The sequence below is a fragment of the Sceloporus occidentalis genome, unplaced genomic scaffold, assembly GCF_023333645.1.
Source record: "Sceloporus occidentalis isolate IW3139 unplaced genomic scaffold, rSceOcc1.0.p SCAF_419, whole genome shotgun sequence".
Taxonomy (NCBI): Eukaryota; Metazoa; Chordata; class Lepidosauria; order Squamata; family Phrynosomatidae; genus Sceloporus; species Sceloporus occidentalis.
In genome coordinates, this window is record NW_028317399.1 from 58768 (window position 1) to 202946 (window position 144179).

Consider the following 144179-nt stretch of genomic DNA (forward strand, 5'->3'; position numbering starts at 1 on the left):
TTATATCTCTCCTGTTTCTTTTTCTCTATCACTTTCTCTCTCTTTATCTCTCTATCTTTTACTCCATCTCTCCCTCTCTCTCACTCTCCCTTCTTTCTCTCTCTCTCTCTTTCACACTGTATTTTTTCTCCCTCCATCTCCCTACCTTTATCTCTTTCTTTCTTTCTTTCTTTCTTTCTATCTATCTATCTATCTATCTATCTATCTATCTATCTATCTATCTATCTATCTTTCTATCTTTCTATCTTTCTTCCTTCCTTTCTATCTATCTATCTATCTATCTATCTATCTATCTCCTTGCCCTTCTCTCTTTCTCTCTCTCTCTCTCTCTCTCTCTCTCTCTCTCTCTCTCTCTCCCTCCCTCCCTCTCTCTCTCTCTCTCTCTCTCTCTCTATCTCTCCCCCTCCCTCTATCTCTTTCTCTCTCTCTCTCTCTCTCTCTCTCTCTCCCTCCGTCTATCTCTTTCTCTCTCTCTCTCTCTCTCTCTCTCTCTCTCTCACTCACTCCCATAGTTTCAATGTGGATATTTTTTATATTCTAGCAAAGTGAGGAAATGTTATATACTTTCCAATTCAACAGTTATGTTCATGATGGAGGAAAAGAGGGCCTGCGATGAGATTTTACTTTACATTATTTATTTTATTTTACACAATTGTACAATATTTTATTTTGCATTGGAATTTTGTAAACCATTTTCATATATTACTCACCACACAGTAAGACGAGGAAGGCCCACAGTTGCAGGAACGTTACCCTTCCCATGGCTAGAAAAAATGGGAGGAAAATTACACAGGTGGTTACAATGAAGAATCGTCGGTTCTTAAATCATTTGTTTTCCTGGACAATGACCATTTTTGCATGGTTTAACCCAAAAGGATAAAAACGATGAGTCCGTTAACAACTACACGAGATTCGAACCCCAAAGTTAACATTAAAACTGGTGCATTAAGTCTACTATATGGATTCTTTAACGATCCCTGGTACAAAATGTTACGTTTAACATAGTGCTCCATAGGCGTTGAGACGTTTATGGTAAATAAATCAGGATAATAAAACTGTAAAATCTGTAAATTATTGGTGTAATGGTAACAGAAAGGTCTACAAAAGATGAATCACTGACACTAGTAAAAGACAAATATATGTAAAGCCATTTGGATTTTTAATGGAGATGATGAGGTCATTAATAAACATAGGTCACGACTCAACTATTTTCTCCGGTTTGTTAATGTGCTGTTTCTCCGATATTGATTTTGGCCAAGACCAATGAAAAAAATAACTATTATTATCACTTTTACCGGCAGATTATATTTTACTTATAGTGCTCCAGAAGATTCTGTAGCACTATGTGGGGCGAAATCAAAACTGACAATAACAATAAAAGTAACATTAGAGAAAATTATCAAAAACATTAACGTCAGACAGTTTGACTCCGCTATTGTGATGAGTATCCCAATAATTTCCAAATTTGCCTTTAGGATAATATATTTAATGAGGTACACGAAAATACTAATAAAGGCATAACAAAAAGCAACAAGCATAATGCAGCATAGAATGGCTTTGACTTTGACAGTAATTCATTAGCCCTAAAAACCATAACACTATTAAAATAATAAAAAACTATATGACTGTAGAATGTACATAGCAGAGCCCATTCAATTAAATTTAATAGTGGCAGCAATAACACTGTTAAAATGGTTAACACATTTAATAAAATAAAAATAATAATAATGATAAAAATAATATAACAAACTATAACAAAAATAAATAAATAAATAAATAAATAATAAAAATAATAATAACGATAAAAATAATATAACAAAATATACCAAAAATAAATAAATAATAAAAATAATAAAATTATTGTTAATAATAATAATAATGATGATAATACACATTTTTATGGTAAGGTGCTGCCTATATTGTTTTAATATCATCATTATTTATAGGGCTGACTGTAAGGATAGAGCTCACAGCCCTGTATAGGTACATTTTGTGCTATACATTTTTTTTTGGTGGCAGCAAACTGTTAAATTGTGATTTTAATCTTGTGTCTACAGCGTTTTCTTTTGTCTGACAGACGCTGACTACATGTTTACAGCTAACCTTATTTAGATTAGAGATAGTTTTCCATTGTGTGGATAACAGGCTCAAAAAAGTTTTTTTTTTTTAAATTATAATTTTCAAATAAAAAAAACCACCCTGATATAAACCCACCCAAAAATTGGATTTTAGATAGGGGTCTTTCTAAGCTTTAAAAGGCTCTTACAAATTCTACAGTTTTTTACTACTAAAAATTTATTTACATTTTAGAAATTTGCATTTAAAAGTATTTAAAATTTCTACATTTGACAAAAGTTAAAATTGCCTACCAAGGTAGCTTTAAATGGCTCTGGAAAAAGAACAGTTTAGATTTGAATTTGAGTAAGAAAGTGTTATTGTGATGTCATAATCATACAAATGACACGTACCTGCAGGCTTGCCAGGATATGAGTAGCCTGTACCAGTCCTGGGCTTATATATTTTCTGCTCTGGGTACGGCAGCCAATAGGCTACGGAATGTCTAGTCGAAGAACAGGTATGGCAAGGTGGATAAGGAGGACGCTGAGATCGGTACACAGCGAGGGGTGGGGTGACCTTGGCATTATTGATCGATGAGAAAAGAAATTGAAATAATTAAAATGATAAACCAATCAAACAGAAAATTGGAAAATTTGGGTTCCAAAAAAAGGGTATAAAAAACAGAATATGTGTGCAAATTCTGGAAGCATATAAATATGTTTTTCGGAAATTCACCTGTACTGATAATTTAAAATGCTAGTAAAACTCGTTTGCGAGCATTGACACTTGACTATACATTTTTTTATAAGAGCGGTCAAGATTCAAAGGCTGTTTTGAATGTTTACGGCAAATTTTCGTAGACCTATGCAGTTTATCAGGTTCGATTTTCACATTTTTAAAAAGCATTCCAGGTCTGGGTTAATGTTGTTTTCAAGTATTTGGAAAAATCTGGTAACAGAAATCTACAGGTTTTTTTTTTTGGGTTTTTTTCAGCTATTGCTGAAAATAACTACAATGCCTACTATCCATAGCTAATGTAGACATGGATATATAAAAAAAAGCCATAAAGAAAAATATAATCAACAAATTATATATATATATATATATATATATATATATATTTAATATATTTATTTTATATAATTAATTTCTATTAAATAATATATATATATAATTTAATAGATATTAATTATTTTAAATAAATACAGGGGGAGAATAAAGTGTGCAAATAATTAGAAAATAAATTGTTAGAATAATTACTTCATTAATTTAATTAATGTAATAATATTTAAATTGGCATTGGAAAGGATTCAAGTTAAAGATGCAGTCCCACTTCTTCATTTTTTTTTACATTTTTGATAGAAATTTGCTCAACTAATAGAGTTTCTACTTTCTCATGAAATCCATCATTCACAAGAACCTAATGAAAACAGGCCGCCCATCTAGTTTATTTACTAATGATATTCATTGCTTTCAGAAACCTACAATTACAATAGAAGGGTGTGCAGAATCCTTATAGTATTTAATAAATCACATCACAGATTATCAAGCGGTTTAAACACAATTAGCACATTTTGTACTTCCCTTGCACCTCTGGTGTGGCCAGGATAAGTACATCCCTTTCAAAGGGTATTTTATCCCCAAAATAAACAAGCCCGCAGCAAATCACTTTCCAAAACTTTCCCTTAAAAGCTCCACAGATTTTAGGATTTTGTTACGGTTTATTTATGTGATCTGAAAAACCTCAAACAAAAGAGTTTAATCACTAAAGGGAGGGTTATGGTTCCAACTAGCTGAATCCGCTAATCATTATGAGGGGTCAACACTGGCAAGTTGCTGCCCACAAGAAGGACTAAATCGACCCCGTATAATGCATCGTTTAATGGTTAAGGAGACTTGGAAGGAATCTCACTATAAGTTATACAGGGTCAGCCAAGCTCTTCCAAGCAGAAGAAGCTTGCAGGGGTTGGACCTTCAGAACGTAAAGTTGAAACCAAAACTCTCATCCAAACTCTCTCTTTAGTGCCCCCCTCCCAAAATGTTTAGCAACAAGTGGGCACTTCAGACAGTATGGAGGGTACACATAAATGAGTAATTAAGCTTTAGAGAAAAAGACCAAACGTTAGACCGGATAGGCTTATGTTGGCTGGAATCAAACTTGAAGTGGATCGGTTTCAGAGGCCTTAAGAGGCAACCTAGCCAAAGGCGGTAACAGAGCCAGGCGCGAGGACAACCTCCTACACAGGTTGGAAGTTCTCCCAGCATCCCTCTAGCCAAGCACAGGACCTACGTCTGTCAAGAGTTGGCTTGTCTTGCTTGACCACCTTTTACTCTGACACAAAGTGACAACATGGAGCTCATTGAATACTTCGAACATAATTGTTGATAAACACAAGGACAGGTTCTTTCATGGACCTGCGAGATTGGTATCTACCAGTCCTACCTTCATTCTGTTACTCAGAATATGCATTGACTCATCAGTTTGATGTCTCGCTACAGTGTTAGTGAAAAAAAACTAACCCCACATCACCCCTACCTTCACTTATTAGGGTAATACCGTTGTTGTGTCATATTGTTTTTATGTGCAGAATGCAGAAATTCGAGTTTAAGGCACTTGGTTGTGTTGCTGTAGGCTAGTCGGCCAATTGCCTTTGAAGCAGGCCATTCTCTGCCCTGCTACTTGCCCCACAAGACAGATGTGTTCCTCATCAGCAAATATATCTCCTCTAAGACTCTGATATTCCTTTGTGGTCCTGCAGTTCTATCATCCTGAATGATGACAAAACTATGTCAACGATGATGTCAAACTTACCAACTAGTTTAATACTACTAAAAGCACTGAATATGCAACATAGCATAATATAAACAGCACTAAAGAATACTTGCTTTGAATAACCAGTTGGCTGAAGGAAATAAAATCGAAATGGGAGAAAGTCAATACTCGGCAAGTTAACAAAAACTTGGACTGTAAAATAGTGAAATCAAGAAATCTGGAAACCAAATTGCGCAAGGGTTGACTTTGGCTCTGGCTACTTTAAAAAAAAAAAGATCTATGAAAGGGTCAAAATCCGATGATCACGAGGATGTCCTATAATTAAACATGACAGATGTGCTAGAAAATAAATTAGTGAGTGTTGAATTGGACACTAGACCCATTCACGTGTTAATTCACGTACAAGGGCACTCTGCTGTAGAAGACATGACAGGATTGGTGTCAGGATTGGTGTCAGGATCGGAGTCAGGATCGGACTAAGGATTGGAGTCAGCATCGGTGTCTGCATCGGAGTCAGGATTGGAGTCAGGATCGGTGTCTGGATCGGGGTCTGGATCGGGGTCAGGATCGGAGTCAGGATCAGAGTCAGGATTGGTGTCAGGATCGGTGTCTGGATCGGAGTCAGGATCGGTGTCAGGATCGGAGTCAGGATCGTGTCAGGATCGGAGCCAGGATCGGAGTCAGGATCGTGGTCAGGATCGGAGTCAGGATCGGAGTCAGGATCGTGGTCAGGATCGGAGTCAGGATCGGAGTCAGGATCAGTGTAACTTATATTAGATACTAAATGGCTTTAAGTCTCTTGTTTCAAATAAAAATATGTTAAGGTTCTGAATAAGAACACAGATACACTGTGGCAAAATCAGGCACAACTAGAATCTGATTTAGTTACTTTCCCCAAAGATATATTAATCCTGAATAACAGGTGTCAGAAACATTAATTACCACCCGAGGTTTCCATAGAAAGTTTATCAAAAGAACTTCCTTAGAACGTTGATTTCCTGGTATACCCTACAAATAATAAATGTTATAATGTCTACAACATCTTCTTGGGCGTCTTATCTTACATCAACTATCGATACTCCATCTATCATCTGTCATTAACCCAACATTTACAAAGTCAGACAAATAGGGATATACCGGATTGGATTAAGTATAATTGGAAGGAGAAATCTACAAGGTAGGTCCTAATGACGTTCAAACCTTCAGCTCTTTGCCACGTCTACACTTTTCAAAAATATGGTTGTGCGAAATGTGCTTCCAAGCCAAGAAAGACCAATACTAACCTTATAAATCCATTAGGTGTAAAGAAATGTGGAATTTATGTTGAAGAATCATAGCACCTTCAGTGAAATGCCATGTAGGTTGGATTAGTAAGGAGGAATTTAGTTAATACTTGACCATACCTTGGCATGGGTGGTGGTGGATCATCTGTTTTTTAATTGCTTCCTTTTGGATGATTTAGACAATAATGTTCTTTTAGTATGGAAAGAGCAGCTTTCTATATATTTAATCAATGCTGTGCAGCTGGAAATATACTGGATATGTTTTATTATTATTATAATTATTATGATCCATTCATTTTCAGACAACGAATTCTGTTTCCTGACTATTTGTTTCCGACAAAACTTGTGGGTGGAGTTTCACATTCGGAAATGCTCTTTCACAATCTCTTGTACTCTAATTTACACTCGTTCATTATCTCTCATCCTCTATTGGAATGTCTACCATTAGATTGTAAGATCACAAGCAGGGCCATCATAAGTTCACCATTTTTGCCAGGAACTTTGTATGAAAGTATCATAAGCATACCTGGGAACTTTTGGCCTCCGGAGCCTTCCCTTGCGGGACGCGGCTGCTGACATTTATGGGGGGTCCCGCTGACGTCAGTGGGTGGTCCCGCTGACGTTGGTGGGCGGTCCTGCTGACATCTGCTAGAAACACCCCTAATTCAAGAGAAAATGGGTGGGGAGTGGGGTGTGTCAAGACCCGCTCCCACGACCCGGAGAATTTGGATCTTGACCCGGAAAACCGGAGAAGCGGTGCTTCACCCGACAATCTCCGGGTCAAACCTGGAAAGTTCCCAGGTATGATCATAAGGCTACATAGCAAGCTCATAGGCAATGCCTTCAACTTTTATTGTGTCTGTAAATATATATTTGTTATGTATGTGTGTGTTGTATGTTGACACGTAATAAATAAAGGATAATAATAATAATCTCATTTGCACTCTCTCACACTCTCATTCACTCCCTCATCTTGTATTGGCCTATGGTCATTTATAAATACTAAAAGGTTTTTATTGTAGGAGAAATGTAGATGGAATGAACATAATCATTTACCAACCAATCATTTTGGGTAAGTCTTGAAGGCACTTTAAACGATAAGGCACATGGTGGAGACACATTAATGTTATGACATTAATCTTATACAATTTATATGCTCGAAGCTGGTATATTTCCAATAGGTTTTTATCTGCTGTCAGAATCCCTTGCATGCCTTCTTCTTCAAAGCTCTAGCGTTTTCCCCCAGGGCAAAGATCAGTGGATACAGAGATAAATCTATAGGCTCAATGCTGGATAAACACGTTCCTCCTGATGAACAACATAATCTACTATCCACATATAATCTCACTATTTATTTTTAAAAAACAACAAAAAAATGAGGTTTCTAGGAATATGCAGTTTTGGTCTTTTGGACTATTTTATTAATAATAGCCATATTGGATCAGAGAATGATGAATGGTTCGGGTAATAGTCTACAATGGAAAGCACGAGAAGGTCTAGATTTTAATGGGAGGTCGGTTAGATTTTTTTAAAGTGTTCTAGTAGTTGACTGGAAGATTATAATTTATATTCAATTATTTATTTCCTGGTAGCATATCATTAATTGCTAGGGCTGATCTGGCCATCTGGCACACTGAGCAAATGCCCGGTAGGCGTCTAGCCGACCGAGCCACCCATCCACCCACCCACCCAATCTGCCGCTACAGTAACCTTCTGGGTGAAAGATCTTTTCTGTTGTTCCTTATATACTCTCATAAACATGGTTCTGCGGAATCTCAAGATCTATTAGCCTTCAATTATCTTAGTTACTACTTATTCGATATCACAACATGGTCTTCCATAAAATACCTAAGATTGAACTTCATGGTTGAATTACATGATGGTGACTTCCACATTGGTTCCATACAAGTTCTCACTCATGGTACACTATATACCTGTTTAAGTGAGTTAGTTTAGGATTTGGAATTGGCTCCTTGAACATAAAATAGTCCATATTTTCATGTAGAAATTATGGCCATTTGTAAAAAAAAACAAATATTGCCAATTTTGATCTGTAAAAATAGATACTTCTATTTCCAAATAATGTTTCCCTAACATCTAACATGTTTTCTAGAGCGTAATTTAACCTTCCCTACTGAAGCTGCTCTAACATTCCAACGCACAATGGCACAAAATCTATGAATGATTGATTGAATAAAAAAATGGTTTATTTTTATTGGAATCTTGGTAGATGACTTTTCTAGGGGATGATTATAAAATAAAAAAATGCAGAATTTAAGTCTTGAACGACAGCATTTTTGTGCTATATAGAAGGTGCTCATGTCACGCAGGTGTATTACGGTGTATTTTTTTCTTAATCCATCTCATACAACTATGTGTAAAGCACGCCTATGGATATATGGAGATACACAAAACAAATACCTCCCTCTCAACTAAATTCCACTCTCACAGAATAAATGGTTGGGTGTAACTAAATAATATGAGGTATATGTTTGTACGTTGTTTACATAGTAGATAAGTTATAAGTATGTATGCTCCCAGCTCCTACCTGTCTTACAATGGCTCTTGGTTTCTAGGAGCCCTGGGCAAAATGATTTGACGACACATCTGAAACATATCAGATTTTATTATTAACGTGTTACTGTAAGCCTCTCATTGCCACCCTATGATATAGACTCCAGTCTTCATCTAGTTGCATAATGGCACAATGTGGCTCCAGTAGTTGTTTTGGCCAATAGTCAAAAGGCTTGGCCATGCTCATCAAGGGTTCCAGACAGGCTTGGACTGGCCATCTGGCACACCGGAGAAATGCATGGTGGGCCCTTGATCAACATCACCACATACATGAGCAGGAAAAAAGTAGCATGCACACACATGCCTATCAAGCTGTTGGTTGCACTGATGTCACCAGGTAGACGCTACCTTACATTGCCAGGTCCGTCTGGCCATTGTCAGTCAAGCTCTTATTCTAGATGATAGTGAGTAGAGTGGACTTTCGTAATATTCAAAATTATTTAGTAACATAGAATATTGAACTGGTTTATCTGGTTTATCGTATTTGTTGCCATGAACATAGAACTGGATGGCAGGTAAGAACCATTCTGCCCATCTAGTCTGCCAATTTTATCTGCTCTTAGCGGTATAGAATTGTAGCTGTGGAAGAAAAGGAACACATTTGTAGACCATGGATATTCCTTTTTGCTTAAGAAGTTTTGTGTGTGGATGTTTGTGGCTTCCTTCCACCAGTTCAGCACCCTGGACAGCTACCAAGCCCACCTATATCATGGTGGGCTACCTTGTCTAATATGTGTATCAAGTCCTGTTCACATGAAGCCCCTGTGCTGCTAAAAACTGAGCTGCCAAAACTAATATTTGTAATTGTTTCAGAGAACTGATTAACAAACTGAATCACATCGGGTTTGCTCATCTCAACCTTACTTAGGTCCATTTGGGTCCTATTTTGATTAAAGATCATGCAAGTGTCTCCCGTTGCATGTGCTTTGTATAGAATGGAGAACCCGCCCCAAAAAAGACTTTGGACCAAACACCCTAAAGCAGTATCCCGCCTTGTATCAATGACCACCTTTGGGTCAATTGCTTTTTTATAAAATATGTATATATACAATCCTTCCAACTATTCCCCAACTTCACTCTAGGAAGTCAATGAAACGTTCTATATGGTAAAAAAACATGGCGCACAACGTTGGTTTGAACGCGAAAGAAAGGGTATCGCCAAGGGACCCAATGCACTGCATCAAAGAACCCTTAGCTTCTTGAAGACTTAAAAGTTGTCATTTCTGAAATGGATAAAACAGGGAACGTTGTAGTTGTAAAGCAGGTGGAACCCTCGATTGTCCTTTTCTCCGTCCACCTATAAAACAAACAAGAATCTAAGTTAGTTGACAGTTTCCTACATAATTGTAAAAGTGACCCCTTTTGTTTAAGCTCGTATTTTGGAAACTCCCTTTGACTCCCTTTGAACAGCCATAAACCATTTCACCCAGTGTGCTTCCCCTTTAATTACTTTGCAAATGACTCCGCGTGCCAGTGTACACAAACGAGTCCTGTGTTTCTCAGAATCGAGCTTTGTTTGCCGAGGGATCTCTCTGCCGTTTTTATTCCAGGCAGGGTACACTGACAGCAAGGCTTTACACGACACGAGAGCTTTACGTCGCACACCTGTTTGCATTTTTATCTTAGTTGTCATCTTAAAGTGAAATGTAAACAGATCATTTTTCAGATATCATATGTTTTATACTTCAGTTATATTACCATGCGAGTTTAGCCATATATAGTCAAGCCTTCTAGGTACATATAGATTAGTTATTTTTTATAAAGAATATAATATAGGCGTATTTTTTATTTAAAGTGATACTTTTTAACTTACTTCAGCCTCTTGCCTTTTTAATGGATCTTCTCTGCTGGTCTCTGAATCTATATCAAGTTAATGTTTATTATAGATGAGCCTTAGCCTCTACTATGAAAGTGGGAGATCAACAACCCTTTACTCAATAATGGTCAATAATAATCTTCATACCAAGGAAACATAAAAAAATGGAGATATCCATGTGGGAGCCAACTCTCTCACATAATCCCAAACTTTGATTCCATGTATAACCCTTTTTGTAAGATCAATTGAAATGATTAGTTCAATTGATCATTCTTTGATCCACACAGGGAGTATAGAAAAAAATGTTGGCATTGTAAATGCTTCATTTTTATGGTAACCTAGTTAAATGATGTCTGTGTCATTTAGACACACGTGGAAGTTACACGTGTTTATAATGGTTTAATCGGTGCCATAGTAATCGCAGGTGATGTTGATGTCTCTTACTTGGTCAAGTTCTGACATCTGTCTGCCCATTTCCCTTCTGCTCCACCAATTCTATCCAAATGCCCTTGTTACTGAGCCCTTCCAATGTGTTTTTAATTTTTGGGTACCTAGGGCACAACTTACATGAAACATTAACATAACAGTGGGTATTTTAATTTCAACCAATCAGCAAAAACACACATTTGCAACATCTACAAATTAAAAACAATATAATGTATCAGTTCTCGGTGTTATCCCAAATTATCTATCCTCGGAAAGCCCTGGCAACACCTCCCCCCATTTTTTCGAATTAGATAGATCCCGTCATGGGGATAGAACCCAAGAAGTTTTATCTGGGTCAAAAGTTTTATGAAAACGGAGTTATGTACTTATGAGCAATAAAAATATATCATGATCATTTTACCTCTATGAACATATTTCAGTTCGAAAGGAAATTGTGAGTCATAATTGTCATTTTGTTTGTTGTCTAGGTGGTGGCTGTGAACGTATTATAATTCAATGGCAGCCCTAAACCAGTGGATTTCATGCCAAATTCACTCTAACGCCTTTGTGTCACATTTTCCGATCACCGTGACCATAAAGACCATAAATATTTGGGACAGCCCCACCATGACAAAGCCCGTACATGTACGGGCTCACAATGCATTGTTTTTAATGGGTTTAAGGACAACCCATTGTCCTTAAGGGGTTAAAATTGTTTGCAAAAGAAACAAACAGCCCAGAAAGAATACTTTTTTTTTTTTCAAACACAAAATTCTTAGAAATCGTGAATTGCTCATCTAAAAGGTTAGGAGGTGCCTTCGGCTGAACTTAGATCAAAAATGGGTTTAGTTTAAAATGTTTGTGCCTCTGGCATTGTGCACACCCCCTTGTAAGGGGCCGACAGCAATGGTTTTCGATGTGGAGAGGGGACTCGGGGTTCCCATTTAGGTCTAAACTCAGGTGGGCTGTAGCACATCTTTCAGGGTATACTATTTCAATGGTGGCACGCTCAGTTACCCTTTTAGACTAGATTTCCCAATATTAGTGAGAACCAACTGTGAAATTATAGGTATTTTGCCGTAAGTAGCAAGATACTAGAAGGTTTATAACCAATTATTGCATACAGAGAAAAAAAAAAACATTCTACTAAAATTCCTTAGGGTATAATCCATCATTACAAGCCATAGGCCGAAATATTAACGTAACTGTCAGAATTAGTGACAATATAACATGAAACAAGTAATCCATTGATAGAACCCTTGAGCCCTACACAAAACAGTTTCTACAACTGGAGGTCTGCCGATCTACAGATACCTATAAAGAAATGGTAGACTCTGGAAATGAGACATAACATTCAGTTATACTTTTCCAGGAAAATGACATTTGCAAATGATTTGGAGATTTTGATAATCCTGTGTAATTGTTGGAGGGGTCATGCAAAGGACCTAAGTTGAACGCAAGGCAACATGACAACACTTTTGGGGATGTCAATTGGAGGATTGAGGCGAGAACATCACCAAGATGCAGACGGAGATAGAAGACTGAAGAAAGCAGATTAAAGAGAGAAGAGAAAAGATAAAAGAAAGAATATGGAGAAGAAGAAGATGCGGAAATGGTCGGCAGAAGCAAAAGTGGTCGGCAGAGAAGGTATGAAAACATTTATACAGCGTGAGAAAGACTGGACGAAAATGAGAGTGTGAGAGAATGAGTATGAGAAAGTGAGTGAGAGTGAATGTGAATTTCATTCCTAATTTAAAATCCTTCCCCCCACCAATTTTGGCTGAACCAAATCTACAGGGCATGTAATTCGTTGCTCAAAAACCAATGGGCAAAAAAAAACAACAGAAAAACGTTTCCAAACCATTCTTGGTCTATTTGCAGATGTCATAAATATGAAATAAAATCCACCATATTACTCAGCGTTCCAATGGTTGACTTCTAGAAAGCAGAAAACCTTTCGTGCATGAGATTTGGGAGATTAACGACTATCATTGTTAACTAACGTTCTCTAGAAGATGTTAAGGTGGCTTATGGTTACTTTTTTTCCTCTTCTCTATCTTCTCTGAACTGGGTTTTAGTTTATTCTAGAATCGATACCCAAATACTGGTTCCAAGGGTAATAACGTTATTGTATATCTACATAATTCAGTTTTTGGGATCAATTTTTTTTCCATCTTCATGCCCATATGACTTAACAAAAAACATCTCCATACTTCAAAACAAAAAAATGTCTACCTCGTTTCACCCATTTCAACAGGATAGAGATCAACAAGCCATTAATACAAAGCAGGTGTCACTGAAGCCGGAGGATATGGTGTCTGGATCTTCCTGTTATTCAGGCTTAGTCAGCGAATGTAAGAAGATTGAAGGATATCATTATTCTCAGTGCCTTAAAAATCTGAACCTTATAGAATTATTTTTCCGTTCCTTGATCCCTTTTCATTTTATCGGATAGAGACTGATGATGGGCATCATGGCCCCATGATCTCAAAACCCTTCTTCCACAAACCTCGTAGGACCCATTTTATGAACAAGAGAAATAACATGATTTTCAATTAAAAAGATAAAGAAACACATAAAGGCGCGTTTTATTAATATATACATTTAAGCTGCGAGATATCCTATAGAGGCTCGCACACACCCAGAAAGTACACAGAGAGAACATATTCCGCTAAACAAATATTCATACAGTTATAATCCCTGGCGCACATCCCAAATACATTACTAAGTGCCAGCTCATGTTCTTAAACATACATTCAGTAGCAAAGCAGACACGTTCATACAAAGAGATCTGTGAATAAGTAACTAAGGCATTCATTCCTCGTCTCAGACCCTCCTTGAGTTCATTGCAAGAGCCAGGGCTGAAAGTTTTACATTTTTCAGTAAAAAAAAACACTCTATTTTCTAGTTCTATTGTTACAATCAACTAAATAACAAAAGTCTGTTTTTATAAAAAGAAAGAAAAAACCTGGTGGATATCTTCCGACGATCTCTTTAAATGACGAAAATGTAACCTGTAACGTAGGAAGATAGTCCAAGAAAAAAGCCAAGAAAAAAGCCATAAAGAGCTTTATAAAAACCTATTGTCTGCACCTTGCCCCTCCGAAAGAAATTCGAAAAATCCTAAAAATTCTGGAATTTCCAGAAGAAAACAAATTGTTTTTAAAATTCTGATTGACCTTTAGAACGATGTTTACCAAGTTGCCCCTGGGGTATTTTTTTTTTTTTACCTAGAAGCACCTGCTTTGAGTATAGCTGAGAATTATTGTTAGAATCAATATATTTTCCTTGAGTTGTGGATTTTAGTTTTCAGGAAGCTTTTCCATTAAAATTCCAGAAGGTGGCAGTGTATTAAAAGTATTTAAAAGAAAATTTGGGAAAATAAGGAAAACAAGAAAAAGAACATCAGAAGAAAAAAATGAATGTCCGAGGGATACATAAATGTCGATGTCAAGGATTGAGGGTTAAAAAGTGATGCGATTAGAGCAATAGATGGAATATTTGTATGATCTAGTAACTAGACATTGAGCTGTCGGGATGTAACATATGTAACAGTGTGATGTCACCATGATGCGATGGCTGGATCCCCGCAACTTTCAGAATAACATTTACGTTCCTAAATAAACTCAGAGAAATTGAGAAGTTCCACATAAAAACATTTATAGATTTTTTTTAATACTCTGCAATAAGAGTCACCTGTCTGGGTAACATCTACTCTAAAAACGATGACATCATGCTCAATTGATTACACATCTCTTAGGTAGATTTATGGGTATAATTAATAAAAGGTCACCTTAGTCTGACATGGATGCCTATTGTTGAGTTTTTGAAACGGATTTCCACTGGCGCCATAATCCAGACAGAGATCGGTATCTTGTCCTTTAAAGCTGAGCTGTCCTAGTTTAATGTTTGCAAGACCTTTTTTTTACCTTTTGTTATTCGTGTATTTGGAGCAGGGACGGGGGATTCTGACTCTGGAAGTCCAGATACAAATGCATTGCCCAAGAACTCATTAAATGCTATTAATTAGTTCATCTTTTGAACTTGGAATATGAGCCCCCTTCTCACGTTAAAACAAGGAACGTGCTTCTAGAAATCTAGAATCTGCCGGCAGATCAGCTCTATTCGGGCCATCTAGTCGCTTTTCCATTTATGTATCATCCTCTCAGTAAACGTAAAACTTGCTTACATTGTATCTAAGTCTTTGATCCTCTAGTTTTAGAAACTATCCACCAAAATCAATCCCTGTAGTGTCCATGTTCTGGTATTTATCTTTTACTTATCCACCGTGGGTTCTAACCTTAACGTGACGTCCTTTATATGTTTCTATGTGTTATTCTAGCTAATAATTACTAATCTTGAGTTTATTCAATATAACGCTGAGCCATCATCGTCAATTATCTTTAACACAGATCTCTAGAGAACATGTAGGGTATCATTTTCTCCTGGCATGATCACAGGTGGGTCCTTCATTTGTACGGGTGAGTGCCAGTTTAACTGGTACATAGGCTGGCCCATCTCCCCTTATAGAAGGGTAACCTTGAACATATGACTATTTAGGGATACCAAGAGCCAATGTATAGCTTGCAAATCTAGATGATCTAAGAGACAACCTAATTTACAGTTCCAAACTATGAAGGACAATTGACCAGAGATGTTCCTCAAAAAAGTTGGCACCTTTGGAGATCTTGACGGGTAAAACTCTTATAAGACTCTCTTTCCTCTTCTTGCAATACCCTCAATCTTTCATGGGGTTATGAGATGACAGGCAATAACTGAGCCTACTTATTACATTGATAATGTTAGCTCACATATGACACATTATGACACCACGAAGAGGCAGTACCATTGAAGAGGCAGGGCAGTTAAAAACCAAGCAAAGTTAGGTGGAAGTTAAGTTTGTAGTAGCCTTCAGAGAGTTGGGTCTTGCAGAGAAACCTTCTTCCTAAACTAAGCTACATGCACCTCAATGATTAATAAATCAATATGTCACCTCCTGCTTCTCAGGCTTTATAATATCCATGTCTGGCTACAGAATTATTATTTATTAGTGTATTTTTTCTAGGATTAATATTAAAAATCAACACTGTTATCAAGTTGTCCATTTCTTTATTCTTCTGCTCCTCATTTATGGAAGTACAACATTTTTTCTTTTGTCATTCAGTTTATTTCTTCCTTTCTTTCCTTCGTTCCTTTCTTTCTATGGATAGATCTCCTCCTTTGTTTCCAAGAGTTATTGGCTGTAAAGCCTCGCTAGTATCTATAAAAGGCACGGAGCTCCTAAATTAGTCATATCCAGGGCAGCTTACAGGTAGGTCACATCTTCATTACTCAATGCCCTTCATTAATCAGATGTGCGTCTGATTAGAATACTTTCATCCGCATGTTCCCTGACGGCTCAGTTAACTCAGACACAATAGGATATTGTATTGTATGTCGTTCCAGCATCTTTGTTCTTCTGCATCTTCTTTTAAATCAATGTTTTCTTAAAGATAAATGGATATATCGAAGACCCTTATTTTTTATATATACATATATATAATTATATTTTTATATTATTAAATATTATTTATATTATATTGAAGACTCTTAATTCCCATTTAAAGATTTTCTCAATATTATTCTGAAAGGTTGGACGCTTTTCTAGACAAAAGTGGGAATAGTTGACAAATTAAATTATATCGTTTTGAGTTGTTTCACGGAAAAACTAAAATAACACAGGGACTAAGATTGGATTCTAAATGTGTTTACAAATGGAATTGTATTATTTGTGTTAAACCTGACCTCCAACAGATAGACAGAAGACATGATAATGTCCTGTATCTTAATTTTATTAAAGGAATATGTAATGTTCAGCATGTAACTACATGAGTAAATATAATTAATGTGGAATAATAATAATCATCAAGTGGAATATGTTGTGTTTTTAGACTTGGGTGTCTCGCCAGCTTAATAAGATCCATGATAGGTAGGTGGATATTTATTAAATTGCAAAATATATTTTTTTTAAAATCAGCAGGAATTCTTGCAAGAGCATAGATTCCATTGGTCAGAGAATTTCTGATGGACATAAAAAATTCATGGAAGCCACTTAAAAAGATATTTAAGCAGCTGAGTCTAAAGATGAATGTACCTTGGAAGACTTGTTATAATGTAGCAAATTGTATCCACCTTCTAAATTGTCTTCCAGGTAGCTATGTGTGTTGCAACACTTCTTCATCTTTTGGTTCCTTTGGTTCTTCTGCCTGGTAGGTGTCATATTTAATATTTGTACATTTTTTCTTAAAAAAACCTAAACCTAAATTTTTTTTTTACTCAATCAAACTGCATCAGCTAGAGTGTAAGGCTTGGTTATTAAGACTGAGACATTCTATTGGTTATCACAGGTTATATAATAAGGAGTCAGGGTGTTTGTCTAGTAGATTTAGTCAAGAGAGCCCATGTTACCTCTCATATCTTCTATCATTCCTCTTCACCTGTCTACCTCCTCCAACCTGACCACATGTTTATTTGGGTTTTTAGCTCTGTCCAACTTCCAATACCTTCTGGAAATAATTACATGTATTGCTTTTTAAATTCATTTTCTTGTCCTGACTTAATTCTTCTTGTGTTTTTTTTAAGGAATTTGTGGAGTTAAGCTAGACGACATTTTCGGTAAGCAATTTGTTGTCATTTTGATTTAACAAAAGATGGAGTCTACCAAAAAAAAGGGAAAGGGTGTTTTTAATGCCAAAAGCTGCTTAAAGAGGCTAATAGTCAATGTGGCAATATATAAGAATGTGAAAACCCAGGGAACTTTTCTTAGCTATTGTTTCTTAGCCCTTTGTAATAGTAGCATTTAGTTTAAAGTTAGTAGAACTTTGTTATTTTCATCATGGTGCGATGTTCGTCTGTTTCTTTCCCCTTTCAGGGAGTAAATCTAAGCGTTGCAAGAATGCACATTGTAAGGCAGACGAAATATGCCAAGAAATTTCTGGAAAACCCAAATGTGTACAAAACAAGGATGAGCCTTTGTGTTGGGCAGTTGGTGACCCTCACTATCGCACCTTCGATGGCCACCATTATGACTTCCAGGGCACCTGCACTTACACTCTCTCTAAAACATGTGGGAATGTCAAGGGACTCCCAGCTTTCAATATCGAGGCTAAAAACGAGAATCGAGGGAATTCTAAAGTCTCGTTTGTCAGCTATGTGACCATACAAGTGTATAGTTTCACTATTTCTATTATGAGACAAGAGCATGGATTTGTCAGAGTAAGTAATCGAGCATGTATGTACATTGTAGGGTGAATAATTGATCTTAATACATGGTTATATATTTACTACTGTCTCAGTTTCCTTCAAGGGACAAAAACAATACACTTACCATTTTTGAGATAATTGCTTTCATCTGAACCACTAAAGAGACCACCTAAACCTGCTGAGACCGTTGAAAATATTTAACAAAGGTTATTGCCCATCATAAACATTCTGTGTAGTTCCTTTCCAACATTGGTATCCATTCTCCTAGGCCAATAGCGGCCTATATCACAGAATGCTATTGCTGGACAGATCAGCAGTCTCATCGTGACTGCTCGTAACTGGAGATATTGCCCCTGCTGTGTCAAAAATGCATGCATAGATATACAAAATACTTGAGAGGAGCAAAGTAGGGTTGAATACTCAAAAGCTAATGGCCAATGTCCTATAGAAACCTTCTTGGACACCAATGGAATGACTCTTCTTCTTCTCCATCATTGGACCTTTGACTGGTAGAGTTTTAGAGGCAGCAGATTACAATATGGCACTATCTCATAATTCTTCTCTCTTAGTCACAGGGTATGACCTAAGGATATTTTAATCACTTGTCAAAATACCTGAGCCCCATGGAGTAAATTTCTTTTTGCATAAGTTACAGACGGAATGCCACACTTCGGATATTGTTTGGTATCATAAATGACAAGTTACGGATAATATTTACAAATCATGCCGACCTATATCTTTGTTGTAATCTCTTTTGTTGCAATCTCTTTCATTTTTCTCTAAATAGGTGGATTACCAACGCCGCCGCCTTCCTATTCATCTGAAAAGTGGCCAGGTTCAAATATATCAGTCTGGCCGATTTGTTGTCATTGACACTGATTTCAGTCTTAAGGTGCATTATGATTGGTTCTCTATCCTGAAAATATACCTCGCCAGCAGCTACTCTGGAAGTGTTTGCGGATTGTGCGGCAACTATAATGGAAACTCTGCCGATGACCAAGCCACACCAACGGGGGCAAAAGTGAGTAGCGTGGTTGACTTTGGAAAAAGCTGGAGCGTGGACAAGGGTGGCAAATTCTGCTGGCACGACTGCAACGGGCACTGTAAGCCCTGTCACTCCAAACATATAAAAAAATACTCAGAAAATGATCACTGCGGACTGATTTCTAAAGAAAACGGCCCTTTTTATAAGTGTCATCAAGCGGTCGACCCAATAATCTACGTCAAAAACTGTGAGCACGACCTGTGCATGAATGAAAAGAGCAAACTGCTCTTGTGCCAAAACCTTAAGAATTATGCCGATGCTTGTCAAAGAAAGGCGATTGCAATAGCAGAATGGCGAAAATTGGCTAAGTGTCGTAAGTGGAGATTTTTGTTGGTTATTCTTTTTTATTTTAGGTATAATCCATTGAGCTGCCATTTCTCAAGTCTTCTCAAATCTTTGTATATTTGTAAAATTAGCTACTTTTTTTATAAAATGTGATTGTTACAGGAAGTAGCTGAAAATATGGTAGGCATATACAGGAAGTAGCTGAAAGATAAAGTAAATGCATAAAGCAAGTAACTGAAAATATAGCTGGTTTATTCTGGAAGTAACTGAAAAATAAGTTCACTAAGTAACTAAACATACAGTAGATGAATACAGGAAGTAGCAAAAAATACATAGGTCTTTACAGGAAGTAACTGAAAATAGATGTACACAGGAAGTAACCGAAAATACAGTAGATATATACAGGAAGTAACTGACAAATACATAGGTATTTACAGGAACTATGTGAAATACAGTAGATATATACAGGAAGTGACTGAAAATTCATAGGTATTTACAGGAAGTAACTGAAAAGACAGTAGATATATACAGGAAGTAACTAAAAATTCATAGGTATTTACAGGAAGTAACTGAAAAGACAGTAAATATATACAGGAAGTAACTAAAAATTCTTAGGTATTTACAGGAAGTAACTGAAAAATACATAGGTCTTTACAGGAAGTAACTGAAAAATACAGTAGATATATACAGGAAGTAACTGAAATAGAGTAGATATATACAGGAAGTAACAAAAAATTCATAGGTCTTTACAGGAAGTAACTGAAAAATAGACTAAGTATATACACATTATTTCAGCAACTGAAATAGGATAAACAATGTTCTTAATGTATTCCAATTTCCTACAGTCAAACAAAAAAGTATAAAATCTTAACATTGTTTGTTGTTTTATAGCCCTACAGTGCCCAGAGAACAGTAAGTACACTCTTTGCGAAAACCCATGCCCCAAAACCTGCAACGATGCCGCAGTACCCAACAACTGCACGCAATATTGCGTTGAATCATGTGAGTGTAAAGATGGCTATGTGTTGGATGGAGGTAAATGTATTCCCAAGTCCAGCTGTGGCTGCGTTTACGAGGGCAGAGCGTATGCCCAAAATGAAACATTTTGGGGTGACGACAACTGCTCAAAAAAATGCATTTGTAATGCAACCACCAAGAAGGTAGAATGCAAGTCAGCGGGTTGTAAGGGAAATGAGAAGTGCACAGTGGTCAACCAGATCCAAGACTGTTACTCTCTATCCTCTGGTACCTGCGCAACTTTTGGAAACCACCACTATAAAACCTTTGACGGGGCAAGATACAATTTCCAAGGCACGTGTCTGTATCAGTTTGCGTCACTCTGCACAAAGAAACATGACTTGGAGGACTTCCAAATTAATATTCAAAATCGGAATAGCGGCCACAAAGCCGTGTCATATGCCATTTTAATGCAGATTAAAGTTTTTAATTTCACTATTGAGATCAACAGTCAGAACAAAGACCACATTAAGGTAAGATGTCCCACTTGTTCTTAATGAAATCTGAACTCTGGAAACTATGGAATTTTAAGAATTGACAAAAATCAATATAAGCACTTATTCTGATATAGCTCTGAAATTCCCTTGGAGTGATGTGGAACATGTTATGAACTCACATAATGTCATTTTGCATCTAGGTGAATGGAGAATTGACCAACCTACCCTTTGTCGTTGGCTTAGGCATGTTGTCTATCTACCAGCATGGATTTTATGTTGTCCTCCAGACGAGCTTCAATTTACGAGTTACTTTTAATTGGGAAAATCATGTCATTGTGACTGTTCCAAACTCATATTCAAGATCCGTCTGTGGTCTATGTGGGAACTTTGATGGAGACAAGTCCAATGATTTTACGACGAAGGGCACTGATGTTGTTGCCAGCCCCATCAGCTTTGGAAAAAGTTGGGTTGTGGAACGGTACCCTGAATGCTCTGATGAGGCTAAGGGAAACTGTTCTGAGTCAAAGCTGTTTGAACTAAAAAAACATCACCATTCCGGCAATAAGGAATGTAGTGTCATCTTGGACAAGAAAGGTCCATTCCGTGATTGTCACAAATGCGTAGACCCGGAGGATTATTTCTCTGACTGCATATTTGATGCCTGTTACAGTCACAAAGAGAAAACCGGATGCAGTGTTATCACCGCATATGCTATTGCTTGTCAAGATGCGGCATGCAATATATACCCATGGAGATCTGAGAAATTCTGCAGTAAGTTTTTTGGTTCTACAGTGAATACATTTAGCATTAGTAAATCATGTTTACATTATTATTCCATTATTCCATAATGTTTTTTCTGTTACATTTGTTTCTTTATGTTATTGATAGATCCAGGCTGTGAGAAACATAGTCACTTCAAAGCATGTGGACATGAATGTCCTCCAACTTGCCCCGTGTCTTCTCCTCCATTGGGATGCGTCCCAGGATGTTTAAGAGGTTGTGTGTGTGATGACGGTTATCTCCTTAGCGGTAGAAAATGTGTCCCTCTTGAGGAATGCGGATGTAACCGCAATGGCCGATACTACAAGCTCGGAGAAATATTTTTCTTGGGTGGAAAATGTGGTCAAGAGTGCAAGTGTATGGAAAATGGGGTCATAGAGTGCACTGATGCTCTTTGTGTGTCAAGCGCTAGTTGCTCCGCAGCTGGGGATCCCCATTACAAAACTTTTGATGGTCTCACCTATGATTTCCAAGGATTCTGTAGATACACACTTGCCAAGACCGTCACCGAAAATTCCAAATTAACACCCTTTGCTGTCAGTGTGAGAAATGAAAAATGGGGTAACGGCTGTGTATCTGTAACAAAATCTGTATCCTTGGAGGTTTATGGCAACACCTTAAGTCTTCAGTACAAACATAAAGGTGTCATCACGGTAAGAAAATGATCAGAAATATAGCAAGACTGAAATGAAAAATCTGAATGAAAATTAAGTTATTATAAGATGCATAAGATTTGATATATTGATATATCGTACTATGATTAAGAAAGAAAATATATCACTAAAAATATCTGGGATATGTTATGTTTTTTTCATTGTTTAAATTTATAAAAAATAATAAATAAGAAAAAAACTAAATATGAGAAATAATGATTTTCTATTAATGGTTCGTATTAAGGGTTTTCTGAAATAACATAATAACACAACCAGGTTACAGGAACATAACAAAAAAATAATTTATCTCAAAATGCTTTATAATGAGGTAAGATAATATATTTTCTGAAGCATTTTAAAAGCAGAGGCTGTCCTTAAAGTCGTATTAATTTTAAAAGAAGGCGTAGTGACATTAAATTTTAATAAAATATATTGTTAAGGTGATAAAACTTATTGGTGTAAGCTACATCTTCATTTATATGTCTCTTAAAAGTAATAAGAGGATATTTAGCAGGTACATTTTGGAGGCCATTTTGGAGACAAGGGGAGATTTTTTTTACTCTTGTGATTGTTAACATTATTTTTAGCCTTTTCTTTTTGCCAATCTATGTAGGCTCATAGTTATTAAACGTCTTGTGGTGAAGTTTATCGTTAGATAAATCATTACGCTAGATATTTACCATATTCCTTAAACTCATTATAGATCAATGGAATATTTAGTAACCTTCCATTAGTCTTGGATAATGGAAAAATCCAAGCCTACCAACACGGGCTAAGCTCCTTTATCCAAACCGACTTTGGCTTAAAAGTCAGCTATGATCTGGTTTATCATGTGGTTGTCACTGTCCCGGGAACCTACAGCGGCCACCTGGGAGGACTGTGCGGTAACTTCAACCAAAATAAAAATGACGAATTCCAACGTCCAGACAAGACGTTGGTTCCAGACGCCTCCGTGTTTGGAGAGTCATGGAAGGTGTCGACTCCTGGCTTTCTCGCTGTTCATTCCGACTGTGGAGGTCCCAAACAGACATGTAAATGTGACGAAAGCAAAAGGAGACTCTTTAAGACCGAACAGTACTGCGGCTTCCTGAAGAAGAAGGGGGGTCCTTTAAGTGCTTGTTATGACATAGTAAATCCCGAGAGCTATTTCAATAACTGTGTCTATGACCTGTGTGCAGACTCTTCTACTAAGGCAAACCTTCTTTGCTATAATATCCGTACTTACGTCAAAGATTGCCAAGAAGCTGGGATCCAAATCCAACACTGGAGGTCTTCCAAATTCTGCTGTAAGTACAATCCTTGGTGCTAAAGTCTAAGTTTTATTTGCATGTATTATTAATTGCAGGTATATTAACTTGTTTGACATGGAATTTCGTAACGCTGTAAATTAACATCCACAGATGTCTTGCAAAATGTACGTATTTACAGCAATATTCATTGAGAACATATGGATGTTTAAGACAATGACAGTGTTTTTATGTGATTTTTTTTTCTTTAATTTATGACGAATGTAACAATGTATTTCCTTTGGGAGCTTCCCTAGGCCTGACCTAGGATTAAAAGAGGATGCACGCCTTTAAGACATAAAGCTCCAGGATATGACATCATATTACATAGCTCCATGTAATATTAAAGGCGCTCACCGCTTTTTAATGCAGTCTACAAAGGTTGTGCTGCACCCATTGAGCAGCTGCACACCAGGGGACCTGATCACCCAACAGGGAGACCGCCGCAGGGGAATATCTAGGTGCTACATAAATAAGCAATAATTATAATAATATAAATTCCGCTTCTTTATTTCTTTCTTCAATTAGTTCTAAGTTGCCCGGCCAACAGCCATTACAAGCTATGTGCCAAAGTCTGTACAGCCACTTGCCCTGGAATTGCAATGTCTATAAAATGCCCCAATTACTGTTCTGAGGGCTGCGAGTGTGAGTCGGGATACTACAACGATGGAAACCGGTGCGTGTCAAAGAAAAAATGTGGCTGTTTCATCAATGGAAAATACTACCAGGTATGGGTAATTTTTATTTTATGGGTAAAGCAAGATGCAAATCTCCCTGTTTCAGGGAGTTAAAATGTATCAAAAATATTTATTCTTTTTGACTCTAAACTCATACAGAAAAAGACTGACATTTGGCACCTACTATGACTGGTACAAACTCAAGGCTCGGCCTTATCATCATAACACACTTACATACTTATTCCTTATCAAATATAATTGCAACATGATGTCTAAAATTTAAATAACGAGGTAGTTTGATTTCCCCCCACAGCATTCACAGAAGGTCATCTCCAATGACTGCAAAAGCATCTGCACCTGTGACGAAGTTCATGGATACCGTTGTGATCCATTTACATGCGGGCGTAATAAACAATGTCACATAGAAAACGGTACTGTCTCGTGTTCTCCAATAGGTACGTCCCAAAAAAAAAAAAAAGGTTTGAAAGAAGGTGTAAAGCACCCAGCTATGGGTAACCTATGGAGTTTAGGTAATACGCCAAAGCCACATCCATTTGCCACAATTTTACTCCCAATAAGTTTGTAACACCTAGCCGTGCATATGGATAACAGTTTTCTCCTAAAGCATAAAGATAATTAATCAGCACGTGTCAAACTCATTTTTTGTAGCTAAGTTGGACTGTAGGCTGGATAATGTATGCTTGAACAAGATTGATGGATTGGCTTAATGTTAAGAGTCCAAATTTGAACTAGCAATAAACCCGATCTCCCCTTTGACATCTGCTTGCCAAGATGGACTTAGGAGAGCTTCCTCACTAGCCTCATAAGATGATCTGGCTTAGCTTCAGCTCATCCTTCATTTTGCTCTCTCTCAAATGCTATGGATAAATGACCCAATGACTTGATTCCAATGCAGATGAAGCACTAGGATGGAGTTACTTTAATGAGTAGGTAGTGAAGTCCACACAGAAGAATTCACGTCTATCATTTTAACCCAATCCATGACCTTATCAGGCATGTTACAAAGGATTTCAGTCCATAAACCATGGCCAGAGAGCATTGTTACTGGGTCAGTTCCATTACATTAACAATTTTGAAACACGGCCACTGTTTGATGAAATGAAGACTAGAGGCCTACTGTAATAGCACGTGTTGAGTTTAATATTGGTAAATGTTAAAAAAGACTAATACTGATAGACCATTACCATGCATTTATAATCATAGGTATCTATGCTTTATTTTAGATCAGCCTTGTCCCATGAATAGCCGTTTCATTGCCTGTGCATCTGCTTGTCCGGCTACGTGCGAGAATCCCACGGCTCCAAAACATTGCAATAAGCAATGTGCAAAGGGTTGCCAATGCAACGTTGGGTTTGTTCTCCATGAAAAAGAATGCATTCGTGCTTCAGACTGCGGTTGTAAATACAACGGTGTCTACCACAAAAACGACCAGGAGTTTTGGGGCGATGATCAGTGCCGTATGCATTGCAAATGTGATCCAAATTCAAAGATGGTGGTGTGCAAAGAGACACACTGCAAGTTAGATGAAAAATGTATGGTAATCAACAACATCCGTGGCTGTTACCTAGCTGGCTACTCAACGTGCACGGCCTTTGGAGACCCTCACTACACAACATTTGATGGCAGGAGATTCGATTTCATGGGCACCTGTATTTACCAGTTAGTTGGCGTGAATTCCAGCCACTCATCCCTAAAGCCGTTCACCGTCAATGTTCAGAACAATAAACGTGGAAACAAAGCGGTGTCTTACACCAAAACTGTCACTTTAAATGTCTACGACCAAGTTCTAGAGCTCAACATGGATTATCCACAACGTCTTTTGGTGTGTATCACACACAGCGTTTGGTAATAATGGATATAAAGGAAAATGTTAGAGAGAGTTATTGAGGGGAGGTAGGGGATTGTAAAGTAGGGTTTGATCATAGTTTTTCTACAATGTTAGCAGATCTCTGAAGATTTACCATAAAGTTAAATAACATAAAGTTATTTTTTGAGTGATACTTTAAAGTTTTACTTTTTAGCACTTGGGATGCCTTAAATGGGAATCCAAACCTCAATTGCCTTAATTATTTTATTACCCTAAAATTACAAAACTTTTTACATATCTATAAACATAGCACATAAATAATAGCAATTTATTATTTTTATTCCTCTCTTCAGATCAATGGAGTTGTTAGCTCGCTGCCTTTCAATGACCAAACTAACAAAGTTGTGGCATTCATCAGCGGCGGTCGCGGCATCATAAAAACAGACTTTAATGTGACTGTGACCTATGATTGGAACAGCCATGCTACAGTAACTGTACCGGGCACTTATGCTAATGCTGTTGCTGGCTTGTGCGGTAATAATAACAAGAATCCCAAGGATGACCTAATAATGAATAACGGAAAAGTAGCTACACATGCTGTAGGTTTTGCAGACAGCTGGAAAGTTGGCAGTGTCCCAGGATGCACTCGAGAATGCACGGGACAATGTCCTAAGTGCTCAGATGCTCAGAAACAACCATATCACAGTGAGAAGTTCTGTGGCATCATCACAAAGTTCCGAGGGCCATTTAGCCAATGTTTCTCCATCATAGACCCAAAACCTTACTTCGACGATTGTGTTTTTGACACATGTCAATACAAAGGTCATCCATCGGCTTTCTGTACGGCTATCCAACTTTATGTCCTCGCCTGCCAGTTGGCTGGAGTCCAAGTCCAAAAATGGAGGTCGTCACATTTTTGCCGTAGGTTTCCAAGTTTCATTCTTTAATTTTCTATAATCTTAGTAATCCTTTCTGCCTTTTCAGCAATGGGAGGGTTTATTTCACCACCAACAGATCTTAAAAGGATGATGTTAGGCATATAAGATCAAGTGATACAGGTTAATTTAATGATAATTTGATGGATATGATACGTTACTATTGTTGTTAACTTATTACATTTAATACTAAGACACAATACCATAATGTCTATGTCCTTTTCTTAACTTTCAGCTTCTCAGTGCCCAATAAATACTCATTATGAGTTGTGTGGAAATAGCTGTCCTTCAACTTGCAGGGGTACTTTACCAATCGATAAGTGTGACTTCCGCTGCAAGGAAATGTGTGCCTGTGACGATGGCTTCATTCAAAGTGGCCATAAATGTGTCCCTGATGATCAGTGCGGCTGTGTCTACAAGGAAAAGTATTACCAAAAGAATGAAGTTTTCTTCCCTGAAGAACGTTGTAATGAAAAATGTCAGTGCCTGGAGAATGGAAATGTCGAATGCCACGATGCACAGTGTGGACCTGGTGAAGAATGCAAAGTGGTCAATGGAATCCGCGGCTGTCATCCAAAGACATACGGGACATCACTGGCAATAGGAGGCCGACACTATACTTCCTTTGATGGCCTTCGCTTTGACTTCCAAGGCACATCAAACTACACTTTAGTAAAAGTGGTGAAAGATGACCCCTCGGTGGCAAACTTTTCTGTGGTCCTGGAGAACGAGAGCTATGACAATGGAAAAATGTCAGTAACGAAGACGGTGGTCGTTTATGTTTATGGGTACACCATAGCCTTTGAAAAAGGGAGAAAGTGGAAAGTAAAGGTTAGTTTACACAACAGTTTTCACTTTTAATGCTTATTTTATGAACCTACAAATTAATTTGTAAAACATAAGTTTGTACACAACAGCAGCCTAGCTCCCATTATCAGACTCGATTCTAGAGGTATGTTCATGTAATTTGTTTTACAGATCCCTAACCCTTGGAATACCACTTCAGATAAAAATATAGCAAAAAACAGAAAAGATCTCCAACTAAGTATATCGTTTTAATTTCTTCTCAAATGATATGTACTTGTTCCCCACGCAGGTTAATGGAGAGTATCTCTACATGCCCTTGACTCTTCTGGATGGAGGCATCTCAATAAATCAACAAGGAAATAACATTATTTTACAGGTTGACTTTGGCCTAAAGGTTCTTTATGACACGGCCTTCTATCTGAGCCTCAAAGTTCCAAGTACCTACCAGGGTAAAATCGGAGGTCTTGGTGGCGATTTCGATGGGGTTGTTGCAAATGAGTTCCAGCTTCCCAACATGAATGTCACGGAAAACGTTATTGATTTTGCTGCTGGCTGGAGAGCTAACCCAGTTGGTTCAAAATGCATTGAAGGCTGTGAAGACCAGTTTCCTACATGTAGTGAAACAGCAAATAATCTTTACAATGCCCCAACATCTTGTGGCATGATCACTGATCCACAAGGACCCTTTAAAGCATGTCACGCCACCATCAACCCAGAGCAATACTTTAAATACTGTGTTTTCGACTCCTGCATTGCCGAAGGGAGGACTGATATTCTGTGTAGGAGTCTTCAGACCTACGTAGCGGCCTGCCAAACAGCTGGCGTGATGATTTCCAAGTGGAGAACACAATTATTTTGCTGTAAGCTCAAATTTTTAATTTGTCGAAATGTGAATTATGGACTGCCACACAACAGAGCAGGTTAAATGCAAAAAAAGATGAGACACATAGGTCCCATTTTTAGGGGAGCTGAAAAGGTCAAGTGGCCAAATGCTCTATAACTTCCAACTCTTCAATATCAGAAAGCTACTTTTAATGTTGGAACAACCAACACTGTAATTCAAAGTTCCCCCAACCCGAAGGACAAAGTAGGGACTACTTTCTTCTTCTGGTACTTTAAAAAATAGAATCAAAAGTAATACTTTAGGACCAGATATGGTCCCGAAAGTGCAAAGAGTATTGCATGCTGTCACATGCAGGTTAGAAATATTCCTCCAAAAAGGTTTCATGGTTCAAGCACTTCATCCAAAAGCAGTTTGACATTGCATTTAACCTTACAATTTCTTTCTTTCTTTTAGCTTATATCTGTCCAGAAGGAAGCCACTATAAACTTTGCGCGAGTTCATGTGATAGAACCTGCTCCGTGATGACGGCACCAGTTCGATGCCAGGAACAATGCTTCGAGGGGTGCGAGTGCAACTCCGGATATCTCTTTGACGGCGATAGATGTGTCCCTGTAAATAAATGCGGTTGTGTTTTTAGAGGAAGATATCTAAGAGTAAGTTTCTTTTTCATACTCTAAGAAACATTTTAGGTCCCATATATATATATATAACATATATATATATTGCATTATGTATCTACAAACAGGCGCTAAGTATGCAATGCATATAGTATTAGTATTAGTTATACGCACCGTAATTGTCATGTTACACAGTCAGAGTATATCAGCGTCTCACCATGTTATATTTTACAGGTTGGGCAGTCTTTTGTTAATTCCGATTGCAGTAGGCGATGCACGTGCCAAGCTGGAGGCATGGTCTGCGGAACAGCGTCTTGCCATAGGGTTGAACGATGTGAGATAAAAAATGGACTACAAGAATGTTACAAAAACCCAGGAGACTGCCTGGTTATGCCAAATAAGTTTGCCTCTTTCGATGGCCTATTACTGCGGCCTTTCCAATCTGGTCTTTACGAGGTGACCTCTCTGTGCGATAGTACGTCAGATTCATGGTTCCGAGCCCTGGCAGATATTAAGAAATGCCAAAAAGGAGGGTCTTTGGTTGCCAGGGTCCATATTTTTAGTCGCGTTTCCCTTGTAACCATCTCAAGATTCAAGAAAGCCTGGGTAAGTTTTTTTGAAACCCTCCAAAATAGGTATATGCCCATTTCCGGTGGCCGAAAATCTAAACATATGTAATATGAGGGAGAAGTCAGTAGAAACATCATTATAAAGCATCAGGCCACCACGTTCACACGTATAGCAGGAAAGTAAATATACATAAAGAGAATTTAGAAATACTGGAGGGAAGGTAGGCCAAAAAGTGTGATGAAAAAAAGACCAGAATATTGCGGAGCGAAAAGAGAAAATGTGATGTTGGGAAAGAAGGAATATACTATTATACTATTATGTATTGTAACCACCTTTGTGGGGCAAAAGAAGAAAAGCCTTTGGGGAAAAATGGTTGGGAGACAGGAAGTGGAAGACATTTTGAACAAATGATCCAAGTAAAGAAGAGGGTAGAAAAAAAAAACATTGGAAGAGGAGTAATCTTTCTACTCTTTATCTAGGTGAATGGACGGTTAACGTCTCTTCCGGTAGAGGTGCCTGGCCTGTTATCTGCAAGCGGTAATGACACCTGGGTTGAGGCTCGGATAGGCCAAGATTTGAAAATAGAATTAGGTGCGAATGGCGATCTGATACTAAGTGCAAAAGAAGGGATGGCCGGTGCTTTGTGTGGAGCGTGCGGGAACTTTGACGGAAATCACACAAATGACCTCCAGACTCCTAATAAGAAGACAGCTTCTAGTATTGCACAGTTCAAGACATCTTGGAGAGCACCAGACTTCTCTAACTGGTGAGTGACCCGATATCCCTAGAACATAGTGAAATATGCATGTCTTCCTTTATACTTAGACCTTTACAGTTGACATCCCAAGAGATTTTACATCATCCTACCATGAGTGTTGTTGGTTTTTTTATGATTTATTCTACATTTAAGGTTGTTCTGTAGGTTAACTCGTGTCTTTATCTCCGGCAGTGAAACATGAACAGTGATGAAGCAAATGAACAAGATGTGTCTTCCCCTATAAAGTCCGACACCCAGACTGACACATAAAGGACCGCTATACTATTTTCTGTTTTTTGGGAGAGGGAATTGTAAAAAAAAATGCAAAATCAAAATGATTTTATGTAACACAATGTACAATGATCTTAAAACGAGATAACTCATGAAAGTCATGAAGCATCACTCTTGCTTACTGGTTGTATCATGTATTCTGCATCCACAGCAAGCTTAGAAGTATATGTCACAGCTGCTGCTTCTGAAGGCTAGAAGAACTTGAAAAGCTTTGTACTTCAATACCAAACCATTTGATTATATTTGTAGTTCTCAATCCCCTCAATGGAATTCATACCTGTAAATAGTCAAACTGTAGAAGATGTAGTGGCAACAAGATCTTACTTCATTACCTAGAAAACGCATACCTTATTGCAATAAAATACATAACTATATCTGTGTTTATTATTACTTTTCGTATTTTGTAACCATAAATGAGCAAAATCTAGTTAAACATCCTGGTGCCCCTTTGAGATGTGCTGGTGGAGTACGTTGATCTGTGCCTTTGTTGGTAGTAATGTATCTCCACTACCTTCCTACTTGTTAATCACTTGCCCACCAGTGGTTTCAGAGTCACCTTGAGGCACAACCACAGATATACGTCCTTTTGTTATACCACATAATATATAGGAATGGGTCAAGATTGGGTCAAAGTGTCCCAACTCAAAAACGAGGTGGATAAAACTCTCATTTTGCTTGACTTTCCACAAACAGTAGAGCAATAGACTGACACTGGTACGAATGGCCTCAAGGTTCTAGATCCTGCAGAAGAACCACCATCAAAGGAAGCAAACAACATAGATGCCTTAAGAATCAATCACATCCCACCATTGAACAAGAGGAGAAGACTCTCTTAAATGCTAAACCTTTATGTGTTTGAGTTCACCAGCAATATCGGTAAGCACTGGTCAGTGGCTATTACTAAGCTAACAAAGACATTTAGTCACAACTGTAGACAACGAGACTTTCAATAAAAAAAATGTTCCACCAAGCGTCCCGAATACCCATAATACATAACACATAGATGTGTCAACTTTTATAATAATTCTTTTTTCATTTTATGAAATAAAAAAAAAAGGTATATTTGCATTTAGGAAACAAAATGTCAACTAGAACCTTTTGGAAAGAACGGCAGTTGCTTGTATCATCTGATAACCATAAACTCAAAACACATAATTACAAGGATTATGGCTGGATCCTCAAGGTTTTTCGATGAGGTGTTATCGATGATGTCATCTAAATTGTTGTGTACCCTAGTGTTGTTGAAATCAAACGTTATGCTGACCACCAGACTTCTTTGAATGCATAAAAGTTTATTCTGGATACAAGCAGCTGCAGGGAGATCTGCACAAAAGCAGGCAAATCTGCCAGCTTTACATTTTCACACACTATATATACATTGATAACAAAAGAAATAAGTAAACTCCTACTAAAGGCTGGCACACTTGTAATATCTTTGGGTTTACCATAAAAGGCAAAAGCCTAACCTACATATCATTAATATGTATGATATGGGTGGGGTTTCAGTTATTTAAAGCAGACATCCTGAAGTTGACCCTGAGTCTACACTTATGGTCCAGTTCTATGCCCTCTACCATATATCATGTTCCTCAACAGAACAATACTACCTCCCAGTGTATCAGACTCTTATCACCAAATTGCAGAAAACAGTTACCTCTTCCTACCCACACTCTCCACATCCTAAGATTCCACACTAGTACCCTTTGACAACAACAGCTACGGAGTTAAAGGTTGACCATCCTTTCTTCTTCATATCCATAATACTTGTTCGTATCCATAATACAATACATGGTATAGGAGGTCGTCGACATCACCATCATCTACAGCTCGGTTCTAGAAGACATGGATCACATTTTCATTTTTTACATCAACTTACTTTGCCTGTTAATCGAATAATTATTTTATTTTCCATTTTTGAACTCCGGACAAAATATTTCTTAAAAAACCCAGACTACAAGAGGCTTAAATCCATTGTTATGTAAAGCAAATGCTAAAAACTATTCTGAAAACAAAAAGACTTAAAAATTGTAGTTTGTTTTTGTTGAAATCTACAAATTAAAAAAAGCAATGTAAAAACAGAAGGGGGTGGATCTAATGGACCTTACGCATTGCAATCATTTAAAAAAATATAAAATGGCTTTTTTAGTTTAAATACCCTATAAGTAAATATCCCCACACGCTACATCAGTATATATGGTCAGCCATATCTAGCCATTACCTGCATTTACGTTATCAGCAGGCCCTTGGCCTTAAAGTGCCAGCGCGGCCCCCATTATCGCCAGTCCGGCTTTGTGTTAGTATACATTTTTCATTATGTAGACATTTACAACCATACATACATGGAGAATAATTTTTAAAAAACCTTGGATATACTTTTTTGTGTTCTAATTATTTTTAGCAATTATTATTATTATTATTATTATTATTTATTGTTTTATATAGCGCCATCGAATTCTGTAGCGCTGTACAATGGGTAGACAGGACATAACAAGTAGTATGTAACATAACAAATTGACTAACAGAGACAACAGATGAGGAGGGCCCGGCTCAAAGGAGCTTACAGTCTAGAGGATGTATTGGAACATAAGAACCAATAAAATGCACTAACTGATCGCTTCAAGCTTATGACCCCCCCCACCCGTAGAAAAAATATGACCCAATGTACCCATCGACTGTCGACTTGGTAGGTTCCTTGGGTCAATGTTTTAAAAATGTTTATCCAGTGAGTTCCTCGAGTGTCTGACTATTCTTCATTGCATAATTATATCAATGTATTATTTTTCATTGTATTATTAGGTGACCTTACCCTGATTCTTGTAACAATTGCCTCACCGATCTTTCAGAACCCGGATACTTTAGTAGCTTAAAAGCAGTTCTCTTCATATCATCAGTCAACCATCAAAAGAAAACAAAAACTTTATGTACAAAATGATGGATGAAATAAAACGTGTATAGTTATCTGTGAACCCAGTTAATTTTTTCTTTTAATGTTTTAATAAAACAAACAAACAAAAAAAAACATTTTTACTTTACATCACTATACCAACTTTGGGGAAAACCCCCCAAAAATAAAAATAGAATAGAGATGAATTGTTTAACATGTAAACATTTTTTAAAATATATTTTAACTTACAACATTGTATAATGCATTTAATATTACTATTTATGCCTATGTTGTTGTGATAACTATTATTATTATTATTCATATTATTAGCATTATTATTATTATTATTATTAATATTATTAGCATTATTATTATTAGCATTATTAGAAGTAGTATTATTATCATTAATATAAATGTTAAATATATTTATATATATTATTATTATAATAAACTAGTTATTGATTACATATATGTATATGTTATACATATTGTATCCTATGTTTAATTATAGCCCACGTTTTATCTAAGATTCTTTAATTTTACCATGCCTTTCCTCCGCACCCATCCCTTTTTTTTTTGCTTTATTTTTTCATTTTGGAAACATGTCCCCTGTAGGCGTTTCAGTCTCTAATAGCTGCTGTGACTCCGGTATATAATAAATTAGATCCCTGCTCTTGACATTTGCAGGAGAAGTGATTCAAGCGCAAAGAACAGGTACAGATAGATCATCATTTAATTTCCTTTGGTTTTCTCCATTCCAGCTTGTATTAGAATTGTATTTATTAGTGAAATCTGCTGTTCACTTGTGCTTTTTTTGCTCATAATCAGTGGAAATGTTTTGTAGACTTGGTTTAACTGTAAGGGGGTATTTTACTCATAGGTGGCAGAACTGGACCATGAATTTTTATGACTCATCCCCTCTGCCTCGTCTCATTCTTTCAATGAGCTACTACTAAAGAGATAACTTGTTACCTAATACTTAATCATGCTAGACATTTAGGGTATGGTTTTAGCATATTTTAATTTGCAAACAACATCATATAGGTTTATTTTGTTTACTGAACTTCAAAAAGTTCTCGTCATATTCGTTTTTCTTTTAATTTCTTCTATTAACTCAAAGGGTCTTGAAGAAGGCAGATGTAGATCAAGATTGGGGAAGGTGAGATATAATAGTTTGAGGGACCAGAGGAGGAAGAGGAGGTAGAGCCATAATCTGGAAGGTTGAGAAGGTGGCTCAAGGGGCTCCTTAGGAGGCATTGTTTGATCTGTCAGAGATCCTGATCTTCTAAAGAGCTCCTTCTCACCCTCTTTATCATAGCCTAAATATATGTTAGACCTGCAATACATAACTGTTTACTGTACCAGTATGGAATGGATTGATCCATAAAGACACCAAGACAGATGCCTGGTGAAGTGATTGATATACATGGCCTTTAAGTGCCGGGGTCAATTTTCAGCCCCAGTCCAGTACCGGTGGCACAAATTCAATATATAGACACATATAATTTGCAGGAAAATAAGACACATTCAAAGATTTGGACACGATCACACCTGGTGATAACTGCCTTTCACTAAACAGTACATTGGATGATCTTCTTCAAGAAAACTTCTAAGAGGAGGGACATTTTTTCCTTTTAATCATCCCATAAAGTAGTTGCAGAAACAACCTTTTTTGGTTGTTGTCATTATATCATTTTAGAAAGAGCTAAAATAAAGCAAATGTATAAAAATGTGTTTGTGCCATAATAATAATAATAATAATAATAATAATAATGAATATGTTTCCTGTTACTTTTTTAATTCTCTGTAGCCATGGGATGGATAAAGCTTCTTCAGTTTTTGGTCTCCGTGGCTTTCCTGTGTGGTGAGTCCTATAGCTTTCTCTTTAAATATTTCAGTGGGTGTATAAGAAGTCAGAGTGTATGGATCTGTTTGAGAATTATTGGGGTTTGACTTGTCAAATTCTCACATATGAGGGTTAAAGGGTAGATCCAGTAACAGACTTTTGCGGTAAATTTGGTCCTAGAACTTTAAGGCCAAGGGTCAGTAAATCATACAGCTGCGGCTGTAATACTTTTACAGTATGTACGTCTTGCTATAGGTAGGTGGGAGGCACTGTTTGGCACTGGGCATACTAAGGCTCTTAATGATCTATGGCCCTGGCAATCTGGCACACTAGGCAAATGCCCAGTTGGCCTTCATCAGTCTTAAAGTGCCAGGGCCAGCCTCATCACCACCATTCTGGTCCTGCCCTAGGGGATCTATCAGGACCTCTAAGGGATGGAGAGATGAGCCCTGTGAAAGTCTAAAACATGATATTACATAATTACATTGTTATTAAAATTCAAAGCGACCACGCAGCAGTTTTGGGTTTTTTTGGGTTTTTTTAAAATGATACATGGATTTGTTTTTTTTGGCTATCGTTTTAGGGTTTTGCACAGGAAATCCACTGGGCAAAGAATTTATCACAGTTTTTATGGAAAATAATCTTCCAGGTAACAGTGAAACAAGTTTCCAGGTCTTTATTACCGGCTATAGCATGTCCACGAACGTAAATGTGTATCTGAGCAAGACGGCCTATCAGAAATCCTTTGCTGTGAATGACCGTCTAACGCTTGCAATTGATATACCTTCAAGCGCTGAATTGCTAGGAAGCAAGAGGTCCACTAATGTTGTTGTCGTCCAGTCTGATAAGGATGTCACAGCAGTGTCTTTGAATTACAAGAAAAACAGAGCGGATACTAGTATTTTATACCCGGTTAAAGATCTTGGCACAGAATATTATGTGGTGACCCCTTCAACGGTGGGGCTCAAGCAGTTCACGGTAGTAAGCGGAAAGGAAAAGACAAGTCTTGACATTTACTTTACCAGTCCCGTGGTAACCGAAGATGGTGCTTTTAAAGCTGGCGTGAAGTCCTCATGGGTACTTGAGCCCTACACTGCCTACCAGTTTCTCAGCGATGATGATCTCTCTGGAAGTAGAGTTCTATCTCAGAAGCCAGTGGCTGTCTTGAGCGGCTTCACATGTGGTTCGAAAACGGCGGGCTGTAACCATGTCTTTGAACAACTTCAGCCAGTTTCCAGCTGGGGAACCATTTTTTTCATACCACCTATTTTCTCGCAAGCCATAGATGACAATGTGTATGTGGTGGCTTCACAGACTACAAAAATCCACTATCAAATTGGTTTATTAGCAAATTCCCAAACTTTAGCTAAAGGCGAAGTGATTCAATTGAATGTTTCTGTTCTGAATTCCCTTTCGATCACTGCTACTGCAGGGATCCAAGTCTTGTACTTATGTACCGGTGGCACTTACGGATCAAGCATTCGGTACAATCCTTTTCTGACAACAATTTATCCAACTACTGGTTACTGTACATCATACTACGTTTTTGGCCAAGGACAATTCGATAATTTTGGTGTGGTTGTTGCAAAAACATCAACGGTTTCTAAAGTGACGTTCAACAATAAGGCCGTTACTGTACCTTGGAAAGTCATCCCTGGCACTGAGTATTCCTGGTCCTATCAAAGCTTAGGAAAAGGTTTAAGTTTTCAGGTTGTAGTGAATCCATCTTCTCCTTTTCTGCTGCTATCATATGGAATCGCCAGCCAGGGCAGTTATGGTTCTCCAGCCATCTGCATAAGTGGTAAGTGTAAGAATGTACAAATGTATATAGCAAGAGACAGGAATGTTGACCGTGAAAAGCAACAGAATGAGGACCTTCCTTATGATGTTAGAGCAAGAGTAATCAAAAAAAAGATGGGTGAGGTTAAAAAGTCAAAAGGTGTTACTTAAATGGATGAGTAATTGAGAACAAGGCAAGGAGGTAAAAAAGTATACAATATATGATGGTCGCCCTAGTGATTAATTTTAATCACAAAAACCTAACATTTAGAAAGAATGATATTAAATTTGAATATTTCACATTTTCATTAGGAATGGTCTCCAATAATTGGATTCTTAGTTAAAAGTATGAGTGGAATTGTTTCGACCAATAAAAACTAGACAAAAAGGATTCGGTCAATTTTTTTGGGTTCGTTTTTGGCCCATTTGTTTTCAGGTAATTAATTCAGTTTTCTGCCCATTCCTTCTAAAATAAAATTGGTGGTGGGGGCATTTAAATTCAGAAACAAAAATAGTTGTCTTCAGAAACAAAAATAGTTGTCCGACATCCACATTCACTCTCTCACACTCCCATTCTCTCACATTCTCATTCACTCTCACACTATCTGAATGTCTACCTTCTCTGCCGACTGCTTCCGTGTCTCACACCTCCACTTGTTCTCTAGCATCCTCCTCATCTTCTTGTTCTTCTCACTTCTGTCTTCTTTCTTCATCTCTATCTTCCCTAAAAATTCTGGGTGTTTTGCTTTGTCTCATGGAGGTCTTTCCTTGCTTTTGGAGATTCGTACTAATTTCCTTAAATTTGTAATTTGTACGCATCTAAATGCACAAGTCTAATGTGAACCATATTGTATGATAAACATTTTTATCTCTTCTCCTCTGGCTACTTAGGTCCGTCATGTAGCACTGTGAAATGTAGAGTCAAGGAGAAGTGTCAGATATTAAACAGGAAAGCGGTTTGTGTTCCCGAGACAAAATCCTATTGCCACGCAGTTGGAGACCCTCATTATCGCACATTCGATGGCCGTTCATATGATTTCCAAGGCACATGTACCTATACCATCGCCAAGACATGTGGTACTGACACCAGCCTCACAGCTTTCAACATTGAGGCCAAAAATGAGAACCGAGGGAACACCCGTGTTTCATATGTTAGTATGGTTACTATCAAGTTGTATGGTTTTTCCATATCCGTGGTCAGAAATGAATATGGGTTTGTCAGGGTAAGTTCCTGTACATGTGTGTCCATGAATATATTCTTCATTGATATGCTGGTAGTAAATAAATTACAATATTATAAACTCTTCCCATGTCAAGATGCAATAAAATCAGGTAAGGTATTACTTAATGGATTATTTACCAGATTTTTTAAGAATCTGGGCAATAAGAATACGTTTTTTAAACCAGACGATATGGAAATATATTACTTTATTATGAAAGTGGGATAAAAATTCAGGCAGATTTATGCGATACTCCTACACACTATGTCGTCCGTTCATATACTCAGATTCTAAGGATGTAAGTAATGCTTAAACTCTTTTGTAACTTTTCTTTCCACTCTTACAATAAATTCAGGTTAATAATCAAAGTCAACATCTTCCCATTGTGCTAAACAATGGCCGAGTCCGACTTTACCAATCTGGTTCTTCGCTTGTTATGGCGACTGATTTCACTCTCACCGTGCGTTATGACTGGAACGCTGCCCTGGTTATCTATATCTCCAGTAGCTACTTTGGAAATGTTTGTGGTATGTGCGGTAACTATAACGGAATTCCAGGAGATGACTTGGCGACGCCAACCGGAGCTCAAGCTAAGAATTTGCCTGATTTTGGTAAAAGCTGGAATGTAGAGGATGGAGATAAGAGTTGCTGGCACAATTGTAACGGAGAATGCAAGATCTGTCCAGCAGGGAGCCAGCAAAAGTACAGACGTGTCCAGGCATGCGGACTTATCTCAAAAACAGGAGATGGGCCTTTTGTTCCGTGTTACTCCTCAATCAACCCCAGAATATATCTGGAGTACTGCGTGTACGATGTGTGTTTATATGATGGGTCAAAGCAGATTATGTGCCAAAGCATAAAGAATTATGCTGAGGCCTGCCAGAGAAATAATATTCAGATTAAAGAATGGAGACAGCTGGCTGGATGCCGTAAGTACGGATTGGATGTTGTCCTTCTAATTTTTAGTTATTGGTGGAAGCCCAGGTGTTCAGACAAGCATAGATACATTTTAAAAAAACATACTTTAATCTTAGAATAATTTACATATTTTTTTTAAAAATTATGCTATAGCAGATAAAACACTAGAACTCACCCATAATGTAACAACTTGTCAATATTCCGTAGTAGAAAAAAGACTGAATATTTCTTAATATATCTTTAAGTTTTCATTACAAAAGAAAATCCAAACTGTGTATCGAAGTCTTTATATAGGGACCCCATCTATGTTTAATGAGAACTGTTATTATTAGACTTGTGCATTCGTTTTCGGACGTACGTGAAAACGAACACGAATAGTGGGTTTTTCGCCGTTCAAACCGCAAAAAAGAAGAAACGACGGTGGCAGGGGCAAAACGTAGACACACAACACGAAGAATCCTCCTGTTCTTCTTCGTCTACTAATCTCCCTGGTCCCTTCCCCATCTAGCCTACCTTATCTGCGCAGCATCGCAGGGGTTGACGGAAGCGGAAATCCGTTAGGGGTTAAGGGGCCGTGCGAACGACTGTATTGGTCGCCAGCAGGGGGCTCGTCTGCCTTCAACCAATGAAGTACAGGTGTACTTCATTGGTTGATGGCAGAGGAGGCCCCTACAGGTGACCAATAGAGTTGCTCGTACGGACATTTAAAATCCTGGCGCCAAAGCTGCTGCGTAGTCTGTACCGCGTTAACCCCATATTAACCCCTTCTACAAAAAACGAAGAAAAAAACGAACATGAAGAATGTACACGAATATTCGCCCGAACCGAACACAGGAACTAGTTATTATTGTTGTTGTTGTTATTATTGTATTATTATTATTTTTGCATTATTTTGGCAGCACTACCATGCCCAGAAAATAGTCAGTACAAGCTGTGCGGCAGCGCTTGCCCCAAAACCTGTAACGATGAAGCTACACCCTCTAACTGTTCGGAATCTTGTGTGGAGACGTGTGACTGTAAGGAAGGGTTCGTGTTGGATGAAGGTAAATGTATCCCCAAGGCCAATTGTGGCTGTATTTACAAGGGGAAATTGTATGGTGTCAACGAAAAGTTCTGGGAAGACACTAAGTGTGAGATTCAATGTGTTTGTAATCCAAGCACCAGGAAAGTAGTATGTAAGGCCACGCGGTGTAAGCCTTCCGAAAAGTGTACTGTGGTCAATGGCATTCAAGACTGCTACCCTTTAAGCTATGGTACTTGCACAGCATCTGGAGGATCCCACTATATGACCTTCGATGGGGTGAGATATGATTTCCAGGGAACGTGCATCTATCAGTTTGCAGGAGTTTGCAAGAAGTCAACTGACCTGGTGGACTTTCTGATCAGTGTCCAGAATGAGAACAGAGGTAGCAAAGTGGTGTCATATACCTCAGTTGTCCAGTTGACTCTCTTAAACATATCCATTGGCTTAAAAAGACAATACAAAGGAAAGATTCTGGTGAGTCCTAAGAAGATTTCCCTAAATACTTATACCTTGGTTTCCATATTACCCTCCCATCACTTGTTGTCAACTTGTAAGATTTGATTTTTTTATTGTAAAATACATTTTCTAATAGATAGGTGACAGGGCTGGGGGAGAAACACGGAACCGCATAGGCAACTTTCCCTCTGTAGGGTCTTGGCTGGGATGCGCTGGAGACCAATAGCAGGGTGGTTAGGCAAAAAGGGCTCAGGCAAAAAAAGTCAAGGGCAATCCAGAAGGTCGGGTCAGGCAGCAGAGGAGCAATACCAGAAACCAAGCCGAGGTCAGGTCAGGAGAGAGTAGGAGAATCCGGAAGTCAAGACGAGATCAAAAACCAGGAGAGCATGCAATACTAAAAAATGGACACTAGAGGAGGATATACACTAAGGAAAGGAAAGACCTTAGCATACTGAAGTAGGTGCACGGGTTTATGGGGTTGAAGATCCCAGTCCCGCCCCTCGGCATCAGCTAGCTCTTCTGCATTCCTATAGTCTGCTATGGCACTAGCTAGGCTAGTACCATCCTTCATCTCCACCTCCCCAGCCCTCTCCAATGAAGACACCACAGCAGATGCCCGGACACGCCCCCTGCCGGCTGCCCCCCACCGGCTGCACCCTAGGACGCGACAGCGCGACGCCCGTCGGGTCACTGAGGAAGCGGGGACGGCTCTAGGAGATAAGGACCCTCTGCGTGGAGCGGTAGTGGGGCCAGGAGCCTGACACCCTCACTTAATCATTACTTAAATTTCCATGTTACAGTTTTCTGTTTTATAAAAACACATTTGGACATTGGTAGCTTTTGTGACTTAATTTCTCTAACCCTATTCCTCAGCATTGTATATAAAAAGTCCAGAGTATTTCGCAGATAATAAACCTATATCAATTTCTGAACAGTCTACGTTGTATTTTACCTCCTCTAGCTGGATGGGACTATGACCAACCTCCCCTTTATCCATGACAAAGGCAAGCTGTCAATCTATATACAGGGCTATAAAGCTATAATCCAGACAAGTTTTGGTCTACGAGTCATCTACGATTGGGACAGCTACTTGGCCGTGACCATTCCCAGCACTTATGCTGGGGCAGTATGTGGTCTTTCTGGAAACTTTAATGGTGACAAAGCCAATGGATTTGTCACGAAGAATAATCAAGTCACTTCTAACACAACCTTATTCGCCAAGAGTTGGAATATCCAAAATACACCTGGTTGTTTTGAAGGAAATAAGTGGGTTTGCCCCAAACTAGCAAAATTCGAAGCACGTTACCGTTCTAGCAAGAAAGAATGCGGCCTTCTCATTGACAAGGCTGGACCTTTCCGAGAATGTCATGTCAAGATAGACCCGGAAGGAGTATTCAAGGATTGTGTGTTTGATGCATGCATTTATAGTGCACGTCTCGATGTCCAGTGCAAGGTCATAGGCAGCTATGCAACTTCTTGTCAAGAGGCTGGTGTCACTGTCTACCCTTGGAGATCTGTTACATTCTGTAGTAAGTTTTATTTGTATTTCCCACATGACACGTGTGTATGGATTTCAATGACCACATTGAGTGTGCGTGAATAAAGTTTAAACAAGACAAGGCTGGAGGCACCATTTGCCTATCCTTTATTTTCTTGACATCCATGGGGCAAATGTGATTTACAGGAAACCCAATATATTAGTAGGTTAGAATAACATATTTATTTACAAAATAATAATGTGTAAATATTTTGATAACGCCACCGTTTTCTTATTCATTATAGGTCCTGATTGTGGCAAAAACAGTCACTATGAAATTTGCGCATCAGGGTGTTTGCCTACCTGCCTCACACTTGCTGCCCCATTGGGATGTAACCCAGTATGTTCAGAAGGCTGCGTCTGCGATGATGGTTTCATTCTCAGTGGCAGTGAATGTGTTTCTCTCTCCTTGTGTGGTTGTTATTACCTGGATAAATATTATACATTTGAGGAAGTTTTCTTTCCCAATGGAACATGCAGTCAGCAGTGTGTCTGTACATCAGGTGGAGTGGTCGAGTGCAAACCCTTCACCTGTGATGTCAACGAAGCATGTATTGTGGTGGATGAAGTCCAGAAATGCCAACCTGTTGGTTCTGCCCAGTGTTTAGCAGCCGGTGAGGCTCACTATGTGTCTTTTGATGGCCTTGATTTTGATTTTCAAGGCACATGCACCTACATACTCTCCAAAACTGTTACATCGAATGCCAAATTGGTACCCTTTGTAATCAATGTGAAAAATGAAAAGTCGGGTAATGGACCAGTGTTTGTTGCCAAGTTGTTGTCTATTGATGTCTATGGATACACCCTAACACTTCAGTTTAATCAACATGGTCAAATCCTGGTAAGCAGATCTTAAATTATATATTCAAATGATAAATTCTATTAGCATAGGTCTACTGACCACATCAGAATAGCTAGTATGAAGGTTCACACAATTATTATAGAATATTGCTTGTCCAAGAACCCTTGCCTTCTGCAGAACATTGGTTAATGTGCCCTATTTTGCTTGTTTATTGTGTATTTTTCACATAGGTGAATGGAATTATTAGGAATCTCCCAATTACCTTAGAAGACAGCAAGATAAAAGCTTACCAGAATGGCCTACAAGTCAACATTGATACAGATTTTGGCCTCAAAGTCAGTTATGATCTGGTTTATTCCATAACAGTCAAGGTGCCAGGTAACTACAAGGGCCAGCTTGGTGGCCTGTGCGGTGATTACAATGGTAATCGAAAGGACGAGTTCCAACTGCCTGACAAAAAGTTAGCTCCCGATGCCACCACTTTTGGAGCTGCCTGGAAAGTCCAGATCTCTGGTGTGAGTTGTGATGACGGTTGTGGAGGTCCTGGCAATCCATGTCCAATCTGTGATGACAAAAAAAAAGAAGTTTTCAAAACAACAAACTATTGTGGCTTCCTGAAGAAGAGCGATGGTCCATTGAATGCTTGTTATGGTACAGTTAGCCCCGATACCTATTTCAACAGCTGCATCTTTGACCTGTGTTCTAACCATGGTATCATCCTTTGTCAAAGTATTCAGAGTTATGTTGCCGCCTGCCAAGCAGCTGGTGTTACTGTTCAGCCATGGAGAACCAAGGCTTTCTGTCGTGAGTATAAAAAATTGGCCATCTTTGAATTCCTCGTTGCTTTTTATGAATACACTCAGTGTGAATATTGTTCAAAACATAGGACTTGATGGCAATTGGGGACAAGTTGGTCGAGGTAGCCTGTCAAGTTTTCTAAGGTCCATGGTCTTGTCTTATGTTCTGCAGTGCCCAGCACACCTTCAGACAGTTATGTTTTCTTTGGCCCTTGCTTAAAAAAAATAATGGTTGATTGATTTTGATGTTTACTGATAATATTTATTTTTTTATTTAATTCATTAGCACTAAATTGCCCCCCAAATAGCCGGTATAAGCTATGTGCAGATGTCTGCTCCAGAACATGCACTAGCATCATGGACCCTGGCCAATGCCCCACAACCTGCTCTGAAGGTTGTGAGTGCAACGATGGATTCTTCTTTGACGGTCAGCTGTGCGTATCAGTGGACAAGTGCGGCTGCTTTAATAATGGGACATACTATAAGGTGTGTACACGTGTGAAGCTGTAGGATGATCTGCTGGTGGCCATTTTTAAAACCTTAGGATCAGCACTAGAGCTCTTCCATTGCAATCCTTCCAAACTTGATTACCTGGTATCTGGCAGACATTTTGTTACTTCAATACTGGTGCCTTAGCCAATTAAACATCTACTTTGACGGTATGGCAACTAGGACCTTCACTAAGATTTGTACTCTTTCATCTTGCCGATAAATTTAATTCTCACTGCTTCTTTTTAAATATAATATTTATGATTTTTTTTTCTTTTCTTTTCTGTTTTATTTGTGTAGGCTTCGGAGGTTGTCTTATCAAGTGATTGCAAAGAGGTCTGCAAGTGTAACTCTTCTGGACTTATTGTCTGCCAGGCCAATGACTGTGCTACTGATGAAAAATGTCAAATTAAAGATGGAATTGCCAAATGTATCAATATAGGTGAGAACAACTCTCAAATAAGTAGGAAAAGTAAATATTTCACATTCTCGGAAGCAATACAATACGATCTGGCTTTATGATAAAGCTGCTCTTGATAATTCTACCATTGATGGATTAAAGCTTCACGTGAAGAAAATGATACTTTTATTTTCTTTCAGATCCATGCAAATCTGTGAAATGTAGAACTAAGGAGACATGTAAGGTGGAAGATGGAGACCCCGTTTGTGTCCCTAACTATAAACGCATTTGCTGGGCCTTGGGTGAACCCCATTATCAAACCTTTGACGGTTTCAACTATGACTTCCAGGGCACTTGTACTTACATTCTATCCAAATACATCGGGGATGATGCCAGCTTGGTTCCATTTACAGTGGAGACAAAGAATGATGACAGAGGAATCCAGACTGGGGCGTTCGTTAGAACAGTTATCATCTACGCTTACAGATACAAGATTTCAATCCTGAAGGGTGAATTTGGAAAAGTCAGGGTAAATTTACTAATTGTATTGAAGGGATACCATGTGTCGTACAGCCATAACCTGGTAATTTGGTTGGTGGGTTATTGATGAATTAATTAGTTAATTTGCTCAGCCAATATCCTAGCTTGTTTACTTTTTTTTTTAACTATAGAGTTAATATTACAATTTGAGAATCCCTAACAGTAATCAATATCTATTTATTCACTAATTATTAATGCTAAGTTTGTTAAATATTATTAAAGAAATTTGGTATGGTGGAAAAAAATAAAATAGAATAGAACAGAATAGAAATGTCTTCTAGTAACACTTCTCAATAAAACAAAAGTGTCTTTCGTTCAATTAAAATATTGGTAGATACCTCACAAAATCAATTGTATCTGTTTTATATATTTTATATAAATCATGTCATTTGTTGTTATGAATGATGTTACTTTAAAAATTCAAATGTTTCCAACAAAAAATGTTTTTAAACCCCACTCCTAGATAACTGATGTCATAGCCAACCTACCGGTGACATTACTAAATGGGAAGATCTCCATAAGCATTAGTGGCCCCTACACCGTGTTACGCGCGGATTTCGGTCTTTACGTAACATTTGACTATAATGGCCATGTTACGGTCAGCTTGCCCAGCAGCTATCATGATAGTGTTTGTGGTCTCTGTGGAAACTTCAATGAAATTGTCGAAGACGAGTTGACTGGAGTAGATAAAAAACCAGCCCAATCCATCATAGACTGGGCCAAGAGCTGGAAAGTCAATGACAGCGAACCCTTCTGTTCTGACGACTGCCGTGGAAACTGTTCAACTTGCGATGAGAGCAAAAAAAGCACATATGGAAGTAACCAATTCTGTGGCCTCATTAGCCAAGCCACGGATGGACCCTTCAGGGAATGTCATGCTAAAGTCAATCCGAGTATCTTCTTTGATAATTGTGTTTATGATGTCTGCATCTACAATGGAGCTAAACATTTCCTATGTCAGGCTCTGGTCGCTTACGACAACATCTGCAGGAAACAAGATGCTAAAATTTATGATTGGAGAACACTTTCTGGTTGTGGTAAGTAAATAACGTTTGGTAACATTTGCTATTCACAATTTTGTAATGAAAAGTCTGCGTTCTTGACATTGAAACATAACATTTCATAGCAAGGTGACTAGGTGATCTTGGACCCTTAGTATAGGTGCACATCTTAGATTTTAAGAGACTTAGTGAATTGTACTCTTTGCTATTCTTTTTTAATGCTGTATTTCTTTTGGAAGGTATAAATAATTCATTTTGAATACTTTAATTAATATAATTCACACTTTATTTCAGTTCTGTCTTGTCCAGAAAACAGTCATTATGAGTCCTGCGGAAACGCCTGCCCAGTTACTTGCGTTGATCGAGATGCCCCAGCTCAATGCAATGAGACTTGTGTGGAGTCCTGCCAGTGTAACGATGGTTTTGTACTCGGTTCTGATAAGTGCGTTCCAGCTTCAAGCTGTGGTTGTAGTTACAATGGCGCCTATTACCAACCCAACCAGCAATTCTGGTCAGATGACAACTGTCAGGTGCTTTGCAAATGTGATCCAATAACAGGTGTGGTGGGTTGTATATTGAGTAACTGCAAAGAAAGTGAAAAGTGTGAAATAGTCAACGGACAGCGTAAGTGTCTGGCCATTACCTTCTCCAACTGCACCGCCTCGGGTAACCTCCACTACAAAACATTTGATGGCAAGACATATACGTTTGTGGGAACTTGTATATACCAACTCATAGGAGTGACCTCTGGAGATCCATCTCTTACCCCTTTCACTGTTGATGTCGAGAATAATAACCGTGGGAACAATGGCGTGTCCTCCACCAAAGAAGTCACCTTGAAAGTCTATGGTTTGAATGTAACCCTCAGTATGGATTACCCACGTCGTATTTTGGTATGTATCATCTTCCTGCACCGGCCCATGAACTCCTTAAAACATTATGAGGCTGAATACAAAAATGAATAAAATTGAATAAAATAATGGCACATCAGAAAATGGCAGAATTTTGGTTGAACTTGCCAAGACAATTGACCATATGGTTTGGCCAATTAATCTGCCGATCAGTTAATTATATGTGTTACTAATATATTGTTATTTTTGCATGAAAGTAACGCATGTAGTTATTTATTCACAGATCAATGGGGTCGTTGGTGAACTACCTTATTATTTCCAAACTAACAAGATTGTGGCGTACATCAGTGGCGGTCAGGGCATTATTAAAACAGACTTTGACGTGACTGTGACTTATGATTGGAACAGCCATGTAGCAGTGACTATACCAGGCTCCTATGATAACGGTGTAGCTGGGTTATGTGGTAATAGTAACAAGAACCTCGAAGATGATTTAACAATGAAGGACGGAAATGTTGCAACTAGTCCAGTACAATTTGGTGATAGCTGGAAAGTGGGAGATGTTCCTGGATGTACCCCAGAATGCATCAGAAATTGTCCACAGTACACAGAGGGCGTGAAACAACTGTACACCGATGACAATTATTGTGGGATCATCATCAAGTCTACTGGACCATTTAGAAAATGTTTTGCTGTTATTGATCCCGAACCTTACTTCAATGATTGTGTTATCAATGCAACCATTAACCAAGGCCACCCATCGTCATTCTGTACCTCTATCGCGCTGTACGTGTTGGACTGTCAGTCTGTCGGAGTCACTGTTCAAGAATGGAGGACAGCTGCTTTCTGCAGTAAGTTCATCTTAGTTGTGTATTGTATACCTAAGATGTTCTCAGGACTTCCCCTTGTAATATTTCATGTTATTACATTTTCCAAATATATTTTTTTCTAAAGTTAAGGATCAATGTGAAGGATCAATATAAATTTTTTGGTAATTTTGATGAAACAAAGAAAGTCTAGAAAAGAGATATGTTACCGTATGACCCTATAAAGGCAACATGTGGACCTCCTTGGTCTTCTTTTTTTTTGTTTTCTTATAGGCCCATCTTGCCCTATAAACAGTCACTATGAGTTTTGTGGAAATGGTTGTCCTGCGGTGTGCTATGGTCTGGCCTCCCCTGCTGATTGTCTGCCAAGATGCAAAGAAGGATGCTATTGCAACAGTGGATTCATTCTAAGTGGCCCCATTTGTGTTCCCATTGCTCAATGTGGCTGTGTCTACAAGGACAGATACTATCAGAAGAATTACGTTTTCTACCCTGATGACCAGTGCAAAGAAAAATGTCGGTGTGAAGATAACGGGGTTGTCCAATGTCAGGACACATCCTGTGGACCAGATGAGGAATGCAAAGTGGTCAATGGAATTCAAGGTTGTCAACCAAAGGACTTTGGCACATGTGTTGTTTCTGGAAATCCCCACTACACAACCTTTGATGGCTTAATATATGACTTCCAGGGAACATGTACCTACATCTTATCAAAGCTAATGGCCAACGATTCCGAACTAGTACAGTTTTCTGTGAAAGTAGCCATGACAAGAATGGTGGAGGTGTCTGTGTTTGGTTTCACAGTAACCATTGAGCAAGGAATGAAGTGGAAGGTGAAGGTAGGTTTTAAATTTCGAGGGTACTCACCAAAATTGAATGAATGAGAGGGCTGTGTTTACATGCAAAACCTATAGGCAATAACAGACAACAAGTATTCTCTTAATCCTAAGAGAACCCCCAAAAAGGAAGCTGTAATTTGATGCTTGTTGAGGTGAGGACCTGAAGGTCTATGGTCATAATGCTTTGATGGTAGATTTCCAGAAATACATTGTAGACAACATAAGAATAAAACATCTGTGTTATTTTTGTTCATGAAAAAAGCTTTTTTTGGTACAAGACAACTTTCAATTTTAAGTGTTCATGTTTTATAACAGAAGCTCATTGAAACTGTTGAATGATTAGTGGTAGTTAAGGTATCAAATGGTTTGGATTTTGATTTTATCTGCAGGTAAACGGGGAGATCAATAACTTGCCGCTAATTCTACATTACGGAAATATAATAATCAACCAAGAGGGTAATAACATTATATTACAAACTAGTTTTGGCCTTAAGGTTCTATATGACACCGTTTACTATGTGATAGTTAGAGTTCCCAGCAACTACAGAGGAAAATTGAGAGGCCTTTGTGGGAACTTCAATAAAGACCAGAAAGATGAGTTCCAGCTTCCCAATGGTCAGTTAACCAAAATTGTCGATGAATTTGGTGCAGCCTGGAAAGTCAACATCGCTGATGAAAAGTGTAGTAATGGATGTGGAACCCAATGTCCTGTGTGCGATAACACGAAAATCAAACCATACACGGGCACAATGTCATGCGGCATGATCACCTACACAACCGGGCCATTTAAAGAATGTCACACCAAAATCGCACCTCAGAAATACTACAACGATTGCACACATGACGCCTGTATATTTCAAGGGAAGGATGATATTTTGTGCAAGAGTCTGCAAGCCTACACGGCAGCTTGTCAACATATTGATGTCACTGTTACCCAATGGCGGACCACCACCTTTTGTCGTAAGTACAAAAATATACCTAGGCCTAGGGCAGTGCCCTTAGCTGCCCACTATGCGTTCTCCATTCTCCAATGGAGAATTCTCCAATGGAGAATTCTCCAATGGATATGACCCACAGCGCCTTTAACGGAATCAGAACCTTTCAACGGAATCAACTTAGCACAGACTACCATAGTGTAAGTAGGCTGGCTGGGGGAGAAGCTGGTAATCACATTTTATTATGTTTACAGGGTTAACTTGTCCACCTAATAGTCACTATGAGCCTTGCACTAAATCATGCGAAAGAACTTGTGCCAGGCTCACATCGCCACCGACGTGCACAGACCAATGTTTCGAGGGATGTGAATGTGATGCTGGATATCTGTTTGATGGAGACCGATGTGTAACGGTGGACAAGTGTGGATGTGTCTTCAATGGGACATACTTAAGTGTAAGTAATGTTTTAAATGGAAAGTAGTATTTTCTAGTGAGGTAGAACTTTCTCTGGAGAGCGTGCAGCGTTATTTATATTTAATTTAGTGATTCCAAAGTGAAATGATTGTAACACTTTAAAACCAATGGATTTTATTCTGTTCACCAAGTATGATTACATATGTTCACATGTACATTTTGGGGGTAACAGTAAATTCACAATATACAGCTCTATCTATACATAAAAATATACAGAAAGCCAACAAAAGTATCACATAAAAAGGATATAAAAGGAAATTAGGTTCAATGACCCAATTAAGTGACCAAAATGCCAAACAAAATCATCCCCAACTTCTGAGGTGCAACTTTTTGTTTATGGCTTCACAATAACCCGAATAATGTGGGTTTTTTTCAGGAAGGACAGTCTTTTATGACGGAAGACTGCGGCTTGATTTGTAAATGCCAGTTTGCTAGTGTTACCTGCACAGTGACAGCGTGCCGCCCCACAGAACACTGTGGAATCAAAAATGGTGTCCGAATGTGCGTCCAGGAACAAGCACAGTGTTTTATTAAATCTCAGAAGCTTGTTACTTTTGATGGGCTTTCAGGAGAACCGATAGCACCAGGTGGATATGAATTGCTCTCTCTGTGTAACGGTGATTTACATTCATGGTTCCGAGTCCTTGTAGATATTCAAAGCTGTGGAACAGATGTGCCATTCGTAGCCAGGATCCACATTTTCCTTCATAATACTCAAGTGGTCATATTTAAGGACAAGGAGGCCTGGGTAAGTCAATGGAAGTTATCACCCACTGATGATCATTCTAATACTTCAGTCTATGTGTTTTTTTAATGTTACACAGAGGGTCATGGAGAACAATTCAATTTTGATTTGTTAATGAAACCCTACAAAAGTACACCTTTCAACTTTTTTAAAATTAAATGGATGTTGCTTTGGTTGGGTAAGATAGATATATGGTTAATCATTTAGCGTATTTGCCATACCAGAAAATGAACTTGGTCCCATGTTGGTCCCATGCAGTGCTTAGAAACGCGCTATGTCCTTTTAGTGGCCAACGTACTCAAAAACAAGGTAAAGAATGACACAAGATTCAAGACCTCCAATATCCTTCTTCGACTCTTCCAAGCTTATTTGTCTTTTCTTAAATATGTTCACCCACTAATTTTTATCACAAATGTCTAAAGATTAAAAAATAAAGAAGAAAAATGTGATATAGTTAAATAAATCTTATGATAATAAGAGAAGATGCTATTCGTTGGAGAACCCTGGGTATATTATTACATTTCATCCATTTTTTGGTTCTAGGTGAAAGGTCGCGTCGTGTCCTTCCCGTTTAAAACATGCGACTTGTCGGCCGAGGTTGTAGAGTCATCTGTTTTGGCCAAACTAGAAAATATGTTCACAATAGAGCTTAACGACAAGGGAGAGATGAAAATCCGTGTTACCGACAACTTAGCAGCAATGGTTTGCGGGGCTTGTGGAAACTTCAATGGTGATAGCTCAGATGACCTACTGGATTTTCAAGGAAATAATGTGACAGATGTCCTGAAGATGATTGAATCTTGGAAAGCCCGTGACTTGTACACTTGGTGAGTCAGTATGTAAATTAAATACTCTATCTGTGAGCTGTTCTCATTTTCATCACAGTCATTCTTATGGACAGTTGGTGACCAGGATGAGGTCTATTCACTAAGATACAAATGAATGGCCTTTTACAATGACAGGGGAGGTTTGTTATTCTTCTTACACAATATCCCTGCCATCCCACAGGATAAGAATGGAGAGTATTCCTTAATTTTTTTACCCCCCCCCTGTCCCACCAGATTGGGGTGGTGGTGATGAGTTGGCTTGGAACAAGGTTCTTTTATCCCACAGGGTATTAAACTTTTCAGGATTTGAGTTTGGTTTACTGACCCCATGTTTGTGAAATCAGAGATGATATAACCAAAAGCAAGATTAACCTCCCATTAAATGTTGTATTTAAATGGTGTATTAAGAATGAGTGCCACCATAGGCCTGGCCCTTGGAAAGGAAATGGTCCATGGTCAGTAATTCATAAATAATAAATATAGCTGTTACTTTTAATGACAATTGAAATAAATTAACACTTTATTTATAATTTCTGCAGTGGTCTTCAAGAGAACCCATGAAGACTCAATGAAACTCCAGTTCCAATCGCGGGTGCATCTCAACAGGATTGATATATTACCAGTATAGTAGGGAAAAATCTGCAAAGTTTTGAAGATAACAAGACATTTGGGTTATAATGGAAGTTCAACTTCTTCTTGATTTTATCATTCTCATTAAAATAAAACAAACTTCTAATGTTTATTTTTCACTTAAAATCTTTTAATTGCTTGAAAACATCCACTAAAATTAAATATCTATATCAACTACTGGTCATATGCGCATTGGACTCACCAAACTTGGGGTACTTTTACCTTGTGGGGGAGGGGCAATATATGGCCACATAGCGTAATGGAATTTCCAAATACTTATGCCCTAGATAGGTGGGTTTTTTTTATTAGTAATCCTTGGGTATGGGCTAAATTCTTGCTTACTGGTCATAAACAAATGTATTTTTTATTGAGACTTAAAATGTAACAACTTCTTCTGAGTATCACCAAAAAAACTAATATTTGTAATATATAATCCTTAAAAGTTACAAAAAGGAATCCGTGTCCCAATGGCAGTATTAGTGGTATTAACTAGTAATAAAATATTAAATATTATATATTGTATTAAAATGTATTTGTTTGGGGTTCTGCCAACTCACATCAGTGAGATTAGGGCTGCATTATTAAAAGAAAAAGAAATCATGACTATTTTAATTATTATGTAAGTAGACAAACGTTTACTATCAGCCACAAATTACAAGCCACTTAGCACTGGGTCCAAACTATTTGTTTATTTGCTTAATTCTATATTTTCTTCATTTTTTTATCCTTGTAATTAATTAATTGAAATTGTGTGATATGTACATTGCACCAAAAGGTATGATATGCTGGTAAAAATGGTATTCTGTGGAAATATATAATGCAATAAAAACAGTTTTGCACCTTGGCTTCCGCTTATGATATCTCTTGAGTCTATTTACCAAGAAGCCAAGTGGAGAGTTCCAACATGACTGTAGTCGCTTGCTAACACTCAAAAAACATCTTGGAGATATACTAACCTGCCAGCTGTTTGTGAAGGTATGCCAGTGCCTGCAACTTTACATTTTGCAAGTTACAGACGAGGGTATGTAACACCATTTCAATGTGAACTCCTAGGCAATGAAGGTGGTTAGCCAGCCATGTGGTAGTGGTAGCCAAGAAAAGGACTGAAGCATACTCCAGGCCTAATATTATTCAGAATTAAGATGAATGATATCCTTCACAGACTGAGTTTCGTCAGATAATACTCAAGGGAAAAAAACAATGTCTTTTATTTGTTACTTCTCCAAGCCTGTTCATATCCAGAACTGTATTCACAAATTGACTTGACCCTTCTGATGGTCATTGCTGGCTCTATCATTTAAAGAAGATTTATTCACTAATAATTATTACCTTTTATGTAAAGTTTCCCCTAAATTCTAGATGTTTTTAGCTAGGTTTATATACTGACTGTTACATATTAATTGCTGCAGAAACCTGCCTTATCATCAGTAGAGGGCTATAACATTCTGGCTCAGGGGCAGGTATAGCTAAGCGGACCACTACCCCTTGGTCTGCTTCCCAAAAACATTCACTACACAGACACTAGTGCGCACTTACACTAACACATACTCACTCAATCATACTCAACTCTATCAATCCCATCTCATCCCCATACCTTGACTTTATAGTTGCTCTCATATTGAGTAAGTGGCCACAGTGGGCTAATACCTCCAAGACAAGCACTACCATCTCATTTTGTAATTTAGGGTCTTACTGCCCAATAAGCATCACAAATAAATAAACAAAAACACAAATGAGCAAGTCAGCCTTACAAATCTAGCTGCATTCTTCTAATAGTAACCATTAAAACTTGTGCATTCGGAATTGTATGAATTTGAATTTTTGTAAAATTTCTTTAATTGGTACGAATGTTGGAAAACGAGGAGGGGTCCCAATGAAACAAACAAAAATGAAGGAGAAAGCTCAGAATTGTGGTTTGAACTCTTTCTCTCTCACACTCACTCTCAATGTCTTACTACCTTCTCCGACAAGTGCTTCCATATCTCCTTTCTGCAGCTCATCTTCTTGTTCCTCTCCTTCTTCTGCTCCTTTTCTCCTTCTTCTTCTTCTTCTCTCAGCTCTCCTTTGCACTGTGACTGCAGATAAAGCGAAGTGCAGGAAAGCTTCTCTTTCTCCAGGGATCCACCTGTAGTATTTTGGCCTGTTGGAGTACTTCTGCAACAGGGTAGAGCCTCCTCCAGAACTACTCCAAAGAATCTGAAGTGGCAGAGAGCCATGAGAAGAACATGAAGCAGAGAAGACCAACAAGCTGAAAAGAACAAAAAGTGGGAAGAGAACAAAAAGAAATAGAAAATCAATAAGAGGAAACAGATGCCTGGAAGTGGTTGTTGGAGGCGGTGAGGAGACATTGAGAGATAGTGTGAGAGAGTGAATGAGAGTCAGTAAAAGCATTTTTGAAAAGGCTGGAATAAAGTTTGTCCTCTGAAAACCAATGAATCAGGCATCAAACAAAGAAATGTGACCAAATAGTTTTTTTGTTCCATGTCTAGTAACCATATTCATTTTGGCTTTGGGTTTTATTGGTCATGATCTGTATCCTCCCCTATCATTGTCCAGAGTTAAAAATTAGGGTTGGCACTTTGACACAGCTGTAGATACACCTCCTGTTGTTGCGCCACATAGAAAATGGGAATGTGTCAAGCATAACACCTAAAAAAAAAAAGGTGAGTAAAAGAATTGTCTTCCTTCCTTTGTGATTCCATGGTTTACTTTGCCAGCAAAACTGGTAAATGGCCATACCTGGGTCAGGTCAGATACAATGTCTACACAATTGCTGACACCTGTTCTAATGGGTTTTTTTGTAATCAAACTGCTAAAAATAGAGTATTTTGTGGAAACACTTGCCTGCAAAGAAGTACAGGCTCAGCATAAGTTTGTCGAGCCACCTTAACCATTTTTTGCTGCAACCCGTACATATTGAGAAAGCTATCCTGCTTCCTATGGTCTGACCGAGCTCGGTTTAGCATCTTGCCCTCCTCCTGCCCATTAACCATTTTATGTCACTGTCTAGGTATACTCTGTTGTATAGGAAGCACCAGCAGATTCAGTGGAACCATTTAAATGAGTGGGGAATGCACAATAAAAAAAGAAAACAAGATTAAAATTAATTATACACAAAATGAACAATAACATAGGAAAGTAAGTGAGTATCATAACATGCTCCATTTAAAGTTATTTAAAGGGTTTTAAAATAGTCTCTGATGAAAATAAAAATGGAATAAAGGGGGCTTGGGCCACAAATTGGACTGATATGTAACCTTGTTAAAAAAAGTAATTTTGCTACCTATGGTGAAGAATTTATGGGGGGCATTATATAAATCACTCTCTCCGTGAACAGCCATTTTCAGAATATTTGACAAATAAATCTGATTTGGCTACACAAAAAAATAGAAAATAGGACCCTTGAACCGGGCTGGATCTTTGAGCTGATTTTTTTTATCTTTGGAGTTGTCCTAGTGGTCATGCTTGGTCTTCTTCAGAAGATCTTAAATTTTGTTAAAAAGTCAGAACAGGAAAATTATAATGTCTCTATGTCTCTTCTGTATTGCATTGTAACCATTAAACCTGTCATTGGAACAGCATGTGAGCTTCAGTAATTGTACATATAGATTTATTATAAAGCATTGTTTTATTAGGTGACCTTACCCTGACTCGGGAAACAATGGCTTCAAAAGTCTTGTTAAAGCTAGAAGCATAAAAAGTATAATAGTGCATTGTTTAATGTTCTTAATCAGTCATCGTAGGAAAACATAACTATCCAACTTCTTAAATCTAAACATCTCTTTTCCACTTTTAACACCCTAAGGGCTCTTTCCTCGTTCTCCTCTACCCAAGATCTTACAAAACATAAAAAATATCAGCAAGGATTACATCCTCCCTCATGATGTTCCATGTTACATCAAACCAGCTCCTGGAACGTTGGCACCTTAACCATCCTGTCACCCCTAATGAGGTTCCTGATGTCTTCAAGACCTGACCACTTGACCATATTTCTTCCCATCTCCTACCTTCTCTTTCCCTCACTCCTACACCTAACCATCCACTTAACATCTCTTTTTTTCCCACTGACATGTTCCTTCTCTCCTTCAAACCTCTCCTATTTTAATGAAACCTTCCATAGATCCTACATCCTGTCAGATTTAGATTTTCTCTTAGGCACCATCTTTAGGTGTTCAGAGAGAGCAGGATAAAACCAGGCAGGAAACTGGAAGCCCACTGGCAGACAGCTAGGAAGCCCGCTGGCAGGGCAGGCGGCTAGGAAGCCCTCAGGCGGGGCAGGCGGCTAGGAAGCCCTCAGGCGGGGCAGGCGGCTAGGAGGCCCTCAGGCGGGGCAGGCGGCTAGGAGGCCCTCAGGCGGGGCAGGCGGCTAGGAGGCCCTCAGGCGGGGCAGGCGGCTAGGAGGCCCTCAGGCTGGGCAGGCGGCTAGGAGGCCCTCAGGCTGGGCAGGCGGCTAGGAGGCCCTCAGGCTGGGCAGGCGGCTAGGAGGCCCTCAGGCAGGGCAGGCGGCTAGGAGGCCCTCAGGCAGGGCAGGCGGCTAGGAGGCCCTCAGGCAGGGCAGGCGGCGAGGAAGCCCTCAGGCAGGGCAGGCGGCGAGGAAGCCCTCAGGCAGGGCAGGTGGCTAGGAAGCCCTCAGGCAGGGCAGGTGGCTAGGAAGCCCTCAGGCAGGGCAGGCGGCTAGGAAGCAGCTGGACAGGTAGGTACATCTGGAACACTCCAGGGTCTGGTAAACAAAACTGGATCGTTGACATAGCCAAGAGTCATACGCAGAGACAGATCAAATGCAGCAAAGCAGTAGCTCAGTATACAGGGCCAGGAACACAATGCTCTAGCAATGAGGCTAGGCTTATGCCTGGTTTATATTAAGCCTTAATTGACCAAACGAGGGGCAGGTGTTTCAAGAGCATTAGGGAACAGCATGGTCCAAGGAGAGGCAGAAGGACACTGCAATCCAAGATCCACCCGGTGGAGTAGTGGGTAGGTGATTTACCTAGAATCCACAGGGTTGCAGGTTCAAATCCATGTGATGCCTGATACGTCCCTATTTAACTACCATCCATTCTTATTTTGCTCCTGGCCCCTCCTCTTGACACTTAACCTACCATCACATAGATTCTATTCCATAGCACACCAAAATTACTAACATCCTCTTCACCACTTTGAACATTTCTGAAGCCTCTGACACTGTTGACCCTTCTGCAAACCCCCATAATTACATTCTTGGTTAAAATTCTACCTCTCTGTTCACTTCTTTGGCATCTCCTTCTTTGGTATCAACCACCACTAGCGTATTCAGAATTTTGAACCAAGTCGGACTGGTTCTTTTGAATTCCCTACCTTTTTCTGTAAAATCAGCCAGATTTAGGGAAGCTTACAATCTATTCTTCACATTCAAGATCTCCAGGCCACTGATTTCTTCACATGACTTTCACTACAACTAAGTCATCCTCTTTCCCACTCAACCCTAATCTAATCAATTGTAAGCTTTCAAGACCAGGCCCCCCTTCTGTTTCTGTCCGAGTCTGCCTTTATGTGCGTTACTCTTATTATCAGTTTTGTATATTGACAATTTGACTGTTATTATTAATAATCATCCTCCTATTGTAATAGCTTTATGGAATCTTGTACGCACTTGAGGTCATGTTAAATGATCATTTTAACGGAAAAATTTGTCATTTTTAATCATAGGTCACATTTAAGGCTATTTAAACACCTTCCTTCACACCTGTCCCTTTAGTTTTATCATAATTTTTATTACTTTATTGTTCGTTTTGGCAAACATGTCCCCTGTAGGCGTTACAGTCTCTAATTACTGCTGTGACTCTGGTATATAATAAATTAGATCCCTATTTTTGTCACTTGCTGAAGAAGTGGTTCAAGGACAAAAAGGTACAGTTGTTATTATTATTGGTTTTTTTTAAAGACTTAGGCAGGTTAAGGATAGCAGTCACCATTATGAGCTATTATTATTTATGAGCTATTATTTTTATTTGTTAAACTGGCAATAGAGTATATATTTTTTGGCAATTACTGTAATTTGCAGAGATTTGATTTTAATGTAAGCGGCTATTTTACTTTATGGGAGCTCTTTGGTAAAAGGTGGAGAAAACAGTCTATAAACCCAATCAGCTGCTAAGAAAAAAAGACAATGGTAACTTAACAATAGGGGAGAAATAACTCAAATTAAGGAAGATTTATGCAGGTCGATGCTCCATGATATACATATGAGGTGGATTTGTAATGGACACATATATATATCTTGTTTGAATCTCGGAACTCTACTATGTAGGTGAAGTTAGAATAGTGAACTTCAATTTGTAACAGCTTGGTTGTTACAATAGTCTTTATCACTTTCAATTTCTTAATTAACACAAGAATCTAGAATCTAAAACACTTTAACAGCCACTCACTAATTCACACTTTCATTCACATAATTAATTCACACAATCATTTATTCTCTCTCATTCACACAAATTTACACATTCATTAATGCATTCTCATAAACTCATTAATTATCTCCTTCATTCAGACAATTCATCCACACATTCATTCATTCTCTCACTCATTCTCACTATCTACCTTTTCTCCTTTTCTACCCCTTCTCACTATCTACCCCCTCTCTTCTCACTATCTACCCCCTCCCTTACTTCTCACTATCTACCCCCCTCCCTCCCTCCTCACTATCTACCCCCTCCTCCCTCCTCACTATCTACCCCTCCCCTCCTCCCTCCTCACTATCTCCCCCCTCCTCCCTCCTCACTATCTCCCCCCTCCTCCCTATCTCCCCCCTCTCCCCCCTCACTATCTAGCCCCCTCTCCCCCTCCCTCCTCACTATCTACCGCCCTCCCTCCTCACTATCTACCCCCTCTCCCCCCCTCCCTCCTCACTAGCTCCCCTTTCCCTTTGTAGTTAAAGGTTTTGGACTTACCATCCAGAAGTCCTGCGGTGGGAGCACAATGCCTCCGTCTTCCTGCCGCTGCTTCCTGCTCTGCCGCTGCTTCCTGCTCTGCCGCTGCTTCACTGCTGAGCGCCGAAATATGACATCATATTTTGGCACTCAGCATGACATGCCGGCACTGCGACAGAGTTAAAACCTCGAGAAGGAGACTGAGGGGCTCCGAGCGGTTGCTCTCCTCCATGTAAAAAAAAATTAAAAAAATGACGAGGCTGCCGGGGATCCGGGACATGTGGTTACCCTAGCCCGTGGCACCCCCCTGACGAGCAGCACCCGGGGCGGACTGCCCCCCGCTAGGTATGCTACTATTATGTTTTATGTAGTTCTATTATTTTAAACTTCTCCTGAACAAAATGATGTATTATCTGTGCGGTTTCATCAAATATGGAAAAGAGCCATCATAATTTAACAACCACGTGGTAAAAAATGTAAACATTTTAAACTGGTACTCTTTGTTTCCTCGGTAGCTATGGATTGGAAGACACCCCTTCAGTTTTGGGTCTCCTTGGCTTTCCTATGTGGTGAGTTCTATAATATTCTCTTTAAGTTTTCAAAGGGTGTTTCATTACTCATAAAATATGTGTCTGAGAATGTGTGGGGTCTGGCAGGAAAGTTCTTATATATGAGGGCTAAGAGTAGAGCTGTTGAGAAACTTGCAAATAAAAAATGTATCCATCGTACTCCTAATCATGCTCTTACTTTGTCTTATTTACCACTGTACCACTGACGACTGCTTTATGACCATCTTGTAACCCTTTTTTCTTTTTGGTCTTTGTATATGTATGCTTGTATACTTATACTTTATACCTCCTGTCTGCGGCAAAAATAAAAGTTTAAAAAAAAAAAAATGTATCCATTGGGTAACTATTGGCCCCTGAATCATCACAGAAGCCTAAAAACGTAAAGCTACCCCTATAACAACTTTCTTAATCAGAACTCAAAGGAAACATTCTACAGAGTGATCATCATATCCATGAACAAGAAAAGAAAGAAAAGAAAACCTGAACCATCATTATGTACAATCAAATAAAATTCAATATATTTTCCAGTGAAATTTGCAAAATAATAATTAAGAGTAAATGCATATATAAGAAAAAAGAGTGTTTCATAAAATTCAGGGGCGGAACTAGAAACCACAGGGCCCTGGTGTGAAAATTACCCCAGAGCCCCCGACTTCAACAGCTAGTCTGTGTCATTATTGCCCCCCTTCCGACAAATAACATATGTAAACACACAAATTACACACTTACTCATACTCACTAAGACACACTCCATCTCACCCCACTTACACATCCATGCTTACACACACAAGTACACATGCATTCTCACACGCAAGTACACATCCATGCTCACACACACACGCAAGTACACATCCATGCTCACACACACATACACACAAGTACATATCAATGCTCACACACACACATACACGCAAGTACACATCCATGCCCACACACACAAGTACACATCCATATACTGTGACAGTGTAAACCCCAGGGAGATGCTTGTTTTGGCATTTGGGTACAGGTGCTATCCAGGGCATAAATATGGGTCCCTGGGGTTGAGCAATTGGAGAGCAGGGTGGGCCAATGCTCCGTTCCCCCATTCTGGGAAAATTCCATGCCGGCTTTTCCAGGAGGCTAGAAGTCTGCAGGATCCGGTCTGGGATTCCTATGGGGCCGGCGTCAGGCACAGGTGCTGGGCATTAAAAACCCCTGGAGCCTGATAATCAGAAAAACTGTTGGAGGGAGAGATAGTTCCCTACGCTCCCAGGGCAAGGAGAGGCCCTGAAGAAGACCATCCCTGAGCCAAGTGAGGCAATACCTTCCTGGACCTTTTGTGTGCTGTCTGGGGGAGGTTTTCCAGAGCCTGGCTTAGCTGGGCCTGGCTGGGAGGTCGAGTTAGTGGGTAATTAGGTTGGTCAGTCTGGTTTTTAGTTAGAGAGGGCTCCAATTGGGAGCTAGGTTTTCTTTTTATGATTTGGTTTTTGGGGTTTAAGCGATTAAAAATAAAGCGCTGTTTTGCTACAAGCTGGTGTTCCTGACTCTGATTGCCCTAGAGGACTGTGCTTAGGACCCCTAAATGTGACATGTATGGCCCTCATGCTACAGGGTTTGTCACAATACACAAATACACATCCATGCTCCCACACACAAGTACACATCCATGCTCACACACAATTACACATCCATGTTTACATACACAAACACATATATCCAACCTACCCGCCCCTCCCTGCTTACCTCTCACTGCTCCTGCAGTTTGCTATCCAGCTGCTTACACACTGTGTGGGCAGTCTCAGTTTAATAGCAGGGTCAAGTGACATCAAGTGACCCCAAATACACTCCTGTCTCCCTGTGCTAGTTCAAAATAATTTAGAAAAGGCCCTTCCAATCTGGAACGGTTCAATTCAGTCAGAAGGGCCCTTTCTAAACAATTTTAGATTAATGCCAGTGTGGGCATCCATGTTTGCATCTGACTGAAGTTAAAATATACACACCCCAACACTCTCTAGAATAAAGTATCTCAGGATGAATCTGTACAAAATTTCACTGAATGTTTACCCATTTTGTGATCCCATCTCATTTGTGTGTATTTGTTTCTTTGCGACCTAAGTGATATATTGTTTCTTCTTTAACTCTAATTTTAGGGTACTGCACAGCACGTCAACTGGGCAAAGAATTTATCACAGTTTTCATGGAAAACAATCAACCAACCAGCATTGCTATCAATTTTCAGGTCTTTATTACCGGATATACCCCATCCACACATGTAAAATTGTTTGTTAACACGTCCAACTATCAGAAATCCTTTACTGTGAATGACCGTTTTACAATCGGTATTGAAATACCTCCAACTGTAGAAGTACTAGGAGCCAAAAGGTCCAGTAATGTTGTTGTCATACAGTCCGATAAGGATATCTCAGTAATTTCTTTAAATTACAAACAGCTAGGCAGTGATACTAGCGTTTTATACCCGTTCGAATATTGGGGGACAGAATATTATGTGGTGACACCTTCAACTTTGGCGTCCAAGCAGTTCTCGGTAATAAGTGGAAAGGAACAGACAAGTCTTGACATTTACTTTACCAGTCCCGTGCAAACTGAAGATGGTCTTTCTAGAGCTAACGTGAAGTCCTCATGGGTACTAAGGCCCTACACTGCCTACCAGTTTCTCAGTGACGGCGATCTCTCCGGAACCAGAGTTGTATCTGAGAAGCCAGTAGCTGTTCTGAGTGGTTTTACATGTGGTTCGAGAAAAACAGGATGTAGCCATGTCTATGAGCAACTACAACCAGTTCCGGCTTGGGGAACCAGTTTCATCATACCACCTATTATCTCCCAGAATCTATCTGACATTGCCTATGTGGTGGCTTCTCAAACCACCAAAGTCAACTATCAAATTGGTGCGTTAGCAAATTCCCGGACATTAACCAAAGGTGAAGTGATTAAACTGGACGTTCCTCCCCTGACTGCTATTTCAATCACAGCTGCTGCTGGGGTCCAGGTGATGTACTACTGTATTGGTGGTACATCCGGATCAGGCATTAGATATACACCTTTTCTGACGACAATTTATCCAACCAGCAGTTACTGTACATCGTATTATATATTTGGCCAAGAGAAATTTGATAACTTTGGTGTAGTTGTTGCAAAAACATCAGATGCTCCTAATCTGACCTTAAACAATAAGGTGGTTACTCTGTCTTGGAAAAACATCCCTGGAACCGAGTATTCATGGGCATCTCAAAATTTAGGAACCGGTTTAAGTTTTCAGACTTTGGTAAATCCATCTTCTCCTTTTCTCCTGCTATCATATGGAATCGCCAACCAGAACAGTTATGGGACTCCAGCCATCTGCATCAAAGGTGAGTATAAGGTTTTGTTTAGTTTCAAGGAGTCAACTAGAAGAGCGGCTACTTCACATTTATTAATAGATGTGTCAGTATGCTAACTTTTTTTATGGCTTAGAAGTTTTCGTGAGATTTTTATATGGATATTGGGAATTGTAGTGGGACACCGGGAAATGGACACTAGAATGGAGAGCGGTTTGCAAATGGGTATAAGGAAAGGGTTGAGAGCAAAACTTTGGAGAGAATAAACATGTGAGATGAGTTCAGTAAAGTATATGGGTGATTGAAAGAGAAAAGGTACAAAGGTATGTGTAATGGGGATGCAATTTCCTATGGCCACGTTATCGGTCCATTTTAATGACTCACACCTTACATTTATCAATGACTATATTCTATTTGATTATTTTAGACTTTCATTTGGGAATTATTGGTTTGATTGTTGGTAACGTTATGAGTGGTATCATTGACATAAATGTATAGAATATTGTAGTAACCTTTCTATCTACTCTGGCTATTTAGGTCCCTCTTGTAGTACTGTGAAATGCAGGCCTAAGGAGAAGTGTCAGATATTATATGGAAAGGCAGTTTGTGTTCCCGAGACACAATCCTATTGCCACGCAGTTGGGGACCCTCATTATCGCACATTCGATGGCCGTACATATGATTTCCAAGGGACATGTACCTATACCATCGCCAAGACATGTGGAAGTGACACCAGCCTCCCAGCTTTCAACGTCGAGGCCAAAAATGAGAACAGAGGGAACACCCGTGTTTCCTTTGTTGGCTTTGTTACCGTCCAGGTGTATAACTTTACCATTTCTGTGTTCAGAAATGAATATGGCTTTGTGAGGGTAAGTGCCTATGAATCTATTATTATCTCTAAATTTTATATTGGCTGACAATGAAATCGGTTGTCCTTCTCCTTCAATAAACCTGCCTGGAGCCTTTTTCTATAATGAAATCGGTTGAGGCATTTCTTTACAGATTTTGGAGAACATTGTAGGGAAGGGGAGGCATTTTCTACGTGGTTCATTCCATTGTGTGTTTTGTACAATTAAGCAACAAGAATCTCTGCATATTGTGTTGTAAGATATATATTGACTTTACTTGTCACTTTCTTCTACCTCTTTAATAAATTCAGGTTAATAATCAACACCAACGGCTTCCGCTTGTGCTAAATAACGGCCAGGTCCGAATTTACCAATCTGGTCTCACACTTGTTATCTGGACCAATATCACTCTCATTGTGTACTATGACTGGAACTCTGCCCTGGTTATCTATATCTCCAGTAGCTTCTTTGGAAATGTTTGTGGTCTGTGCGGTAACTATAATGAGAATCCAGCCGATGACTTGGCGACGCCAACCGGGGCTCAGGCTACAAATTTACCTGATTTTGGCAAAAGCTGGAGAGTAGAGGATGGGGACAGGTTTTGCTGGCACAATTGTAATGGAGAATGCTGGATCTGTCCGTTGGAGAACCAGCAAAAATATGGGGGTGTCCAGGCGTGTGGACTTATATCAAAAACAGGAGATGGGCCTTTTGCTCAGTGCCACTCTTCAATCAACCCCCAAATCTATCTGGATAACTGCATATACGATGCGTGTTTATATGGTGGATTAAGGCAGATTCTATGCCAAAGCATAAAGATTTACGCGGATGCCTGTCAGAGAAATAATTCTCAGATTAAAGAATGGAGACAGCTGGCTGGATGCCGTAAGTATGTCTTGGAGTTTCTCCTACTGATTTACAGTCAGTGGTGGTACTACCATTGCTAATATAAATGAATAGATATACTGTATCATGATTCCGTAGAAGTGTCGTTGGAAGAAAAGCTATGCTCCAGCATGTAAATACACTAAAACCTACATATATCCAAGCCCACCAAGAGTCAAAAGCAGTCCACTTCCTGAAAGCAAAATTACATAAACTGAATATTTTTAGCCCATTTCACAAAGTCCTCCTTCAATTTGTAAATTTAATATTAGATAATAAAGGTTATACAAGTATATTGTAATTTTTAAATGAGGGTTCCGTTTGTGTTTAGTGAGAAATGACTTAATTTAATTCATTGTATTCTGTTTTGCCTTCTTTTGGCAGCACTACAGTGCCCTGAAAACAGGCAGTACAAGCTGTGTGGCAGCGGTTGCCCCCAAACCTGTAGCGACGAAGCCATTCCCACTACATGTTCTGACTTTTGCGTGGAAACGTGTGAGTGTAAGGAAGGGTTCGTGTTAGATGAAGGTAAATGTATCCCCAAGGCCAATTGTGGCTGTATTTACGAGGGAAAATTGTATGGTGCCAATGAAAAGTTCTGGGGAGACACTAAGTGTGAGAGTCAATGTGTTTGTAATCCAAGCACCAAGAATGTTGAGTGTAAGGCCACGCGGTGTAAGCCTTCTGAAAAGTGTGCTGTGGTCAATGGCATTCAAGACTGCTACCCATTGAGCTACGGCACCTGTATAGCATCTGGAGACCCCCACTACATGACCTTCGATGGGGTGAGATATGATTTTCAGGGAACGTGCATCTATCAGTTTGTAGGAGTCTGCAAGAAGTCAACTGACCTGGTGGACTTTCTGATCAGTGTCCAGAATGAATACAGGGGTAACAAAGTGGTGTCATATACCTCTGCCGTCCAGGTGACTTTCTCAAACTTATCAGTTGGTTTCAAAAGACAAAACAAAGGAAGGATTCTGGTGAGTTCTAAAAGATTACAAATAATGTAATATTAAAAAAATGTCTTAAGACAAACACTCATAATGGGAGAGATTTGGGGAATATATATGGCAATAGTTTACTATTTACTGTTTGTTTTTTCTTAAAACGAAGCCAATATTCATCTTTATGTGTAAAACATGTATGTTTTTGTGTAGCTTGCAGATGATAAACTTGTGTTTTGTGTGAATTTTTAAATAGTCTATTTTTTTTCTTTGCCTGTTCTAGTTAAATGGAACTTTGGCCAATCTCCCGTACATCACTGACAAAGGCAAGCTGTCAATCTACATGCAGGGCTACAAAACTATCCTCCAGACTAGTTTTGGGCTACGAGTCATCTATGATTGGGACAGCTACTTGGCCGTGACCATTCCCAGCACTTATGCTGGGGCAGTGTGTGGTCTTTGTGGAAACTTTAATGGTGACAAAGCCAATGAATTTGTCATGAAGAACAATCAGGTCACTGCTAACACAAACTTATTCGCCAAGAGTTGGAATATGCAAAATACACCTGGTTGTATTGAAGAACATCCGGGGGTTTGCCCCAAACTAGCAGAGTTCGAAGCGCGTTACCGTTCTAGCAAGAAAGAGTGCGGCCTTCTCATTGACAAGGCTGGACCTTTCCGAGAATGTCATGTCAAGATAGACCCGGAAGGAGTATTCAAGGATTGTGTGTTTGATGCATGCATTTATAGTGGACGTCTCGATGTCCAATGCGAGGTCATAAGTGCCTATGCAACTTCTTGTCAAGAGGCTGGTGTCACTGTCTACCCTTGGAGAAATGCCACATTCTGCAGTAAGTGTTCTTTGTACCTGCTACATTGCACACGTTTTCAATTGTCCATTTAGAAAAACATTAATTATATGGATAAGGATGATAATGGCAGATTTTTCTAGTGGAAACATCTTTTGCTAATTCTACATGCCTTCATAGAACCCCTAAAACAAATTAGCCCCCATTTAATAATAATAAACCATGTGAACAATATTTTACCAATGCCACACATTTCTCTATCTGTTATAGGTCCCACTTGTGACAAAAACAGTCACTATGAAATTTGCGCACCAGGGTGCTTGCCAACCTGCTTTTCACTTGCTCCACCATTGGGATGTAACCCAGTATGTTCAGAAGGTTGTGTCTGCGATGATGGCTTCATTCTTAGTGGTACTGAATGTGTTCCTGTTTCTTTGTGTGGTTGTATTTACCTGGATAAATACTACAAATTTGGAGAAGTTTTCTTTCTCAATGGAACATGCAACCCGCAGTGTGTCTGTACATCAAGTGGAGCGGTCGAGTGCAAACCTTTCACCTGTGGTGCCAATGAAGAATGTAGTTTGGTTGATGGAGTCCAGAAATGCCAACCTGTTGGTTCTGCCCAGTGTTCTGCATCTGGAGATCCCCACTATGTTTCTTTTGATGGTGTTGCCTTCGATTTCCAAGGCACATGTACCTACATACTCTCCAAAACTACTAATGCCAGTTTAGTACCTTTTCTGATTAATGTGAAAAATGAAAAGTGGGGCAATGGACCAGTGTCTGTAACCAAGTTGGTGTCCATTGATGTCTATGGATACAACCTTGTCCTTCAGTTTAATCAACGTGGTCAAATCCTGGTAAGAAGATCCAGAAATCTACAGGTTGAAGTCAGAAGTAATTATATGTCTATTGAGCACATTGAGCGGACTAGTATGGAAAGTTTAGGTTCTTACTTATCCTGGATACCATACTTTGTAAAGTTAATGTTAATGTGCCATATTTTGCTTTTTTGTTTTTCAACTAGGTCAATGGAATTTTCAGTAACCTCCCAATTACTCTAGAAGATGGAAAAATCAAAGCCTATCAGCATGGCTTGAGAGTCACTATTGACACGGATTTCAACCTTAAAGTCACATATGATCTGGTTTATCATGTAATAGTCAGTGTTCCAGGAAACTACAAGGGCCAGCTTAGTGGCCTGTGCGGTAATTATAATGGCGATAGAAGAGATGAGTTCCAACTTCCCGACAAGAGGTTAGCTCCTGATGCCACCACTTTTGGAGCTGCCTGGAAAGTCCAGATTCCTGGTGTAAGTTGTAATGATGGTTGTGGAGGTCCTGGCAATCCATGCCCACCTTGTGATGACAGACGAAAAGAAATATTCAGAACAGAGAACTATTGTGGCTTCCTGAAGAAGAGCGGTGGTCCATTGAGTGCTTGTTATATTGCTATTAACCCTGAGGTATATTTCAACAACTGTATATTTGACCTGTGTGCTTTTCCCGGAGATGGTAACATCCTATGTCAAAATATTCAGAGTTATGTTGCTGCCTGCCAAGCACTTGGTATTACTGTCCAACCATGGAGAACCGAAGCTTTATGTCGTAAGTATTGTACAGACTACCTTGATTAGAAATGCTCATGGTGGATCATTTGATGGAAGTTAGGATCATTTAACCATGTCTAATTATTTTTACCTTGCAGACCATGAATAATACATTGAGCCCTTCTTTGTAAAGTTATACGACCACCTGCTTAGTTATGTTAATTATCTCTTTCTATGCGTCCAAACGTACTGCTTTTCCAATTGATACCCCTCAATGCTTTCCTGGCGTTTCAACGTATACATTGCTGTCCATCTTATAAGAAAGAAAGTTGTCACTGCTGTCCATAGAGTACCACTAATAGTACATTCTGCCATTTTAATTGTTTACATCTTCCTGTTCAATTTTCATGAATCCTGGAGGAATGATATACCCCTTAAAAAGTTGTAAATATAATGTTATTGGGCAAATTGACCATCGTTTTCCACTTTGTTCACTGCTAATACATGGTTTTTTTTATATATATTATTAGCTTTAAACTGCCCCCCAAATAGCCAATACAAGTTATGTGCTGATGTCTGCTCAACAATGTGTACCAGCATCACTGACCCCGTCAAGTGCCCTGCCACATGTTCTGAAGGTTGTGAGTGCGACAATGGATTCTTCTTTGATGGTCAGGGTTGCGTATCAGTGGAGATGTGCGGCTGCTTTGCTAATGGGAAATACTACCAGGTGTGTACACGTGCGACGTTGTACAATGACTACACATCTGCCAATAGTTCTTCATGAGAAAGTAATAATTATTTTAGACACAGCAATATATTATTTCCGTGGGATCTCCCAAACTTTCTTATCTAGTATTTGGTACACTAACCAGCTACCAACTAGTGTAATATTTTTCCTTTTTTGAAGTATATAGTTACATTGTAGCACTCACTTTTTGAAATATAATACTTAATTTTTCCTGTATTATTTGTGCAGCCCTCAGAGGTCATCCTATCCCCTGACTGCAAACTAGTCTGTACCTGTTACTCTTCAGGACTTCTTCTCTGCAAGGAGACTGACTGTGCTGCTGATGAAAAATGTCAAATCAGAGATGGGATTGTTAAATGTATCAATAAAGGTAAAGCTAAGCCCTTTTCGCACTAGTAAATATTTGCTGGTTGTGGTAGATGTATTAGAGGGACTGCAAAGTCTAAAGACCTCAACTTAAAGATAATGGACCTTCCTACCATACAGCCGTCGAATTATACTTCATGTCTGTTCCCTTGACTACTTTCGGTGGCAATGTTATGCTTCATTGGCCAGGCGAGCCCAGAAATGTGGACATTACATTTGGTTCCATTCGGTTCAAAAGTTGAGGTTGAGTAAGAAAAATAAATTTTTTAAAAGCTGGGAAAGAAAGTAGATGGGGATACTTTTTATAAAAGAAGAAGAGAAGTAAAGATGAGAGATTAAAAAGCTGAAGGCAAAAACAAAACATTGAGTTGTTGATTGCCATTGATTTACCCATTTTACCCCTATTATTATTATTACTATTATTATTAATATAATAATTATTATAATATATAATATTATCTAATTTTCTTTCAGACCCATGCAAATCTGTGAAATGTAGAACTAAGGAGACCTGCAAAGTTCAAAATGGAAACCCAGTTTGTGTCCCTGATTATACCGGCACCTGCTGGGCCTGGGGTGACCCCCATTATCGCACCTTTGATGGTTATAACTACGACTTCCAGGGCACTTGTACTTACATTCTGTCTAAATATATTGGGAACGATGTCAGCTTGGTGCCGTTTACAGTAGACGAGAAGAATGATAACAGAGGAAGCCAAGCTGTGTCCTTTGTTAGAACTGTCAGTATCCATGCATACGGCTACAAGATTTCAATTATTAAAGGCGAATTCCAAAAAGTTCGGGTAAGTTTACAAATTGTATGAAAGGAATACAGTGAATGATACCAATATTAAATCTTAATTTTTACTTTTTGGTTATTGGTGCAGTAAGATTTGGAGTAAGAATTTAAAAAATGAACAACGAGATGTTGACTCTTTTTAACAAAAAACATTTATTATATTAACATTAATTCAGAAATCAGAAAGTATTTACGTAGGCGTTTGATAAATATTTTGGTATCAAAACATATATTTGATTTAATTTATGTAAAGTTTTTTTTTTAAACAAACCATGGAAAGAATAAGCTTCATATGAAGGGACTTCAAATAACATTAAAATTCCGCTTCTACTAAGTTACTTTTGCCGAGGACAGACACCAGATCCATTCTAAAATTAATTCAATGTTAGCAATCTCAGATTATGACTTTCTCTTTCTAGATAAATGATGTTATAGCCAGTTTACCAGTGATACTAGTAGACGGGAGGATCTTCATAACCATTAGTGGTCCCAACGCAGTGGTGCGTACAGATTTCAGCCTTCAAGTAACTTATGACTATAACTCTCGCGTTGTGATCACCTTATCCAGTAGATATTTCAATGCTGTTGGTGGTCTCTGTGGAAACTTCAACCAAAATAGCAGAGATGAGTTGATTGGAGTAGATAACAGACCAGTCACATCCATCTTAGACTGGGCCAAGAGCTGGAAAGTCAATGACGGCGATCTGTTTTGCTTTGACATCTGCCGTGGTATATGCCCTGCTTGTGATGAGAGTAAAAAGAAACTGTATGGAAGTAACAGGTTCTGTGGTCTTATCATCAAAACCGTGGATGGACCCTTTAGGGAATGCCATGTTAAAGTCAATCCAGATATCTTCTTTGAGAACTGCATTTATGATGTCTGCATCTACGGTGGATCTAAACAGCTCCTGTGCCAGGCTCTGGCCGCTTATGACGCAATCTGCAGGAAACACGGTGTTAGGATATATAACTGGAGAACACTTTCTGGCTGTGGTAAGTATGGATCAAATAATGGATGAGGGAAGTGAACTCTTGATATTCGAAAGTTTGCAATCAGTTTCCATGTGCTTAGTAGTGAAAGATAAAACAATGTGGTCCATCAAACTCTACTCGGTCCTTTTACTGTAGGTATGTACCCCGGTGTAGCTACTTTCAGCTGTCCAAGCACAGCATATTCTAGGGTGAGGAAATTAGAATATTTTCTTTATTTCTGTATGGGGTTTAATAAAACAAGTCCCTGGAATTCTCATATATCATTAAATCACATAACTCAATTATTAACTTTATTTCAGTTCCACCTTGTCCAGAAAACAGTCATTATGAGTTCTGCGGGACCGCCTGCCCAGCCACTTGCGTTGATCAAGATGCCCCAACTCAATGCAATGAAACTTGTGTGGAGTCCTGCCAGTGTAATGATGGTTTTGTACTCAGTTCAGATAAGTGCGTTCCAGTTTCAAGCTGTGGGTGCAGCTTTAATGGCCTCTATTACCAATCCAACCAGGAATTCTGGCTTGATGACAACTGCCGGGTGCTTTGCAAATGTGACCCAATAACAGGTTTGGTGATTTGTAAATTGAGTAGCTGCAAAGCGAAGGAGAGGTGCGTTGTAGTCAACGGAGAGCGTAAGTGTCAGGCCATTAGCTTCTCCACCTGTACAGGTTCAGGTGACCCTCACTACAAAACATTTGATGGAAAATTATACGATTTCATGGGAACCTGTATATACAAGCTTGTCGGAGTGACTTCTAGAGACCTGTCTCTAAACAAGTTCACTGTTAACGTTCAGAATAATAACCGTGGAAACAAAGCCGTGTCCTACACCAAAGTAGTCATTGTGGAAGTCTATGGTCTGACGTTAACCCTCAGTATGGATTACCCACGTCGTATTTTGGTATGTATCATCATGAAGCAAACCAATCGGTGTAAGCAATTGGCATTTCCAAGAGATGTGAGACCATTAACATTTTAGGAAATGGTGTTAATTCAATTTAGTAATTTATTAAATACTAAAATATCTAACCACATGGAATGGTCCATTATACAATTTTGCCATCATAACCTGACATGCTGTTATTTTTATCGGTTTATTACTATATATGTGTTTTTCCTTTTAATTATCTGAGCGTTTGTTTGTTTCTAGATCAATGGGGTTGTTGTTGCACTTCCTTTCTATTTCAAAAATAATAGGATAGTGGCCTACATCACCGGCAGTCAGGGCATTATTAAAACAAACTTTGATGTCACTGTTACCTATGACTGGAGCAACTATGTAGCAGTGACTATACCAGGCTCCTATGCCAATGGTGTTGCTGGGTTATGTGGAAATAATAACGATAATCCCAATGATGATTTTACTATGAAGAATGGACAGGTTGCAACTAACCCTGTACAGTTCGGCGATAGCTGGAAAGTGGGAAATGTTCCTGGATGCACCCCAGAATGCATCAAAAACTGTCCACAGTGCCCAGAGGAAAAGAAGAAGCAGTACACGAATGACAGTTACTGTGGGATCATCACAAAGTCTACTGGACCATTCAAAGAATGTATATCAGTCATTGACCCAAAACCTTATTTCAACGATTGTGTTTATGATGCATGCTTTTACCAAGGCCATCCATCATCATTCTGTACCTCGATTGGTCTGTACGTGTTGGCCTGTCAGGCTGTTGGGGTCAAACTTGAAGAATGGAGGTCAACTACCTTCTGTGGTAATTTAATTCAAGTTATGTGTTATATATACTAAGATTCGGAAAAAAAATCTCTTTCTTGAGTTTGGTCTTAATCTCATTAAGTCACATTGGCGCATTGGAAGCTTGCATATGGGTGATCCTATAACAATAAGCTGTTTATAAGGAAATCGTTCATAAAGCATCAAAAAACTTTCCAGACAGTAACCCAACATAAAAAGTAAAGGAAAAGGGGTTACTGTTTTTAGTATCACAGTATAGTACCGATCTTAACTCTGCATTTATTGTTGTTTGTCTAATTGGGATTCACGTTTACACAACAGACAACGATGGCATTCCACTCTATGTATTTTAGATTAATGAATGTTTTGAGTAGTTTAAATGCAAAAAGAACAAAGTCTAGAAGGGAAAATTATCATTTCTGACTTGTGAATGTGTTTTCCTCATTGCTCTTACTTTCTGATAGGTCCATCCTGCCCCATCAACAGTCATTATGAACTTTGTGGAAATGGTTGTCCTGCTGTGTGCTATGATATGTCCTCCCCTACCGACTGTCAAACATCATGTAAAGAAGGATGCTATTGCAACAGTGGGTTCATCCTGAGTGGTCACAAGTGTGTTCCTGTTGCCCAGTGTGGTTGTGTCTACAAGGACAGATACTACCATAAGAATGAAGTTTTCTACACCGATGACCAATGCAAAGAGAAATGCCGGTGTGGAGATAATGGGGTTGTCCAATGTCAAGACACATCCTGTGGACCAGATGAGGAATGCAAAGTGGTCAATGGAATTCAAGGTTGTCAATCAAAGGAATTTGGCACATGTGTTGCTTCTGGAGATCCCCACTACACAACCTTTGATGGCTTAGCATATGACTTCCAGGGAACATGTACCTACATCTTATCAAAATCGGTGGCAAATAAATTTGATGAACTTATACAGTTTTCTGTATTGGTGGAAAATGAAAGTTTTTTCACAGTGGCCGTGACAAGTAAGGTGGAGGTGTCTGTTTTTGGTTTCACCTTCACCCTCCAAAAGGGAAAGACGTGGAAAGTGAAGGTTGGTTTCAAATTTCTTGGACAATGTAGTCGGGGCACTTTTGTTATTTTAATTATGAAAATAAAGAAGTAGAGAACAGTTCTCCTAAGGCTGTGCTATAGATCAGAAACAACATTAAGGCAGCTCTAATTTAAGTGGTTACATTTAAAAATACAGACTTCATAACGTTTAGCTGTTTAATAATCGATGGTAGTTAAGGAATCAAAAAGTTTGGTTTTCAATTTTTCCTGCAGGTCAATGGAGAGGATTACAAATTACCTCTAATTCTACAGGATGGAGATATTTTAATCAACCAAGAGGGGAATAACATTATTTTACAAACTAGCTTTGGTCTTAAGGTTCTATATGACACCGTTTACTACGTGGCACTCAGTGTTCCAAATACTTACCGTGGCAAATTGAAAGGCCTCTGTGGAAACTTCAATAGAGACCAGAGAGATGAGTTCCAGTTGCCCAATGGCTGGATAACCAAAAATATAGATGAATTTGGTGCAGCATGGAAAGTCAATGTCCCTGGTTTAAAGTGTGGTAATGGGTGTGGAACCCTATGTCCTGTATGCGATGAAACCAAAATTAAGCCATACATCAGCAAAACATCGTGTGGATTGATCACTGACAAGGACGGGCCATTGAAAGAATGTCACGACAAAATTCCACCACATAAGTACTTTAACGACTGTACATATGACTCCTGTGTAGCTCAAGGAAAGGGTGATATCTTGTGTAAGAGTCTGCAAGCCTACACAGCTGCTTGCCAAAATATTGGAGTAAACATTACACAATGGCGGACTGACACTTTTTGTCGTAAGTACAAGAAAATGTTATGGTTATGTGTATGCTTATTTCATTACGCTTTGAGGGCCAGTCTAAACAACAAAACACATACAGAGCAAAATATACAAATGCCAGTACTATATTAGCCTAAAAAAGTACTTTTCTCTGTTTAAGATTGAACATCATGAATACAATACCCATTTAATTTTCCCTGAATTAAACAGTGTTTCATAGAACGGTCTTGATTTATTATTTTTACTGAATCTCTTATTAATTAAAACATGTAAACAATCCTAAAATCAACTAGCTGACCCCTAACTTTCTGTGGGGACCCTATAATATGTAGGGCCTGGTAAAATGTGAGCTAAGGATCCACAAGGCTCATGGATTCCCCATTGCCTGTTATAAAAAAAAAGATTGAAAGATATAAAAAAGATTGAACATCATGAATACAATACCCATTTAATTTTCCCTGAATTAAACAGTGTTTCATAGAACGGTCTTGATTTATTATTTTTACTGAATCTCTTATTAATTAAAACATGTAAACAATCCTAAAATCAACTAGCTGACTCATAACTTTCTGTGGGGACCCTATAATATGTAGGGCCTGGTAAAATGTGAGCTAAGGATCCACAAGGCTCATGGATTCCCCATTGCCTGTTATAAAAAAAAGAACTCCAAAAGACCACGCTTCTCCAGATGGCATCATATTGTGGTGCTTTCTCTTAAAAAGCTATTGAAGAAGTGGTAAGAGATGTCTGCCTCAGAGGAAGCTAAGAACTCACTTTCAACTGCCAACAGTAGGTTTACTTGGGGCAATATTCTGCTCTGATGTTAGAATCTAGTCCATAGGAGGTCACTGTTGGCTTTGAGAGGCTCCATAACACCAGTGTTCAGCTGTGATCCACCCAGCTCCTGTGTATGCCCCAACTGCAAAGCCTTTTATTTTGAATTATTCCAAGTAGGAGTGTCGATAATCTTTCCATAAAATTTTAGGCTGTCATCTTGATATTTTATTATGCTTTCAGGATTCAATTGTCCACCTAATAGTCACTATGAGCCTTGCACTAAATCATGTGAAAACACCTGTGCCGGGCTCACATCGCCAATGACGTGCACAGACCAATGTTTCGAGGGATGTGAATGTGATGTCGGATATCTGTTTGATGGAGATCAATGTATAACAGTGGACAAGTGTGGATGTGTCTTTAATGGGAGATACTTAAGTGTAAGTAACTTTTTAAATGGAAAGTAGTATTTTTGACATTTTTTAAATGGTTTAATACAGGTAATTGATATTTGAGAAAACATGATTACTTAAACTCAAAAACTTTCACATCGGACTAGGCTGAGAAAAAATAGTCTCAGGTACATCTTGTAGGTTATTGTCTTCTAGCCGTCTGATGGAAGCTGCCCAGATCCATAATGGTTGAAGTTGCCCGAGGTGTTGTGTTTTATCTTTAGCTTCCAAAAAAACTTCAGTAATGTCAAACATTTTTCAGGAAGGAGAATCTTTCATTACGGAAGACTGCAGCTTGCAATGTACGTGCCAGTTCGCTAGCGTGACCTGCGGCGAGTTTTCGTGCCTTCCCATGGAACATTGTGTAATAAAGAATGGGGTTCGAAAATGCTACAAAGCAGATTGTTTCATATATTCTCAGAAGTTTTCGACTTTTGATGGGCTTGTAGGAGGACCAATAGCGCCCGGCGCTTATGAATTGGTATCTCTCTGTGACACTTATTTGGAGTCATGGTTCCGAGTCATTGTGGATCTTCAAAGCTGTGGATTTGAAGAGCCTTTGGTAGTCAGGATCCACATTTTCCTTCAAGATGTTTTTGTGACCATATCTAAGGACAAGGAGGTTTGGGTAAGTGAATAGAAAATGATTGACACATGTATCTAAGTCATTGCATAGTAATCTTAGTTTCTTTATTGTTGGTTAATACTATATGGAGAGAGAAGAGAGTATCTGAGGGAAAAATCTTCCAGTTTCAGTCAATCCCATCTATCTCTCTATAAACCCTTACATAGAAAAACAGAAATCAATGTGGCCATCTGAAGATTTCATGGAGTTGTATGGGTTGAATATGATGGATAAATTGTGATTTCAATAGTATAAAAGAAAATGGATTTTGCCATATTGGACCCAGAAGAGCCAGTCTTTAGAAATGTAAATCCTGTTAGCGGCCACCATAAATCCATGTGTAGAGTCCCACAAGAGCTCAAGACTTCCAAGGCCCTTTTTCAAGATACAAAAGTTTTCAACTTTATATGACTTTCGATCTATGATTATGGTCAACCATCATTTCCAAATCAGTTCCAAATACTCTAAAATAAAAATAATAATGCTAAGAAGAAGAAAAGGAAAAGTTAATTTCGTGCATTGGAGAACCCTGAGTATATCATTGACGTTTTATTTCACATTTGTTTTCAAATTTTTGGTTTTAGGTGAATGGTCGCTTGTCACACTTTCCAGTTCAAGAGCGCGGCTTGTTATCAGCCAGCGTCACAGAGAAATACACTTTGGTTGAAATAGATAGAATGTTGACAATACTGCTCACCCATAGTGGAGACGTAAAAATACACATCATGGACAGCTTCGCGAAATTTGTTTGCGGGGCTTGCGTAAACTTCAACGGTGATGCATCGGGCGACCTCCAAGATTTTCAAGGAAATAATACAGATGTCATAGCGATGATTGAATCCTGGAGACCTCGTGATTTGTACCCTTGGTGAGTCAATATGTTTATTCTATCCTCTATCTATGCGGTCTCATTTTCTAAACAGTTAGTGGGCCGGAAGCTGCTCTCAGACAGAAAGTGATATAATAGAAATGAAGATCACATTTTCTATACTGTATATTTTCTATAAGTATAGAAAATGTGATCTTCATTTCTATTATATCACTTTCTGTCTGAGAGCAGCTTCCGGCCCACTAACTGTTTAGAAAATGAACATCCTTTGTCTTATTGCCATCCTCTTCTGAGAATTTTTTCCTTTTATATAAAAAAAAAATTAGATTTTTTTTGTTTTCGAGGGACAAAGGATCGTTCTCATAGAAAGGAAATTGCTGTACAAGTCCAATATTTTTATTTTAAAAAAATGAGAAATTAATACTCATTTATTTATAATTTCCTTAGTGGTGTTAAAGGAAAGATCTGAGGATTCCATGAGAAAGAGTCTACTGTTATGTGAATTTCGCCAGCTTCAACAATCTACCAGTATGATGGAAACAAATATAGAATTTTTTGAGGATCACGTAACATTTTGGCTATTATAGAAGTGTTGATTCAGAGCAATTTGGCGATAATTTATGTTAAATTAAAAGGAAAATTTGCCTTTTATGATCTAAATAAAAACAGAATTGTAATATTAAATCACCAAAAAGCATTGATGAAAATAATATGTTTTTTTACTTTTTTCCTGGAATTTAAATGATTTAAATGATTTAAATGGTTGATTAAATTTAAATTTATTGGCAAATGTAAATCAATATTTTTTTTAAATTTTGCTATTTTTTCCACAGTCTCTGGGTGAAGCGCTGCTTCACTGGGAATCTGGCTCATGCTACCCTCCAGGGAACACCCACTCAACGCCCTTTTCCCCTCCCACTGCCATACAATTCTAAGCTATCTAGGGATAGCCCAGCCCCTTATGCAGCTAACCCTGCCCATGTTCATGGCTAGTCCCACCCCCTCATCTGGGAAAAAGGGAAGGCTCTGTGTAGCCTGACTTGGGAAGTTAAGAGGTATTGTTGCTATGGATTAATTTTTTTTTTTTTTTTAAAGGGAAAAAGAGAAAATCTATGCCCCACCCAATTATTAATATTAATATTTATTAATCATATGAATAGTAATACTTAATATTGTACATTGCAATTCTTTCAGAACCAGAACTTTTTGAAATTGTTTATGTTGCATGGAAGGAATGACATTTCACAATTAGCCTGAAGATACGTTTAGTTTAATTTATAGTCTGACTCGTACATAGAATTTTTTTTTTTTGACATTTTTATTGCCCCATGTTTAAAATGCTTAATTTCTCTGTTTGATCTCACAGAACGGGTGTAGCTATTTTAACGTTGTAATCTGCCCAAAGCATGGGAAAAAATTTAAATTATTTTCGCTAGAACTTCTTAATTATTTCCTTTCTGACACATAAATCATACGACAAAATTAAGTAGGAGTTACGTGTTTCGAAATAGATGAGAAATGTAACGTTTTATGAAAGATGTTTAAAGATAAAAAAACTAAATAAATAAAATAAAATGGAGCTTATAGTAAAGGAACCGCTAAAAGAAGTGCCAATTTGCATGCCCTTGTACATTTTTTAGTTAATTCAATGCTGCTGCAAAGCCACTGCCAGGACTCAAAATGGAGGAGCTGGTTGTACTTCCCATCAAGCGGGACATGTGAGCAGCTGCACCAATCAGGTGACAGTGGTGTCTTTGTGTGGGCTTTTGTGAGAGGATGTGGGCAGCTAAAAGGCAGAGCGGGAAAGGGGCGCTCGGAACTCCCAGGCTGGCAGAGCTTAGAACTAGGCCCGAAATCAGCCCTGATTATATTTGAAGGCTTTCCTTGTTGGAGAGGTGCCTGATGTCTGCTCAGAAGAAAGCTGCCCCTGTGACACAGAAGACTATACAGAAATGGTAGGTCAAAACATTTCGGGGCAGGGGGCAAAAAAAAGTATGCGTGTGTCCCTATACCTATACCTATATTTAAAGTAGTAGCACTACTTAATTCCACGTCAAAGTGCCTCAGAATGGCTGGAGGGAGGGGGAAGTTTGTTTAGGAGGGGTATTAAGGGTAATTCGAGCTTGCAAAGCTCTGTTATTGTGTGTATTATTGCTGTTCATGTTATACCCCTGCTACATGTGGGTATCTAATCTCTCTTCTTAATCATTAATATTATAAATATTATATATGGTCCTTAGGGGTATAACGTACATTCTGGGTTACTAGCCGAGTGAGGGCAATGCTAATAGTCAAAGAACACCCCTCTCTTTTGAATTTACATAGAGGCTCAGGATCCCCCTGTTACCCCAAAGGTGGTAAGTATGGTAGAGGCTGGTAAGTGTGGCACACCTGGCCAAAACTAACACGCAAAAAAAGGTTACCATAACGATAAAATAACGGGATCGTTGATAAAATATTGTGTACATAACCAGAAATCTTAAGACATCAATTCAAGAATTAGCATGCCCATTTTTATTTAAGATTATAAAATAATCAATACAAATGATTTCAAACAAGCCATTCTAGAACCAAATTAACATACTTTACTGGTTTCAGAATACATCTGCATATCCTACACAAATACATATTATAGCGTTTGTTACACGTTTTATTTGATATCATGTGATTAACATGGTGGATATTCCTGCAGCTGCTCTTGTTCCAAATAATCAATCCAAAACATTAAAATTTACCTAATCTGCAACCTTGACATCAAGGCAATTTTTTCGGGCTATTGGATTGGAATAATCTTGATCGTTCCTTAGTAGGAAAAATAAAAATAGATGTGTTCCGAATGTAAATTTTTACACCTTAACCTTAAAAAATCCCCTATAAAGACTTATTTTTTTATTTCCGTGTGTCTCAAATTTTTTGTAACGGTCACTATGATGCGTTGATTTAAAATAAAGAGATTAATTTGATTCAAAGTGATGAGTCAAAGAGTTGCCGCTTGCTTTTCCTTGCACACGAAGGATCCAATAGATGTCGTCTTGCATGTCTTCTCGATTCCACAGCTGTGGTCGCTACATATCACAACGCCATTTGGTTTGCAAGTACAGAGCTGCCTGCAATGATCTTTCAAGAAGGTTTCGCCTATCTGGAAGAAGATAAAGAATATTTTTTTAAGGAATGCTCTATAAATTGGGCATTGCTGGACTTAACTGATGGTTGGAAGGATGGGTACCAAAGTATGATGAAAAGTGAAAGGAAAAAAAATAGGATAAAGGGAGAAGAAACAGAAGAAGATGAGGTAGAAATAGAAGCATAAACTACCACTTCATTAACCAAAAATAACTTAGTTACTATGCTTTTATCTTTATCTATAGCACAAGCCATAATTGTCATTAAGAGCGAAAACACTTAGAGGTATGGCAAAAAAATTACTTTCTGTAAAGACTAAATATCAACAGACATCCAAACCGTTGGTATACACGGTCCCAACCCATAGTGGACAACATCCCTAGAGTATATTTCTGATGTCCAAGACCAATCGCTAATTCCCTTTGGATTAACAAAACCAAAATGATACCTTATAATATCTGCCTCTGTTGGTACATCCACACTTGTCCAGTGATACACAGCTGTCTACATCAAGATAATAACCTCCATCACATTGGCACCCCTTGGAACAATCCAAGGGACACTGATTGGTAGATATTAAAGAAGCGCAGGAATTCCAGCAAGTATCGGCACAAGCCATGTAATGACTGTTGTTGAAGCATTTCTGAGCTGGCAAAAAGAAAATTAAATACCATTAAATAAACGTTCTCACTTGAAATTAACAATTGTGTAGTAATATCAGAATTTTTGTATATCATAATTACGTTAATTGAAGTAAATTGGAAAAAGTGAGCTATGCATGAAACATCACTTACAAAATAGTAAGACATTCAATATTACAATTCAGTGTCATGGATAAGACTCAATTGATCAACATTTCTGTTCAATCCCTCCTTAGCCATGCTATGTTTTCTGTAACTAGCCATCTAGCTATGGAATGTCATGGATAACTTGATAATATACAAAGAATGTATTCAATGTGTTCAAACTCTAAATAAAAAACACACATTGTAGTATTTTATATTCTGGTAAACAATACTCTTTTGTATTATCTAGAACTGACCTCTCCGAATGCTTTGGATCCATACAGCATAGTGTTCAGTCCCCACATTCTTTGTGTCGAGGGTTGTATTTGGACCTGAAAGAAATAGATAAGCCTAAAAATACTGGATAAGTATTACTGCCTTCCATTAATTTGATGCCAATGACATCATCTGTTAAGCTTCAATAGAAATATATTTGATCGGTTGCACGTTTCTGTTAGCTCTGAGCTAATAGATGATGGCAAAGGTTGATGCCCAGACTATGTGAGCCGCTGGCATTCTGGGCACACGAAGGAAGCCAGTTAATGTAAATTAATTTATACCTTTACCCAGACCTTTTGTCGTTTGTGCCTTAGAAACCTCTTGCCCCTCTTCTGCTATCAGTGTGCGTGTTTCATAAGTTGTCCTAATGTACCTTCACAATTGTCTCTTATTTTTCTGGGCTTGATTTCTCTTGGCATTGTTAATAAATCTCCAGTAGGTGTCTACTTGTAATTTTAATCCTCACATTAAATTTGTTATTCTACATCCTCCATATAAAATGTGTTTTACTTGATAACCCTAGCCCAAAAAGCTACAGTTTTATGTTTCATATAGAGCAGTGCTTCTTAACATCTTTACCAGGGCACACCAAATCTTCTATTTTGGAAGAGAAGGGAGCAATTACAAAATCTTGTTCTATTAGTGTGGCTTAAGGGCTCAATTGGAAACCACTACCACATAGGTACCATTTTTGAAGTTGCCTCAACAACTTTCTTAAAGGTGTTTCTAGAAAATAGGGTTACGCATCCACTTTTGTGACAAATATCAAGTATCGCCCTCAATTCACCTTTGGGCCCACATGGCTATGGTAAGTGATCCCATCAAGAGGCTACATGCATTATTTCTTTTGAGCAGACTTTCTGGTGACACTTACCACCAAACTTTGCTGCACATGTACTGCTGCAAGTTTTATCCAGCCAAGCTTCACCAAACATTGTCACGTTGTTAGTCAGAGATTGGTCTGGTAGAAGTAAATCATCCCTGGCAATTCCATTGTAATTACCACAAAGGCCACAGACGTGTCTCTGGAAACTACTCGAAATTCTTATTAGGACCTGGAAGGCCAGATCATAAGAAACCTGTATCCCACAAGCAGCCATCAAGACCACTTTAATGCCATGTTGATAGACCCAGATTTCTTTATCCCAGAGATGCAGTGGAAGGTTTACATAAAGCCCATTGACCTAGAAGTCAATTATATTAATGTTAGTATCAAAGTCAAGCATTCGTATTCAGGATAAACCTTATACTTTAGTAGCCACATTTCATAAAGAGGTCATTCTCTTGGGATAATCCTTGTTTCGGCACCCGAAGTTGACCTGGTGTATAGATCACATACCTCTTGACACATACATCATGAAGTAAGTGGTGTATTTCTGGGAAAAACTGCCTGTTTTACCCTTTCTTTTTTCAATTAAGCAAAAATACCTTTTTTATGCCTTGTCCAGTTCTAGAATCTATGCCACAAACGTATTTCTTAACTTGTTTCAGAGAATTGTATTTAATGAATAAAGCTAACGTAACCATTTGTTAAGACGTTAGCATCTATCCCCATAGCATTTGCCCCACCTTGTGGTCCTTTTCTTAATTGTTACATTTGCAACTTTCTGCGATTGACTCTTCAATCACATTAAATCTCAATTGTTACCAGCATTGATAAATTAAATGTAACCCTATAAATTCCAAAATGAAATATATTACATAATAGCTACCTGGATTTTTCCAAATCTTCCATTTTCTATAGAAACTTCCACATCATTAATTGTGACTTCTATTTTCCTAATGATGCTCACTGGCCGATCTGCCAGTTTCTCGTTCTCCATTACAACTGAAAAGTTTGCTACATTGGAGCTATCTTCCATACATGTCTTCGTAAGCGTGTAGCAACAACCACCTTGGAAGCTGTATTTAAGACCATCAAATGTACTGTAATGAGGATCTCCATAGGCTGAACATACAGCTGTCTCAGTAGGCTGACACCTTCTCACCCCATTCAATATTTTACATTCTTCATTTGGCTTACAGGAAAAACTTGTGCAGTGCACAGCACCTCCTGGTTTGCACACGCATTGTTGGTTGCAGTTAATGGTAGGATAAAATATTTTCCCTGCCTTGTAGTAGAAGCCATTGAAAAGACATCCGCATTTGGAAACGGGTATGCAGTGGTCAACATTATGGATATATCCCTTGTCACAAACGCAGCCTTCGCTACACATAGCTCTACAGCCCGATGAGGTGCTGATGTCACTGCACGTTCTTTGGCATCTATGAGAACAAACTTCATAATGGCTGTTTTCTGGACACCAAGGATCTGGAAAAAGAAAAGCAAGGTGTGGAAATTTAGACCTACGTCTCATATTCCCCTAAGCACAGAATATCTAAAACCATCTCTTTGAGTGGTCCAAGCGCATGCTTTTGAGATATTGTTTTGAGGTCTGTGCAAAACGCAGATGGAGTAAACGTAATAAATCAACATTTTTACATGTCAGTGTAGATGGCCTAGAACACCAAATTCAATGTAGATACTAATTTGAGTCTCGTGTGGAAATGAGTACTGTGACTCTGTTGCAGATGGATATTTTGTACTGGTGTGTTCACGTTGACTAAGAAAAGCAATCCTAATAGCCGCCATTTCTTTTATGGAATTAGCTTACTTACTGCAGAAGCTTTCATTCCTCCATTGGTGGACAGTCCCGTTGACCTCTTTACAGGCACTAGCATATGTGGAAATCACCTGGCAGAAAGCATCTTGCCTTCCCTTGTAAAAGCAGGAGTCATAAAGACAATTCTGGAAATACCCCTCTGGATCCAAAAGATTGTGACATTCCTTGAATGGGCCGTCTTTTTGGAGGAGAATTCCACAATCGGCATAACTCTTCCTTTGATATTCTTCCATAGCAGGCAGGTGGGCGCAAGGTTTTGGGTCCTCTTCCCTACATTCCAAAACTGTCTCATTGGTCCTCCAACTATAGCCAAATGCTGAGATACTTGTTGCTTTTTGACCATTTTCCATCATCAAATCATCCCCAGGATCTCCATTAAAATTGCCACAAAGGCCACAAACAGCATTAGAATAGGATTGTGGGATCGTAACAGTGATCTTACTATGCCAGTCAAATGTTATTTTCAGACCAAATTTTGTTAGGATCACTGCATGCCAGCCCTCCTTAAACACTCGGATTTGGTCCAAATTAAACTTGAATGGAAGGTTAACGAAGATATCATTTACCTGTAAAAAAAAGAATTCAATTAGTGTTTTGTAGGCTAAATCTAGAATATGCTTTTTTTTCATGCATCATATTCTTGCTTTGTGTGCTGGTGATCTTTTTGTTAAAAATATTAATAATATTCCTCAAATATTGTGCTTACCATGGCTTTGCCTGGGTGATGTCTAGTGAGCAAAATCTCTACTCCGTACACCTTCACCCAGACAGATCTGGTATAAGAGACGTTTGAGATGAGCGGGTTCATGTTTAGGATGTGCACCTGAAAATCATTTAGTCCTTGACGTTGATTGCACAAGCCGGATAGCATGTACTTGCAGGTCCCTAGGAGGTCATATCTAAAACTATCAAACGTTATGTAATGAGAGTCTCCATACGCGGTGCATGTGCTGTACGTATCTGGATAACAGTCCGTTATGCCTCCTTGTATTGTGCACTGCTCTCCTGCTATGCATGTGCTTTTGGAGCACATGACTCTCCGAGTCTTCGGATCACATGAACATTTCTGTGCACAATGACCGCGTCCCCAAACCGCATCATTTGGAGGGTAGTAATGACCTCTCCAAAAGCAACCGCAACTGTTACTCGGGATACACTTTCCTTCAGCTAACACAAACCCAGGGTTACATTCACATGTCTCCATACAAAGACCTATACAATTGGATGGTTTCCCAAAACACGTGGCGGGACAAGCATTTCCACACACATTATAGCGGCTATTTTCTGGACACAGAATCTCTGAGGATGAAGAAGAGAAACAAGTTCCAGTGAACAAGATTTCTTCCTTAGCACATGAAAAATTGAGAGCATAAAATAACGTTAGAACATTCGGAATTACTACTGCAGTGCGAGAAGCTCCAACAGGTCCCTTGTTATTCTAAAGAATGACTGTAGATTGACATTCAATAAGCATTTTAAGGCAAACATTCTTGAAGTCAAGGTGAAAAAAAATTGTTTTTTTCTCCTATAGCCCCCCCCGGTATAAGAATACACCCACCTGGAAGACGTTAGGGGTTTTGGTCAACTAAAATGTTTTGTAAAATACACATTATGACTACATTATGGTCCTTAAGTGTTGCGGCCAATATATTAAAGCAGGTGACTACCTTGTAGCAAGTATTCTTAGCCATGTCCACCAAGATCGCATTGACAACAAGAATAAAAAATGTACTCACAAAAATAAAGTCAACATTTGATTTTCCTAATAAAAGGGTGTATTCATCTAGTGAACTAGTGAAATAGACCCCTTTACCATACTTCACTCTCCATGGATAAAGGTGACAAGCATACCACAGTCCATGACATTTCTCCATTCCAGCACAGGAATTCCATTCATCTGACATGCAACCATATAAACAGATATTGCTTGGCATAGGACCCTCTTGTAGCCGCCATTTTTCACCATATCATATACACAGTTCTTTACAAAGGGGCTTGGATCAATCACTTTGTTGCAGACGTGAAAGGGTCCTTCATTCTGGCTGCTCAAAAACAGTGAAATTCATATTTTATACATTACAATGTCATATGTCAATCTTTATAAACAATATATAATAAAATTAATAAAAATATAACAATATTTAGCATTGAAAAGATTCTACACACAAGGTGATGTGATAAGACATTCTTGTAATGTTCAACCATGTCTTAGTGGGGAAGCCACCCAATGATGCTATGTTGATAATGATTTATCTCTGTCGCCTGTAGCAATACCCTTCACTGAAGAACAGTGTTATTTTTCTATATACGTCAGTGAGATGAATAATGAAACTCTCTGTCACATACCTGAAAATAACCAAAATGGCATGTGCATTGTCGTCACTCTGTAAACATATGCACATTTCTAAGGAATACCATCATGTGGTGATCAAAAAAGGGGATTTTGTGTATAGTAATGGCTGCCCACCTTAATATTCCGCATGATGTTGGATCTTCATACACATTGCCGTCCTCTGGTCGAATGGAATCACATTGCCCATGGCAATCATCCCAACACTCGCCATCGTCGGTATCATTCACTTTCCAGCTCTTCCCAAATTCCACAGGGCCAGAAGCTTGGACTCCGGCTGGCATAAGAAACTCATCCTTCGGGTCATCGTTATAGTAGCCACACAGACCACAGACCTTCTCAAAGAAGCTACTTGGAATCGTAATTATCAGGAAAACATTCCAGTCGTAACGTATTCGAATAAATTCTGTCTCGAGCAAAGCATGAAACCCGCTAGCTGTAATATGTATTGTGCCCTTATCCAAAGACAAGGGAAGGGACCACCTGATATTATTTACCTGTCAAAACAATGGATACAATGTATTTGTTAATATTATACATATATATATAATTTTTTTGAATTTGGTTCTTTACATCTTCATAGACTTTATCGTTTATATAATGGATCTTACATAGGTAACTCTGTCAGGTACCTACCCTAACAAATCCAATTTCAGATCGCAGCATGGTAATGTTGTATCCATAAAACTGTACAAATACCGCGGCAATGTAAGAAACTTCAAGGGATCCACGATTTTCGTTTTTTGCCTGAATGCTGAATTCTGGCAATGTGGAGTCTCCCCTGATTCCATTTGGTCCCACGCAGGTCTTGGCTACGGTGTAAGTACAGGTTCCTTGGAAGTCGTAGTCAAGTCCATCAAAAGTGTGGTAGTGGGGGTCTCCCCAGACTCGACACACTGCTTCACTGTCTGGGACACATGCTGGTTGACCATCGGAAAGTTGGCAAGATTCTTTTTTTCGACACTGAAAGTTGTCACAAGACTTTATTTCCTCTGGAGGAAGTAAAAAAGACAGTAAAGCTATATCATCACTTATGTCAGGTAACATAACCATGGGTTGTTTTTTTTCAGAAGAGAAAAGTAAAATGACTTACGTTTAATGCATACTCCTAGTAAACCATAACTGGCTTGAGAAGATAAGCCAAAACTTAAAGCTGAAAATGCTGATCCAGGATGGCTAACCATATGGGACCTAAATTGACGGCCATAACGATATTGTGCCCACGAGTATTTTGTCCCTTGGATCTTCTTCCATTGGATATTGCCTAGGTTTTGATTGTTGAATTGAATGCCTGGAATACTCTCTGTTTTTGCGGTGAGTAGCAGTGCATTTATAAACCCTTGAAGACCGTGTACTTGGTACTCGGTACAGTATTTGGAGGTATCGGGAACAGAAACAAAAAAAGGGTCGAATTGGATATTCCGGCTAAACCCTCCAGTGCAATAAAACAATACCTGAACTGCGACATTGGAGGAGATGACCAGAGAAAAAGGTGTGCGTACAGGTATTTTCAGTACCTGCCCTTCCTGCATGAATGCACTTTGCTTAGAGGGCCCAGATGTGTATTTGACTTGAGTGTCTTGTGAGGCTGATACATATACTATGTCAAATTTGTACTGGAAGGGTAAAGGTTGGATAATGTACTCCTTGCCCCAGCCAGACACTGGAAGTAGCTGCTCATAGACGTGGTCGCAACTATTATTGTTCCACGCACAAGTAAGTCCAGTAAGAACAGCAACGGGATTTTCAGCCAGCACCATGGATCCTGATAGATCCTGCTCACTCTGTAGCTGCAAAACCTCAAAAGGCTGCAGTATTATATTCAGTGGCTGTCCTGACGAGTAATTCTGACCCTGGAAAATTGCCCAACCTTTGAGTAAGATCTGGACATCAGTTGTCAAGTTATAATTGATGACAGCAAACTCTTTTAAAGTATATTCGGGTCCCTCATTTGGAGTTACAATAAAATACTGTGTCCCCAAATATTCCACTGGGTACACTGTGATTCGGGAAGATGAAAATGCCTTTGAATTCAGACACAGTATTGAAACAGGCTCATCTGAAGTTATATGGATGGAAGATTTAAATATGGCGCTTCCGATCATCTCTGCCATGTTCGAGACCTGGATAGTTGCTGATTCTCCGCTGTCGAGAAACAAAGACCAAGAGTTTTGTGGGCTCTTTAGCTGCACCGTCACCGACGTGTTCTCAAAGGCGGTGATTGTTATGTCAAGCACGGCATTTCCAAAAGAAGAATTTCCATTCTGGAGGAACGCAGTTAGAAAATTCTTTCCGATGTTGGCCGTCTGGCCATTTTCTTAAAAATATGAGAAAAAAACTGGTGATGTTAAACTGATTAGTGTGTGGGTGTAGATGATGGAAACAAGGAAACTTACATATGGATCCGCCATGTATGTAATGTTAGCACTTTGCTTTGTCTAAACCTGACTTAATCAAATAAACTCAATCATGCTAGGTTGGGTTAAAGACATTTTGGAGAAAGATTAATTAAACAAATAAGTTAGAAATAATTAATATTTCAAGTTAAACCTCAAATTAGAATATTATTTTGACACAGTGGGTAGTATAAAAAAGCCGAGGAGCCATTTTCATACGCAACATTCACCCTGATTTTGAACTAATAAACTGGATAAACCAGTTCTGCGTTCACCACCAGTTAAATTAGCCATTAGAGAGTTTTCTGACATGTTTTTCTAGATCATATTTGCATTCATTAAAATTCATCCTTTGGAATATCTTAGAGCTCGTGTCAATGGAGACATTTTCTTCTACCTAAATTAACCCCTTCCTGAATGATCAAAAGAATTTCTACGATCTCATTTCTTTATTAAAGAATCTACAACAATTCATTATTATCCACGTTCATCTGCGTCAGTGTCCATTTCCTATACTTTCATATACTTGGACCAGGATATATATTTACACATAGATAATCAAAGGGTTGGGTTGATAAAACATGCGTTCGCCATGTTCTTTTATTAATTTCACTCCAATATGGCCTAATTGGATACCACATATTAACTAGTTAGACGGGCAAATACACGGATCCATCCAGATTTTTTTCATAGAATATACAATAATGAGAAGTTTAAAATTATTGTCAATTTTACAAAATCTTTACTCACCAAACATAAAACCAAAAATGATTGCAAGAGACCACAGTGAGGTGCTTGCCATTTTGTAAAAGTGCACCTGAAAAATAAATAAATTAATGTTAAATTCTAGAAATATTTTATGTAGGGTATGGAAGCCGATATACAAAATTTAACAATACAGTATCTAACGGATACGGATTTAGTGAAGAATGGTTGCCTCTTGTCTTGGCATTTCACCTCCTTTATAATATTTCTCTCTATAATACCTCAACCCATTAATTTATTTCCATATGTTTGCTTTCTCCGCACATGCTAAAATCCTTTTCATGTGTATGCTGTAAGCCATGCATTATTTATCCATGGACTAAATACATGCTGCTCCCATTTTCCATTCAACCTAAATAAATAATAATAAAAATAATAACTTAAAAGGATGCTTTATGGCATCCAGAAAATGAGTCTTCAAAACAATCACTTAATATATGGATGAATACATTTACATCACGTTAGATCGTGGAATTCTGTCCAACTCTTTTGATATAAATAAAAACAGGAAAAAAGCCATATATTTAATAATTACTATTAATTACTATTACTAGTAATTTAATTTTATGTTAATACTTATATTTTTCTCCTTTCTAAATAAAATATTGTGCAATCTTTGCTCCAACAGTATAGCAGGTAAACGCTCTTGTGTGCTTCTACTTATTACATCATTCAGCTTTTCATGAAAATGTTGAAGTAAGTGTTCATAAAATCTAATAGTTTTAGAAAAGTCATCACAAAATAGGGCATCTGAGTTTTTAGTTACCCCAGTTCTGCGTGACGTTTCATCAGGCTGACCTCCATCTGGATGGAGGTGCACCATGGATGAATTCAGTAGGGTTTGTGACTGTAGTGAGTGTTCTGAGCTTTTATCTGCTAAGACAAGCTTACTAGCAATTGATTACTTACTCAATGATTACTTAAAAATTAGAATTAAACTAAGAGACAAGTTCTGTGCAAATCAGATATTGATGTTCATTTTGACAGGAGAGATCTTTAAACCTTCTTGCTTTCAGACAAGACAGTTCTTAATAGCTTCTCATGAACTCAATAATTAACCAGTCTCGGTTTATGGTGCAAGAATGAAAACAAACCAAAAATTGTATGGGGCGCAGGAACATATATGGGAAAAAAACAAAATGGAAAACAACACGATATAGTGTAGATCGTACTTCCAATATTAGTGATTAAGTGATATATTGCACTCACAAGAAAAAAGGTAAATCCAACCTTTCAATATGGACTGTAAAAGGCTTTAATATTCTTCAAAGAAAATCTAAAAAACAAATATTAAAATAGTGCAGTATCTTAGGTGGAAAGCATATACCAAATAGAAATGCACTCACATGCGGTTCAATTAGGGAAGTATTATTATTATTTATTTTTTATTACACCTTACCTGAGTGACACGTGTTATTTGTTTTTTTCGGTTCACAATATGGTGCAAGAATGAACCTAGAAAAGAGAAACTTTAAAATATTAAAGTTATAGAACATATAACTATCCCAAAACATATTACAACAAATACAAAAAAATGATATATTGTTAAGAATATTATGCAAATATGTACATTCTGTAACTATGAAATTAAATACTGCTTACTAATTAGTGATATCAGCTAGGAGTGTGGCAAAGAATATCAAATAGGTAGATGAGAATGAATTAACCGTACATTTAAGAATATCTTTCAAGTTAAAGTAATAGTAATAGTGTATTTCTTGACCAGTAACCTTTACATACCTACTAGTTTTGATCTGTAGTCCAATTTACCACCATTGGGCATCTGCAGCCAAATGCAGTATCTTCTCCTTAATTCGGTGAAATATAAGGAGCCTTTTTTCGAAATATTTCAACCAATGAAAATGCCCAGCAGCAATAGCTCCTGATGGCGTAGGCCAGGAACGCCTCTGGCTTCCCAATCCAGGTGCATCATCCTGCAAAATGTTGGTTAGATAAGACTGCATAATTAATGACGCCATTGTTAATTGTTCAGTGACCTGGTTTTCATCAGAGCTTGAAGTTAGATTAAGGTGATAATAAATGTTTAAAGCCAAATGCCCAAGAACTGTCAGTGAGCTATAGGGTAGAGATCCTTCTTCAAGAGATACACACATTTTGTAGTAATGGCCTCCAATTAATACAGATTCATATCATTATTAAACGATCATAGTTATTAATAGTTGTATTTATGGGTGGTTTATATATATATATAGGGATACTTTGTATGGTCCTTCTGCAATTGTCGTATTAAAAATGTAGACACTGTGATTGTTTGCGCTATCAATTGACTATAAAAGCTATGTATCAACCTCACAGCTTTTTAGGAAACCAGCAGAATCCAAATTCTAAATCTTATTTTCACTTTAAATTATTCACAGTTGTTGGGTGTGATTCAAGCTGCTTCTTTTATGCCAACGGATAATTCACCTGTAATTTAAAGGACATCCTGACTCCATGTCTTTCTTCATTGTTCTCTCTCGCACATTCTAAAGCACTTAATGCCAGGTCGGCTCAGTAGGTGCACGACACGATAATATCAAATAATTATTTCAGGCGTATTATATAAAGCATATTGAGTATCTCTTAACTATTGTTGCAATACCCACCTTCATGTTCCCCACAATCAACTGAAGCCCAAGCAAACCTGCATACTTTGCTACAAGCCCTCACAACCTGCAATACCCACCTTCATGTTCCCCACAATCAACTGAAGCCCAAGCAAACCTGCATACTTTGCTACAAGGTATACAGAGTGGACCAAGAGATCTCCTTTATTATCTGTTATTGTTTTCTGTATTGTTATTATCATTTTCCTGTTTCTGTGCCTGAATTGTCTATTACCCTTTTCTCTGTCTATCTATGCTTTATGGCCTAGGAATGCCCTTACTGGGAGTTGCAGCATTTTTCCACTGATTGTTTTATTTGTTTTTATTTGGTAAAATTTATGTCATGCCTGTCACTACTTAAGTGTGTTATATTTTACTTTCTATCTTTCTGCTCCACTAACCCCTTATCTCCTATATCTGCCCTCTTACTGCCCCCGTCCACTTTAACACTATTTAACACTCTCTATTACAGCCCTCACAACCTGCAATACCCACCTTCATGTTCCCCACAATCAACTGGAATTTATGTATTGTATTAAGCGCTGCGTAAACTGTTGGCGCTATATAAATAAAGGATAATAATAATAATAATAATAATAATATTGTTGGAGCAGGAGTCGATCGGTTGCCGAACAGCATGATAACCTAGATTTGCTGTCCTCATCTGTTACTCAAGACAGAGAGTCTCGGGCAGCCTCAAATGAGAAGTGTGAGAGGTGTGACTGTGTGTGTAATGTCTGGTAAAACAGGAGTTAATTCTCTGAATCTGCTCATGCCTGGTATTAGAGGGGTTAACACTCTGAATCTACTCATGTCTGTAATAGATAGATAGATAGATGGATAGATACATAGTAACATAGTAACATAGTTCATAAGGTTGAAAAAAGACCAAAGTCCATCAAGTTCAACCTATATACATATTGTGTCCCTACTGTGTTGATCCAGAGGAAGGCAAAAAACCCTTATGAAGCAGATGCCAATTGCCCCATACCAGGGGGAAAATTCCTTCCAGACTCCAAATATGGCAATCAGAATAAATCCCTGGATCAACGTTCTGTCCCTATTAATCTAATATCCATAACTTGTAATATTATTGCTTTCAAGAAACACGTCCAGGCTCCTTTTGAACTCTTTTATTGAGTTTACCATAACCACTTCGTCTAGCAGAGAGTTCCATAATCTCACCGCTCTTACTGTAAAGAACCCCCGTCTGTGCTGGTGTAGAAACCTTCTTTCCTCCAACCGTAGAGGATGTCTGTCCCCTTGTTACAGATACAGTCCTGGGTATAAATAGGTCCTGGGAGTGATCTCTGTACTGCCCCCTTATATATTTATACATAGTTATTAAGTCCCCCCTAAGCCGTCTATAGATAGATAGATAGATAGATAGATAGATAGATAGATAGATAGATAGATAGATAGATAGATAGATAGATAGATAGATATAATGGCTAAATATATGAATCACCAAATGATATGTATGTGCCAGTGAACACTTGTTTGTGACTATATTGAACAATGAACCATTGTTAAGTGACCATTGTTTTTTTTAAGTCTTTGATGTGTTATGGAAGTAACTACACGCACTGTTAGGGCTAAATGACCCATAACAATTGCAGATTAATAATATACAGCAGATGTTAAAAGTTAAAGCTTTTTTCATTCTGACGCATGAGATGGTAGGCTGACTAGGTTAACGAGGTTGTGGTCTACAGGCTAACTCCCTCTGCCTACAATTAATGTTTGAATGTTAGATTTGGTGAAATGAATACTAGTACAGTCGGAATGTTTAGGAGTTACTTCTAAAGCTTTGGACTAGGAAGCAAAGGATCAGGAAACTAGTCAATAAGTACAAGCTGGACCATTACTTTTAGGTAGGCAAAATGGCCTCAAAACAATATCTGTTGCCTTCCTTTTTTCTATCTTGATAAACATTGTCATGAAGAGTACATGTGACATCGGCGTGTACTGTCCTCTTAAAACACATATGAAAAGTTCGACGAAAAGAAAAAGATTGTCTTCTATAGTACCTTATATCTCCGAGGAAAACTTGAAGCCCACTACAAGCACACATATTGTCACCCCCACCACAATTGGCAGCCAACGAGTACCAAAAATTAAACCATGTTAGAAAACTTTATTGATATCGTAAAAGAAACTCATATTACAAGCAATATCTAAAAAGTTGAGGTATGAGGTCATAACTTAAGTATGGTTATATATACAATAGTTTGAAAAATAGGAAAAACAAAATTATACAAATAATAACAGTTACAGTTTCCATCTCTGCGTCTGATGATTTGTATGAAGACAATTGTGGCAATATAATGAAGAAAAAGAACAGGTAATAGAAAATGCTTGAATAAAAATCATCTCTTCACGGCAGGCTACTGGAAAAAAATAGGAAAACATAAATGTATTATTTAAATTTAAAATAATATAGCTTTGTTCTTATGGCAAATAATAAACATTTTTAAAATCTGCCAACTGCCTGCTCGTTGAATGTAATTTCACATTGTTAAAACTTTAATTTTTTTTACATACCAGTGGTTGGAGGAATCAAAATCTTTGCATCCTTAACTGCTTTTGTGATATCTATTTACACTAAAAATGTCCCAGATTAAAGTCTATCTACCTGTATTAGTATTTAGAAGAGTATATGGAAAGGACATTACCATGTGGAGAGGAATCTTGCTTTCCAGGAGCGTATAGTATAGGTGATGCTACTAGCTGGCTCGCCATTCTTTAGTCGAAGGTCATCACTACCATCTCCGTTGAAATTCCCACAGGCCCCACAGGTTTCTCCAGCAATTTTTTCCTTAGCGATTAATGTAACATCACCTTCTTCATCCAACACTACGGTAATATGGTCTACCACTTCAATGGTCACGTTTAGTTCAGACTCCATGATCCGTACGGAACCATTCCAGAGGACATCTGGGGCTTCTAGTTCCTGTCCATTCAACTGACATAAAAGTAAGCCATGTACTGTTAAATATAATTTTAGCATAAAACATGTTCTTGTCACTAGAATTTGTGTCCATCTTTAACACACCATGAACAAATGTAATTTACTACAGATTATTCTAGAATAACTCCCCAGGCACAAAAGATAACTTTCATCTTTTTGATAAATTGGTGAATATATAGTAAAATGTAAAACTCAAACAGACATGACTGTCTGTTCCAACTGTCAGCAGTTCTCTGGAAGAAAAATATTTTTTTTGGGGGGGCGTCAGGGAATAAGTTGCTGGTAGCCTTAGTCTTTACCACCCATGTCCTGTACCCTGAAATCCAGGGTTTCTAATAATGATTGCTCCAAAGATCATATGAAATCTTTAGTCTTGACTATAGAGTCAACATCATATTATTTTAATCACCAGTATGGATCAGATCTTACCCATAATTCATATGCTCCAGAAACTGTTATCAGCCCATTGGATGTGAAAACATGAAGCATTTTGCTTATTAATCCTCCTGGGCATTTTTTCACATCAACAACAACCATAAACTGCCCGTCTGCACTTCCATTGCATGATGATGCCATCACGAATGGACCCTCCGAGGTGTAATTGCCAGAAATGCCGTCAAAGGTAGAGAAGCGATAATGGGACTTGATAGAGCATTCTGATTCCCGAGGATAGCATCCTCGCTGGCCGCCTCTCAGCTGGCATCTCTCATTCTCTGTACAGTTCAGTTTAACACAAGACAACTCTCCAGCTTGGCATGCGCATTGCTGGCTACAATCCTCCGACACTATGGACTCATTAACCTGTGTAAAGATGATTAACAAAAATAATAAGTGCAAAAATATGGCGTGTGTTCCTTTGTTTCCCATCCTTAAAAACATCGTAACCGTAAGAAAATGATTGTTCTAAAGACAATATCTAGATGGCTATTGAAGTGTTTAGTGTTTGTTTCTTTATCTAAGTAATAAATTATATTGTTAAATGAATAGCTGGCTTTACTTACCTTTATGTATCTTCCGTTAAAGATACAACCACATTGGTCGAGTGTAACACATCTGTTCCCATCAAACACAAAGCCATCGTCACACTCACATCCCTCGAAACAACGTTCAGAGCAGGTGCTGGTCTCGACAATGCCGCTGCAGGTAAAATCGCAGGTTCTGGTACATGGTTCATAATGGCTGTTGGCTGGGCAGGCCATTGCTGCGGAGGAACCGACAAACGGAAATATAGATTACTTGTGCTGAAAAGGCCAATAACTAGGTTGTCTTGCTATTTACCAAATAGTTTTCTATTGGTTTGGTTTACCCCCCCCCCCCCCCATTTATTGGGAGATGCTTGGCAAAAAAAAAAAAAAAAAAAGATAAAATGGAGTACAAAATAAGAAAACACAATAGAAAAGCAGTCACTTACAGCAGCTGGTAATACTTCTCCAGGCCCCATCAACGACAGCTCCTGCTTTCTGACACGCCACTGTATAGGCTTGTAGACTCATACATAATGCTTCCTCTCCACCTCCTCCGGTACACATATCATAGACACAGTTTGTAACATGGATATCCGGGTTCACCATAGCGTGGCAATCTTTAAATGGCCCCTGTAGATCTGCCATTACCCCGCATTTTAATGATGAACTGGCCTCTTCCCTTCTAGATGGGTCACATTCAGGGCAAGTCCCCTCCTTGCATCCCGCGCAATCTGACCCATCGCCAGCAACCGCCCAGAATGATCCAAACTGAGCAGCATCAACATGGCTTCCATTTGGAAGGCGGAAATCATCAGCCATATCACCATTAAAGTTACCGCAGAGCCCTTCAGTTAATTCAGCAAATGAACTGGGAACATCAACGGCCACAAAATAAACACGATCAAAAATTACTTTTAGTCCCAACAAACTCTGAAATACCACATTGTTTCCTTCTTGATTGATCCAGATTTGGCCATCATCGGAATGGTAGGGCAGGTCATATATTTCATGATCAACCTGTCGTATAAAAAACAATAGATTTTAGCCATTTCTGAGACAAAACCTTCTGGCTTGTTGATGGTGACAAGAGACCCCACCAAGTTAAACTCTCACTTAATTTTTAGGTGTTGCCCCCCCTCCCATTTATTGTATCTGATATCAAACTTTAGTAAAAAAAAAATGATATTGAATAAGACATTGGTATCATCAAGTTGGAAGCTTCCTCATTTACCGTAACAGTCCACGTTCCTCCTCTTTCCATTCGAATAATGTAGCCTGCGTACTCAACGGTCACAGACTTGGTCACAGCAACTATTCCTTCTCCATAGGGCTCATTGTCCACGGTCACTGAGAACTGGACTCCACTGTTATTAGCTTTCACTAGAGTGTACGAACAGGTGCCCTGGAAGTCATACGTTTTGCCATCTAAGGTGATGTAATGGGGATCCCCCCATGCTATACATTGGCCAACATTTTGTGCATGGCACCCCAAACGGCCTTGTGTTACTTTACATTCCTCATTGAATCCGCAACTGTGGCTTTGGCATTTAACAATGCCATTCTGACCACAGGTGCATTTCTCCTGGCACTGGCTGTCTGTAAAGAACTCCTCTCCCTCTTTGTAGTATTTATCATTGTAAGCACAGCCACACTGTGTAATAGGGACGCAGTCCTTCCCGCTTAGAAGGTACCCGTTATCACAGAAGCAACCTTCGGTGCAGGATGCCACGCAGGCGGATGGAGATGAAAGTCCGTAGCAGGTGGTGGGGCACCCATTCCCACACAGCTTGTAATGACTGTTGCTTGAGCAGATCATAGCTGTCCAAGGAAACATAAAAAGGTTTTAATTATTATTATTATTATTATTATTATTATTATTTCAATAGAGGGATTAATCAAGTGAAACATTGTAACCTTCAATGGAACCATGTGTTCATCTCTTCTGCTCAGTATACCATCTACTCCAAATGTTCTTACATATTTACCATTTAAATAAAAATGAGTAGAGTATGTGAAGACATGGACTTTACTATAATTATCATCCCACCCAGCTGCCACCTGCTGCACTCTTTAAAGTCATTGCCTGGTCTGCCTTTTTGGATTTGTTTGCCTTTAATTTAAGAGGCTTAACTTAATTTACAGATTTATCTTGGTCTTTTCTTAAATGCACCCATTTAAAATAGTTTGTGATATATCTTACGGCAGAAAGACTGTGTCCTCCACTCTTGTATCTCAATGCCCTTGCTCTGGCATTCGGAGACATAGCTGGCAATGTTGCTGCAGATAGGAGACCGATGGCCTTCATATTGGCACGCATCAAATACACAGTCTTCGAAGTAAGGTTTGGGGTCTACCACCGTGTGGCAAAGGCTTAATGGTCCCTTGGATTTTGCGATCAGCCCACAGTACTGTTCCTTTTGATATTCCTGCCTTTGTGCGGCACCGCATGTTGGAATTGGTGGAGTTACTGTGACACACTCTAGAACGTCTCCTATTTTCCAGTAATCTCCAAATTCTACTTCAGATGTTGCTAAGCGACTCCCTATGGTAAAATCATCTGCAGCATCTTGGTTGTTGTTACCACACAGACCATCTACTGCCCCTGTATAGGTACTTGGCAAGATCACCCGGGCATAACTGTACCCATCAAAGGTCACTGTGACATCAAAGTCTGTTTTGATGAACACATGAACTCCTTTAATGAAGGCAACAATCTTTGTAGAATCATGATAGTATGGCAGCTCAGTTAAAATCCCATTGACCTAGAAAAAATATATTAAAATAATGTTTTAAGTGATGCAGTAAATATAAACGTCATTTCAATGATATAAAATCGGTATTAAATTGTCTTAATGAACATATAAATGATTTTGCTCATGGAATCCATTATTCCATTCTATTTTGTAAAGCCATACTTGTTGGCAAACCACCAATTTTTTTTAATTCTTTATCACCTGCAGGCAAGAGGTAGGAACAGCATAGAACGATGACAGTAGTTGATAGTATGATAGCATACATACCTTTATTTTCTTCGGAAAGTCTTTACTCATTATAATCGTTGAATTATAAACTTCGAAAATAACTTCTTTGGTGAACGACACTTTTTTGTTGCCACGATTGTCATTTTGAACTTTAACCATGAAATGAGTCAGGCTTGAGTCATTTGCTGTTACGCCAACCAGTTGATACACGCATGTCCCCATGAAGTCAAACTTTTTCCCGTCGAATGTCTTGTAATGTGGATCACCACTGGCTGTGCAAGTGGTATAGTTCGTAGGGAAACACCCAAGTACTCCGTTGGTTACCATACATGTCTCGCTGGATTTGCAGCTCGATGGCTGGCAGACCGCCATTCCCAGATCTGGATCACATTTGCAACTCACTTTGCAGGATTCATCCGTCCAGAATTCCTGGTTAGGTTGATAATATTGCCCACTGTATTGGCAGCCACAACTTGAAATTGGCACACACTTGCCAACACTAAGAACAAAGCCCCTGTCACATTGACATGTTTCTACGCAAGGCTTTGTGCACTGGTCCGTGGCATTTCTGTTGGTGCAGGTGGCTGGACATGCGTTGCCACACGCTTCGTAGTGACTGTTCTCACCACACACCTTGGCTGAAATAAAATTCACAATATGGATTTAATTAGACAACACGTTCAGCAGTCCCAGAATAGACAAACGTGTCTTTTATTAGTTTACAAAATTTCTATTTATTCTGTGAATCATATAAAAACCCTTTGATTGTTATATTAGTATCTAGAACCGTATGCTGAACCTTTATCTTTTTGATGCTTCTTTGTGAAACAAAGTCTTTCAAGTGTACCATATTGCATGATTTCAAAGAAATGTACACCATTTAACGGCACCCTTGTTTCATGGATTGATATATATATTTATACTTACGACATTCAGTGGGTGTCCGCCAGTCGTAAATTTTAATTCCTTGCGTCATACATGCACTTGCATAGGTCTCAAGAGCTTGACAAAGAATGACTTGGGCTCCATTGTTCATGCAGACGTCATAGAGGCAACCATCGAAGAAGGTGTTGGGAGAAATGTTCTTGATGCACTCTCTAAAGGGTCCATCATCTTCCTTGAACAGGATCCCGCAGGATTGTTCTCCGGCATACTGACGCTTCTTACTTTCTTCACAAGTTGGACAGTTTCCAGGACAATGGTCCCAGCAGAATGGGTCTTTGTCATAAACTCGCCACATTCCCGCCCATTCATTAACTGACACTACTTGGGTGCTGTCGGGTGCTCTTTGGTCGTCACTTGGATCTTGGTTGAAATTTCCACAGAGGCCAGATATGGAATCAGAATAACTACTAGGTACTGTAGCTGTAACATACCAGTTCCACTCATATGTGACTATTAGACCAAAGTCAGTTTCCAGGAAAGCAGTCAGCCCACTTTGGGTGACAGTTACCTTCCCATCCGCCAGGGTGATCGGTAAATTTGTTAACTGATCATTGACCTGCAACAAAAAAGTAATTAAAGGAATTCATAAGAAACATTGAGCGGTGCTACTTTTTATTTACCATTTTTACCCCTAAAAATAGAGATGCAATGGAAAAGTACCCTCCCTCACCCCATACATGGTCTTTAAAAAGGCAAAGCCACAAATTGTAACGATTTAATTCAAGAGATTTATGTTAAAGTGACTCACTCGTATTTTTCCAAATTCTCCAGTTTGGATGGTGACTTTAGTGTCATAAACACTTATGGTCACCAACCTGACGAAAGAGACAGCTTCATTCCCTCTGTTATCATTTTTAGCTTCAACTTGGAAGGGCACCAAGCCAGCGTCATCACCTTTACTCTGAGCTAGAATATAGGTACAGGTTCCTTGGAAATCATAGTCATAGCCATCGAAAGTGTGATAATGAGGATCTCCCCAAGCCCAGCAGGTGGCGTTGAAGTCTGGAACACAGACAGCCTTGCCGTCTTGGAGTTTGCACGTCTCCTTCAGACGGCAGACTTTGGACTTACAGGGATCTGCGATTTCGAAAAGAACAATTAATGGAAAACTGTTTACTTCGACATACAAGGTGGATGATGGCTGTACAAACTTATATATATATATATATGGGGGGGCATACCTTAATAAACCCATGGTGTGGGAATATGTATATGCTTCTTACCCATAAACCATGAATACATCTTCCTATAAATGGTAATAGCCTAGAGCGCCTGGAAGGTCTGCAAGAGTTATGGTTACTGTAATATCCCATCTAATGTAGGGTTTTCAACTTTGCACCACTCCCTGCCTATTTATCCATAATATAATGGATCTGTGTGCAGTTATTTGGGTATTGTGTTACTCACCGATGTTAACGCATGAGATCACGCCATCCAGAATTTGACAGCGCTCATCTTCAGCACAGCTAGCGTTATGACAGCGGAGCCCTGAAATGGGATTGCATGTGCACTCTTGGCTACAGTCCTTATTCACTATGGTTTCATTAGGCTGTAGGGGGGGAGGAGAGTAAAGAAAGTGTTAATATCAGGAAAAGGCTTAGAATTGGATGGCAAGATTAACTATGATAATTGATAAGTAACAATTCATACCCTGGCATAACAACATGAAATCAATTTATATATATATTGTAGGTATTTGGAATACATATTGATTAGGTACAGTAGAGCATTTGGCCAGTGAGTGGTTATCCAGAGGTCATTTTTTATTTTGTATTTATACAAAATAGTTTTTTTTTATTTGGCCTTGTAGATATTTTCATAACATAATAATTGTATTAACTCTACCTTGTAATAGCGTCCATTTTCAAAACATCCACACTCTTGTACTGGGACACAGCCTGTGCCATCGAAAATATACCCTTCATCGCATGCACAGCCCTCTGCGCATGTCTGGGGACACTCGTATAGATCCGTGAGAGCAGCACAGCTGGTGGAGCAGAGGTCTACGCAAGGACTGTAATGACCATGCACAGGACACTTCAAAGCTACAACGAAGATAACAGATCTTATGACTGAGCTAGAACAAGGCGAGTGGGACCTGAGCAACACTGAATGTAAGGTATAGATTTGTATCCCCACAATTAAAGATGAAATTCCATAAATTATGTGTAAACAAGGCTTTTGCATATCACAAGTGCAGGGAACATGTTCATCTTTGCTGAAAGTAAATTGAAATACCAACACATCCACCTTTGTTGACCGCCAAGCTAGCACCCAACATGTCAATACAATTGTGGCCTCAGATCTCTGTGCTAGATCTTTGTTCAAAGAGCTATAATATTATTCACATAAACACTATGTAAAATAACACATTAATTGTAAAATAACACATTAATTGCGCCTTTAATGACTCTATGACACATGGGAAGTCTGTTCATCGTATTACCCACCGTCTCTCCAGTTTTCTTATTTGGAACACTGATTTCCTTTTACAGAGCGGTAACAGGTTATCTGATTCAGAAGAACAGGCAAAACACTTACCGCAGAAGTCTTCCCTCCTCCATTGTAGGTCTGTAACTCCAGCTTCCATACAAGCACTGGCATAGGATGCCACACCATTACATAATGTACTGCCTTCTCCATTGGTCTGGCAAAGGTCAGAAATACAGGCTTTCTGGAAAGGGACAGGGTCAACTACCGAATGACATTTGGCAAATGGACCTGTGGTTGAATTTAAAATGCCACAATAATTGTTTTGAGAAAACACCTCAGACTTTGGCCCTTGGCATAACAGACATGGATTATCTGTGGTACCACAACCTGCCCCGCAGTGTTCTCTGGAATTGGGCACCTTCCATTTCTCCCCAAAGGCAATGATATCACTTGACATTTGACCGACATCATCGCTTGCGTCTTCATTGTAGTTGCCACAGAGCCCACAAGTCCTGCCCATATAGGTGCTTGGAACAGAGACTGTGACCCGATATTCAAGGTCATATTGGATTTTCAGAGCAAAATCAGTCCTAATAATGGTTCCCTCTCCGTAATATTCGGCTCTTATTTTACCATGCAGTAAGGTGGCCGGCAATCTGTGATCTTCTCCATTTACCTGGAAAGGCAAACCCAAGATATATGAGGGAAAATGACCATCAAGTAAAGAGAAAAACTGGTGAAAAATGCTATAATTTTAACTTTTAGGGCATTAAAGGGAACAACCCCTAAACTCACAGGGTAAAATTGAAATTGAATTTTTTTTTTTTTCGTGTTTAAGTAATTTTCAATTATTTTTCCATAGTTAGTGGCATGTGTTGTGAACAATATTAACTATTTGATAAATATCTACATTTTCTTACCTGGATAATTCCTCGTCTCTTGTATATCAGGGTAAGATTCTGTTCGTATACCTCCATTATAACGCGTTTGACCACAGCGGCACTGGATCCATACTTCTCATGCTGAGTGATGATCTTAAAATTTATCAAGTTTCTTGGTGATCTAGTGGTCTCATTTTCACAGCTCTGGGCCAGTACATATGAGCACAGTCCTTGAAAATCATAGGCTCTTCCATCAAATGTCTTATAATGAGGGTCTCCAAAAGCTGTACAGACGGCTAATTTGTCAGGATAACACCCTCGTACCCCGTTTTCAATTTGACATTCTTCATTGGGTGAGCAAGTTGTTGAGGAGCATACCATATTACCTCCAGGACTACAAGTACATCTTTCTGTACATCCGTCTCCGACATATATGCTCTCTCCAACAGGGTAATAAGCTCCGTTATAGGCACAGCCACACTCTGAAAGAGGGACACACTCTCCACCGCTGAGAACAAATCCACTGTCACAGACACAACCCTCTCTACAGCCTGAATCGCAGCCAGTGGGTGATATAAGATCATTACAGGAGTCTGGACATGCGCTGGCACAGAGCTCGTAGTGACTATGTGGAGGGCATTCCAATGCTAGAAGAAAAATGCAAAACTTATATTATACATCAAAGTTGTAAAAACGCATACCCACAAAGGATTGTACTTGTCTTTAGAAAATGGTATCCCTTTTTTAAGGGTCCAACAAAAAAGACCTTGTTTCCCTGTAACATGGCCCAAAGTCACTCTAAAGATCTACTTCATTAATAGATAAGGGCATTTTTTTATCCATCCATGTTCCGTATCTTACCGCACAGTTCATCGCTTCTCCAGAGATGGACGGTTCCACCAGCGGCCTGGCATGCTAAGACATATGAAGATAATACAGAACAGTAGATGGTCTGCCGTTGTTGAAGGATACAGGAGTCATAAACGCAGCTCTTGAAGTAATCTTCGGGATCCACCAAGGCATGACAGTCACGGAACGGGCCTTGACTGTCCATTAAAACTCCACATTCTGTGGCTTCGTCCATTTGTCTCTGCTCTTGTACTGCTAAGTCAACACATTTTGGTCCATCTACATCTTCACATCCCTTGACGTCTTCCACTTTCCAACTTCTACCAAAGTCGCGAGCTGAAGCTGAAGATGTTGCACCTTTGGGCATTAAATCATCATTGCGGTTTTTGTTGAAATTGCCACAAAGACCACAAACAGCGCCAGCATATGTGCTTGGAAGTTTGACTGTAATAATGCTTGACCAGTCGAAGGTCACCGTTAAACCAAAGTCTGTGCTGACTACCGCAGAACTAGGGTTGCGATACAGAGAGAGTCGGCCACCCAGAATACTGTATGGAAGGTGCACCAGCAAACCATTGACCTACAGCGGCGAAAAATAAATGAACTACGGTGTGAATTTTGTTATTGTACATAACAGCTAATTAAATGGAGTTAACTTGTATTAATTGATTATATACATAAGCCTGGCTATGCCCCAGATTCATAAGAGAACACATTATATAGAGCAAATACCAGGAAAAAAAGCATTACTAATGGTTTAAATTCAGCACCTCCAAATGAAGTAGTGTACATTATGTTTTTAGCCCCCATATATATATTTGAAATATTGAATAAATTCCATTTTGAGGCAAAAAATACAATATTCACCATGATTTTGTTGGGGTGTTGTCTGCTTATCTGGATCTCCATCCCATAAACCTTGATATAAACAGTTGCAGTGTATGAAACTCGGATGTTTCCCCGGTTTTGGTTATGAACGTAGACCTGGAAATCGGTTAAGTCCAAACTATGGTCACAAAGTGCTGAGAATTGGTATTTACAGGTTCCCATGAAATTGTATCTGAGCCCATCATATGTGAAATAGTGAGGGTCACCCGAGGCACTGCACATGCCAAAGGTAGTGGGGTAACAATCCTGCAGTCCATCTTTTACAATGCACTCCTCTCCGGCTCTGCACAAGCTCTCTCTGCACTCTACCTGCTGGCTACGTCCATTGCAGACACACTTTTGGCTACATTTATCGTCCTTCCAGAATGTCTCGTTTGGGCCATAGGAGCGCCCCTCAAAGAAACAACCACAGTTTTCCAAGGGCTGACACTTTCCTTCAATCAAGACAAAACCTGGATCACATTCACACAGCTCAACACAATGGTCCAAACAAGGGGACGAGGCATCAGGATCCTGACAAGTCGCAGGACAGGCTCTACCGCACAACTTATAGGTGCTGTTCTGGTGGCACTCAAAGGCTGGGAAAAAAAAGCGAAAAATTATGTATAACCACAATTCACATGTTTCCTGAGAGAGAACTTCCAGATGGATTTGTAGTTGATGTTGTTACAATTAGAATTTTTATTTTGAACTTACAGCATCCAGCCGCCACTCTCCATTGAGTGATGTTTGCCCCGGCGCGCTGGCATGCATCTGCATAGGCCTTAACAGCTTGGCATGAAATTTGCTTGTAGCCGTCGTTGAAACACACGTCATACACACAATTTTCCATGTACATCTTGGGGTCAACAGCTGAATGACATTCACTGAAGGGGCCGTTATCAGTTTTGCCAATAAGACCACAGTAACCATCTGTTTTGAACTTCTCTGCAACATTGGGTGGACATTTTAGGCATGGTCCATGGCAGTCATCCCAACAAGCAGAATCATTTCCCACCTGCAAAATGGCAGACAGTCAAACCCTAGATGATCTATTTTGTCAACAAATATTAATATTAAATTATATGTTATTATTATATTATTATTAAAATCAAATAAGTATGTCATGGTCATTTTTGGTCTCCACTTTTACTTCCAAAGCTTTTTTGACTACATGGAGATTTTTTCTTTGTCAATGGCATTTCCAATCCAATCTCATAAGAATGAGGTTTAAATTATATATTAAATTATTATAATAATAATTATTTTAAATTATCTATCAATAAGATACCCTTAGTTTTACTAAGTTTTACTGATATGACTGGGTCCCCAGTAGAGGCACTAGTGTTTACTTGAATTTTAGAGAAGTCAAAAATACCCAATGCATGTTTTTTTTGTCATACTCCATCCAATCCTAGGTCTGTTTAAGCCAGTGCCTCCTCTACTACACACTGCCATGAAATACTACATCCCTTTTGGTATAGTCATCATGAGCTACCCATACCTTCCAACTTCTCCCAAACTCAACGGCATTTGAAGCCTTGGAGCCACTTGGTGTTTCAAAGTCATCTGTGGAATCCTGGTTGTAATTACCACACATACCACAGACATTTCTTGCATAGCGCCTTGTGAGCTCGATGCGCAAAACACTGTTCCAATCATAAGACACGTGAACGTCGTTCCCAAACTCAATGATTAACTTGTTTCCACTCTGGAAAATACTGAGAGAGCCATTGTTCAAAGTCACGGGAAGAAGAGATCTAGCTTTGTTCACCTAAGCACATGAAGCAAGAGGAAAAAATAATCGAGTAGATTCATAGAGACACAGCAGTTAATGTTTCACATAAAAAAACAAACATAATTTGTGAAAAAAGTTAATTAATTAAATATGGGTATGGAAGATAATATTAATATAGATCTCAAATACATAGCTGTTTCCATTATATGAGTGGGGCTTGATATATATTTTATTTTATCAGCTACTTGGGGATGGGTATTTATATCAAGTTGTACAATAGTGTTGGTTGGTTAAAATTGTCCTATTGTTACATGAAGATGTGACAATAACGCACTTTTTGAACTATTACATTTAAAACATTAAATATTTTTCATCATATTTGTTTATTTGATTATGTTTTACTATAAAAAATGACTTTTATTTATCCACTTACCCTTACATAACCGACTTCTCCTTTTTTGACCTCGACAATATGGTCATTTGTTTGGAAGGTTATCTGACCCACATAGGAAACACGAACATTTCCCCGATTTTCATTTTTGGCTAAAACTGTAAAATTTTGAAGGGTTTGCCCGACGTCATTACAGAGTCGAACCATAGTATAAGTACATGTCCCCATAAAATCATAATATTTTCCATCAAAAGTACGATAATGGGGGTCTCCTGAAGCCCAACATACATCCACCTTTGGAAGAACACATTTGGGTTCACCATTCTCCATGACACATACTTGTCGCTGAGGGCAGATGGTGGAACTACAGGATGGCTCTTGAGGCTCAGGGTCTAGAAGACATAAAACAATGGATTAGACATGATATTCCTTGTATAATTTGACAATTTCTCTATCTCTATCACTTTCTAACCCCCAAACCCTTTCACTATCTCTATCACTTTCTAACCCCCAAATAAACAGTTTTTAAAAATCTATAGTTTGAACACTAAAGACAGAGTTACTACAAGACAGAGAAGTATCCCTCTTCAAATGTCATACTATGTAACCTACATGTAAGAATTATCTTCCAACCAGTAAAAACAGCAACCTGATATTTTTTAGAATGAAAGTTTTTTTGGTTGTTTTTATTAGTTGTTTCAACTATATTATATGTTATTTTCAACATTATCAACTGCTGTTATTAATTAACCTTTTATGCAGGATCCTGGTGAGCCATAGCTGAATTCTTTACCAATTCCTATGCTCTGTAGACCAAATGTTGCATTTGGGTGATCAAATCTATGAGACGTAAAGCTGTTTCCAATGGAGTACCAAAGCCACATGTAGTCAGTTCCCTGGATTTCATGCCACATTGGATTTTGCAGGCTCTTTTGATCTAAGGTAATTCCACCGCGGGAGGAATTCTTGGCTATCAGAATTGCATAGTTGCTAATGCTCCGTTGGCCATAGATGGAATAGCTAGAACAGTAGCTCCCAGTGTCTAGAATATTCATGAGCATTGGGCCATATGAGTATCGGTTGGCTTTTCCACCAGTACTGTAAAAGGTAACTTGCACACCAGTACTTGCAGTGATTGCCAGTGGGGAACTCTCAATCTCTATCTCTAGAACCTGTCCAGCTACCATATTTACATTCCTTTCAGTATTATCTAGAACATAATTCAACCGTGTAGAGCCAGCTGCTACTACATTGACAATATCTTTGCTTGGTTGAGAAGGAACTAGAGAAAGAAATGGTGCAACATAGAAATTTCTTCCCCAATGGTTGACTGGTAAGAGTTGTTCGAAGACATGGTTGCATTGAGTGTTCTTCCGAGCGCATGTGTGGCCACTCAACACCGCTACCGATCTTTTAGATGTAACTCTGGAGCCTGAGAGGTCATCTGAACTTATAAGTTGGACACCTTTAAAGGGAGCTAAATTCAGCATCAGAACACTGTTTTCCCGGTACGTTCGGCCCTTGTACTTGACACGTCCATTCAAGGAAATTTCAACAGATGTGGTTTCTTTCGCTGCCACGATTGAGAACACCTTACTTGATTCACGAGAACCCTCCTTAGGTGTCAATATGTAGTATTCATTGCCCAAGGTGGCCAGTGGGTACACAATTGATGTTTCTGCACTACCAAATTTGTAGTTAAGTGAGAGGACATTGATGGGTTTGTTGGACGTGATATAGACAGCATTGTTGATGTCTGAGCTGCCTCTAATCTCCACCAAGGATGGTAGCTTAACTGAGATGGTTCTGCCACCATTGATTGTGATGTTTCTATGGAAATCAGCCCCCAAAACAGTAATGGTAACTGTTGTGTTTTCATGATTCCCACTTATTCGAACCTCATATCTTTGCTGACTAAGACTGTCCAATCCATTCTCCATAAAAGTTGTAATAAATTCTGTTCCTGTGGGATTCGACCTTCCAAATCCTGTTGAAGAAGATAAGATCTATTGTTTAGCTAAACAACCTAGATTTTTAACATTCTTAATAATGCAATCAATACTTACCAAATAAAACTGTGACCCACAAGGACAAAACTGTTGTTCTGTGGCCCCCCATTTCTAGATGAAAAAAAATAGACTATTTTAAACATGCCGTGATGTCATTGCTTATAGATCTACTGAGATGCGGAAACAATGTCCCCAAAGTATAAGATAATCGCAAACCATGGGAAATTTTATCTGCCTTCTTGGTAGAAATAAAATGTGTCTCCATATTAATATTATGATATTTATATTGATGTCTATGAATATTTTATATACCCCCCTTCCCAACGCCTACATGCAACAGAATGATTGCTTAATGTGTTACAAGGTCACAATTTTTGAATATACACTAGCTGTACTAGAACTTGAATGGTAGGATTCTTACATGTCTGCTCATTAAATGGAATACTTGTACTAAGTCATATTTATGAAACCAGTTAGGCTACTTCAAGGTGTAACAATCCAGAGTGATTATATTCAATCAAATTGGCAACCTTTTAAGAAAATTTCAAACAGAGGAAAAGTATCCCTTAGTACGTAGTAGAATATCTGCTTCAATCACTCATTGGGTTCACATGGAGCCACAAGAACTGGGGACAGATCCCCCTATTGGGCGATCAGGTTCAGAGATGCACCGTGGCTTCCTATTGGGCGATCAGGTTCACCGCTGCACTGTGAGCCATGAGAGATCTCCCTTGCAACCATATGGTCTGTGCCTAGCGGGCAGCCTCCATGTGATATTCATCCAGGCCTTTACATCCATTGGATATGGAGCTTTGTGGTATGACATCATAGCAGGTGAGAGGAAGTAGGTCCTTACGGGTGGCTGTGGTCAGCACCCAACCTATATACGCATGCGTCGTGTAATAGAAATTTTAATTTTGGATAACAATGGAAAACTATAAATTAAATAAAGGTCAGGCTGTTTAGTACCCAGGGGGAATATGCATAAAATGGGGAAAATTGGAGTATGGAGCTCAAGGTTTCAGAATATTTTATGGAAAAAAGCATAATCAACATATATGTGAATTTGTCCTCATCTATGTCAGCACAAACATGCTGAGTACTGCACTCAAGTGGCGGTTCTGGGAGTTGGCTCTCGATTTGTTTTCTACTTTTATTTTCAGGAGGTTTAAAAAGCTATTATTTCCGCCTGTGTTTGGGCAAAAATCCAAACTTCTGAATCACAAAACAGCTGTTAAATCAACAGCCCGCGAGCCAAGAAATTTAACCCTTTTGTAATCCTATTTACTAAAGGCCATATTATAAAATGAATTGAAACACAGAAGCTGCCGGCAGATCGGCCCCATCCGGCCCCCGTCTAGTCACCCGTTTCTCCTGCTGTAAAGACTCCAACCTTAATCAGTTATTGGTCATGTTTAATACCCTCACTGTATTACCCTCTGCTGGGAGACTGTTCTACTTATCTACCACTCTCTCATTAAAGCAAAACTTCCTTACATTACACCTAAGCCCTTGACTTTCTAGAAAGAGTCATCTAAATGAATTGAGATTATTTACAGATTGTTTCATGGTTAAACAAAACATTTCATAAAAAGAGAAAAATAAAGAAAATGAAGGAAACATTTTTAATTTTGTTACAAATAAATATAATTAGCAATTTTGAAGTTCTTCCTTCCAACTACTACTTTTGCTCATGTACAGACCTTTAACTATAAAATGAACATTATAAATTGATATTAAATGTTGATTTTATGTTTTCTCATATCACTAAACAAAAAACAACTATTATCAGATTATTAGTGGCCAAACATATAGCAATATTAACCATTTAATAGTTAAACCTTTGGAGAAATGTTACTGCTCGACATATACTGTACATTATGAAACACTTCTCTCTTACATCAGAGACAGAACAAGCTCCTGTGTGTCAGAATTCCAAAGGGCAGTTCAAAACCACTAAACCATACAGCTTCAAGGAGTTAATTATGCAACATTGTGTCACTGAACAATTGTAAAAGAATGTTAATGAATAATAAACGACAAAACCACTTCCTAATGGGGGACAGCAGGTGTGATGGCACAGATCGAGTCCTTACCAAGGGATTTCTGGGAGTTTTGAATGCCAGTCTAAACATATAAACATAAAAAAAATTCTGAACCCACATGCATTAAATGTGTTATTATCATTATTAAACGTGATGATGGCAACAGACATTGGTACCTACACTTTTATTATTGATTTTTATTTATTACATACTATATATTTATATATATATATATATATATATTTAAAATGGAAGAGTAAGTATTCTGCACAGAATAAAAAAAATAAAATAAGTGGTAAGGTTTTTAACTTTGAATATTGACAAATGACAAATAATGAATTTGTAATTTCATTAATAATTACAAATTTCAACACTTTATTTCCACTTCTCTAAATAAACCCTTTTTAACCTTTCCCCACAAATTGTAACCTTAATTAAAAATTTAATTGATTAGTAATTTCGTACACTAAAATTTTATAACTTTTTCCATTGATGTAAATAATATAAATATATATATATTTTATTATTATGATTTTTTCATGATGTGCATCGATGTTTGAAAGCATGAATATATATATTTATATATATATATATACTGTATATATTTATATATATATATATATATATATATATATAAATAGATAGAGAGATAGATATAGATAGATATGATTTGAAACACCGATGCACATCATGAAACATTTTGACGGGGTTCTAGATCTTAGAAGGATGATAGAAGATACTCACCTTCTCTTCTCTTGCCCTGGAACAGAAGCTGATTTGCCCTGGGCACTATTTATAAAGGACCCGGTTGCCTATCTGGCTGTACACAAGAGGTATTTTGCATATCTTAATCTTAAAATAAGAAACCACAAGGAATGGAGCCGCCCCTTCAATTTCGAAAGACGTGCCATGGAGCTTGGCATTTTTTCAAACTCTAAAACCAATACAAGCTGATGAATTCTTGGCCGATTGTATGTTAATATTGCCGTTTAATTCCTATTGCCTTCACGCCCTTCTTGCTGAGCTGGTGCATTATAATTCACTAATTACATTAAGTGACGTTTCCATCTCTACATCAGGAATGCATTTTATCATCGGGAGCTGTATGCATTCCAAAGAAAATATTGTGGTGTCATCTGAAAATCTGGCAAATTGTCAGCAACGCCCGATAAAACAGCCTCTATTAAATGTTATTTGGGGCGACACTTCAACTGATCTCTCAGGTAACTAGATGGACTTTGTGAATATTTTAATATGCATTCCCTAAACCTGAAAAAAGAATATCACTTGACTTTAGGAGTAGCTGCAGCTCCAGAGGAGCCCTTCCATGGTCCGACGTTTCATGCCACTGAGTAGGAAAGAGGGGAAAAGGCATATTTGCAAGGAGGACTCCACGAAGATTGAAAGGGACCTCAATGATGGCTGGCATGTCCCTTTAATTTGGACTGCAACTTGTCTGTTGAGGCTGTATAATTGGGTTGGGTTCCTGTTATATGTAAAGACTTAGGGCTTTTAGACACCAGTAATATACAATTTTTCTGTAAGAGAAGCCTCAGAGAAACAGAACCCCCCCCCAGTGGGTTGATTGCCTTCAAATACAAATGTCAACCCTATATCCCTGTTACTGAATGGGGACCTATGATGTTTTGCACCATGCTTAGAGTAGCAGAAGGCTGACCAAGCTGGTCATTTTTCTAGATAAACGAGGCATCTGGGAAAAAAACCCAACCATCACCTGTGGGACTGTTTCCCGGTAAAACATTACCATTTGTATCATTTGTAAGAACTATGTTGTAACTCTTACAAAAGAAAAAGTTGGTTCTACAAAAAAACTTCCCCATTTCTTTTAAGGGTAAAGCTAGTCTTTCGTGAGCCTTTCTTTCGTACCAGTTTCTGATCGTTTACGAGCTACCACAGAAAATATTGTCATCTTTCCTCCTGCCGAATTTCAGTGTTGTAAGTTTCCTAGTTTTGAGATTAAGCCAGCGCCTTTTCGGTCATTTTTCTCTACTTCAAAACCCCCTTTTTATGAAAAACTGCAATATCGTATAATTTAGGGATATCCTTCTCTCTGTCCTAAATTCTATCTCTTAAGTTTCCTGAATACGTTCTGAGATGGACATCTTCTATGTCAACTGAACTTCTACAGAAGCTGGTGGTCACAGTCCATACAGTAGACTTCATGGAAGGACCCCAATGGACCTCAAAATGGACAATAGAATATTCAAGCTGTTTATTTCCTTGTTCGGTTCACTGGGGGTTTTCCCAACAACATCTTGGTTATTACTTATAAGCCAGGCTCAGACTAAAAACTTGTGTTTACTTTTTTTATGGGCTTTGCGATAACAAATCCTTCATCAAACCTGTTTTCGTTACGTATGAATACTATGGCACGTCGTATTCTTTGATTACCTATTCTTAAGTAATGCTGAAACAATCATATGTTTATTTCTATGTGATTTAGCTTTTACTGAGAGATTCCAAACAACCATTAGAGATTTTTTTTTCAGAATTATATAAATTGTCAAACTGATAAAGTCCATGAAGGTAAATTCCCATTATGCTAACAATCTAATCTCTAAAGATGTTGCCCGGTAATGCCTGTTGAATTTTCATTTGCATTTTACCAGTACTCTCCATGTTTGTGGCGTTTAATGCTAATTCACAAAGTAAGACAATAAACAGGGACAGGTATCTCATAAAGTCCACTGGGCTATGACATGTAGGAATCGTTGAAAGGTCCACTTTATGGACAGAAATAGGATAGCATAGTCTTACGATAAAATGTAACTCCGTACATTGGCTACGTGTCCTGTTGACCTTTGTCTTAAAAGATTAAGTTACCATGAAAGACGGGATGTTTCTGGAGATGAAAGTAGACACACAGAAAAGTAAAAGAAACAAGTCAAGTGCGGATTGAGAGAAATCAGTAGATGGGTGCGGGAAATGAGTTCATAAGCGTGGGCATGGATCGAGTGGTAGTGGTCAAATTTTTTATTGAAATGCGTGAAAAGCATTCTAGGTGATAAACCTTTCTTTTTAATGCAAAACAAGTGAAAAGTAAAGCTCCCCAAAAAAAATTAACAGAATGTCACGGACAATGTTTGTGTTTGTATGTTCGTTAGGTTGTGTTGCATGTCGGATGGCGCCTTATGACGATTCTATAAACAGATATTAAGAAGAGAAGCCACTGCTAACAACCACGGCTCAAACATTATCACTCTCTCCACAAAGCAGCTTTACCCTACCAAGCCATGGCAGAGCTTGTAATAAATCAACACTTGCATTAGTCTTTGCATTTCTCATCATTGTAGGGTCGTTCAAGTCATTCGGAGAGTCAGCTCTTTGGCAGAGAGGGAAGTTTCACACATACACCCTTTCATTGTTTGGAAATCACTAGTAATTTTGAGGCTATGAAGCAAAAGGTCATCCTCTGAAAAGCCATCAAGATAAATCCAACTAGGTTCTTCCAATAGAAATGAAGACTTGTGAGTAGATAATAGTTCATTGTTTTAAGTAATCTCCAGGATCCGTAACTGAATTACCTATTTAAACAGAAAAAAGTCAGTAGTTATATTTCCGACAGTATTTGTGAGCTGACAGAAGACAATTGTTTTTTATTTTTATTTCACTTTGCATTGTATAGGGTCAGACCCAGTGAGCTTCTCCGAGTTAATTCAGAGAGAGTTCTTGGTTGCCACTTCCGCTTCTTGAGGACAATATGAATCTCCTTGTAGGAGATACTTGCTGGTGGTAACCATTTATAGTGCATAGTGAGGATGGTTAAATCCACCCTTTCCCCTAAACCCAAGGTATTAAAGGCAAATTGAATAGCATTTTTAAACTTTCTGTTGGCTAAGTTCCTACTGTAACCAATACCATCGGAACGCAATCCTAAAACAATAGCCTGGATATAGACTGGATATTCTGGTTTAAAAAAAAACAGGCCAACACAGGGTTACGTCTGGTCATCTGAGAACACCTCCAAATAACAGGTTCACATTAGCACCTAAAGCAGAAAGAGACAATGATGAATCAGCCAATTGGCTCTCTAATTTGAATTTAATTCCTAATTAAAACATAATCAAAATCTGTAGGTCAGTCACTAGCACATTATACAGATAATCTGAAAAGGAGAATTTTGTTAAATGCTGGAAAATTCTGAATCTATTCTGAATCTAAGACAAGACCAAGGACTGAGGAAAAACGGATGGACCACTTGGGCCAAATGGGGCCAATCTGCCGGCGGGTTCTATGTTTCTATGATTCTACGTTTTAGAAGTCAATTACAATGTTGCATCGCGTGTATACTTGTGTATTATGTAGGGTCATAAAGTCACCTGGTCGGTATACTGGGTTTGATGGAACATCTAGCTTTGGTGCCACCATTTATACTATGGTTTCATTGTGTACCAGAAACATTTCAACACTGTCCCATATAATTTACCAATAGTAAGAGCCAAGCAAAGTACTGTTAGTGCCTAAAACCCACCAAGCAGTAGGACAGTACAATGAGTATGAAGGACTCGCTCGGCGTAAGTACAGACTGTGTGAGGCCTCTAAAAACATCTTCAAGATTTTGGATACCTGGCAATAACGTAGATATAGTCCTCATATCAACTGGTTCAATGTACTCTCCCCACTCACTATCTTGACATTGCCTCAAGATTATTAGATACTCATAAATGTTGTATCAGATGGTAGTTAGCAACCACCGCCAGACTACTGTCTCAAAGCCTGCGCAACTGAACACTTAGTCCATTGTAGCGCTCACTATTCTTCGACATTTGAACACTGCTTCTTTTATTAATATATAATATATATTATTGAAAGGATTTGGATTTTAATGACTATTGCAGATTAAAATCTACAAAGGCAGATTGTTCAGATCTTATTAGAATGATGTGTGTAAAAAGAGCAATGTTATCCTTCCATTCTCTTAAATGTCAAAACAACTAAAGTATTTTATCGGCAACCATGACCTGAACAGGAAAATGAAACCCAACGGTATTTACATTGGCTGAGCAAATTGAATTCTGACATTCTTATTATATTACCAATCAAAACAATAATGGTTTGGAATTAACTAAGTGCAGGTTAACTGTTTGCTTAACAGTTCTCCTCATGTTATGCATTACCAAAAACAAGAAACCCTACTGTTTGGTCATGGGAATATTTGGGGATACGATACAATTAGTAACAAGCAGGAAGCTCAACGTTTATGGAAACAGATGTTTTCTTTGGGGTTTTAATGTGTGCCCAACTATACGCTGGTCAGTGATTTGAACCCCCGAGACTTTATTGTTGCTTACATACTAAATATTATCGTCTACAGAATAATAATCAGCAACCACATCCATAATTATTATGTTGGTCTCCTTTCACCTGTAGGTTACAATGTTGCTGCACCTCAATGTGCACTTCTGCAGACATCAGTTTCCTAAATGTCTGTCCGTGAGGCCTGTTTACTCAATAGTCTGTTGATCGACGTAAAGAGGTTATTAGAAAATAGTACTGTTCCTGTTGAGTACAATTTTACATAGTGGGTCTCCTATCAAGTTTTGTTTAGTTAAAGTTGAGGTTCACGTATAGCTGTTGAATTGATTGTTATGTATTAAAATCAGGTTGGTCATGTAAGTCGGAGGTCAAGTCTGTTGGTTGAGGTAGCAGTCAAGTTGTTCATCAAATTTGTCAGTGCTGCTAATGGTTTGAATTATCTTATGTCCTCCTGAGGAGGTCTCTGTCAAGTCACTTTGAAGAGCCATATGCTAATTGTTATGTATTCCAATGCAAATCAAGACAATTTGAGGGCCTAGTTGTCGACTCACATTACACTCAAGTGTTTCACTGCTCATACCGTGTTAACCAAAGAGGTCTTCCACAATCCCTGTCCAATCACATCTCATGGTGAATGCCTATTAGCAGGAAGAATATGTATAAGGTGCTGGAAGGAGTAAGAGGTGTAGGGAAACAAGTGGGGATCTCCATAGGTCAATGGGGCCTATGGACTTGAAATCTTTGTGGGATTCAAGACAAAAGAGGGCTGTAATTAACATGTCATCTATGAAGCTTCCAATAGGTTTGAAATATGTTATTATTTTTTTAAAGGCATAGCCCAAAAATGTCTTGTTGTAGAAAATGTATTCTTTACCTATTCATCTGTTGGTCCACTAAAGGAATATTTTTGATGTTAAAACATTATGCACACTCACAATGGTTTCCTGGTACCTTTGTCACAAGAAAGGTTACTAAGGCATTTAATAATAGAGTGATCATTCACTCATGCTACTCTACATTATCATACAATGGAGCAGCTATGAGGAAATCGAACCAGTCCTTTTAAACCAAATTGGGGCAGTCATTTAATTAGTAGGAAATTATAGCACACACCCAGACCTCACCTTTCATGTTTCATGTTACACCCTTGTGATTTTCACCCCCGTTGGATTTTCTATGACAATCTTTCCTATTCCTTAGAGTTTTCAATTTCTCGTAGAGTAAGTGTTAACCCATAAACATGACCCCTCTAGGATTTACCTATTTGCCTTGCCTTCATTATAGAGGCAAGTGCCTCTATAATGTAAATGGGCCAGTTGGGGTATTCAAATTTCTTTCTCGTATCTATCTTGTTGCCCCAGGAAGGCTGATTGCTGGGAAATGCGAAGTCTACGAGCAGCCAGAGAAATGCTATATTTGCTTTATTTAATAAACCTTATATCGGGTTTTACTGTGGAAGCTAAAATTAGAAACAACTCCTTCATGGTCTAAATATTTCCTAGATTCTGCTTAATCTGAATCTTTCATAATATCAAAGGGAAGTCGTTGTTTTTTTCTGCTGAACCCAATATAACGTCGTCAGCAAATTCCGTAACTGGTGACTTCCATTGAATAGAAAACCAACACCATATATACCATTACATAATTGCCGAATAATATGTTAATTACTATATAATGAGTGAATTGCGAGGGAAATTATAATGATTTACGCATAGATCATATATTTTTTAAGTATTTATGTTAAGTATCTTTTTGAAAGACATTTAGGTCTCACAAAGGCCAATTGCCACTTATTTTGTTTCACTTTTCGATTCCCAATTCAAATAAAAGAGAGCGTTCTTATGGTTTGACAACAAAGGAAAAGCTTTTGAATAAACATAATGTAGTTGTTTCTTATTATTTCCTATTAAAAATAGTATTTACCTTTCTGGGATGGGTTAACCTCAAGTATTTTCATTAAAGCAATCTACTGTCTCGAAACATGAATTATGTAACATTATTTAGAATTGTTCTGCTTCGTCGAGACACAATGTTTAATTTTTTACTGCCTTAGCCTTGATCTATGTAATTGAATTTGTGGTTTTTATTAAAAAAAAAAGTTTTGCATTATCCTTCAAAGTTGAAAACGTTGTTAACAACATGACTATTGTGGAGGCTGAAAATGAAGGGTCCGACATAGCCGTGTTTTGTAAAACTCATGATCCTGTCCAAGTCACGTGGTTTTTATTTAAATTAAAGATTTAAGTGTCTCCCAAGAGATCTTCTACTACGATCACAACATGAACCTTTATAATATAGTTTTCTGGTCAAAAGGTAGATAAATTTCATAAAGTGTGTCTATTCACTAACCGATTACTACTGTTTTATATATATCCAGATTATCAATATTACCTAAAATTACGACAATTTAATGAATTACTTACAAAACGTTAATCAGAGATCATTCTCCCATGGCGGGGAATGAAGAACAAACTTTATTTTTTAATTAAAGTAGTACCTTGTGTCATTTTTTTCTTTTACAATTAGATTACTGGAATCCTTAGCTAATTGTTCTTGGGAAAGTTTGATGATTCTTGATGATGGGTTACGCTAAGGAACCATCCAGAAGGAACCAATGTGCATTATGAAAGCTTAAACCAAGTCTTAGAGGTCTATTCCCTCAGAAGGACTGGGGTTTTCCCTTCTGAAATGTATAATTAACTAACGACCAATAAAGCTATGCATTATATAGGGTCAACACCTCCTTCCATATGGGACTCTCTTCTGAGTTGGGTCTTCATGACATATTGTGAGGTCACTGAGATAAAATATAATGTCTCCAATCAACCCACCTACAGCTCATTTTACTTAATAATAGTAAGAAGCAATGGTTTCTAGATATCTGATGATCATTCAGAATATAATTTGATTCCTAAACCATGCGATGGGTGCTGGGTGGAGCATATATGGTGCCCAACATGGCGATGGGTTGAATGCTAGACCTATGGGGATATCTTGGGGACATCTTGTGAAGGTTAAAGTCTTTTTCTTAACTTCATAAGTCTCTACTTGGATGAGAGTAGATGGAAAAAAAAGCATCACAGACAGGTTCATGCAAACAAATTTATTTATGACAGCTGTGACAGCGTTTTTTGCGGAAGCTACATGCCTAAAAGTTTTCAACTGTCCGAAAGTATTATTTTCTCATCTTCTTCACATCGCATCATAAAGGATCTGTGTGAAATGAGGAAAAATAGATCACATTTAGTTCAACACATAATATATTTTTACCAAAAATAAAATGTTTATTTCTATTATTTACTATAAAATACTAACCAATTATTCTTGTTTACTAGACTTTAAATATTAATAATAAGATGAATATAGATATATGAGTTACTTTGAAGATCACAGACAACCATTTAGTGATTATATTAGTTTACTAATATTTTGTGGACGTTAATATATAAAGTTATTGTATGAAGAGTTTGCTTATTTAAATACACTTTAATATTTAGTTATTTAAAACTTTCCTTTATCGGGTATTTACTTTGGATCATAGGCTTTAAGAAAAGATTTAAGCTCACATGGCAGAAGTAGATAAACAATATTTTCTTATATTTTAATAAATAAAATAGTTAGATTTAATGACATCAAAAGAAAATTGGGAATTTAAATTTTAAAAAAATCAATTAAAGCCCATATTTTCAGATATAATATGTAAGGCGACTCACGTTTCTGAGCTCCAGCGGGTTGGCTTTAAACGCATCTACCTTGCACCCCCGCTTCTGAACACAACTCCTTCTCGCTGCAGGCGAAAGCTTGGCAGTTGACGGTTCCTCCCTCCAGACATGTACATTTTCTGTTACAGCCGGGCGGTATGAAAAACTCCTGGACCTGAAATGATAAATGAATTGGAAACAATGAACACCCAACTACCCCTAACGTCACGCTGACCCACGTCCTTCACCATTTCACCAGGGAAACGTCACGCAGAATTGTTATAGTATGCAGACGGACGCTGCTGCGAGACTTTGAAACTCTAGCCAACCAGCATTTAAAAAAAAAAAAAGGAAGGATATCAACTAAGTTTTTTGACTACCTTAAGGTATACTCCTTCATATACACAGCCACATTTCCCGGTGGCAACACACTGTTCTCCGTCAAAGTATTCCCCATCGGGACAAGAACAGCCCTCAAAACATCTTAAGGTGCACGTGTTTTGGCCAGTCAGCTGGGCACATGTATGATCGCACGTGCGCGTGCAAATGTCATATCGACCACTGCGGCAGGAGAGAGCTGGAGGGGGGTAAAACAGAGTCTTTAAGTAAGACAATTCTACAAATTTCTATTTAAATGAATAACTGCCAGAATAATGAATATACCACTACATGGCTACTGAAAACTAAAAATAAAACATTGGTAGGTTCTTTTTTGACATTGTTTCCTATCATAAACCATAAATATTTACCGTAACCATGAAGGAACCCAAGCTGCAATCTGTAGGTATGTGCCCATACTGGAGTGTTGAACAATATTGGCACAAGTTTGTAGTTAATTATGGCTTCTTCTACTGAAGTCTACTTCCTAAAATTAGTATGGATTTTACCTTCAATGGGCAAAACACCATTATCAACTCTAAAAATGCCGGTCGCTCAACAGGAAAAACAGAGCGTTAGAACCTCCGTTTATATTTGAATGCATTGACTTACGGCAAAATGAGTCTGTTCTCCAGGGCTCGACTTTTCCACCAGCTGCTTCACATACAGACACATAAGCCTGAAGGCTCCTGCACATGGTGGCCGGGGATTCTGACGTGGACATATCATACAGGCAGTTCTTGAAATATGGAAGTGGGTTGATCTTTGAGAAACAATCCTTGAATGGTCCGCTTCGCGACTTAATTAACCCACACCCTTTTTCATCACTGAACACGGCAGCCATCTTGGGGTCAACAACTGGGCAATCTTCTTCACACCCGTCCTCACATGGTTCCCCTTTACCTGGTATTTTCCACGCTGCCCCGAATGCATTCACATTGTTGGTGACTTTTCCATCAGGCAGCATTAAGTCATCGGTCAAATCGTCGTTAAAGTTCCCACAAAGCCCAAGGATATTGTTCAAGTAGCTTCCTGTTATCTGAGTAGTGATTTGGTAGTCTGTATCATACAGGACCTTCAGCCCAAAGTCTGTCTGAAGGATTATTTTGTTTCCTTCTTGGTTAACCCAAACTTTCTTGGAGGGCAGGTTTAGTGGAAGGTTGTAGACTTGATTATCAAGCTGAAAGATATTAAAAGGATCCAATTAATTGTTCACAATTAGTTATAAAGATCATGGTTTGGATGTATAATACAAGGCTATGTATTATACACCAAATCTGCCATACTGGTTACATTATTATGGTACTTTGTGTTAATAAATGCATTTATAGACTGTGAAAAAAAAATTTTTTGACAATCCGTCATCAATGAATGGGCAACTATACAGTGAAGTAAATGTTGGGACTTTAAGTGTTATGAATGCATGCAAGAACTGATGCTATGTAACCAAACCTACCATTACTTTCCAATTTGTTCCTCGGTCCATGACAATTTCATAACCAAACACTGATACTCTAACTCTTCGCTGAACTGTTAATTTGCCCCCATCGACATTCTCGTTTTCCACCGACACAGAAAATTTCTCCAAACGTGCGTTTTGGGCAACGGATTTCACCAACGTGTAAGAACACGTTCCATGGAATTTGTAGTCAAAGCCATCAAAAGAAATGTAGTGAGCACCACTGACCATACACTTTGAACAACGGTCAGATTCGCATATTCGGGCTCCATCTTTAACTATGCATTGTTCACTAGGACCACATGGCAATATGTCACATTTGAACTGGCCACTCTCTTGGCATTCACACCACTGCACGCATGTGTCGTCAATGTATAATTTCTGCCCCTTTTGATAGTAAATGCCGTTGTGCAAGCAACCACACTGGGCGATAGGTACGCATTCCCCTCCGCTCAGGATAAATCCGCTATTACAGTAGCATCCTTCAGTACAAGAGGCTTTGCATACTCGTGGAGAGTAAAGGTCATAGCATGTCGGGGCACAGCCTGTCCCACACAGCTCATAGTGACTGTTTGGAGGGCAAACAAGACCTGTAAAACAATGTAGAATATTGGAAAGATTTTATTCCATCCCTAGAATAAATCTGCATTCCTTACTATATACACCTTGAAACCCTGAATAGGATAGCCTTTTTAACTATAGTTTATTAGAGGAAAATATTCTGCAATTAAAGTTAAGTATGAAAATTAAGTTAAAAGTAAGTTAGAGTGAACATCTGAAAGGGACATTCTGTCAAATTAACACTCACTAGTGATCGGTGTCCTCCACTGCAGGATAACACTTCCAGCAGCCTGGCATGCTGATACGTAGCTACCAATGGCACTCGTCAAAGCAAAAGATTGACCTTCAAAATAACAAGAGTCAAACACACAATTTTCGAAATACATGGCTGGATTAATCAATGCATGACAGTTGGCAAATGGGCCGTTGGCCTTTGTGATAATTCCGCAATATTCTTCTGCCTTGTATTTCTCTTTAGTCTTCTCGTTGCATGTTGGGCAGTCTCCTTCGCATGCTTTGGTGCAGCCTGGGACTTCTCCCATCTTCCAACTATCTCCAAATTCTACCTCATCCTCTGTCTTCTCGCCATTGCTCATCATTAAGTCGTCAGTTGGATCCTTGTTGTTGTTGCCGCACAAACCGCTCACTGAGTTGGCATAAGCTTCAGGAACAATAACCCTGCCGTAGCTGTTCCAATCAAACGTCACCGTGATGCCGATATCTGTCTCGATGATTAGATGAATACCTCTAATGGAGGCCTCGATTTTGTCAGTTCCGTAAATATATGGAAGTTGGGTTCGGATCCCGTTTACCTATAGTGGGAAATAAACAGAATTTCTGGATCAAGATTGCAAATCTTCCAAGGTTTTTGGAGAAGGAAAGTTAGCAATTATCGCCTGTCTCTTTGCTTTTGTCTCCTTACCTCAATTAGGCCAAAGTTTTCTTTGCTGACCACAATAGTTTGATTGTACACTTCGAATGTCACCGCTTTAGTAAAAGAGACAGCCTTGCTACCACGGTTATTATTTTCCACTTTTACTGAAAAGGGTTTTAACGAGGGATCAGTAGATGTAACCTTGACCAACTGGTAGATACATGTGCCCATGAAGTCATATTTTCTTCCATCAAAGGTAAAGTAGTGGGGATCTCCAGAAAATGTGCAGGTCGAATAACCAGATGGGTGACAGCCACGTTTTCCATCAACGATTACACACTTCTCACTCAACTTGCACTTTTTCTCATTGCAAACCACTTTTCCAGATACTGGGTCGCACACGCAATATGAGCTGCAACTGTCATCAGCCCAAAACTCCTCATAGGCTTGATAATAGAGACCCTCGTGATCGCAGCCACAGTTTGTAACTGGGACACATTTATCAGAGCTGAGAAGGAAGCCATCATTACATTGGCAAGTCTCTACACATAGCTCAATGCATTTGTCTGGAGAAGACCGGTCAGCACAGCTGGCTGGGCAAGCATTGCCACATGCCTCGTAATGACTGTTCTCAGGACATTCCATGGCTAGAAATTGAAGAAACAGAAAAGAGAATTAACTTATCTGGTGCTTTTAAAATTTAAGGACATATTTAAGAAAGATGCATGACTGTTTGCCCCCTCTAGTTCTTCTCTGAAGAAAATAATCACTTACGACAAGATGTTCTTTCCCTCCATGCAGACACTTCAACTCCTTTTGCCCTGCATTCATCAGCATATGCCTCCAGAGCCTTGCAGAGGAATAACTGGGCACCTCCATTCATGCAGACATCAAATAGACAATTGGATTGAAAGTTCTCGGAATCTACTACTGCCATACAATTGGCAAATGGTCCTTTGGGGTCTGTCATGATGCCACATGAGTTTCCACCTTTGTATTGCCGTTCCATGCTTTTATCACAGACTGGGCATTTTCCGACGCAAGTATCTACACAAAATGGATCATGATCATCGACTTTCCAACTCTCTGCCCACTTATCAATAGTGGAGACAGGAGTGTTGTCTTTGGTGAGCATGTCATCACTTGGGTCTCCATTAAAGTTTCCACAAAGACCCGTTGTGACGCCGTGATAACTGCTTGGCAGTTTAACTATAACATGCCAGTTCCAGTCAAATGAAGCTCGCAAGCCAAAATCTGTAATGATTAGTGCTGTTTTACCACTTGGAACTATTTGAATCTTTCCTTTATCTAATTTCACTGGCAGGTTTTGCAGTACTCCATCCACCTAAAAAAGTTAACACACAGTCATTTTGGCGAGAGACAAGATATCAGCCATTCCATGCACATGTGAACCAAAAAGACTATACTTTTCTGACCTCTAATAATTAATTACCCATTTGACAATGACTGGAAAAGTCATACTGTTGAGGCATCTGACTAAATACGACTTAGAACTTAATGTTCAATGTAAAACATTCAACATCCAACAATTAATCCTTTTTTTTCTCCATTCTACTTACATGAACCTTCGGACTTGTCCCTTTCCTTATGGAAATCGTGTGTCCATAAATACTGAGGGTAACCAGTCTGACGTATGACACAGCCTTGTTTCCTCTAAATTCATTCTTTTCTTCAATACTGAAGTGTTGTAGTCCTTTGTCATCTCCATTGTACTTGGCCAAAATGTAGGTGCATGTGCCTTGCAGGTCAAATTTGTAGCCATCAAAGGTGCCATAATGCGGGTCACCCCAACCGTAGCATGTGCCTACGTACTTGTGCACACAGACTGGTCGGGTAGCCTTAATTTCACATTTTTCCCCAGGTCGGCATTTAATGCCACTGCATGGATCTGAAATATGGCAAATGCAATGTCAGAATATTTCATCTCAAATGGCTTTGTAGTCAAATATATGTAGATCAATAATCACTAAATGTAATTTATATATAATCTCTCGATCTTTCAGGATTGTCTATCTATCGCTCTCCATATGGTATTTCATAGAACATTTTTAAATGTTAAGATTAAAATGAAACAAAAATAGCCCAAAACACACTTTTATTTTATTTTATATAACATTATTAAATGCTACACTTCTTCATTAAAAAGTAGGGATTTCAGGAGTCAAAAGTCATATTTGAATTATTCTAAAGAAAAATAAATGCCTGATCTATTGACAGGAGCGCTGTTCTGTTAAAGTTTTGGGGTAAATGGGTTTATAGGATTTGAAAATGAAACGTACCATTAATACTTGGAGCCACAGAGCCATAACCAATTTGACTTGAGTATCCAATGTTCAGGAGACCAAATGGTGAATTCCGGTTTTCAAAAATTTGGAAGCTAAATCCCTTGCCAATGCTATATTCTCCCCAAGAGTAATCCGTTCCGGGGAATTTGTTCCATTGTATTTTACCCAGGGGTTTATTATCAACAGTAATTCCTGATTCTTCTGGAGTCTTTGACATAATGATAGCATAATTGCTTTTAAATTAGTCTTGTCCTAATGCACCATATATGTTACCATATCTCACTAAACTCGGGATGTTGATTAGGAATGGGTCAAAGTTATTGTCTTTGGTTTTACCTCCAGTGCAGTAAAACAGGACTTGCATCTTGGCATTAGCTGTGATGTATAGAGGCTTAGCAACACTGATTTCAAATGTAGTGACTTGGGAAGAAGTATATACTGTATGCTTTCAATGCAATAATGTGTAGAATGCAGTTTGTGTTAAAAAAAATATATGGTAGTGATTGTTTATCACTACTGGCTATATACTGAACCCATGAGAGTTACCTTGTGACATATTATAATGCATAGTAAGCACAGAAGCCACACGTCTTCTTGTGGCAGCACATGGTTTACACTATGAGATAAGCCAAGATATTGTGTTTTATGAGATACAAACCCCTAAGCATACTTTTGTGCAAAGCTGCTGCTTGAGGGGGCAATTACGAATGAAGAATTCTCAGATACACTTGCCTTGTGTTTGTTGGACAATTCCAGTTTGCGTTTCTGCTTTAACATCTGTAGACAAAATATCAAGAAAGCTAATTAATATGCATAAACATTTAAACATTTTAGATTTTTTTTTTGTCCTTGCTCCTTATTTAATACAGTCAGGAACAAGCTCTATATAACACTATATTTTTATTAAAGGTTTCCCAAACAAACAATACCCCATACTCACTTGGTTGGCTGATTTTTGGAATTTCTTCTTGTAGTTCTAGAATTAAGGTGCAAAAAAAGTCACAATTATTAATAATGAAATAATGAATTCTTTTTTTATTTTTTTTAATGGAAATTATTATTTTATCTTTAAAAAAGTTCTGAAAAGTTCTGGTGTTCGGCCAGGATTGGCATCCCTCAAAGCTCGAGACATATATTGGGTTTAAGACCTTGTATCTAGTCCGTTGAGCAGTGGCATAACTGGGGCCGCCGCTCCATGGACCCGCCATCCTTGGCCTGGCCTAAAAAGCAAAGAATAAGCCAATCCTATGACATCGTCAGATCAGCTTCATATTGCCATTTATTCAGGTAATTTTTAAATATGAATGAAAATAATAACTTAGAATAAAATAACAAAAAAAAATAACAAAGCAAAATGTTCTTACCATTGAATTATAGAAGAATAAATTAAAAAAAAAATTATTATATTGGATAAAATTCAAATGTAAAATTGTATAAATATAAAATCCTTTGTCATTCCTACATCAGATGTAAGAACCGTAAAAAGAAAACAATGCGAGAAATGTAAACAGTATAGGTATTAACTATCAATACTATTACCATTCAATACAATACAATTACCATTCATCCATGGAATTAAAACTCCAGATACTACAAAATAAACAAATATAATTTTAAATAAACAGTGTTTCTGTAGTTAATTGTAGTGAAAGTTATCATGAATTGATTTTTTTTATATATATTAGTGCTGTAAACACATACTAACCCCAATTTGGATATCTGATTTCCTTTGTCAGTGCCGTTAAAAATACAAAACAGATTAGTAAAAGCTAAATTTTGATCAATTTGATGTTTCTTAATAATTTCTTACTGGTATTTTGTAAGTTTTACATACAGTTCATATCTTTGAGCCTGAAATGGGGTTATTCTGCTGCCCATGGAGTTGTAAAGGGTATATTAACCCCTTCTGGGCAAAATTCCTGAGAGTGAAATACTCTCTATCAATTGCCTTTAATTGATCAATATGATTATGAAGACTGATCTTGATACATTCATACTAACTGACCTCAATTGATGATTAACATATGGTTAGCCACCAGCCAGTTCTTCGACTACAAATATCACCAACCTCAGACTCTACTACTACTAGTACTTCTCCTTTGTACTAATACTACTACTACTACTACTACTACTTCTACTACTACTACTACTACTACTACGTTTTGGCTTCTGTCCACTTGTAAGAGTCATAATGTATTTTTTCTAAAATGTGCTTTCCCAGACAACCTACTCTAAAGGCTCTATCAAGAAAGCAATCCATAAATATCTAGAAAGAGACAGTGCTCACCGTTTAGAGAAGGTGCGATGGACCCATAGGCCATATTTGGAGAATAACCAATGCTTAGGAGGCCAAAAGGCATTGTAGGATTCTTAACAATGTGGAAACTGAAGTCACTCGGCAATCTGAACTCTCCCCAAGAGTATTCTGTTCCTGGGAAATCTCTCCACTGAATCCCTTCTGGAGCCTTATCATCTATAGTGATTCCTGACTGACCCGGTTTCTTGATTATAATAACACCCTTGTTGTTCTCAATGCCTTCCTCCCCGTTGATTTGAGATTTATAACTATAGCTCTTGGTATCAGGCATAGCTGTGAAAAGGGGGTCAATGGGTTGGCCTTCATATATTCCACCAGTGCCATAGAGATAGACTTGAATATTATTGTTAGCACGCAGAGACAAAGGAGATGACTCTGAGACATCAAACGTGACCATCTCTCCTTCTTCTAGAGGTTTCTTTCTCCTGTCAGTTCCAGATTGGTATTCAAGTTCAGTTGGTTTGTAAGCCATAACCATCACAATGTCTGATTTAAGCTGGAAGGACAGACCGGGAACAAAGTAGGTATCTCCCCAGCGTTCCACTGGTAGGAGCTGCTCGTAGACATGGCCACAGTTTCCATTTTTCTGGGAGCATGTGTGCCCACTTAGGACTGATACCGGATATTGGGCTACTACCTTAGTGCCCGACAGATCGTCTTTGCTCTGAATCTGGATTGCTTGGTGAGGCTCCAAGGTGACACGTAGAATGCTTCCCTTTGGATAATCCTTTCCCTTGAAGTTCACATCTCCTCTTAGATGGATATTAACATTTGTTGGCTTGTCATTGGAGATGATGGCAAACTCTTTATATTCTGGATCAGGTCCCCACGGAGGTGTGACAATGTAATAGAGAATTCCCCAGGATTCCACAGGGTAAAGCAAAGCTGTATCAGAACTGCCATATTTAGAACTACGGGAAACAACTGTCACCCCATGATCGGCTTCAATGACCACTGATCTGGGGGATGTGTCCGTTCCGAGCATCTCTACGGGTTCTGTGATAGGAACGGATACCGTTTCCCCTTTGTTGACCGTCACTTCTTTCTTGAAATCAGTGTTGCTAATGGTAAGCGTGACCTGAGTTGAGGGGTGGGTGCCGGTAATTTGAAACTCCACTTGAGGATTTTCGTCGGATTCGTGATTCTGCAGAAACGTGGTGACAAATTTTTTGCCGACTGTAGTTGCTTCTTCAGGGCCTTTAAATAAAAATAAAATAAAATTGAAATAAAGTAAAATGTGTTTTCCATCTTTAATATTTCAACTCTAGATTTTTCTTCAACTCTAGATTTTTCTTCAAAGATGAAATATTTTTTTTATAAGATGTGACTTAAATTTACCTTTTCTTCCAGGTTTTAATACCCTTGGCATCTAATTTTTTTCATAAGTAACATTAATTTATAGAGGGAAAAAGTGACACCTATTCTTTGGGTAAAAGATTATAAATATATGGTGCACTTTTAACAGATGCTACAATTACCTTCCCGCCATGGAATGTTACCGCCAAATTCTGCAAAAAAAGTAGAGGTTATTTAAAATGTGGAGGTCAGTAATTGTTTTGCAATTAATCATGCTTATGATCATTCCTGAGTCAATCTTCTCATACTGTATGTCTACTCACCCCATTGGGGTTGCTGCATTTGTATTATCCATTCTATTTATTGGAATAAGGAAAACGTATATTAGAAAGTTTTAATTCAAAACAAAAATGCCTTATTTCAATGTTCTGAGAATTCAGTAAAAAACATTTTTTGTTTCTCATTCCCCTTCCCTCCGGCTCCCGGTCTCTCCGTAGATCGAGGGGGAAGTCGGCGAAAACAGACAAACGAGTGAATTCATTTCTAATAAGTTTTAGCATTTCTCATTTGTTTTCCTGAGTTTCTTATAGGTTCCCATCTTGTTTTAGGAGATTCTTATAAATACAAATACACAAGTCTAATGTATTTACTAATCAGATTGTACTTGCTAGATAATATTTTTAAAAAATAAATATAAATGTTTAACAATTACCTTTCATCGTAGGAAATTTTGCTTCATTTTCTATTAAAAAAAAAAAAAAAGTACTTCATAAACAAAATCTTGAAATACTGTGTATTATATAAATTATATACATCCTTCTCATTCTATCTTATTCATGTTCATCCTCTTAGTGTATTGTATACCAAGGCTTTCCTCTCCTTCTTCCCCAATCCCAAAGAACACGTAAGGGGCTTCTACAACTCAAGGCCATTTTCTTTTTGTTGGCATTCCCCGTCCCGCCGCATGCGGATTAAAATAGTGAGGATGACCTTATGTTAGATGTCCAGCCAAACCAATATCTGTGATAATTACAAAGATTCACTGCTCTGCAACACAATCTCTTCAATTACCTTTTAACCAGGAAAGCCAGCCTTCTTTTCCTAAGAAAAGATAGATAAGGCTCAGTAAAGAGATCTATAAATGGCATTCTTTACCGATTAAACAGAAACCAACATTAATTATGAACTGACCGGTAAAATGGGGCAAAAAGAGAATCCCGCAGTACAGCTCAATGAACTTCCTAGTTCTCAACTAAACATGTTAAAATATATAAAAAGATAAACTATTTAGAGGTCCTCAGATAACTGAATTGGGACCCGGATCTCCCGGATTCTCTGACTTTAGGAAGATGACCCAGAAGGTCAAACTTGGCTCAGATTAATATTACGCCAACAGAAAGCTGTAGGAACCGGGTGAGCGAGACAGATCTTACAGTCTTTGGGTGACAGATTATAACCAAACCCCAAAACCTTTTACACGCCATATATTTACCTTCCGGCCATTGAAATTTAACACCTTTATCTGCAAAAAGTAGAGGGGATTTAGAATGTGGAAGCGCATCGCCAGCAGTCATGTATCTACAACTATTTTTTCAAACTCAATTTTATTTTGTAAGATTTACCTTTTAGCCATGAAATCCAGTTTTCTTTTGCTAGGAAACGATACAAGGGACTCATTTTTACCAATTAAATATAAAAAAAAGAAATTCATTATGAACTGATGGGTAAAATAACTCAAAAAGAGGTTATCCACAAAAACTCAAAGCAGAGCTTGAAGAATTTCCGAGTTGACAATTATAAACTTCAGTTAAAGTATTTAGAGGTTTTCCGTTGAGTGAATTGGGACCCGGGTCTCCCAGATTCTCTGACTTTAGGAGGATCTTCCGGAAGCTCAAACTCGGCTCAGATTAATATTACGCCAACAGAAAGCTGTAGGGTGAGCGAGACAGAGACTGCTAGACGAGCCCTTACTGAGATAAGATGAAGTCCAGAGCTTACGTTCTTTGGGTGACAGACTATAACCAAACCCCCAGACCTTTTACACGCGATATAATTACCTTCCGGCCATGGAAATTTACCGCCTTGTTCTGCAAAAAGTAGAGGAAATTTAAAATGTGATTAATATTTTTTACATTAAAACATGCTAATGATCGCTTGTAAGTGAACTCATTCTGTATGTTTACTCACCCCATATTACACGCAGCATTTGTATCGGCCATTCTGTTAAACGCAATAAAGAAAATGGATATAAATCATTAGAAAGTTTAGTAAATTAAAGTGTTTGGTTTCTATGTTTTGAGCCTTCAATTAAAATTCATATTATATACTGATTCGGTGTAAAGATACAAATTTTGTTTCCCATTCCTTTGGTTTGGCTAAAATTTGGAGAGTTTTTATGTTTAGAATTTAAATTAGGTGCAATTTTCTCTCTCACCCCGCAGAGTAAAGAGAAGCCGCTAAAACGGGCGAACCACTGAACAAATTTCTTTTTTTTTTTTTTTTTTTTTTTTTTTTTTTTCAATTCTCCGTTTATTAGACATGCACAGTAATTATACAGAGATGTGCCAAAAACAAGTCATAAAATGTGCAATGGTACACACAATAGGAAATAAATGTGAGTGGCAAAAAAAAAACGATCCACAATATCACACAGTAAGATAGATACAATCATTCACATAGGAGGATCTAAAAAATTTACAGCATACCAGAGTCGCGTAAAGGCCCTTAGCGGCAAAAAAGGGCATAAAGTAAAGGCCGGAGAATACAAAGTAGGACCAGAAGCGTTACAATGTATGAAACAAGAATCGAGTAACGATATAACAAAATAACCGAGAATCTCACAACGCCGAGGAAACAACATAAAGTTGAATAAGGGTACAGGATGCTGCAAAAAATAGACAAAGAAAAAAAACAAAAACAAAGGCCAATCGCGGGAAAGAGTCAGAAGTCAACAACAGAGGCGGGAGAAGTCGCCAAGGTGTCAACGCCCAAAGCCCCTAAGGGAGATCGCCCGTAGTCGGCGACCAGAAGGCGAGGCGAGGTCATAAAGGACAGCCATGGGAGCCATTTAAGGCCATTCTTATATTCTCGCCCCTGGGATGCGGCCACCAGACCCTCCATATGATAGATGAAATTAACCCTAGATATCCAGGCCTCAATCGGCGGAGGACCTGGCCTCTTCCAGAACCGGGGGATAACTGACTTCGCCGCCTGGATCAAGTGAATAGTGAGAGACCTCTTATAGGTCCCATATGAGACATGCGTGTGCAAGAGTAATAATGACTCCGGAGAGGCAACAAAATCGGGATCGGACACCTCCACTATCACCCTAACTACAGCCTCCCAGAACGGACGGATATGCCTGCACTCCCACCACAAGTGTAAAAAGGAACCATCCACCTCCGCGCACCTCCAACACAAGGGAGAAACCTGGGGTAAGTAACGATGTAGCTCCAGGGGCACCTTGAACCAACGAGATAACAATTTAAATGCGTTTTCCTGGATTCTGGAAGAGATGACACTTTTATGGGTGAGTAAGAATATCTGATCCCATTCATCGTCAGTAAACTGAAGAGAGAGGTCCTTCTCCCAGAGGCTGAGATAAAACGGCTTTGAAGTGCAGTGAGCGTCAACTACTAGTGCATACAGATGCGAAAGGAGGTGCGAGGGTTCCTTAGGTAAAACACACAACTGCTCGAAAGCAGTCAGCTCCCTAGTGAGTAGAGCGTTAGGGAGAAGCGAGGAAACATAATGTTTCAATCGGTGAAACAGAAACACCGAGCGAAAGGGAGGAGGCGTCTGCTCAACCAGAGCGGCAATGGGCTTGAACTCGGAGCCCTGGAGGAGATGGCAAACTCTAACATGCGCCGTCGCCAGACGGGGCAAAGAGGCAGAAATGCCCCTCTGCAAATCGAGGGAGAGCGCCGGATTATATGAGAGGGAGAGAAGGGGGCACGGGGAGGACGTAAGAAGTCGACGACATGAAAGCCGCTGGAGGACTCGTAACGTAGCCGAAATCGTGGGATGTGTAGGAACCTTTAAGCGACGGGAACGGTCCGGTAGCCATGGAACCGCCGAGACCTGATGCCACATAAAAGAGTCTTCCAGGGGAATCCACAGCTTCGGTACCTCTAGGGACCACTCCACGATACGACGGAGGTGGGATGCCATCCAGTACCATTCCACACTGGGGAACCCCAAGCCCCCACGGAGCTTGGGCCGTACCAAATGGCGGAACGCTAAACGAGGGGCACGATCCCCCCATATGAATTTACGGAAAACTCTATCACAAGCCTTGAAGTAGGCCTTAGGGAGGAATATAGGGAGACACTGAAAAAGATATAAGAACCTAGGGAGAATATTCATTTTTATGACCCCGATACGGCCGAACCACGAGATATGTGGCACAGCCCACCTGCGAAGATCACTAAGTACCGCGGAGAACAGGACATCAAAATTTAGCGACTTGAGCTGGGAGAGATCTGCCGGAATCCAGAGACCTAAGTACTTAATGGCTCTGGGCTGCCAACGAAAGGGGAAGTCCCTAACCAAAGATTCCTGGAGTGACACAGGTAAATTAATCCCCAGGATCTCTGATTTCTGTAAGTTGATGGTATAATTAGAGAGATCTCTAAAAATGTTGAATTCCCGAAGGATGTGTGAGAGGGAGGAGGAGGGCTGCGTGACCATGCAGAGCATGTCATCAGCATATATAGCGAGTTTATGTGTATGATCAGCAATATGAAGGCCAGTGATATTAGCATTTCCCCGAAGTGCAGAGGCAAGGGGCTCCATTGCCAGGATGAACAACAGCGGAGAAAGGGGGCAGCCTTGTCGGGTGCCATTGTGTATGTGAATACGTGAAGACAAGATGCCATTTACTTTAATTTGCGCGGACGGGTTATAGTACAGGGCCCTAACAAGATTAAGAAAGTTCCCCTGGAGGCCAATTGAGGACAATGTCTGGAACAGGAAAGGCCAAGCAACTCTATCGAATGCCTTTTCGGCATCCATAGATATCAAGGCAAGGGGGATGTTATGAGTAGTGGCATGGGCTATCAAATTCAGCACCCGGATCGTGTTGTCCCTAGCCTCCCTCCCTGGGACAAACCCCACCTGGTCCCTGTGGATCAGGGAGGGGAGAGACGGGCCCAAACGCAACGCCATCACCTTGGCCAGCAATTTGAGGTCAGTGTTGATCAGGGAAATGGGCCGGTAACTTGAACAATGGTCACTGAACAAATTTCTAACCAATATTAGGAAGGTCCTCATTTCTTTTCATTGGCTTCATTTGAGGTCCTTCCTTGTTTTAGGACATTCGTAGAAATGCAAAAATTTGAAAGATTTATTACTATTGAAATGTGTGTCAATTAGTCTGCACAAGTCTAATAAATAGTCTAATGAATAGTCTAATAAATAGTGTAATGAATAGTTTAATGTATAGTATAATAAATAGTTTAATATATAGTATAATAAATAGTCCAATGAATAGTCTAATGAAGAGTCTAATAAATAGTCTAATGAATAGTCCAATATTGTACTTTATAGATCATAATCTTGAAAAACAAGTCAACATTTTGTAAATTTACCTTTCATATCCGGAAATTTGCCTTCATTTTCTAAAAAAAAAAATTAAGAAAGATGTTGAAACTCCATGTAATTATTATTTGTGTAAAACAAGAATCCTCCGCACATTATATTCTGCCATTCTTGATAATATCAAAAGTATTTTATGGACCGACTTGTGTTTTTGACCGCCCTGGAGCTTTAGGGATTAAACCCACAAGACTTTCCTTTTATCATCTCAAGTGGCGAGGACTTTATGTGTTTATCTAGAAGACGGCAGTAAGACGGGACTGATTCACCACCTATAGAAACCACAACTACAGCCGTCCTCGATCTACATCTATTTCATGAAACTCAACATGATTTGGTAAGAGAAATACAGACAACGCTGCTAAAAGTCTTTCATTACATGGCACTATTGACCATTTTTTCTTTATGTTAGAACTTTTCTTACAAATATCTACAGAATTACATGGAGAACAAATTCACTTCCCCATAACGCAATCTCTCCAATTACCTTTTAGCCAGGAAAGCCAGACTTCTTGTCCTATGAAAAGATAAATAGGGTTTTGTAAAAAATATATAAGTGGCATTCTTTACTGATTCTATAGAAAAAAACATTATTTATGACTGTATGGGTGAAATGGGGGAAAAACATTAATCCACCGAAATCAAGAGGAGACCTCAATAAGTTTCCTGAAAGACAACTATAATCGTAAACTGAAACCAGTTATAGGTTTATCAAAAGTCAGTTGGGACCCGGCTCTCCAGGATTCTCTGACTTTAGGAGGATCTCCCGGAAACTCAAACTCGGCTCAGATTAATGTTACGCCAACAGAAAGCTGTAGGAACCAGGTGAGCGAGACAGAGACCGCTAGACGAGCTCTTACTGAGATAAGATGAAATCCAGAGTTTACATTCTTTGGGTGACAGATTATAACCAAACCCCAAAACCTTTTATACTCGATATAATTACCTTCCGGCCATGGAAAATTACCGATTGGTTCTGCAAAAAATGTAGAGCAAATTTAAAAATTAAACATAGTTTTGCATTTAAAATGCTAATGGTATTTTTTTTTCATTTTCTGACTTTTTGGGCAAAATTCATGTTTCTTTATTTGCAAATGAAAGTCATTGCAATCTTCTTAAACCAACATTCTAAAGCTAAATTCACCAGAATTTAAACATGAGATCTGTCGTCTTACTTTACTACCATATAGCCCAAAAAGGAAATGGAAATATAAAACATAAATAATACAATTAAAATGTAGAACTATATAGATATAAATTTCTCTATAACTTGAACATTTGACTCTGGAGTAAAAGTGCGTTATAAATACCTTCTTTCCCTGGAACGATAGCACCATAATCTACAAAAAAAATATACATATATAATTTAAAATGTATAATATTTCCATCGTGTGAAAAAAAAAACAACGACTATTTCTTTTTATGTTAGTAAAAATATACTAACCAAATGTGTGATATTGAATTTTCATTGTTGGTCCTGTAAAAAATTTAAAATAAGTTAGTATTCGCTACATTTTTATCCATTTGTAGGTTATTTCAATAAGTTATTGCCGATAGCTCATGTGTACTATATACAGCTCATATGTTTGACTAATCTAATCGTCTGATAATGATTATTTAATTCAACTTTAGCATTGTTAGTCAAAAGACCCTTTTTTCGACGGTTATTACACATATATAATGATCAGCGGCCTCAGACACCAGTAGCGTTATTACCTTTACAAGTATGGAAGAACTACTCTTGGGTTACTTCTCACCTATTGTTTAATTGACTAAGATGAACCATCCCAAACTATCTATTCATAAACGTATTCATAAATTTATACAGAGATAGTACTCACCGTTTAGAGAAGGTGCGATGGACCCATAGGCCATATTTGGAGAATAACCAATGCTTAGAAGGCCAAAAGGCATTCTAGGATTCTTAACAATGTGGAAACTGAAGCCACTCGGCAACCTGAACTCTCCCCAAGAGTATTCTGTTCCCGGGAAATCTCTCCACTGAATCCCTTCTGGAGCCTTATCATCTATAGTGATTCCTGACTGACCCGGTTTCTTGATTATAATAACACCCTTGTTGTTCTCAATGCCTTCCTCCCCGTTGATTTGAGATTTATAACTATAGCTCTTGGTATCAGGCATAGCTGTGAAAAGTGGGTCAATGGGTTGGCCTTCATATATTCCACCAGTGCCATAGAGATAGACTTGAATGTTATTGTTAGCACGCAGAGACAAAGGAGATGACTCTGAGACATCAAATGTGACCATCTCTCCTTCTTCTAGAGGTTTCTTTCCCCTGTCAGTTCCAGATTGGTATTCAAGTTCAGTTGGTTGGTAAGCCATAACCATCACGATGTCTGATTTAGGCTGGAAGGACAGACCGGGAACAAAGTAGGTATCTCCCCAGCGTTCCACTGGTAGGAGCTGCTCGTAGACATGGCCACAGTTTCCATTTTTCTGGGAGCATGTGTGCCCACTTAGGACTGATACCGGATATTGGGCTACTACCTTAGTGCCCGACAGATCGTCTTTGCTCTGAATCTGGATGGCTTGGTGAGGCTCCAAGGTGACACGTAGAATGCTTCCCTTTGGATAATCCTTTCCCTTGAAGTTCACATCTCCTTTTAGATGGATATTAACATTTGTTGGCTTGTCATTGGAGATGATGGCAAACTCTTTATATTCTGGATCAGGTCCCCACGGAGGTGTGACAATGTAATAGAGAATTCCCCAGGATTCCACAGGGTAAAGCAAAGCTGTATCAGAACTGCCATATTTAGAACTACGGGAAACAACTGCCACCCCATGATCGGCTTCAATGACCACTGATCTGGGGGATGTGTCCGTTCCGAGCATCTCTACGGGTTCTGTGATAGGAACAGATACCGTTTCCCCTTTGTTGACCGTCACTTCTTTCTTGAAATCAGTGTTGCTAATGGTAAGCGTGACCTGAGTTGAGGGGTGGGTGCCGGTAATTTGAAACTCCACTTGAGGATTTTCGTCGGATTCGTGATTCTGCAGAAACGTGGTGACAAATTTTTTGCCGACTGTAGTTGCTTCTTCAGGGCCTTTAAATAAAAATAAAATGAAATTGAAATAAAGTAAAATGTGTTTTCCATCTATAATATTTTAACTCTAGATTTTTCTTCAACTCTAGATTTTTCTTCAAAGATTAAATATTTTTTTTATAAGATGTGACTTAAATTTACCTTTTCTTCCAGGTTTTAATACCCTTGGCATCTAATTTTTTTCATAAGTAACATTAATTTATAGAGGGAAAAAGTGACACCTATTCTTTGGGTAAAAGATTATAAATATTTGGTGCACTTTTAACAGATGCTACAATTACCTTCCCGCCATGGAATGTTACCGCCAAATTCTGCAAAAAAAGGAGAGGTTATTTAAAATGTGGAGGTCAGTAATTGTTTTGCAATTAATCATGCTTATGATCATTCCTGAGTCAATCTTCTCATACTGTATGTCTACTCACCCCATTGGGGTTGCTGCATTTGTATTATCCATTCTATTTATTGGAATAAGGAAAACGTATATTAGAAAGTTTTAATTCAAAACAAAAATGCCTTATTTCAATGTTCTGAGAATTCAGTAAAAAACATTTTTTGTTTCTCCTTCCCTTTCTCCGGCTCCCGGTCTCTCCGTAGATCGAGGGGGAAGTCGGCGAAAACAGACAAACGAGTGAATTCATTTCTAATAAGTTTCTCATTTGTTTTCCTGAGTTTCTTATAGGTTCCCATCTTGTTTTAGGAGATTCTTATAAATACAAATACACAAGTCTAATGTATTTACTAATCAGATTGTACTTTCTAGATAATATTTTTAAAAAATAAATATAAATGTTTAACAATTACCTTTCATCGTAGGAAATTTTGCTTCATTTTCTATAAAAAAAAAAAAAGCGAAGTACTTCATAAACAAAATCTTGAAATACTGTGTATTATATAAATTATATACATCCTTCTCATTCTATCTTATTCATGTTCATCCTCTTAGTGTATTGTATACCAAGGCCTTCCTCTCCTTCTTCCCCAATGCCAAGGAACACGTAAGGGGCTTCTACAACTCAAGGCCATTTTCTTTTTGTTGGCATTCCCCGTCCCGCCGCATGCGGATTAAAATAGTGAGGATGACCTTATGTTAGATGTCCAGCCAAACCAATATCTGTGATAATTACAAAGATTCACTGCTCCGCAACACAATCTCTTCAATTACCTTTTAACCAGGAAAGCCAGCCTTCTTTTCCTAAGAAAAGATAGATAAGGCTCAGTAAAGAGATCTATAAATGGCATTCTTTACCGATTAAACAGAAACCAACATTAATTATGAACTGACCAGTAAAATGGGGCAAAAAGAGAAACCCGCAGTACAGCTCAATGAACTTCCTAGTTCTCAACTAAACATGTTAAAATATATAAAAAGATAAACTATTTAGAGGTCCTCAGATAACTGAATTGGGACCCGGATCTCCCGGATTCTCTGACTTTAGGAAGATGACCCAGAAGGTCAAACTTGGCTCAGATTAATATTACGCCAACAGAAAGCTGTAGGAACCGGGTGAGCGAGACAGACACTGCTAGACGAGCTCTTACTGAGATAAAATGAAATCCAGATCTTACAGTCTTTGGGTGACAGATTATAACCAAACCCCAAAATCTTTTACACGCCATATATTTACCTTCCGGCCATTGAAATTTAACACCTTTATCTGCAAAAAGTAGAGGGGATTTAGAATGTGGAAGCGCATCGCCAGCAGTCATGTATCTACAACTATTTTTTCAAACTCAATTTTATTTTGTAAGATTTACCTTTTAGCCATGAAATCCAGTTTTCTTTTGCTAGGAAACGATACAAGGGACTCAGTTGAAAAATATATAAATAGCATTTTTACCAATTACATAGAAAAAAAAGAAATTCATTATGAACTGATGGGTAAGATAACTCAAAAAGAGGTTATCCACAAAAACTCAGAGCAGAGCTTGAAGAATTTCCGAGTTGACAATTATAAACTTCAGTTAAAGTATTTAGAGGTTTTCCGTTGAGTGAATTGGGACCCGGATCTCCCAGATTCTCTGACTTTAGGAGGATCTTCCGGAAGCTCAAACTCGGCTCAGATTAATATTACGCCAACAGAAAGCTGTAGGGTGAGCGAGACAGAGACTGCTAGACGAGCCCTTACTGAGATAAGATGAAGTCCAGAGCTTACGTTCTTTGGGTGACAGACTATAACCAAACCCCCAGACCTTTTACACGCCATATAATTACCTTCCGGCCATGGAAATTTACCGCCTTGTTCTGCAAAAAGTAGAGGAAATTTAAAATGTGATTAATATTTTTTACATTAAAACATGCTAATGATCGCTTGGAAGTGAACTCATTCTGTATGTTTACTCACCCCATATTACACGCAGCATTTGTATCGGCCATTCTGTTAAACGCAATAAAGAAAATGGATATAAATCATTAGAAAGTTTAGTAAATTAAAGTGTTTGGTTTCTATGTTTTGAGCCTTCAATTAAAATTCATATTATATACTGATTCGGTGTGAAGATACAAATTGTGTTTCCCATTCCTTTGGTTTGGCTAAAATTTGGAGAGTTTTTATGTTTAGAATTTAAATTAGGTGCAATTTTCTCTCTCACCCCGCAGAGTAAAGAGAAGCCGCTAAAACGGGCGAACCACTGAACGAATTTCTAACCAATATCAGGAAGGTCCTCATTTCTTTTCATTGGCTTCATTTGAGGTCCTTCCTTGTTTTAGGACATTCGTAGAAATGCAAAAATTTGAAAGATTTATTACTATTGAAATGTGTGTCAATTAGTCTGCACAAGTCTAATAAATAGTCTAATGAATAGTCTAATAAATAGTCTAATAAATAGTTTAATATATAGTATAATAAATAGTCCAATGAATAGTCTAATGAAGAGTCTAATAAATAGTCTAATGAATAGTCCAATATTGTACTTTATAGATCATAATCTTGAAAAACAAGTCAACATTTTGTAAATTTACCTTTCATATCCGGAAATTTGCCTTCATTTTCTAAGAAAAAAAAATTAAGAAAGATGTTGAAACTCCATGTAATTATTATTTGTGTAAAACAAGAATCCTCCGCACACTATATTCTGCCATTCTTGATAATATCAAAAGTATTTTATGGACCGACTTGTGTTTTTGACCGCCCTGGAGCTTTAGGGATTAAACCCACAAGACTTTCCTTTTATCATCTCAAGTGGCGAGGACTTTATGTGTTTATCTAGAAGATGGCAGTAAGACGGGACTGATTCACCACCTATAGAAACCACAACTACAGCCGTCCTCGATCTACATCTATTTCATGAAACTCAACATGATTTGGTAAGAGAAATACAGACAACGCTGCTAAAAGTCTTTCATTACATGGCGCTATTGACCATTTTTTCTTTATGTTAGAACTTTTCTTACAAATATCTACAGAATTACATGGAGAACAAATTCACTTCCCCATAACGCAATCTCTCCAATTACCTTTTAGCCAGGAAAGCCAGACTTCTTGTCCTATGAAAAGATAAATAGGGCTTTGTAAAAAATATATAAGTGGCATTCTTTACTGATTCTATAGAAAAAAACATTATTTATGACTGTATGGGTGAAATGGGGGAAAAACATTAATCCACTGAAATCCAGAGGAGACCTCAATAAGTTTCCTGAATGACAACTATAATCGTAAACTGAAACCAGTTATAGGTTTATCAAAAGTCAGTTGGGACCCGGCTCTCCTGGATTCTCTGACTTTAGGAGGATCTCCCGGAAACTCAAACTCAGCTCAGATTAATATTACGCCAATAGAAAGCTGTAGGAACCGGGTGAGCGAGACAGAGACTGCTAGACGAGCTCTTACTGAGATAAGATGAAATCCAGAGTTTACGTTCTTTGGGTGACAGATTATAACCAAACCCCAAAACCTTTTATACTCGATATAATTACCTTCCGGCCATGGAAAATTACCGATTGGTTCTGCAAAAAATGTAGAGCAAATTAAAAAATTAAACATAGTTTTGCATTTAAAATGCTAATGGTATTTTTTTTTCATTTTCTGACTTTTTGGGCAAAATTCATGTTTCTTTATTTGCAAATGAAAGTCATTGCAATCTTCTTAAACCAACATTCTAAAGCTAAATTCACCAGAATTTAAAAATGAGATCTGTCGTCTTACTTTACTACCATATAGCCCAAAAAGGAAATGGAAATATAAAACATAAATACTACAATTAAAATGTAGAACTATATAGATATAAATTTCTCTATAACTTGAACATTTGACTCTGGAGTAAAAGTGCGTTATAAATACCTTCTTTCCCTGGAACGATAGCACCATAATCTACAAAAAAAAATATACATATATAATTTAAAATGTATATTTCCATCGTGTGAAAAAAAAAACAATGACTATTACTTTTTATGTTAGTAAAAATATACTAACCAAATGTGTGATATTGAATTTTCATTGTTGGTCCTGTAAAAAATTTAAAATAAGTTAGTATTCGCTACATTTTTATCCATTTGTAGGTTATTTCAATAAGTTATTGCCGATAGCTCATGTGTACTATATACAGCTCATATGTTTGACTAATCTAATCGTCTGATAATGATTATTTAATTCAACTTTAGCATTGTTAGTCAAAAGACCCTTTTTTCGACGGTTATTACACATATATAATGATCAGCGGCCTCAGACACCAGTAGCGTTATTACCTTTACAAGTATGGAAGAACTACTCTTGGGTTACTTCTCACCTATTGTTTAATTGACTAAGATGAACCATCCCAAACTATCTATTCATAAACGTATTCATAAATTTATACAGAGATAGTACTCACCGTTTAGAGAAGGTGCGATGGACCCATAGGCCATATTTGGAGAATAACCAATGCTTAGAAGGCCAAAAGGCATTCTAGGATTCTTAACAATGTGGAAACTGAAGCCACTCGGCAACCTGAACTCTCCCCAAGAGTATTCTGTTCCCGGGAAATCTCTCCACTGAATCCCTTCTGGAGCCTTATCATCTATAGTGATTCCTGACTGACCCGGTTTCTTGATTATAATAACACCCTTGTTGTTCTCAATGCCTTCCTCCCCGTTGATTTGAGATTTATAACTATAGCTCTTGGTATCAGGCATAGCTGTGAAAAGTGGGTCAATGGGTTGGCCTTCATATATTCCACCAGTGCCATAGAGATAGACTTGAATGTTATTGTTAGCACGCAGAGACAAAGGAGATGACTCTGAGACATCAAATGTGACCATCTCTCCTTCTTCTAGAGGTTTCTTTCCCCTGTCAGTTCCAGATTGGTATTCAAGTTCAGTTGGTTGGTAAGCCATAACCATCACGATGTCTGATTTAGGCTGGAAGGACAGACCGGGAACAAAGTAGGTATCTCCCCAGCGTTCCACTGGTAGGAGCTGCTCGTAGACATGGCCACAGTTTCCATTTTTCTGGGAGCATGTGTGCCCACTTAGGACTGATACCGGATATTGGGCTACTACCTTAGTGCCCGACAGATCGTCTTTGCTCTGAATCTGGATGGCTTGGTGAGG

At 38.5% G+C, this 144179-nt stretch overlaps 5 protein-coding genes across 5 annotated transcripts in view; 2 read left to right on the top strand and 3 right to left on the bottom strand.

Moving 5' to 3' along the window:
* The first annotated feature begins 12519 nt into the window (after window positions 1-12519).
* Window positions 12520-52196, top strand: LOC149272781 (IgGFc-binding protein-like). The gene is made up of 36 exons (XM_089506733.1): window positions 12520-12577; window positions 17552-17584; window positions 17841-18184; window positions 18960-19530; window positions 20394-20992; window positions 21157-21727; window positions 21845-22389; window positions 23093-23675; window positions 24204-24403; window positions 24666-24807; window positions 25597-26195; window positions 26534-26714; window positions 27351-27946; window positions 28212-28701; window positions 29220-29419; window positions 29618-29989; window positions 30433-30719; window positions 31870-31877; window positions 36315-37649; window positions 38402-38733; window positions 39086-39659; window positions 40548-41146; window positions 42090-42657; window positions 42911-43506; window positions 43698-44271; window positions 44573-44691; window positions 45054-45195; window positions 45354-45682; window positions 46157-46730; window positions 46989-47587; window positions 47829-48396; window positions 48646-49211; window positions 49601-50171; window positions 50401-50600; window positions 50997-51368; window positions 51909-52196. The coding sequence occupies exons 1-36, from the start codon at window positions 12520-12522 to the stop codon at window positions 52194-52196; spliced, it is 15285 nt and encodes a 5094-aa protein (XP_089362859.1).
* Window positions 52197-52601: 405 nt separating this feature from the next.
* On the top strand, window positions 52602-77824 carry LOC149272782 (IgGFc-binding protein-like). The gene is made up of 16 exons (XM_089506734.1): window positions 52602-52647; window positions 62426-63643; window positions 64148-64479; window positions 64770-65343; window positions 65728-66326; window positions 66574-67141; window positions 67370-67959; window positions 68127-68564; window positions 69628-69769; window positions 71857-72455; window positions 72705-73272; window positions 73718-74310; window positions 74544-75114; window positions 76116-76315; window positions 76749-76955; window positions 77537-77824. Exons 1-16 carry the CDS (start codon window positions 52602-52604, stop codon window positions 77822-77824), a joined length of 7533 nt encoding a protein of 2510 aa, XP_089362860.1.
* Window positions 77825-80846: 3022 nt separating this feature from the next.
* On the bottom strand, window positions 80847-113753 carry LOC149272783 (IgGFc-binding protein-like). Its single transcript, XM_089506735.1, has 31 exons — window positions 113711-113753; window positions 108521-109756; window positions 107812-108161; window positions 107145-107414; window positions 106358-106658; window positions 105641-106239; window positions 104786-105353; window positions 103964-104571; window positions 103152-103719; window positions 102456-102655; window positions 102018-102159; window positions 101359-101687; window positions 100593-101166; window positions 99705-100303; window positions 98885-99446; window positions 97916-98502; window positions 97131-97701; window positions 96721-96920; window positions 96149-96520; window positions 95424-95713; window positions 91542-91597; window positions 88075-89298; window positions 87618-87973; window positions 87099-87478; window positions 86483-86673; window positions 85338-85516; window positions 84627-85197; window positions 83681-84279; window positions 82843-83152; window positions 81947-82021; window positions 80847-80920 (listed from the first exon to the last, which is right to left on the bottom strand). Exons 1-31 carry the CDS (start codon window positions 113751-113753, stop codon window positions 80847-80849), a joined length of 12984 nt encoding a protein of 4327 aa, XP_089362861.1.
* Window positions 113754-121717: 7964 nt separating this feature from the next.
* LOC149272784 (IgGFc-binding protein-like) lies at window positions 121718-140362 on the bottom strand. Its single transcript, XM_089506736.1, has 15 exons — window positions 140281-140362; window positions 139457-139486; window positions 137429-138655; window positions 135581-135610; window positions 130705-130734; window positions 128667-129893; window positions 127309-127355; window positions 127085-127156; window positions 126926-126995; window positions 125654-125982; window positions 124848-125418; window positions 124122-124720; window positions 123447-124011; window positions 122636-123228; window positions 121718-122359 (listed from the first exon to the last, which is right to left on the bottom strand). Exons 1-15 carry the CDS (start codon window positions 140360-140362, stop codon window positions 121718-121720), a joined length of 6114 nt encoding a protein of 2037 aa, XP_089362862.1.
* A 627-nt stretch (window positions 140363-140989) lies between these two features.
* Window positions 140990-144179, bottom strand: part of LOC149272785 (peptidylaminoacyl-L/D-isomerase-like) — a 5409-nt gene continuing 2219 nt past the window's right edge. Inside the window, exons 3-6 of the mRNA XM_089506737.1 lie at window positions 143462-144179; window positions 142933-142962; window positions 141615-141644; window positions 140990-141030 (exon numbers count right to left, since the gene is read on the bottom strand). The exon at window positions 143462-144179 is cut by the window's right edge and continues 509 nt beyond it. Coding sequence (XP_089362863.1) covers window positions 140990-141030; window positions 141615-141644; window positions 142933-142962; window positions 143462-144179 — 819 coding nt within the window. The remainder of the gene's footprint in view (window positions 141031-141614; window positions 141645-142932; window positions 142963-143461) is intronic.

What these genes read in the sequence shown, in the direction of transcription:
- LOC149272781 (XM_089506733.1), top strand. Translation starts at nt 12,520, where the DNA reads ATGGAGAAGAAGAAGATGCGGAAATGGTCGGCAGAAGCAAAAGTGGTC. An exon ending in ATTATCCACAACGTCTTTTG is followed by an intron (nt 26,196 to 26,533) that starts GTGTGTATCACA and finishes TCCTCTCTTCAG; the next exon opens with ATCAATGGAGTTGTTAGCTC. An exon ending in TTAAGGACAAGGAGGCCTGG is followed by an intron (nt 51,369 to 51,908) that starts GTAAGTCAATGG and finishes TTTTGGTTCTAG; the next exon opens with GTGAAAGGTCGCGTCGTGTC.
- LOC149272782 (XM_089506734.1), top strand. Translation starts at nt 52,602, where the DNA reads ATGAGTGCCACCATAGGCCTGGCCCTTGGAAAGGAAATGGTCCATG. An exon ending in GCGGACTGACACTTTTTGTC is followed by an intron (nt 75,115 to 76,115) that starts GTAAGTACAAGA and finishes TTATGCTTTCAG; the next exon opens with GATTCAATTGTCCACCTAAT. An exon ending in CTAAGGACAAGGAGGTTTGG is followed by an intron (nt 76,956 to 77,536) that starts GTAAGTGAATAG and finishes TTTTGGTTTTAG; the next exon opens with GTGAATGGTCGCTTGTCACA.
- LOC149272783 (XM_089506735.1), bottom strand. Translation starts at nt 113,753, where the DNA reads ATGACAATATTTTCTGTGGTAGCTCGTAAACGATCAGAAACTG. An exon ending in GAGAGTGGCGGCTGGATGCT is followed by an intron (nt 106,240 to 106,357) that starts GTAAGTTCAAAA and finishes TTTTTTTCCCAG; the next exon opens with CCTTTGAGTGCCACCAGAAC. An exon ending in GCGGACACCCACTGAATGTC is followed by an intron (nt 100,304 to 100,592) that starts GTAAGTATAAAT and finishes ATTTTATTTCAG; the next exon opens with CCAAGGTGTGTGGTGAGAAC.
- LOC149272784 (XM_089506736.1), bottom strand. Translation starts at nt 140,362, where the DNA reads ATGACTGCTGGCGATGCGCTTCCACATTCTAAATCCCCTCTACTTTTT. An exon ending in CAAATTTCCGGATATGAAAG is followed by an intron (nt 130,735 to 135,580) that starts GTAAATTTACAA and finishes TTTTTTTAATAG; the next exon opens with AAAATGAAGCAAAATTTCCT. An exon ending in GCCAACCAAGTGAGTATGGG is followed by an intron (nt 127,157 to 127,308) that starts GTATTGTTTGTT and finishes TTTTGTCTACAG; the next exon opens with ATGTTAAAGCAGAAACGCAA.